The sequence below is a fragment of the Rutilus rutilus genome (assembly GCF_951802725.1).
Source record: "Rutilus rutilus genome assembly, chromosome: 6".
Classification (NCBI taxonomy): Eukaryota; Metazoa; Chordata; class Actinopteri; order Cypriniformes; family Leuciscidae; genus Rutilus; species Rutilus rutilus.
In genome coordinates this window covers 42,468,327-42,612,505 of record NC_140214.1, presented here as the reverse complement: position 1 = coordinate 42,612,505, position 144,179 = coordinate 42,468,327, and the positions used below count along the sequence as shown (strand labels likewise).

At 38.1% G+C, this 144,179-nt stretch overlaps 3 protein-coding genes across 3 annotated transcripts; all 3 read right to left on the bottom strand.

Annotated features, from left to right (window-relative positions):
- Positions 1–33,598: 33,598 nt before the first annotated feature.
- Positions 33,599–42,535, bottom strand: LOC311292416 (uncharacterized protein; the record flags this gene model as incomplete). Its single annotated transcript, XM_084412084.1, has 5 exons — positions 33,599–34,365; positions 35,167–35,328; positions 35,565–35,738; positions 39,133–39,306; positions 42,486–42,535. 5 exons carry the CDS (start codon positions 42,533–42,535, stop codon positions 34,347–34,349), a joined length of 579 nt encoding a protein of 192 aa, XP_084268210.1. The 3' UTR covers positions 33,599–34,346.
- A 25,648-nt stretch (positions 42,536–68,183) lies between these two features.
- Positions 68,184–103,594, bottom strand: LOC311292415 (ribonuclease inhibitor-like; the record flags this gene model as incomplete). Its single annotated transcript, XM_084412083.1, has 6 exons — positions 68,184–68,415; positions 69,716–71,766; positions 87,885–88,055; positions 101,889–102,062; positions 102,861–103,025; positions 103,575–103,594. 5 exons carry the CDS (start codon positions 103,592–103,594, stop codon positions 71,757–71,759), a joined length of 540 nt encoding a protein of 179 aa, XP_084268209.1. The 3' UTR covers positions 68,184–68,415; positions 69,716–71,756.
- Positions 103,595–103,673: 79 nt separating this feature from the next.
- LOC311292414 (protein NLRC3-like) lies at positions 103,674–110,198 on the bottom strand (the record flags this gene model as incomplete). The annotated part of the gene is made up of 7 exons (XM_084412082.1): positions 110,060–110,198; positions 108,445–108,573; positions 106,957–107,064; positions 106,578–106,685; positions 106,141–106,216; positions 105,717–105,912; positions 103,674–105,622 (listed from the first exon to the last, which is right to left on the bottom strand). Exons 2-7 carry the CDS (start codon positions 108,501–108,503, stop codon positions 103,674–103,676), a joined length of 2,496 nt encoding a protein of 831 aa, XP_084268208.1. The 5' UTR covers positions 108,504–108,573; positions 110,060–110,198.
- Between the last annotated feature and the right edge of the window lie 33,981 nt (positions 110,199–144,179).

Sequence of the window (144,179 nt, the reverse complement as noted above, 5' to 3'; positions counted from 1 at the left end):
TATCTGTATGGGAGTCGAGAGACTGCTAAAGCTCCTCAGGTCGTATGGCATATATTTGTAGAAATTATCTTTTTTTTTTAAATGTGATATATGTCCTGTAACTAAGTTACCAGATAAAGAAACAGACGCGACTGAAAAAGTAAGTGTGTCCTCTTTCTTTTGTGAAATAGACCTAACGGTAATTTATTATGAGTGACTAATGTGCAATTTTTACATAAATTAATTCATTATGATCAATGTATCACTTTTTATTGTAAACCTGTGGTAAAACATCGATGCTTGGGTTTTAAATATTCAAGTAGCTGCTTAACAAACAAACAAAAAAAGCTAGCAAACGGCCGCTTTTATCGTGTTTGTTTTCAACGCTGTTTCCAGTGATTTCTGATTAGTTTTCTGATAAAACTTCCATTTGTTGGTGAAATGATGGGTTAGTGTGACGTTGTCCCAGAGAGGCGTGTTACAGGCGTGTTTTAGTGAGGCGCGGTGGAGCTTCTGGCCCGACAGTGGAAACGCATGCCCGGTGCTAATGGCCCGAGGCTATTAGCCCGGCACGGCCCGTTTAAAGCCCTGGCCCGGCCCTGGCCCGACAGTGGAAACGCGGCTATTGTTTCAGTTGGCCATTGAAAGTGAATGGGAGAGACATGTGTTAGAAGTCCATGAGGAATATCTTTAGATCTGAGTGATGGATTATGGTGAGTTTGGGCTCTTTTTAATCTTAACAATCTCATGTAAATAATGATGTGCCATTTTCCACAATTTATGCATGCTTCATTGAGTTATGAGTTAAAACGCAACATAAGTGCTAGGCTACATCTATATTCAAGGCTCTGTGTGCGCCTGTTGGGGTTTGTGTGTTACAACTCCATTAGGAATATCTTTAGATCTGAGTGATGGATTATGTTGAGTTTGGGATGTTTTTAATCATGATAGTCTGCTGAAAATAATGATGTACAGTTTTCTACGATCTGTGCATGCTTCGTGAAATTATGAGCGAAAACCAAACCTGAGTGCTTCATGAGTATATACTTGGCTAGATGCGTCTGTGGTATTTTCTGTGTTAGAACGCCATGAGGAATATCTTTAAATCTGATTGATGGAATATATTGAGTTTGGGCTCTTTTTAATTGTGAGCTCCTGCTGTAAATAACGATGTGCCATTTTTCATGATCGATGTATGTTTCATGAAGATACGAGTAAAAAGGCCAAGTCTAAGCTACCTTGATTGGCTACGTGAGTCTGTGCGTCTGTGGTATTTTTTTATGTTAGAACTCCATGAGGAATATCTTTAGTTCTGAGTGATGGATTATATTGAGTATGGACTCATTTTAATTGTAAGCATCTGCTGTAAATAATGATGTGTCATTTTTCATGAAGTTACGAGCGGAAATGTGTCTAAAATTCAGAATCCATACATGGTTTACACATGGGTCTCTTGAAGGGCTTCTTTTAGAAAAACCTAGCTCAAGTTTAGTAAAAAGCCTGAAACAATTATGCTTGTTGTATTCTACTCATTGAGACCTTTCAAATGACATATGACACAGGACTATCTGAGCTGTATGATGTATTTGACATATTGCTGAATGTAATACAAAAAAGTAGTTTATAAATTATGATTTTTTTTTCTTCTAATTATCAGCAAATAACTCGGCACTACTTAGGAGTTTATCAAATTGGCTACATTCATTGTAAATTTCAGACTCTAAGCTTTCAAATGACACCTATTTTAAGTTGATCAAGGTAATAGTTTTGAGCAGCTAGGTGGCGCTTGCAGGGGGTACACTCAGTTTTAGAGTGATAACTCAGCAGTCGTTAGGAGTTGATCAAAGTGATTAGATGCATTAAAAGCTGAGATTCTAAGCTTTAAAATGATACATATTTTGTGTTGTTCCATTCATTGGATGCATTGGTCTCTCCCATTCACTTTCAATGGCCCATTGAAACAATGGCCCACAATGGCCCTCGATGGCCCAGTGGAACACCACAAGTGTAACTCTGTGCCATATTGTACAAAATAAAAGTTTTTCAAAACAAAATTCCTGGTGAAAAATTAAAGTAGACTAGTGTGATCAACAGTGCCAATTTTCTTCAGATTTTCTTTTATTTTTCCAAAATTATTCAAAAATAATGTTTTTTTTACTCAAAAATTGAGATGCCTACTCTCAAATAAATGAGGCCTACAATTAATCAGATGCAAATAGAAATATAAAACCAGCCCTAATTGAAAGAGAACAAGTGGACAAAAAGATTGAATCCAATATTGGGTGATAATATTGCATAACGAGTGATTTATAAGCTATTTTGTGTAGTCCGGTCATTTTTGACCGGGAACACCACAAGAGTAACAATGTGCCATTTTGTACAAAATAAAAGTTTTTCAAAACAAAATTCCTGGTGAAAAATTAAAGTAGACTAGTGTGATCAACAGTGCCAATTTTCTTCAGATTTTATTTAAAATTTCCAAAATTATTCAAAAATAATGTTTTTTTTACTAAAAAAATTAGATGCCTACTCTCAAATAAATGAGGCCTGCGATTAATCAGATGCAAATAGAAATATAAAACCAGTCCTAATTGAAAGAGAACAAGTTGACAAAAAGATTGAATCCAATATTGGGTGATAATATAACATAACAAGTGATTTATAAGCTATTTTGTGTAGGCTCGATGACCGGGAACACCACAAGTGTGACTCTGTGTCATTTTGTACAAAATAAAAGCATTTCAAAAGAAATTTCCTGGTTAAACATTAAAGTAGACTAGTGTGATCAACAGTGCAATTTATTTTCATATTTTTCTCAATATTTCCAAAATTATTAACAAATAATGCTTTTTTCACTCAAAAACTGAGGTGCATAAGCTCGGATAAATGACTCCTACAATTAAACTGTTTGAAAATTGAATACAAAACCAGTCCTAATTGAAAGAAAACAAGTTGATAAAAAGATTGAATCCAATTTTTGGGGATAATATAGCATAACGAGGGATTTATAAGCTATTTTGTGTAGGCCTGTCATTTTTGACAGGGAACACCATAGGTGTAACAAGGTGAAAAAAACAACACAAAAAAAGTAAAAATAAAAAATAAAAAATTTGGACAAGTTGTTATAGTCTCTGTGAACAAAGTCACTAAGTTTCAGTTCAATGCGATAACATCAACTAGTATTTTCAGGAAAAAGAAAATCTTCTCCAGGCAAAAATGACATGAACACCACATGAGGGTTAAAGGGATACTCCACTTTTTTCGGAAATATGCTCATTTTACAACTCCCCCAGAGTTAAACAGATGAGTTTTACCGTTTTAGAATCCATTCAGCCGAACTCCGGGTCTGACGGTACCACTTTTAGCATAGCTTAGCATAGATCATTGATTCAGACGAGTCCAGTAGCATTTCTTTCAAAATGACCAAAGAGTTTCAATATTTTTCCTATTTAAAACTTGACTCTTCTGTAGTTAAACCGTGTACTAAGATCGACGGAAAATGAAAAGTTGCGATTTTCTAAGCCTATATGGCTAGGAACTACTCTCATTCCGGCGTAATAATCAAGGAACTGTGCGGCTGTACCATGGGTGCAGCAGGCGTAGTGATATGACGCAGCGCCTAAAAATAGTCCCCAGCTCGGTAACTTCTTCCAACGTGACCGGGACTAAGTTTGTCTAACCTATTAGACCTATTTTCAGGCGCTGCGTCATATCACTACGCCTGCTGCACCCATGGTACGGCCGCACAGTTCCTTGATTATTACGCCGGAATGAGAGTAGTTGTGGTACCGTCAGACCCGGAGTTCGGCTGAATGGATTCTAAAACGGTAAAACTCAACTGTTTAACTCTGGGGGAGTTGTAAAATGAGCATATTTCCGAAAAAAGTGGAGTATCCCTTTAAAGTAAGTATAAGCCATTGAACTGAATTAATTTAAATCAAAAAGTATTATTTAGTTTATAATTAAGTGTATTTCCAAAAGGTTAATAGTTTAATTTGTCCTACATTTTGTCTGTAACTTCACAGTAACAGTGCACAATAGCACTGATCAAAAGTTTGACTCCTGCTAAATTGTGTTTGTAGTGTGTGTGTGGAGAAACCTCAGATTCTGAAGAGAACTGTGTGGAAGAGGAGGTAGAGACAGGTGTACAGATGATGAGTGGCCATCACAGTCCTCAAAGTCATGCAAAGAACAGTTTTAGCAAGTGCTAAAACCTCAACAGCGGAGCTGTTTTCAAAAAAAAAAAAAAAAAACAAACAAACCTGTTTTCTAAAAAAAAGCTGTTTTGTTTGTTTGGACGGCCTACCTGTGTTTTGACCTATTGCCTGTATATTGGATTACGTGTCTGGATTGCCCCTTAATTAAAGCTGCATTTACATCTCAACCTTCGTGTCTCGGAGCAGTTCGTGACACATGCGATGAATTTTTTTTTATTATTATTTTTTAAATAAATGCATTATATATATATAATTACCTATTAATTGTCATTTAAGTGAAATTACTGAACTTAAATATACGAGCTTCATAAAAATAGAGGCTTTTGCATCTGAACTCTTCATATATATATATATATATATATATATATATATATATATATATATATATATATATATATATATATATATATATATATATATATATATGTATATATTTTTTTTTTAAACAAACAAAACAAAAATTCTCTCTCTCCATATATATATATAGATATATTTTTTGTTTAGTTTGTTTTTGGAGCCAGATTTGTGAATCCAGAACAGTGGAGGAGCTTCAGACGTCTATTGAGCCTTTGACAGATCACTTGTCTCATGCTGGCTGCCTAAGACCTCTTACAAGTTTGATGGACAAGAATCCGTTACTGGAGGATATTCTAATGTTTCAAGTAGTTCACCGTGTCCGTGGTCCCTTTGAAAGGTACATCTTGCCTCAGTGAATACTGTGCTCTCTTAGTCTAGTGGGCAAATAGGTTTACATGTGTTTTTGCAATTGCAAATGATTGTAATAAAAAAGCAATAAAGGTTTAAGTGACTGTCATAAGAAGATGATGAAGACGAGGGTAGACGGGATCCAGTACGAAGTGGTTTTAATAACAATAAACACAAGAACAGACAGGGGGCGTAACAGTGCGGTTAATTGTTTAAACATGGGGTGAACACGCAAACATCAACCAACACTAAAGACTGAAAACAGAGAAACTAAATACACAGACAAAAGTAAATGGTGTTCCTTAAAATGTTTACAAACACATTACACACACACACACACACACACACACACACACACACACACACACAGACACTCTCTCTCACACACACACAAACACTCAGACACTCTCTCACACACACACATACTTGTTTTTGCTACGTTGTAGGGACTCCTGACTAGAAGGTTACACATGGGGACAGCAATTTTTAAATATAATAAAGCCATAATTTTTTATCAGAAGTGTGTGGGGGAATTTTTGAATCCCAATAATCAACTTTATTATCAGAAATTCTTAATTTTAGAAAGGTTAATATTTGTCAGGCTTTTCTATTCTGGTGGGGACGTTCCCATTGTGTCTTACCCCAAACCACCACCGAGTGGCACTATTATGAGTTATCTGTAGATTATCTAGTTTTAATACAAATTTAAACCTGTACCAGATTAACAATAAATGTTAAGTTTAGATAATCATTAAAGAGTTGTTTAAAAGGGAGAATTGTCTATATTTATATTTTTATGGATTTTTACTTTATTTTACAATTTACTAATTCCCATAAACATTTGAATAGACCATTTGTATGGATGTAAACAGTGACAACAGCCTCACCTCACTTCCTGTTTAACAGGAATCTATTTTTCTTCAACTGAGAATCTGAAAAGGTCCACATTTTGATAAATAAGCAGGAAATGTTCATGGGGCATTGACCCACGGGTATCATTGTGTTTGCTGAATAATGATCTGTGCACACTGGAATCAGCTCTGAATTAAAACACGAGCACATGCCTGGCATTCAACAGGGTTGCAAGATATATGGCTATTTGTGTTTTTTCTTATTCATCATCCTAAAAATTTGTCACGCACAGAAACCTATGAAACCCAATGAGTCCGATGTGTATTAATCCGTTGCGGAATAATTCGCTAACAATACAAAATGGAATCTTTGAGGAGTGAGGATGATTTTGTTGTCCTCTCTCTTCCTAAAAAGAGGAAAAGAAAGAGGAAATATTGGGTCCATCCAACAATCCTGAGATCGCTTTTAAATCCTTAAACTCAACACAAAACTGTATTATCTGTCTGTATTATCTATCAATCTGTATGTCTTTATATCTGTCTGTCTATCCATCTATATAAGTTTTTTTTTTTTTTTTTTTTTTTTATGCAAATGTGCCACAATTTTGGAGCACACTGAGTTCTTTTGAGTAGAAGACATTTGATGTACAACCCCCATAAACTTCCCCAAGAAAAGTTTGGAAATTTGGGTAATTACAACAAAAAAAAAAGAATCTACAATTTCTTAATGCTCTTGAACATTTATTTAACATACGTATCAGTGCGTTAACTTGAGTTTTGAAACACATTTTGAACTTGTTGCCAGCAACAAACATAGGAAAAAGAAAAACATCTAGGTAAAGGACCTTTTCTTCTACATTTTTCGCTTTAAAGGAACACTCCGACTTTTTGGGACTTTATCTTATTCACAGTATCCCCCAGAGTTAGATAAGTCCATACATTCCTTTTTCATTTCTGTGCATTCTGCAAGTGTTATTTGACGCACCCACCGCTAGCCTAGCTTAGCACAAAGACTGGATGTAAATGGATAATGGTAGCATACTAATCCCAATAAGTGACAAAATAATGCAAACATTTTCCTATTTACATGTTGTGATCTGTATAGTCACAGCGTGTACAAATAACAAGGCTATATGAGACAGAGACCATTTTTAATCGTATAAATACTGGGAACTATATTCTCACTAGGCGTAGGAGCACAGCTAACGTTACTTGGGCGGAGTGGCTACTTGGGCGGAGTGATTAGCGCAGCACACGAGACGCCCTGTTGATGGTTCCGTAAACAAAACAAACATGACTAACTAGCTAGTAGCGAACGTGACTCGTGATCATGGCTGACTTTTAGGAATTGTCAGAGGAATTTTACTGTGTATCAAACCAAGATCCCGAACCATATAGTTTTGAGCCAGAATACACAGACGAGGAGTTACAAACTTTGGAAGCTGTTCATTAGCAAGTTGAATGTTACAGTCCTGAGAGTTACATTTAGCGCCGCTCATTTGTAATTGAGCAATACAGTGTGTTCATGACAACACAATAATAACAATAAAGGGGATACACGGAGCCCCTATTCACATAATAGTGTCACTACTAAGGCTACATTACATTAGCATGGCACTGTTACAGTATGGCTAATGTTAGTCATCTCAAAACATAACGGAACACTTACCGCAGCAACAGGTGATCCAATTTGTCCTGTCTTTATTATCGATGGGATGGCTGTATCCTTTAGCACACGTTTCATGGTCCGTGTGGCAACTTGCATTTTTTCAAAATAGTCGTCTATAGTAAAATGTTCAGAGCAAACAAAATACTTCGTGATGCTGTTTACAGGTGTGTTTGTAGCCATCGATTCATCAGGTCAGCGTTTTTGGTTGGAATTCTATGAAACATCATAGTATTACCTGGTCTCCCCTGTTTATTGTCGCAGCTCTTTACAATACAGCGAACGCCCATGATTGTAAACTATAAATTTACTATCTAGTAATTGCTGACTCTATTACTCCAACTCTGAGCGAACTCTCTGCTCCTCACCACAGGGCGTCTCGTGTGCTGCGCTAATCACTCCGCCCAAGTAACGTTAGCTGTGCTCCTACGCCTAGTGAGAATATAGTTCCCAGTATTTATACGATTAAAAATGGTCTCTGTCTCATATAGCCTTGTTATTTGTACACTCTGTGACTATACAGATCACAACATGTAAATAGGAAAATGTTTGCATTATTTTGTCACTTATTGGGATTAGTATGCTACCATTATCCATTTACATCCAGTCTTTGTGCTAAGCTAGGCTAGCGGTGGGTGCGTCAAATAACACTTACAGAATGCACAGAAATGAAAAAGCAATGTATGGACTTATCTAACTCTGGGGGATACTGTGAATAAGATAAAGTCCCAAAAAGTCGGAGTGTTCCTTTAAGGCATCAATATGATTCTTAACATAAAATTTCACCCCCTCCCAACTTCTCCCCCGAAGTGCTGCTGGTGACCTTTCAATACACTTCATGCATTGGAACGTGCATGACGTGGAAGAGAAGAAATGGTTGAATTAAGTCGTTATTTTTGTTTGTTTTTTGCGCACAAAAAGTATTGTCTTCGCTTCATAACATTAAGGTTGAACAACTGTAGTCACATGGACTATTTTAACTTTCTGGGCCTTGAAAGTTGCAATGACGTTGCTGCATATGGATGGTTCAGAATCCTCTCGGATTTGTCAAAAATATCTTCATTTGTGTTCCGAAGATGAACAAATGTCTTACGGGTTTGGAACGACATTAGGGCGAGTAATTAATGACAGAATTCTCATTTTTGGGTGAACAAACCCTTTAAGGGAGCTCTTTTGTCAATATAAATGGGTCTCTGTGTAGATTCCAATTGAAATGACTTAATTCTGACTGATCTTTCACAAAAAATGGAAAGTGTGACACATTTCCTAAGACATTTGAAAAACAGCTTACCCTTTGTTGTGTGTGGTTTGTCCAAGTCCTTGCCAATCAGCTGCACTTCTTTATCCTGGCCAGTTATAAAACATACACAACTGAGTAGACTTTAAATATAGATAATATACAGTAATGGCACAGAATGCTGACTAAATGGGTGCCAGTAATTGTGCCACACATCTAATTTAACAAATATATTGTGGTTTATTTTGTTTTGTTTTTATGAAACTGTGTTGTGTTTGTAACTGTTAGAACAGGGGATTGTTTTTATACTTTTGAACAAAAGATCAAAAGCTGAAACAACAAAAATGTCTTTTCACTTCCTTCTCTTCTCAGATTAACCAATAAAGCCAATATTATCAAGGGGCACTGGTGCAATTAAGTACTCTTTTTTTCTGTTGGTACACAGAATAAACTATACTATTTTCAGAAAAATGTACAAGAGAAAATTATATAAAATTATCTTAAGGATATATATATTAACTAGGATATAAAAAAACAAAAAAAAAACAAAAAAAAAAAACATGCAAATCATAAAACACTGGTTCTTTAAAAGTAAAACAATATCAGAAGTCTTCATAATCCTCCTGTTTAATTTTAATCTTATTACCTTTGGATAGTTGTTGATTGTGTTGTTCAACTTCATTAGTGGACTCCATTGATTTGTCTGGACACATAATAGCTCTCTTTTAGTAAAAGAATATTCAACAAGCAATCCTAAATATCAGTAAGCACACTCAAATTGTCCTTCCAGTAATATTCAAGCCTTTTCTAGCTTCCCCATCATTCCCTTTCAGTAGCTGACTACATCACTGCTGAATCTGAAGGTGAAGCACCATTTCCAGTCTCATTTTCAGAGTCTGATCCATCACTTAAATCCATCAGTACTCTCTCTATAAAACACAGTAAACATACAGATACAATTAATAAGTAGCGAACAAAATATTTTTTAAACAGCTACATTCAACCAATGTCTATAACCAACAATGGAGTTCCAGCTGATCATAACATGGCATTTGAGAATTTTCAATCTGCTAGTTTATTTATTTAAATCAATCAGTTAAAAATTTCATTGGCATTTGACAAAATAAATAAATAAATAAATAAATAAATAAATAAATGGAGGAATATGTGTAAATGAATTTACTTAGTTATTAACTCAGGCCTGTTTTACCTTGTGGATCAATCTGGATCTCATCAAGATTCCTTCCTTTGAACTCAGATATCTGTCCTCGTTCCATGGCCATAAGAACCTCACTTATTTTCGCAAGCTGTAATGTGCCTTCGGGTAACCAATGACACTGCCGATGGACTCTGATGTCATGTCCGAGGAAGTCAGCAAGGTCATCCATTTCATTGTCCTTTAAGTTGAGGACCTTGGACACAGTGGCCATGTGCTTTCTCAATCTCGTGGAGGATAATGCCTCTGGGTGTTTTGCTCCACAGCTTCGAGCAATCTTACGAATAACATCTGATCCTCTGAAGTGACTGAGTGCTTGTGGTCTTCCAAACATGAACACATTCTCATCAGACACTTCACAGTTACGGCGAGTCTTGACAAGCAGCTCCATCGATGTCAGTATATCAGGTGTGAGAAGAATGAGGAACTTTCGTCCTCGTTTGCCTCTTATCTCAATTCTTTGGAAGTGCTTACAAAGTTTCTTCTCAGGGTCTGACAAAGCAAGCTCTATATCTGGATGAGTCAACGAGGTATCCCTCAATGTAAAAGCATTATCGGACATCTTGGATACTTCTTCCCTTCTACGATTAAAAGGTATTACCTGACAAAGTGTCATTTTTGCAAGTTCTGCCCATGTATTTGCAAGTGGAACCAATCCACGTCATCGGTATCGTGCCGATACTGGCCCGGAATGCTATATCGGAGATCGGAGGGGAGAAAAAAATATGATCTGATACCTATTAGGGGTGGAACGGTACATGTATTCGTATTGAATTCGTATCGTATTTCATGGATTATTAATCAAGTTCTGCCCAATACATGTCCTAAAAAATACCTGGGGACAGTCACAAAGGTCTGAGTGTGAATTGGATGAGTGCTGCGTTACCAGAGACTTTGCCCACAGAAGTGGTATTCTGCCATTTGAGTGTGACCACTTGCAGTCTTTATCGTCCACGTGTTGGTCAAAAACAGACTTATCTTGCAGAAGAAACATAGTGTATGATGGTTGACCAGAAGTGGTTTGGAGAAGCAAGGAAAGTTAACGTTATTACTACACATTTTTAGTAAACCTTGCCAGCTAGAATAGCTATCAAGCCAATAGTCAGTAGCTAAGATTGTACCATTATTTTTAGATGGAGCCGGAGAGCATATATCTGGAGGATGACATAACAAGGGAAACCTATTTCCCAAACCCAAACGGCACGTTTCAGACCGATATAATGCGTCACCGAGGACCATTTGCTGTATGTGGCACTACTAAAGAACACACCACCGCGGCCGCCATGACACCAGGTCCTGGGATTTCTCCTCAATGCCACATTGCTCCTTTTAGGCCAAGAGGCAGGGATGGGCAGTATTTCAGATACATGTATTTAAAATACGTATTTGAAATACAAAATACTTGTTACGAGGTCCGACAAAAGCTGCACCACCACAGCCAATTTTCGACCCGCACAATTTAACTAAACACACAGGGATTTATTTCAATCATAGAGCACCTTAACCCCGCCATAATAAGATGTCCGGAGTCTCATCTCCCGCTTCATTAATTAAATGATATAATAAGCCATCGGAACCAAGAAGTATAATAAGAAAAGTATTTATTAATTACATAAACTTAGGAGACAAAAAAAAAAGAATAAGCTGAAAACTTCAGGAGGGGGACAAGCCAAAATAATAAACCAAACTCAAACTATCTACCGCATTACACCTCTTTCCTTCTCAAAATAAAGAATAAAATAAACAACATAGTCTTACTTCCCTGCTAACCTCAAAACAGGAGAAAACGGAGGAAAAACAAAAAGGCACCCACCTCCCTACATACGTCTCCTTTTGTTACACAGGTGATTCAACTAATTTTTACATTATGAATACAAGCAAGGTTTCAAATAGCGATGGTACAACAAGGCTTAGAAGGAAAACTTAAGGTAACCACGAAGCCGGGAGAGAGGAGAGCTCGTGGAGGAAACATCCAAACACGCTTAAATCAAAGCCGCCATGCCACTTCTGACGTCATCGTAATGCCGTGCACCTGTACGCGCTCTAACAAGCGCCGCTAGGAGAGAAAGAGAGAGAGAGAGAACCACAACAACAACAAAACCACATGCACAAACAGAACGGAAAAAAAAACATCATTCATCAAAATCATTAAATTAAACAACGTAACAATACTATTTTGTATTTTGTATTTTAAAGCCTTTGGAAAAAATCTAATGTAATTTGTATTTAAATACATTTAAGATGAGTATTTTTGTATTTTCAAAATACATAAAATACTTTTTGCCAGTCAACCTCTTCATCAGGGTACTGATTTTGTGCATCAACTAGTTCAGACATTCACTAGCTCAGCATTGGATCAGTGATTTTTTCTTTTCTTTTTTTCTTTCTTTTTTTATAAGGTGAGAATGTCATGATCAATTCTACTTGTTGATTAAAGTTAAAATAGTGCATTATTCACTTCAGTTAACATGATGATAACATGAATAAAAGATCACAGACAAGTGGGAAAATAGCATAAGCCAATCAGCCTTGACCAGTTGTTGATTTTTATCAACTAGCTTGTTAACTTCAATTTTGATGAAATTATTCTCTAATCGTTTGCATATTATGTCGTGGATATAGCCCTCGAATGCATACTGCTGTATTGCACTCTCATATTTTCACCTGTTTGCCAAAAATGACTACCCAGTCAACAATTTGATCTCACAATGATGTCACTATGAGCTCACAATATTCTCATGGTGCGGTCATAATGTGAGTGTCACAGTGAACTAAAAGTGTAACCACACAGAGCTCTCACTGTGTGCTCATACTTTGTTCACAACATGAGGTCACTGCACAATCACAGTGCACTCATACTGTGGTCGAAATATGAGGTCACATCACACTCACTGTGTGCTCATACTGTGATCACTGTGAGGTCACTGCGCGATCACTGTGTGCTCATACTGTGATCACTGTGTGCTCATACTGTGGTCACTGTGTGCTCATACTGTGGTCACTGTGTGCTCATACTGTGATCACTGTGTGCTCATACTGTGATCACTGTGTGCTCATACTGTGATCACTGTGTGCTCATACTGTGATCACTGTGTGCTCATACTGTGGTCACTGTGTGCTCATACTGTGTTCACTGTGTGCTCATACTGTGATCACTGTGTGCTCATACTGTGATCACTGTGTGCTCATACTGTGATCACTGTGTGCTCATACTGTGATCACTGTGTGCTCATACTGTGGTCACTGTGTGCTCATACTGTGATCACTGTGAGGTCACTGCGCACTCACTGTGTGCTCATACTGTGGTCACTGTGTGCTCATACTGTGATCACTGTGTGCTCATACTGTGATCACTGTGAGGTCACTGCGCGATCACTGTGTGCTCATACTGTGGTCACTGTGTGCTCATACTGTGGTCACTGTGTGCTCATACTGTGATCACTGTGTGCTCATACTGTGATCACTGTGTGCTCATACTGTGATCACTGTGTGCTCATACTGTGATCACTGTGTGCTCATACTGTGATCACCGTGTGCTCATACTGTGTTCACCGTGTGCTCATACTGTGATCACTGTGTGCTCATACTGTGGTCACTGTGTGCTCATACTGTGGTCACTGTGTGCTCATACTGTGATCACTGTGTGCTCATACTGTGATCACCGTGTGCTCATACTGTGGTCACTGTGTGCTCATACTGTGGTCACTGTGTGCTCATACTGTGATCACTGTGTGCTCATACTGTGGTCACTGTGTGCTCATACTGTGGTCACTGTGTGCTCATACTGAGGTCACTGTGTGCTCATACTGTGGTCACTGTGTGCTCATACTGTGGTCACTGTGTGCTCATACTGTGATCACTGTGTGCTCATACTGTGATCACTGTGAGGTCACTGCGCACTCACTGTGTGCTCATACTGTGATCACTGTGTGCTCATACTGTGGTCACTGTGTGTTCATACTGTGGTCACTGTGTGTTCATACTGTGGTCACTGTGTGCTCATACTGTGGTCACTGTGTGCTCATACTGTGGTCACTGTGTGCTCATACTGTGATCACTGTGTGCTCATACTGTGATCACTGTGTGCTCATACTGTGATCACTGTGAGGTCACTGCGCACTCACTGTGTGCTCATACTGTGATCACTGTGTGCTCATACTGTGGTCACTGTGTGTTCATACTGTGGTCACTGTGTGTTCATACTGTGGTCACTGTGTGCTCATACTGTGATCACTGTGTGCTCATACTGTGATCACTGTGTGCTCATACTGTGATCACTGTGTGCTCATACTGTGATCACTGTGTGCTCATACTGTGATCACTGTGTGCTCATACTGTGATCACTGTGAGGTCACTGCGCACTCACTGTGTGCTCATACTGTGATCACTGTGTGCTCATACTGTGGTCACTGTGTGTTCATACTGTGGTCACTGTGTGCTCATACTGTGGTCACTGTGTGCTCATACTGTGATCACTGTGTGCTCATACTGTGATCACTGTGTGGTCATACTGTGGTCACTGTGAGGTCACTGCGCACTCACTGTGTGCTCATACTGTGATCACTGTGTGCTCATACTGTGGTCACTGTGTGTTCATACTGTGGTCACTGTGTGTTCATACTGTGGTCACTGTGTGCTCATACTGTGGTCACTGTGTGTTCATACTGTGGTCACTGTGTGTTCATACTGTGGTCACTGTGTGTTCATACTGTGGTCACTGTGTGCTCATACTGTGGTCACTGTGTGCTCATACTGTGATCACTGTGTGCTCATACTGTGATCACTGTGTGCTCATACTGTGATCACTGTGAGGTCACTGCGCACTCACTGTGTGCTCATACTGTGGTCACTGTGTGCTCATACTGTGGTCACTGTGTGTTCATACTGTGGTCACTGTGTGCTCATACTGTGGTCACTGTGTGTTCATACTGTGGTCACTGTGTGCTCATACTGTGATCACTGTGTGCTCATACTGTGATCACTGTGTGTTCATACTGTGGTCACTGTGTGTTCATACTGTGGTCACTGTGTGCTCATACTGTGGTCACTCTGTGCTCATACTGTGATCACTGTGTGCTCATACTGTTTTTGTTTTTGTTTTTATTAAAAGGATCCCCATTAGCTACAGCCATGCTGCAGCTATTCTTCCTGGGGTCCTGAAAAATATGTACATAAACAAAAAACAAAAAAACAAACAAGTTTTTAAAAATACAACAAGTAATTGGAAAAGATAAATACACATATACACCTACATATACACATGTATACACAAATCAACGTACATATGTACCCTCATACGTGCATGAAATATACACACATATAAAAACACATTCATACACATACGCCTATAAATATACCTACACATGTGCATGTACACACATTCACACACATATATAAATAAATATAAACAGTCAGATATATTATTTTGATAGATGCTGTTTTACATATAATTAAAATTTATTTAAATTGTTAGTAAGTATAATATGCTTTGGCAATTTATTCCATTCCTTCATACCTCTGAACATAACAGTGTTTTTTATGGCATTTGTTCTTGCTATGGGTAAGATGAAGTTGCCTTTAGTTGCATGTCTGGTACTGTACTGATGATTGTCTACACTGAAAGAAAGATGCTTAAACAAAACAGAAGGCAATTTTGAGATGGAAATGTTTCTTATGAGAATTAACAGTGAATACAACAGTCTGTCTTCAACCAACAACCAGTTAAGATCTTTGTGCATTAATATAATATTTCTCCTATAGTTGCACCTAAGTGCTACACGAGCAGCTCTATTCTGTATAAGTTGTAATTTATTCATATATTCACCAGTGGCATTTGACCAAACTGCTGGGCAATAGTCGAGGTATGTCAATATTAGTGCTTTCATCGCATAATTCATAATATTTGAAGTTAAAAAATGTGCATGTCTTTTCATTATAGATATACCCATTTTTCTTCCCATTCATACCCATTTCTCTTCCCATTTTTGCAATAATATTATTAATGTGTGTTTTCCATGATAATCTAGAGTCAACTGTTACACCCAGCAGTTTGGTCTCGTGCACCTGTTTAATATTTACGTTATTAATTTTAATATTAATTACAGGATTTTGATTCATGTTATAATTTGAACCTAAAATCATGCAGTTAGTTTTTAATGTGTTTAGTACCAGTTTATTTAATTTGATCCAATCTACTACATATTGTAATTCTATATTTAAAACAGTTTCTAGTTCCGTTTGTGTACTTGCTGATGTATATATAGTTGAATCGTCAGCATACATAACAATGTTAGCCTTATGTAAAATGTACGGTAAATCATTAGTAAAAATATTAAATAATAATGGACCCAGACAACTGCCTTGGGGTACTCCACATGTGATATTTCTGATACCTGAGAAACTGCCATTAAAAAACACTGTCTGTGTTCTGTTTGACAGATAACTGTACATCCATGTGATTGCTGACTGCTCAAAACCATAACAAGATAATTTTGCTAATAACAGTTCATGATCTATGATGTCAAAGGCAGCAGAAAAATCTAAAAATACAGCACCAATAATATTTCTCTTTTCAGTCTCTCTAAGCCAATCATCAGACATATGAGTCAGTGCAGTGGCAGTGGAGTGACTTTTTCTGTATGCATGCTGAAAATCTGTTAATAAATCTATTGTATAAAAATAGTTGTTAATTTGATCATATACTATAGATTCCATTATTTTAGATAATACAGGTAATATACTTATCGGGCGACTGTTGGGACCAGAGAAAGGCAGTTTTTTATCTTTGGGCAGAGGAACTATTTTAGCCTGCTTCCATGCATGTGGGCAGGTACAACAGATATAACTAAAGTTGATGATGTGGGTTAGAACAGGGGCAATAGAGTCAGCAGCTAGTTTAAGAAGCCTGCTGTCAAGACCATCGACACCCGGTGGTTTGTTTTTACAGGATTTTAAAAGATTCTTTACTTGATCTGCATTTACACTTTCTAATTTAAACCTTAAGTTTTTATTTTTCATCAGTTCGTTTCTTATTAATAGGTGAGATATGTCATTACTTAGATTAGGCATATTTTCTCTTAGTTTGTCTACTTTTCTTATAAAATAATCATTAAGATAATTTGCAATATCTATTGGCTTAGTTATAAATTTATCCCCTGTTTCCAGAAAAGATGGAATTATTTTATTTTTCTTACCAGTCAATTGATTTAAAACATTCCATAACTTCCTACTATCATTACCTATGTTTTTAACATGATTATCAAAATAGATTTTCTTCTTCTTTTTATTAAGTTTAGTAACAGAATTTCTCATTTTACGATATAGGTCCCAATCACATTTATTTCCTGTAGTAACTGCTGTACTTTTCATTTGACCTCTTATTTTCATAGAATTTTTCAGTTCATCATCCAACCAAGGTGTGACGTTGTTCCTGACAGTAAACTTCTTTAAAGGCGCATGTTTCCATCCAGATGCACAAACCAAAACTTAAACACTTACTTTTCAAACATGTCAGGAGCACAGGTGGCAACACCTTCTTCCCATCTTTCCCCGTTCTGTTATACAGACAGAGAACATTGTCTGACGCTATGCTTTTTAAAGCCTGTCTCACCATCTCACCTAAATTGGAGCTGCCGTGAGTATGGATGAGATAGTGTACCTGACAAAAACATACATAATATTGTCATGATTAAAATATACCAGGCTTCAACATTTCTTTTACATGGTATCTGCTGAAAAAAAAAAAAAAAAAAAAACCTGTGGCTTTGTTGTAAAAATAAACGCTAAATTTATATAGTAGTACTAACATAAAGCTCTTGATAATTTTTGTCTTCTTCAAGCCTCTGACAGAAGGCTTCAAACGTTTCAAAGCTGGAGCACTGTTGTTGTTTAAAAAGTTCCTCATGGGCATCTTCTTCTGCCCGCTTCATGAGAACAGACTTAACTTTTGCCAAGTCATTCATGATGACAGCTTGTCTCTGTTCCAGCATTTGAATTTGTTGGAGTATCTTAGTATTCAGATCTGAAAAATTGTAAAGTTAGATTGTTATATAGCAAAGGATGTTTTATGTCTGTATAAATAAATAATGTCTAATTGATATATCACATACCAAACAATTTCTCCATGGTGACTTTGCATTTTGTTTCCTTTGGTTCCTTCCCTGTTATCAAAATTACATACATAAGGTCAGTGAAATTGCATTTATCTAAATCAGTTATATTGTTTCTATATTTATTTTTCTACATCAATTAAACCATTTTTCCCCTGATCGTTTTATCCACAATGCACATGTAGGTGGTTCACTTTAATTGTGGGGACATTTGGTACAATGTAAAAAAAAAAAAAACACACACACGCACGCACACACACACACACACACACACACACACACACACACACACACACACACACAATAAATTATATTAAATTATAACTCACCTGAAGAAGCAGAGCTTTTGGGATGATCATCCTCATGCATTGCCACATTTCCCTGAAGAGTATCTGTGAGAGTCATGACACAAAATTCTCTTATAAGGTACCTTGTGATGTGTTTGCATGTGTTAAAGGGAATATCTATTGTCTCACCTAAGAATACTGGGTTGGGCTGGCTTGAGTTTAAATAACTGTCATCAGGGCTTTCATTGTTATCATCCAGACAGTCACCTGAACAATGTGAATTAGAATGATCAAATTAGCTTAACCAGATTAAATTTAAGAGAAAAAGTGTTTCATACTCACCAGATGTTTTGACACTCAGAGCTTTCTGAATAAGTGGACTCTTGACTACTTTCAAGAAAAGACATAAGACATTCAAAATCTGCAAATAAAATTATAAAGCTGATTCTGCTAAGTTCCTTAGATAAGTTAAAACACAAGCTTACCATGGTATCTGGGAGTTTTGGCCAGCTGAACATTCTTTGTCTTCAGACCAACTCGCTTCATTGCATTTCTTGACTTCTTTAAATGCACATCATCTGTTTATCACATTAAAATTAGTATGATCACCTAATCTTTTGCCATAACAAACCTTGTATACACAATGAATAAACAATGTATACACACCTGGTATCCTGGTTTGCACTGTAATTTCTTTATAAGTCATGTGATGTTGCTGAAGATCATGAAATTCTGAGAGGAAGATATAGAAGTAAGTGGCTTAATGTACATCAATACATGAATGCATGGGTTTTCTAACCGGGGTCAGGGGACCCACAACAGGCCTCCAGAGGGTTGTAAGGGTCTTCATAAAATTCATAAAAAACATAAATATTAATATATTCAAACATTGTTACAGTCACATTTTTAAGTTCTTGATAGAGACATTTAGGTGTTTATATTTGTTTTTTATCTGTAGTATGGGATTTGTATTTCTTTGTAAAACAGAATTCTTTGTAAAGCTTCTATAAAACTAATACATTTGAACTAAAAATGTTTATTTTCAGGTTTACATGTCCAACATTACTCCTCCTTAGCTAAAGGTTCATCATATATGGTGGGTTTTGGCAATATAAAGTGTAAAAACCTCTGCATAGTAACACATTATACACACCATTAATACATGAATTTATCTTTTGTATATGTGTGTATATGTTTAAATCACCTGAGACATCAGAGCTTGTGGGCTTGGGATCATCCTCATCTTTTTTCCCACTTCTCTGAAGAGTATCTTTAAAGATAGATCATGCAGAAGAAAAATATTTTTTATTAAATAAAAGTTTAGTTAAAAAGTTAAAACACTGTCACACTGAACTTTCTGAATGAGCTGAATATTGACTAATGTTCAAAAGAAGAAAAAAACAAACTAATAAAAAATGGATTGAAAAAACATAAAAGTGCTTTAGCAAGTTCAAAGTTCTACATCAAAGTTAAAACAGGCTAACCATGGTATATAGGAGGTTTGGGCAGTGGGACATTTCTTGACTTCAGACCAGATTGCTTCACTTCATTTCCTGACTGCTTCAAGTTCATATCATCTGTTTAGTACATACAAATAAAGAATGATCACAGAGTTATGGCTAAATTGTTTTCTGCATACCAATCATTTCAATATATACAGACCTTCACAGGAAGATGTCTCTGAATTGATGTCACTTTCATCACAGAGCTTATTTTTCCTTTTTCTCTTCTCAGGTAATTCCACAACTGCAGGGTCTGTCATTGAATAAGTAATTGAGTCCTCTGCTGCTGAGACCCCCGTTGTGTAATCTGAGATGTATTGATTTGCTTGATCATAGTCTCCTGTAAGTGGTAAATTTATGTATACTATGTGTATAATGGAAATTCAGTCAACTATTTATTCATCATAGAATACATAAATATATTATGATTAGCAAATTTATAAGACCACCTATCATAATATTGAGAAAAAAATCTTCCAGAAATGTTAAATACTTATGTAAAACTAAAATTGTGATTGTCTTATATTAGGCACAACAACTTGAATTTGTGTTCTTATACCCACATTTCAGCATCACATTCATTTTCAATTCAAATGCACCATTATTGCAATTTCTTACCAATTGATGGTCCAACGATCTTCACAATGTCATAAACCTTCCAGTTAGGGTTTGGTGGAGAATTGTTTTTAATGTTTGAGAGTGATGATGTCCATCGACACTTCAATGTTCCATTGTCATCAAAAATCCAACTGATTGGTACAACAGATTGTCTGTCCATCACCGAATAAACAAATTCGATACTGAAAGACGCACGCACACGCACACACACACACACACACACACACACACACACACACATTATTCATAGTCTTTGGATCAAAATCAGGATAACATGCAATAAAAAAGGCAAAAACCCTGCCTTACTGACTTACTTGACTAACTAATCAAACTGAATGCATGAGCGTTATAAGCGCTACCGCATTGTATTCATCTTTATCAATCAATGACAAAGGTATCATGATTGCTTTATGTCTCAGTTGAGTGGTGTCAGTATGTAACATTTTGTGTGATTCCGAAATCCTTTGAATATGCCAATTATTCTGGAGTCACATGGCTTAGTGTACAAAGGTTCCATTCTGCAAAAAACCTCACAAAAAATCTGATTTTCTTGAACTCCATGTATAAGGCAGTAGCTATCATTGGTCATTCTGTAACATTCTTTTGTCTTTGGCGTACCAGAGTTAACATTTGATTTCTTAGAACTTGATATTGCTTGCCTCTCTGCCAATCTGTTAGCTACTTGAATCAGTGGATCACTTGAACCGCGGATAAACCTCTTGATTTGACACATATTGTTCTCAAACTTGTACGCTGAACAATAGTGTAATGATCTGTTGTAATTTGCAACATCAGTGAGATGTAGCAAGCAATGCACATTATATGAGATGAAACTCATGCTATACAGGCTGCTACCTTTTTCAACAAAATATGTTAACAGCTCATCTGCATAATCACGATGCTCCATTAGGTTTTCACTGTACAAGATGCGCATTCCAATACTAAGTAAAAGGAAGTGAATATACTTCTCCTTATCGAGAACATATTTCAAAATCACTGGTCCAGTATAAAGCAAAAATGTTCGGAATTCAGTTGCTTTCCAGTGCTTCAGTTCATCTAACCCCCTGGGTTTCCTATTGAATTCAGGAGGTATGTGATGTCGGACAGCTTGATGAAAATAAGTAATGGTGCTAAGATGTCCAGCTGATAATCTATGGGCCAAAGGTCCTTCTTTCCACAGCATCAACATTCGCTTAGTCACTCCTAGATCTACACAATGCATGGGATCTATTGGGAACTGCCTGATCATATCAATGTCCAGATTCAAAAGAATGCTATCTGTTTTGTGATATTCAGGATTTGTCTTCTGTCTAAATGACTCATTGGTTCTGAGATTTCCTTTATACAAAAAAAGCATTTTGCTCTCATGAACTCCCTTTACATCACAAAAGTCACAGCCATTAAACTGAACTATTTGTTAAGAAGGTTTCATCCAATCAGAGAGTCATTTAATGAATGACGTCAGTCAGTGCCTAGTCAGTAAGAGACGAACGAAATATGAATGCTCCGATGCAGAAGATTAATATCTCATCTTTCCTTTAGTAGTGGTCTTATGTGAGCGAGTTAATGACAAGAATGTAAGTTGTTTATTTCCTTTTGTCTTGTGATGTTATATATGCGTTTTAAGCAAATATGTGTACTTTATTGAGTTATCACAAGCTCGTTTTGCTCACCATTGCGGCAGCTCGCGCTAGCGCCTAAGCGCCAAAGTTCATCCTTTATGTTTAATATAAGTAATGCATGAGTACTTTCATAGTGTGAGATATATCTCTGGATGGTGATTTATACGGTTATTTGCCTATATTTGTGTAAATATTGTGTTATGTGCTGTTTCCTATATCGGGTGTATATGTTACTGCCTGTAATGAAACTATAATGGCGTCTCACATAACAACTAACTCCATGTGCGTCCCTTGAACGCCACCTTGTGGATTATCTAGGAACTGCAATGACTTTAATAATGTAGCCAGTTCTATTGCCTTGGTGAATGTTATTGATTTAGCTATATATCTAATATGATTGTTATTCTTTATTATTTTCAGACCACTTACTGTTACCACTCACTGTTACTATTCAACCTGAATCAAGAGTAAACTACAAACTCTGCTTCAAACTCTGAGTCGTATGTGTTCTTACCGACACACCAGTGCGGATACAAATCCACCTACTCCAGTAAAATACAGACCTTAATTAATCCTTCAAACATTTGGTCCTTCGAGCCGGATGCTGTATCTACACTGGACTCATGATGTCAGAGGACAAGAATGCAGAGTATCAAGTTGAAGGAGCTCGCCCTAGACGTATAGTTCGTCAACCAGCCTATTTACAAGATTTTGAATTGCAGTATGCTGGACTGCCTAGAGCTAATGACCTTCTGCCTCAGTCTACACCGCGACCACATGGGTCAGAGGACTATCAACATGAAGATGAGGACAGAGATATTTCTATGGCCCATCCGCAGGCATCTATTTCTTATCATGATCAAAGAGAAGAGGCTGTTGGATCACCTGATTCATTAGAATCACCACGATTGGCTTTAGAGCCCTGGTACCTTACCACAGATCGTTGGAGTGAGAGAGATGAACGCAGCCCTCACCGGTATGGACGTTCTTTACCTCCTGATGTCCAAAACACAATGCATGATCTGGAACAAGAGAATAGACATCTCCATGCTACTCAGCTATCCATGAGGGAAGAGATCAACGAACTTATAGAAATCCAGAAAAGTATGCAGCAGATGTTGATAAACCAGTCGCAAAGCCAGAGGTCAACTCCTAAGCCTAATTCACAGTTCCAAGTATTAACCCCTCCAGTTCCTTTGCCTAGAGTTGCAAGCAGACAGTCAGAGTCTCCAGGGCCTACACCGACTCCTAGAGCCTTTCCAGTTCCTGCACCACGCCGCCTCTCTACATCTACGAATACAAATCCTTATGTAGATACAGTCAGCTACGCACAGCATACTCCTCCAATGCAGCCTTACTCAAATGCCTTTGTTTCAGATAATGTGACTGCTCAGATTCCCTCAGGCCCTGTTGACACTCACAGAGTTACGCGGGACACAAGGCAGCCAACAACAGTAAGGAGAGCTTCTATCATCTACACACCACCGCCTCCTAGCTCCAGTCAGCCGCATGTAGTACCAGCTAACTTTCCACGGATCCAGACTAACATCGCAAGACAGGAGATAATTTATAGAGGTCCACAGCCAACCATTCCAGATTTTACCCATCGAGAGCCTGGTGAATTTGTCCGTCTCAAGCTTGCCTTGAATAACCTATTACCAGATGAAGCTACAGAGCTATTCAAGTACCAAGTTTTGGTAGATCACCTAAAGTTAACAGATGCTCGCCTCATTGCTGATTCCTTTTTAAATTCATCCACTCCCTACTCAGATACCATGGCAGCCCTCACTGAACGGTTCGGTCGACCTCACCAGCTTGCCCTGTGTAAAATTGCAGCCATTATGGATGCATCAAATATTCAGCCTGGCGACACTGTAGGCTTTGAACGCTTCGCTCTTCAGATACAAGCCTTAGTAGGATTCCTTAAAACATTAGGAACAGAAGGAGACATTGAATTACATTGTGGATCCCACGTGGCTCGACTTTTATCCAAACTCCCTCCAGAACAAAGAGCATCCTTCCGCAGGCACATGAGTTATGAACCTGGCTCAGTGTACACGCTTCTTGATCTAGCTAAATGGCTTAATTTTGAATCCTGGTGCCAGGATCCAGAGAGCTTTGGTGGATATAAGCCCCAGAAAGATAGAGCCCGTTCCCGAGTGGATCAACAGAAGGAAACTAAAGCCAAGGTCAGACAGACTACAATCCTTCATGGCTCAAACGAATTATGTTCCTCCATACCATCAGTGCCAACCAAGAGTCAAGGCAAAAGCTTTGCCTTTTGTCCATTCTGTGACAGTAAAGAACATTATCTGAGTCAATGTGCCACATTCCAATCCTTAACCAAAGACCAAGTGATTGACTGGATTAAGACTAATAACAGATGCTGGAAGTGTGGACGTAACCATAGAGCTGCACAGTGTACCCTCAAGAAACTCTGCCATCTGTGTAATGGAAAGCACCTCCAAATCCTCCATGAGGTCAACTTTAAGCCTGTGAAAGAAGGGACCTGTTTAGTTAGTTCAACTAGCAAAATGCTATACCTAGACCGTCCTCAAGGACTCAGCAGCGTTCTTCTGAAAGTGGTCAGAGTCATTCTGAAACATAAGGGACAGAGCCTAGATACTTATGCTGTGCTTGATGATGGTTCTGAACGGACTATGCTGTTACCAGCGGCAGCCCGGAGGCTGGGACTTACAGGCCAGGCAGAGGACTTAGCCTTGAGAACTATAAGGCAAGACATCACTAAGCTTTGCGGTACCTCAGTATCTTTTCAGATTTCAACTCCATCCCAGCCTGGCAGGAGTTACAAAATAACGGGAGCCTTCACCGCAGAACTACTTAGCTTAGCTGAACATTCCTACCCTGTTGCAGACCTTCAGCGACGATACCGGCATTTGAAAGGCTTACCTTTACAGCCTATTCACAAAGCGTGTGCCCTGTTACTGATTGGAGCAGACCATCCTCACCTTATCACTCCGATTGAACCAGTTCGTCTCGGTCCACCTGGAGGTCCGGCAGCTGTCAAGACAAGGCGGGGTTGGACTTTACAAGGACCAGCAAGAGTCTTCGGAGATAATGTGAAATCTCAACAGTGTCTGCACATTGCCATTAATCCCTCAATGACAGAGTTGTTCCAGAATGTTGAGAGACTCTGGCAAGCAGACGTGATTCCCAATCGAAATGAGAAATCTGTCACACGGTCTAAGCAGGACCAAGGAGCTCTTGACTTGCTCCAGTCACAGACTGTCAGAGTACTGATCGATGGCGTAAGTTGCTATGCAACTCCACTCCTGCATAAGAAGGATATGCCCATACTTCATGCTCCTATGGAGGCAGTACTTCCTAACCTTAGGAACACAGAGAAACGCCTGGAGAAAGACCCTAGTAAAGCAGCTGCCTACCAACAAGAGATAAAGAAATTAGAGACCTCAGGCTATGTTGTCAAACTCCCACCTGAAACAGCTAATTCGCAAAGAGAGTCATGGTTCATCCCTCACCACCTTGTGCAGCACAACGGTAAGAACCCTGTGGTCTTTAACTGTTCATTTGACTTTGAAGGCCATAATCTGAATAACTATCTGCTGCCAGGACCAGCCTTGGGCCCATCATTGTTAGGTGTATTCCTGCGCTTTCGTGAACATCCAGTGGCAATAAGCGGAGATATTAAAGGGATGTTCCATCAGGTTCGTCTCCTTCCAGCAGATAGGCATATTCTCCGCTTTGCATGGCGAGACTTGGACAGATCTAAATCACCGGACATCTATGAATGCCAAGTGCTACCCTTTGGCACTACGTGCAGTCCGTGTTGTGCCATTTATGCTGTCCAGCGACATGTTACAGATCATAGCACTCCTGATGACAATATCAGAACCATAGTAGAAAGGAATTTCTATGTGGACAATTGTTTGAAGAGCCTACCATCACCTCAAGAGGCAAGGCAGCTTGTAGACAAACTCTGTACCCTCTTTGCCAGCGGTGGCTTCGAACTGCGCCAGTGGGCATGTAATGATCCCAGTGTGGTTGACCACCTACCGACAGAATTGAGATCCAGCAGTACCGAATTGTGGCTATCTCAAGATCGTACCGATGTGCAAGAATCCGCATTAGGTTTAAGGTGGCACTGCAAATCAGATCTCCTTGGATATAAAACTCGTCCTGTCAAGTCTGGACCATGTACCCTTTGACACGTTTACAAGGTACTTGCAACCCAGTACGACCCCCTAGGCTTCATACTCCCATTTACCACTCGGGCCAAAGTTTTAGTTCAGAGATTATGGGACAAGCAACGAGAATGGGATGACCCAAATCTACCTGATGACCTTTTGAGATCCTGGAAGGAATGGGAGGGAGAACTCCCTACGTTAGCAAGTATTTCACTTCCCCGCTGTGTCACATCTTCAGACATTAATCACTCCCACAACACCAGACAGATTCACATCCTTTGTGACGCTTCTGAGCAAGCTTATGGATCTGTCGCTTACCTACGTACTGAGGACGACAGTGGTCATGTCCAGTTAGCCTTTATACTAGCAAGATCCAAGGTTGCCCCGAAACGACGTCTGACCTTCCCCCGACTAGAGCTGTGTGCTGCCCTGAATGGTGCCCAATTATCCAAACTCTTGCAAACTGAGCTCACCTTAAAGATCAATACAGTGACACTTTGGACAGATTCCACCACTGTTCTAGCCTGGCTCAACTCCGAATCATACAGATTCAAGGTGTTCGTTGGAACCAGGATAGCCGAAATTCAAGAGCTGACTGCAGAATGTTCCTGGCGATATGTGGATTCCAGCAGTAATCCAGCGGATGACCTCACCAGAGGTAAAACTCTTTCTCAGTTATCAGTGCCCAACAGATGGAGTCAGGGACCATCATTCCTGCATCATTCCATCACCTTGAGCTCACGCTTTACACACATGCTGAGGATCACAGTATGAGGATCAGATGAACTCACCTTGAGCTCACGCTTTACACACATGCTGAGGATCACAGTATGAGGATTGTGTGATGTCACTGTGATCATCACATGATCTCACGTGTTGACTGGGTAATTATCTCCTTAGGAATTAGGGATGGCGAAAACTAAAAAAAATCTTGACCGACCACCGAGCCTCATTAGCCGGTTGAAACCGGTTAACCGATTAGTTTAAAATATGCTACGCTATTTGAAATAACAGCCATTTCGAGCCGTGCCTGCAATTTCGCAACTCTGTCGCATCTCTCTGCCGCTCTGCCTCCCGCTCAAACACACTGCCGCCCTTCCACTCACTTCACTTTTTTTAAATCCCGTACAGCGCGAACGCTGTCCCGCAAACGCGGTGCCGAGGAGCTTGTATGTAATCAGAGGACAAATGGCTCCTTAGTTTCGAAATGGTTTGGGTACAAGGTGATCGCGTTGGAAATAAAGGCGTTTGTCTAGCGTTAGAAGCTCATTTGAAACATTGCCGCGGCTCATTTAAGAAAATGACAGTTCCGAAGAGATGCCGCTTTAGTTTGAGGTAGTGCTAACAATAATAAAGAAAGATGATGATCATCATCACCTTACATCATACTGTAGATGATGTGCTACTACTGTATTTAAGCACTGTATCACACAAGTTGCAACTTACATCTGTGTCATTCTTTTTGGTGAAATGGTCCCACACACTACTTTTCTTTGCACGCTTCATCCTGTCGTCTGCCCTGGCTCTAACCTCCAGTGTTTTAGCCTGTAGCCTTTACTTTTCGCAAACCTTGTAAACGCGAAACCCAAACGCTGTGACATCGCGACAAATGTTTTTATTGGTTTATTAAGTACAAACAGGCGAGTTATGAAAAACTGAGTGTGAGGGATTTGTTCACTTCACACAAAAAGATCTTGGAATGAGATGGCTAACTGTAGTAGCGTTTAGCCCACTGTCTATAATAGCCTAATTTAGAGATCACTTCTTTTTCTTTTTTTTTTACCGACTACCGACAACTTTGATCGGTTAACGTTGATACGGTCAACCATCGGTCAAACAGTCATCGGTTAACATCCCTATTAGGAATGTCTGAAACCAGTGCATACATACTGTAATAGACGTGCCAGGCGCAAAAGCTTGACAGGCGTAGCAACAGTAACTAAGGAGGGCGGGGCTTAGCGAAGGGTCAGGAACGTATGCTTAATTTGTGCAAATGTCTATGTCACTGTCCATCTGTATTATGTGGGTTTAGGGGGCGCGTAGATCTAGGCTATGTGAAACGTTTTTTTTTTTAAGCGGAAAATGTATTATTTTCAAATATATGCAATTATAGTGTGTATATAAACAAATATATATTTTATAATGACAAAATTATACATATGCATGTACATTTTTATGTTTGAAATAGAATTATGATTCCTGTAGGCTAATATATGTAGCAGGGCATTCATTCGGTGGCCGAGAGAGCTCAACGCGCTGCAACTGAAGAAAACACATGCAAATAGAAAAACACCAGCAAATTAAGAAACCATCTTCATCAGTTTCACAACACATGTGTGCTCCAAATACTCACAACACAACCAAATACAAAAACGCGCTGCAAATAGAACAGAACACAACGGAAATGTTTCCGGGGAACCCAATAAGTGACGGACCCGGCTGGGACGTGCTTACCATAGACATAATAAATACATAGACGCCCTATTGGCCGCTTTGGAACGTTGCTGCGATACGTCAACGCGTCCGCCATTTTGCGGAGGGCAAGACTGCGCTGTAATGGGCTGTAATCAAATGCAAATAAACAGGTGAGCTGCGGTTTATCTGGATAAAAACCAAAAAATTTTTACATTTATCAACCGATTTCAGTGGTTTGTATGTGGTGTACAAAAAAGTTCCATCTCTAGTTATTTAAAATCTCAATAGTTAGACTTATAAAATATTTTTTTAATAAGGAATGGCCAAAGCTCAGGCTTGTCATGTATTTGGCTTTTTATTCTTGGATAAGAATTGTGAACACCCCTATGGAACACCCCCATACTGAGATATAATTTAATTTTCACATTAAATTAAATAAAGTTTTCTTATTGTGGAAAAAGCAACTACAGTGCAATGCAAATAGTAAATATAAGATAGTGAGAAGTAGGCTAATAGTAAATAGTTTAGTCAATAAAATAAACAAACAGTATACAGCAAATAAAATAGTAATGAAAAGTATAATTATATAATATCATAAGTACTATAAAATAAAAACTAGAAAAAAAGTTTGTGAGACAAACTTTAAGTTGGCTTGAGAAAGCCGGACCAGAGAGTTTGAAGAAGTTTAAAGTAGTTAGAAGTTTTAAGTAGTTTGAAGTTTAAAGTAGTTTAAATTTTGATTGAAATTTTGAAAGATAAGTTAAAAAGAAAGATTAGTTAGAAAGATAGATTAGAAAGAAAGAAAGAAAGAAAGAAAGATAAGTTAAAAAGAAAGATTAGTTAGAAAGATAGATTGGAGGGGGCGCTCGTGCGCAGTAATGGAGTAGACGTGTCTTCGGAGTGCTCCGTGACATCTCCTTAATTTTACTTTCACATTATTGCACTTAAACTGTATTTTACGCTGATTTGCCCTTAAAACTGTGCTGTAACCTGTCGGGAGTGGTTTTATGCCAATATGCCTAAGAAAGACGATAGTCAGAGGGATACATCCAAGACGAGCTCGTCGGCCGCTAGCAACGATGCGATACTAGCTGGTATTGCTAGCCATGGGGCTGAGATCGCGAAAATCACCTCTCTCATGGATGCCCTAAAGAAATCTCTGGAGGGTCGCCTCGACGCAATTGAAGTAACGCTATCATTGCTTCAGAAAAAAACCCAGGAAACCGAGCGCCGCTTTGATGATTTCGACGAAGCCTTGTCAGCCAGTGACAGCCGCATAACAGCTCTGGAAAATACGTGTAGCGAGCTACAAGTGGCTAACGGTCTCCTCAGGGCGAAAGTGAACGACCTGGAGGGCCGCTCCCGCAGACTCAATGTCAGGATTGTGGGCATTAAAGAAGGGGAAGAGAAAGGCAGCCCTACTGACTTTGTTTCTAAGCTGATTCCAGAGTTACTCGGCCAGGATAACTTTAGCAGACCTGTAAAAATAGACCGCGCCCACCGTAGCCTGAGACCGAAGCCTCAACCTAACAAGCGACCCCGGATTATCATCGCCAAGGTCCACAACGATCGGGACGTGCTCGACATACTGCGACTCAGCCGTCAACAAGCACCCCTGTACTATCACGGTGAGAGAGTCTCTATCTCTGTATTTTTCCTGATTACACGGCGGAGGTCTCGGCACAGCGGCAAGCCTATACAAGCGTGAGGAAGCGGCTAACCGAAGCTGGTGCTAAATGTTCCCTGCGTTTTCCAGCCAAGCTCCACGTCGACTACAATAACACAACGAAGATGTTCTTTGTACGTTGCCTAAAACATCCGAGATCAAATGAGACATCCAAGATGATATCATTGTGCTAATCATGATCTGGCTAACTCGGTTCTTCGAACACACTTGCCGGATATGATTAGTATAGCTGGATTGAGTCATCTGAGATAATTGCGCGTTCATGCGCTGGTTAAAAGGGGATATGTATCGATAGTAGAAACATTGATCAGCAACGCTGCTATTGGCTGTTCAGCGTGGCCAAAGAGCGCGCTCAGTTTTTCTCCACAGCAGAGCAAGAACTAATAGTCAAAGTTTATTCGGAATTTTAATGTTTAATTAAAACCCCAGGGAACACCTCAAAGTCTGCAAAAGCCAGGAGAGAGGGCTGGCAAAAAGTAGCAGACAATTTAAATCCGTTAGAAGTGGCCATGTTAGATGTTTTTATCACTTATTAGCCTAAATTTTTGTATTTTAATAATTGCATAATTACTTTGTTCATTGTAATGTCAGAGTCACCACACTAGAACATGGGAACAAATAAAAGTGAAGTACAAAAATATTCTACATAATGGTAATTTTTTGTTATATAGTCTCTTTTATAAAAGGCACTGTTAAATAAATGGTTGTCTGATTATAAAAGCAACCAAGAAAAAGGCTGAGAAAAGAAAAGACAAGATCTTAGTAGCCTACACTGTAAAATATTTTTTTGCTGCATTAAATTAAGGCCGTATAGTCATTTCAACTGTTAAATCTTGAGTGATGAATTGCTTTGACTTGTGAAAGAGAAAACTGATAAACTTATGTTAATGTAAAAATATTAACACTTGTATCTGTTCCCAAGAAAGTGGTGGCTGAAATATGTGCAGTAAGTGGACATTTTCTAACTTTCCAAAATAAATAAAGTATAAGACTTTGTAATGTCCATTTGTTTCCATTGCACTGGACAGTGAATAAACCCTCTCAGATAACTGTCATATGGAGGAACTAGTCTACCTGCAAGTGCATAAAGAACTTTACTTAATTTATACTTGTATGCTTTATGGCTGCAATATAAGTTGCAGGATTCCACATCTACAGAAAGGCCTACAGAAGAGTCTGCACAGACAGAGGAGATATAGGCCTACAGGTGTGCAGTGTATAGACAACTTTTCCTTTTTATTTGTTGCATGAGGCATGTGTCTAATATCTCTTGTTGCAGGCACTTGACCACTGGCTTTTCTTTACAAAGAACAATTGAAATAAAACTCAAGGAACTAAGCATATTTGTCTTTTATTAAACATTTAATGAAAAGTGTTTTTTTTTGGCAATGTTGTGTAATATGGCACATGCAGCAATGTCCCAGGCCCTGTCAGGTGTGCAACCCTCAGACTTTTCAGACACTGAAATCTTCCCTTTAGTTAGCCAAAGTTCATGTCATTGTGTGCCCTTGTCCTGGCTAGAGCTGCACTGTAACTGGTTTGGGTCAGGGAATGGGGTCATAAAACACCTGTCTGCAGGAACATGTCATAATCACCTATGAAGAAATGCAGTTCTGTTAGGATCAGCATAAGTGTATGTAATACAGTGAGCTTGATATTTAATTGTGGAACTTTTCTTACCACTTTCAAATAATGTGCATAAATGTGAATCTCTGAAAATGCTTAAGTCATGCACAGATCCTGGCCATTTTGCTTTCACATTTGTGATATGGAAGATTTTAGTCAATTGCCTTTTTTTTTTTTTTGATATATTACTAATCTAGAATATTAAGAATCACAATAGTAACTGGGCTGCACATTTACATTGTGAACCCTCTTTCTGCTCACAACATAATCCCCTTCATTGAGGCCTTGATGGCAGTCTATAGCCATCCACCAATCACGTTAGTGAAGCCTGAGTGACATATAGTACTGTAATCTGCATGATCATGATTGCATGATCTTCATAAAAAATTATGATAGCCTAAAAAAAAGAAAAAAAAAGAAAAAAGGCTTTAAAAAAAAATGCTTTACAACATTGGGTCTTAAGTGGCTTGGAAATGCCAAAAAAAAAAAACAACCTAAAACTGTTTTTTATACCTAAAAGCGCCAGGTAAACTCCGAACGACACGACAGACAGCACTTTCCATCAAGTTCTCCGCATCTCCAATAGTGTAAAGGAAAGAGCCACTCGCAAATAATCTTATGGCAATGCAAACAGTTTGTGCTGTAGTTAAAGCCCGACTCCGACAAGTCGAAAATAAATGTGCGTTTCCAACAAATTAATAATGTAAACGACAATCTCACGAGTCACGAGAAAAAATATCTCAGAAAGTGCACTATCGCGCTGCGCTGGACTTCCCGTATCCGCTTATAAAGCCGCAGTCTAATCCTGTTAACATGAAATAAGCCTGCTCCCGAGCAGGTTTAAGATTGCGCACCTGTTGCTATGACAGCAAGTCCAGGATGAGCGTCGAAGAATCAAACAATCCAAGATCATGCCAAATCGCCAACAATCAAATCCAGCTAACTGAGTTAGCGACGTACGAAGAACGGGCCCCTGGTCAAAAGTTTTAGATCAGTAAGATTTTAATGTTTTTAAAAGAAGTATCTTCTGCTCACCAAGGCTGCATGTATTTGATAAAAAAACAATAAAAAAACTGTAATATTGTGAAATATTCTGACCATTTAAAATGACTGTTTTCTATTTTAATATATTTTAAACTGTAATTTATTCCTGTGATCAAAGCTTAATGTTCAGCATCATTACTCCAGTCTTCAGTGTCACATGATCCTTCAGAAATCACTCTAATATGATGATTTGATGCTCAAAAACATTCATTATTATGTTGAAAACAGTTGTGTACAATTTTTTTTTCAAAATTCTTTGATGAATAGAAAGTTTAAAAGAACAGCATTTATTTAAAATAGAATATATTCTAACATTATAAATGTCTTTACTGTAACTTTTGATCAGTTTAACTCATCCTTGATGAATAAAAGTATTGATTTATTTTTCCAATTATTTCCCAAAATAAAATAAAAATTCTTACTGACCCCAAACTTTTGAACGGTAGTGTTTAATGTTACAAAAGCTTTAGATTTCAGATAAATGCTGTTCTTTTGAACTTTCTAATCATCATAGCATCATGAAATAAAAATGTAAAAAACTGTTTTCAACATTAATAATAATAAATGTTTCTTGAGCATCAAATCATCATATTAGAGTGATTTGTGAAGGATCATGTGACACTGAAGACTGGAGTAATGATGCTGTAATTCAGCTTTGATCACAGGAATAAATTACACTTTACTGTATATTCACATAGAAAACAGCTGATTTACATTGTAATAATATTTCACAATATTACTGTTTTTGTTTGTATTTTTAATGAAATAAACACAGCCTTGGTGAGCAGAAGACACTTCTTTTAAAAACATTAAAAATCTTACCGTTCTAAAACTTTTGACCGGTGTTGTGTGTGTGTGTGTGTGTATATGTATAATATAACAATGCACTAAAGTGAAACTGATCAGAGTCAAATATATATATGTATTCCAAAACATAGATTTTACAAAAAAAAATTTGTACAAAAAAAAAATACATGTTCAACTTCACATAAAATATCAATGAAATATACAAATCATAATCAACAATATATTCCCAATTCCAAAACTTGGAAAAATATATATTTATAATAATTAATTATTATATTATTTATATTATAAATAATTATTATACTAAACCAACATTAATCATTCAATATCACATGTTTCTAAAACACATGCTAACACACACGCTGCTTTATTTAATTGTGAAGTCTGAGTCTCTTCCACCTTTATGAAACACATTTACACATTTATTTCTCCTCATAGACAGTAGTGAGACTCTTCTGTGGATCAGACTGCACCTCCTACAGAGCAGTGATGAATGTTTGAATCACACATTTGTGTGTGTTATTAGCTCCCGACATGCTTGCTGATGAATGGGCACATCCCGCTTGTTCTGCATCGCCCTTCCCAGTCACTCCTCATCGATCTTCATATACTCTGTAAAGTGGAACAGAAGAGAAAACAATCAGAGTTCAGTGAAATTATTATATTTCAATTACTGGTTTTTTTTTTTTTTTAATAAGTTAAATTGAATTCCTGTAATCAGATTAATTACTGACTTTACATAATCTTGCATAGATATTTGTGTTTTTAAATATAATAGATGTAAAGCATGAATCAAGTTCATATGTGTGTGTGTGTGTGTGTGTCGGTGCGACTCCTATTGAGTCTCTGTAAAGGAGAAACTAATGAGTGTACGGCGTATGGAATAAACCACAGGGAGCAAATACAAATGTTATTTTGAGTTCAAACACAAACCTTTAGTTAAAGCCGTTTGTCCTCTAGTTTAAACATGTTTGTAGGCTCTTAGTAAATAACTGAGAGTAAAGTAAGTGTAAAGTAGTGTGACGTGTTGCTTGTCACAGTAAAAACACACTAGAGACAGAGACATTTCTCATGTGAGCTGGACGCTGTGAGCTGAAGCTGGAACTGCACTGATTTTAGCAGGAGTGCAGCATTTCCCTACAATCTGACCAAGTCTGTTTTCACACTGAAATGATTCACTTCTACTGACACAGTTCATAAAGCAGGTGTTGATGTATAAAGCTGTGACAGTGAGCTTTTCTTCTCTTTCCTCCTTTGTGTTAAACATTTCAATAACTTCACATTCTGTTCTCACACAAACCCTTTGTTGCAATAAAGCTTAATGATAATTTCCTTTCACGAATGTTTGAAAGGTTTGTTCACATATCAGAGGTAAATGAAGATCTCTTTAATATCTCAGTGATGTTTCCTCACCTCAGGACACAGTTTGAGTCTCGTAGCTCGTCTCTGAGCCGCTGCTGTGAGTCTCCTATCTTATTATCTCTAAGATCAAGCTCTTTTAGAAACTGCAGTGCTTTTGAGTTCGTCAAAGACTGAGTTAAAGAAGAAACATCTGTAATGCCACAGCGATATAGACTAGAAAGACACAAACAGAGGAAGAGAGATTATCTTACAAACAAATCATGAATGTGAAGAATTTTACACAAATATAATGTGAACTCAGACTCATTGTGAGATATTAAGAATAAAGTGTTTTAGTTTAAAACCCCCAGAAAGTGCACTGCTATAAACACTGAAACATAAGCCCTGCTGTCTTCAAATAAATAAACTTCAGTCACACTGTAATTGCTGTACAGTATAATGATACTAACTGTAGTTTCTCCAGCTTGAATTGTGGGTTCATCAGTAGATCACTGAGGTTTTTCACTCCAGAGTCTCCTAGTTTATTCCAGCTCAGGTTCAGCTCTCTCAGGTGTGACGGGTTTGATCTCAGAGCTGAAGTCACATCAGAACAACCTTCATCTGTCATATCACAGCAGCTTAACCTACATTAGCAGAGAGAGAAGAAAATAAGACAGAAGAAAAGAAAACTCGTTATTCTGTAAAGTCACATCTTCTTCATAAGCAAATAAAACAGAGGAAGAGAGATCTTCATCTTTATTTCACCAGATCACAAAATACTAAGTTTGCACAAATACAATGTTAAAGTGTTTTAGTTTAAACTGTTGAAGTGATTTCAAGGCGAGACACTACAGGTGAATAGGGTAAATGTTTTAACTAGGAGATATCGCCATGAAACTTTCCCAGTTGATTTCCTACATTAAGATGAGAAAAAAATGTATTACAAGTTTTCTGTAATTTAATGTTTAAATATGCAAATTAGGCAATATCTAATTAAATATGCGCTAATTTGCATATATTTTAAAAAACGAAATCTGAGTATTGGATAAAGCCAGGTTTAAAATTATTTTTTCATTGTGTTCACATATTAGATGGGAAAAAATTACAGAGGGATTTATGGATATCTACTTTTGTTATCCTGTAAATCAGAATATACTGTCAATAGCCTTAAAAAATGATTTTGGAATAAAATGTTATATAAATCAGGCTAGGAATAATATATTTATAAATCCCTCAGTAAATGTCTTCATAATATAACTAGGTACAAGACTGGAGAGTTTGGTGTATATAGGTGTAAAAATATTCTTTTTTTTTAATTATAGTTAGAATCGGTATAACTCAGTGTTTTAACTAACTGAAAAAGCTGAATAATCGTTCCAAACATTATTAGTCGGCAAAATAATCGATGATTAGTCGATTAATCGACTATCAAAATAATCATTTGTTGCAGCCCTATTTCCAATAGTCTGTTTTGAAACCCAGTCACACTAGTACAATTACTAACTAGATAAAAAAACACATATAAATGTGAGCAACAGGGAAACCCAGAAAGTGCACTGCTATAAACACTGAAACATAAGCCCTGCTGTCTTCAAATAAATAAACTTCAGTCACACTGTAATTGCTGTACAGTATAATGATACTAACTGTAGTTTCTCCAGCTTGAATTGTGGGTTCATCAGTAGATCACTGAGGTTTTTCACTCCTGAGTCTCCTAGTGTATTACAGTTCAGGTCCAGCTCTCTCAGGTGTGACGGGTTTGATTTCAGAGCTGAAGTCAGGATGAGACTCTGTTTCTCTGTAATTCTGCATCCACTCAGACTGAAGACAGAAAGAGAAAATGACTCAGATCTATGATGATCAACTAACGTGTTCATCTTCATCCAGCAGACTTTTGCTGACAAATAAACAGGGATATCAAGGTAAAGGTCACATGGAGAAAGACTACACATTGTTCATTTAAATATACTACCAACATTGTAACAATACAAAGGTTGAAAGCGTTGATGTATTTATGTTTACACATTCATGTCATATAATTTTTAAAGGGTCATGAAACCCCGAAACACATTTTTTGATGATGTGACGCGTGACCTTTCCAACGTGATGATGTAATACGTGGCACATCTCAGAGATGGTACAAGACAAGCATTTGTGGTTAAAAACTATATATATATATAAATAAACCAAAATACAGCGAATAGCCTTCTTGGCGCGCCTACTTTCGTTGCCTTGTACCTGTACTTGTGTAATGACAATAAAGTTGAATCTAATCTAATCTAATCTAAATCTTTTGAAAGTCAACATTTAGATCATGTGAACAAAGTTAAATGCATTATAAAGGCCTGGGTCACTCTGGAATAAATCACAACGTGTTTCATGATAAAACCGTGACTTTAGTTTACAGTCCGGTAAATACAGCAGGTTATAGTAAATTATTTCACAGACCCCCTGGCACTCGAGGACTGAAAGCCTCAGAAGAAAGCCCTGTCGAGGCTCTTCCCCGGTACGGGTCGTGTCGAGCCATTAGTCTGGGTGTTTGATGAGGAAAAGATGAAATGTAGAAGTTGCAATAAACGCGTTATGAATCTGCACAACTGCAGCAGCGGAGGACTTTTATTCTGCTGAGCGGATCTGAGGAAGAACTGATGACGGGACAGTTTGATCTTCGGCTGACAAATCAGAGGAAAGGAGCGTTTCATTCCCGCCCACGTGTAGAAATTGAATATTCAAGCTGTTCATAAATGTTTCTACCGGAGAACGAAAAGCGAAAAATCAAGCTGAATACTTTTGAAAAAATTTAAACAAAAAAGGAACCGTTTTCTCGTTTTTCTACTTTCAATATTAAATAAAAAAACCAATGAACATTTCCTTTCATTTCATTTCCTATTTGGACTGGAATAACGAGAAATGAAAAAAGACGGATCATTTATACGTTTTTTCGTTTAGTTTAATAAACAGAAAATGAGATTCCGGCCTGATTTCTAATTTTTCGTTTGTGGTTTACAAATCGGTTTATGGCTTTGATATTTCGTTCGCACATGTGAGAGATCGCAAGCCATAGGCTACAATATGCTGACATGGAGTTTGGTGTTTTATATATGTATAGCCTATTTAAGAGCACTGATTTGGGAAGTAGGTCCTTCCTGTGTGTCATTGTCCCATTGAAAAATACAATGAAAATATTTTATATGATATGGATAAAGTAAAATGTTTTACTGTAGCCTATTATTGTATGGGCAACAAGGATTGGACTTAAAAACAATGATAAACATGACCATGATAACATGTACATAACATTTCCCACTCGCCTTTTAATGAGGTGTGTGTGTGTGTGTGTGTGTGTGTGTGTGTGTGTGTGTGTGTGTGTGTGTGTGTGTGTGTGTGTGTGTGTGTGACAACAGAAGCTGCTGTGTGCTCTTCCTAATTGAATGCAAGTATTATTTCTACAAACTGAGCTCATAACTCATAGGACTGATTAATAACAAGTGTCATTTTTTTAAACATACGTAATGTAATTCTTGTATGCAAAATGTATTTACATTTGTTATAATTTATATCTGATTTAATTTCTTAATTTCGCTCATGGAGAGCGCGGACAATGTGCCGTGTTTTAGTGGAAGATTGCTGCCATCTACTGGAGATCAAACATTTAAGATTAAAACACCATCTATGATGATCATCTTATTGAAGAGCTACAGCAGCATTTAGTTTCCAATAGTCTGTTCTGAAACCCAGTCACACTAGTTCTGTGTGCTGGAAGACACTGTTTCTTCTCTTTCATTATTAACTATTTATTTAACGTTTCTCTTCTTTATTCTCTGTTGAAAAGGCAGATTTCTGCATGAACACAATCAGGACATTGTATCAAATGCTGGAAATTAAACAATTACTAACTAGATAAAAACACATAAAAATGTGAGCAATAGAGAAACCCAGAAAGTGCACTGCTATAAACAATGAAACATAAGCCCTGCTGTCTTCAAATAAATAAACTTCAGTCACACTGTAATTGCTGTACAGTATAATGATACTAACTGTAGTTTCTCCAGCTTGAGTTGTGGGTTCATCAGTAGATCACTGAGGTTTTTCACTCCTGAGTCTCCTAGTGTATTACAGTTCAGGTCCAGCTCTCTCAGGTGTGACGGGTTTGATCTCAGAGCTGAAGTCAGGATGAGACTCTGTTTCTCTGTAATACTGCATCTATTCAGACTGAAGACAGAGAAATAACAATAGTTCACATCTATGATGATCATCTTATTGAAGAGCTACAGCAGCATTTAGTGTCCAATAGTCTGTTCTGAAACCCAGTCACACTAGTTCTGTGTGCTGGAAGACACTGTTTCTTCTCTTTCATTTTTACTATTTATTTGAGTCTCTCTTCTTTATTCTCTGTTGAAAAGGCAGATTTCTGCATGTACACAATCAGTACATTATATAAAATGCTGGAAATTAAACAATTATTAACTAGATAAAAAACACATAAAAATGAAGAAAAAACCCCCCAGAAAGTGCACTGCTTTAAACACTGAAACATAAGCCCTGCTGTCTTCAAATAAATAAACTTCAGTCACACTGTAATTGCTGTACAGTATAATGATACTAACTGTAGTTTCTCCAGCTTGAATTGTGGGTTCATCAGTAGATCACTGAGGTTTTTCACTCCAGAGTCTCCTAGTGTATTCCAGCTCAGGTCCAGCTCTCTCAGGTGTGACGGGTTTGATCTCAGAGCTGAAGTCACATCAGAACAACCTTCATCTGTCATATCACAGCAGCTTAAACTACATTAGCAGAGAGAGAAGAAAATAAGACAGAAGAAAAGAAAACTCTTTACTCTGTAAAGTCACATCTTCTTCATCAGCAAATAAAACAGAGGAAGAGAGATCTTCATCTTTATTTCACCAGATCACAAAATACTAAGTTTGCACAAATACAATGTTAAAGTGTTTTAGTTTAAACTGTTGAAGTGATTACAAGCATTTTGATTCTTGTATGTGAATGTGACTGACCTCAATCTCTCCAGTTTACAGTGTGAATCCTTCAGTACGGCACATAAGTGCTTCACTCCTGTGTTTCCTAGTTTATTCCCGCTCAGGTCCAGCTCTCTCAGGTGTGACGGGTTTGATCTCAGAGCTGAAGTCAGGATGAGACTCTGTTTCTCTGTAATTCTGCATCCATACAGACTGAAGACAGAAAGAGAAAATGACTCAGATCTATGATGATCAACTAACGTGTTCATCTTCATCCAGCAGACTTTTGCTGACAAATAAACAGGGATATCAAGGTAAAGGTCACATGGAGAAAGACTACACATTGTTCATTTAAATATACTACCAACATTGTAACAATACAAAGGTTGAAAGCGTTGATGTATTTATGTTTACACATTCATGTCATATAATTTTTAAAGGGTCATGAAACCCCGAAACACATTTTTTGATGATGTGACGCGTGACCTTTCCAACGTGATGATGTAATACGTGGCACATCTCAGAGATGGTACAAGACAAGCATTTGTGGTTAAAAACTATATATATATATAAACCAAAATACAGCGAATAGCCTTCTTGGCGCACCTACTTTTGAAAGTCAACATTTAGATCATGTGAACAAAGTTAAATGCATTATAAAGGCCTGGGTCACTCTGGAATAAATCACAACGTGTTTCATGATAAAACCGTGACTTTAGTTTACAGTCCGGTAAATACAGCAGGTTATAGTAAATTATTTCACAGACCCCCTGGCACTCGAGGACTGAAAGCCTCAGAAGAAAGCCCTGTCGAGGCTCTTCCCCGGTGCGGGTCGTGTCGAGCCATTAGTCTGGGTGTTTGATGAGGAAAAGATGAAATGTAGTAGTTGCAATAAACGCGTTATGAATCTGCACAACTGCAGCAGCGGAGGACTTTTATTCTGCTGAGCGGATCTGAGGAAGAACTGATGACGGGACAGTTTGATCTTCGGCTGACAAATCAGAGGAAAGGAGCGTTTCATTCCCGCCCACGTGTAGAAATTGAATATTCAAGCTGTTCATAAATGTTTCTACCGGAGAACGAAAAGCGAAAAATCAAGCTGAATACTTTTGAAAAAATTTAAACAAAAAAGGAACCGTTTTCTCGTTTTTCTACTTTCAATATTAAATAAAAAAACCAATGAACATTTCCTTTCATTTCATTTCCTATTTGGACTGGAATAACGAGAAATGAAAAAAGACGGATCATTTATACGTTTTTTCGTTTAGTTTAATAAACAGAAAATGAGATTCCGGCCTGATTTCTAATTTTTCGTTTGTGGTTTACAAATCGGTTTATGGCTTTGATATTTCGTTCGCACATGTGAGAGATCGCAAGCCATAGGCTACAATATGCTGACATGGAGTTTGGTGTTTTATATATGTATAGCCTATTTAAGAGCACTGATTTGGGAAGTAGGTCCTTCCTGTGTGTCATTGTCCCATTGAAAAATACAATGAAAATATTCTATATGATATGGATAAAGTAAAATGTTTTACTGTAGCCTATTATTGTATGGGCAACAAGGATTGGACTTAAAAACAATGATAAACATGACCATGATAACATGTACATAACATTTCCCACTCGCCTTTTAATGAGGTGTGTGTGTGTGTGTGTGTGTGTGTGTGTGTGTGTGTGTGTGTGTGTGTGTGTGTGTGTGTGTGACAACAGAAGCTGCTGTGTGCTCTTCCTAATTGAATGCAAGTATTATTTCTACAAACTGAGCTCATAACTCATAGGACTGATTAATAACAAGTGTCATTTTTTTAAACATACGTAATGTAATTCTTGTATGCAAAATGTATTTACATTTGTTATAATTTATATCTGATTTAATTTCTTAATTTCGCTCATGGAGATAGCGCGGACAATGTGCCGTGTTTTAGTGGAAGATTGCTGCCATCTACTGGAGAGCAAACACATTTAAGATTAAAACACCATATATGATGATCATCTTCTTGAAGAGCTACAGCAGCAATAATAATAATAAAATTCAGTTTAGTTACTAAAATGTTAGTAACAATTACAATACACTTATTGTGATGCAATTTAAAAAAATATATATATATTACTTTTAAGATATATGAAATATAAATTATTTAAACAAATAAATATATGTAATATCATTTTGTCGTTTCATAGATCTAATTTTAAGTATTAATGTTATTCACTAAACATGCTTATCTTCTATCTTCTTACAAGTTGCTCATGTAATATATGCAAAGTAATAAATTGAGTACTAATTTGACCTTGTTGTCTCTATACTTTAAACATAGCAAGTCAGTGCAACAAAGGCAACAGTAGGTTAGCGTTAGCTACATGATAACTGTAAACCATCCGAATAAAGTACCGTATCCAGACATAATATTTTAAACTAACCATTCGGAGACGTCCTGCTGGAGCAACTTCTTCATCTGTTGCTTCTCCATCTGGATCAGATTCGGGATCAAACTGAAACGCTTGAACGACTGCGTGTCTTCGTGCCATTGCAATATATCCAACGTAAACATGCATGGTACCGCAAGATGGTCAAGGCCACACCCACCCTCCACCTTGCCCCGCCTTTCTCCTCCTCATTAGCATTTAAAGCTACAGACACCGAAACGGCCCGTCTGAAGGAAGCTCATTCTGGGACTGGCTTGTAGTGGCTATAATTCTGCACCGAGGCTTAATTTTTGGAAAGAGATTTCAGATACAGTACTAGGGACCACTAAGGCCTATATTAAAGCCTACAAAAAGTAGCATGTCATGGGACCTTTAAACTAAACGAAAAAACATATAAACGATCCGTCTTTTTTAATTTCTCGTTATTCCAGTCCAAATAGGAAATGAAATGATCAGATGATACGCGGACCGTACGGTCCTACAACCGGCTTTCTGGTGCATTACCATCAGCTTCTGCTCCTGACGGTGACATCACGTACCAATCTCAATCCTTGGGCTGACACTTGATGGAAAGATGCACACACTCTCGACACCTGGTTTTCTTATAGTTTTATATAGTTATATGGTTTTATATAGTCATAGTTTTGTTTTTTTGTTGCCAAATTGGTTTGAAACAGTTGTTGAAAAAACAAGTGAACTGACAAATTATGCCTGATATCTGTTTGACTGACAGTTTCATTGATCACTGAGATAGCACTGACTTGGAATGAAGTTGCTTCAATATAAAAATAAAAAAAATAGCTTAGATGTAGTAAACTACCTTTGCCATATTGACAAAAGTACTTATACAGCTGTGATAAAGTCACATTAGCTGCCACCGCTGGCGAAGCAGCACTGAGACACACACACACACACACACACACACACACACACACACACACACACCTCATTCATCCACATCTCGTTCCTCCCTCTCATTGTCGCTATCATAGGAGCGCATGCACACGTGATGCTGATCGCACATGGACATTCATCCATCTCTCCACTCTCCCTTACATATCCATTTCCCGGTCATTTCACACACTTATACTGCACTGTCTTGTCGTTTTGTCCTCATGTTGTGTGTCTGTGAGGGCGTAGTCAGACTTCCAGTGGGAAAGACCGACCGATCGAGCGGCGGCCGCTGATGACAAGTATCTGGTCACTTTATAGTGATGAGTCCGGGCTGAGGACCCAATTAGTATGCCAGTAGTATGCCTGATCTAAATCTGTTCTCGCGATAACTTGTAGCTAACGTGAGCTGTTTTGGGGTTATTATGTGGTAGCTTTATGTAGAATGCTAGATCCCACTGCTATATGCAAGGTACGGTTCAATTAAATTGTATATTGTATATGTAAATTGTGTATATTCTATAGCTAATATTTAAAATCTCAAGTTGCGTCAATAGCAGAGGAGAAAGACCGCAAACCTTAAAAATACTACTGTTATTGTGTCACGAAATTTAGTTTTAAGAGTTTTTCAGTCGATAATGTAGTTGTTTGAATCTCAAATATGTTGTTTGTTTATACAGATAGCGCCTATTTAAAATTTTGATCTGACGTTTGCAGAGTTGTGAGATCCAAGGGATCACCGGGCGCTCAGCGCTCATGTATCCCGCCTGGAACAGCCTTACCTCGGCTAGTGCTGCTGACGTTTGCCGCTGGTTGATGTCTCTAGTCTAGTGGTGTGGTTAAACATGAGATATAATTCGTCTTGTGTAGGCTATGTCTAACGGACGATCTTTGATCTCATTAATCTATAATTTGTTCCCTGGCAAATCTTTTTGGCTGAGGGCAAAGTTTAGTTTTATAACTTTATATAACATTAAATTATTTAGGCTATTTATCTTTAACGTTGTAGCCTGCTGACTTCGTTTAATTACTTTATTTCTTGACTTGTATGGCTACTTATACTTTCATAATTGCTATTATTGATCAATAAAACTGAAATTTAACAAAAAGAGACAGGGTTGTGTCATTTTATTTTATATAGCCTATGTAAGAATATTTAGATATCACCAACACGGCTTTTTTTTTTTTCATGTATGGGATGGGAAGTATTTCAGAGTATATTGTCTTGAAAGAAATCAATCATCACTGACAAAGGCTCAAAAGAGACCATGACTTTCTAAAAGATCTTTTACAGATTGTTTGTGTTTTTGTTTTACTTTTAGGACTGGAGAACATCTGGCAATGAGATGTCACAACTTTTTTTCTGTTTGTTAATTGCTTAGTTAGGGTTGGGATCTCTGCAAAGGAACACAACATAGCGACACTTTATAGTTAACTTAATTAATTACTAACGTAATGATAGCAGTAGCACCAAAACGTACTTTGCAAGATTAAGCGCTGTTTTATATGGATTAACCCTTTCATGCATAGTGGTCACTACAGTGGACAGCTATAAAAAAAAATCTTAAATTTGCATGGGTTTTGATGGCATAGTTGCACATCATCAGGGACACGCTCATTGTGTCAGCCCTGTTACCAGAAAAGCATACGTTAAAAAGTTATTTGTACATATTTAAAAAGGCATCTCCATATATCAGCTCAGGAGAGGTGTAGAGAGCCAGGACTTGCACTCCTCTCTACGCCTCATCGCCCTCTATCGGAATCCAAGGTTTCAAGAAGATCCGAGAAACTTTATTTTTCGACCCAAAAAAACTATAAGGCCCTAATAACCCCCTGTCATTTTTTTGGGGTCGAAAAATAAAGTTTCTCTGATCTTCTTGAAACTCTGGATTCGGATAGAGGGTGCTGAGGCGCAGACAGGAGTGCAAGATTGGAGGCTCTAGAGCCTTCCAGAGCTGAGATATGGAGATCCCACGTAGCATTTGTTACACTGTGCAAAATAGTGGTTTCGCGGACAGTGGAATTTTGGGATGACAATTGGTGCTATGGACTCCATATAAAATCCATATAAAACAGCGCTGATAAACAGGTTTCATAAAAATATTTCGAAAGCTAAGCTTAGAAACCACTGTGTCCGCGAAGCCACTATTTTGCCGCCAAATACACTCATTTTTATGCAAATTAAACACTGAAATGACTTGAAAATTAGTGTGATGTGTTTAGTTGAGTGTGCTTAGTATAGTGAGGGTGGTTTAATTAACGAGAATTGATATCACACATGACGGGAGAGCAAAAACACATAAATGTCCCAGATCCAACCTATTCAGAGGATGCAAGACAAGTGTTCTCTTCTTTTAATGAATTTTCTTTGAGTTTCCACGAGCCAACCATCCCCGAACGACCGACTGACGCGGTGTCCGCGAAACCACTATGGAAAACACATTCATTTAATGGGCGACTGGGATTTTTATAGAAAGGTCCCAGGGGCCCCGAATTCGGCACGAGCTACATCTGCTGCGTTGCACCTTTGGGCTTGCATATCAAAGCAAAAACAGTGAGTGATGTCCCATAGCACTAAAGACTGTGCAAATGTACAGTTGCACGTGTTTGTGTGTTTTTTGCAGAGTTCCCTCAAACAAGTCCACCAAGTCCAGCCTCCTCGCCTACCAGGTCACGACCCCACCATCTAAAGGGGAAATTGACTGACTGCATCATCTAGGCCTTAGGATGGTTCCACAAAGAATTGACTGCACATACAACATGAATTTACTTCAAACTAAAGATTAGACTTTTCATACAGCAAAAGACACTGCATCTATTTGTGTCTCATTAGTTCTCAAAAAACTTTAACCTTACAGTTCATTAAATATTTTAACACAGCTAACTCAACATTATTCACAAATATTCACAATGTATAGCCAGAGGACTATCACAAAAGTATTTAGGCTTTCCAAAAGTATGTCTGTTTAAAGCTGCTTTGTACTGTTGTGTATTTTAAAAAGCTCTATAAATGTCCTAAAACGATGTGCATTTTGCTTGTAGTTTTGTGTTAATAAAAATGTAATATATTACATTGTTTCAACCAGGTCCAGTACCCGAACTGGGTGAGGCGGGGCTTTAGTTCTTGGTTGTATTCATCTGTTACGGCATGTGTAACTGTTTTTCTGTCAACTCTGCATAATCCTTTGCGATCGATATCGCACGTTTGTCGATGGAGCGGTTTCAGACCATAATAAATGTTCTGACTGCATTTGTGCAGGACAAAGCTCTGAGGACATCAGAAGTTAGAGGGACTGATGGCAGCTGTACAAAGTACACAGGCTACACCGTAATTTAAATTTTAATGGACAGTAAAACAAAGGCAGATAACCATACAATCTGGTAGGTAGCATTATTTGATATAACACCGGCACAGTAACTTCATATTGACGCGCGGATAAACAAAGGCAGAGTACCGTAACTCAATTTGAGTGTTCCAAAACACAGCCAAAGAGCGGTAACTGGTGTTACGGTGTTCTGCCTTGGTTTCTCATGGGCTTTTGGAAGTTACTGTTAAGACAACTCATTATTTTATCGAAAAAACAACGGAATTGATTCAAGATACACATCCACATGATAAAGGAGGTCTTGAATGTGCCAAAAATATAAATAACTCTAGCGTAGACCATTTTAGACCAAAAACGAAGTTACGGTCTTTTGCCTTTGCACGGCAGAAATGTGGTTTTGTGATATTGAGAAATAAATATATTTCAAAAGTCGATCTGACGTAAATGACGTGACTATGCTAAAATTAGAATATTCAAACGAAAAAACAAACTCAGCTAACTATGGCGAGTCAGAAGAGAATATCTGATTTCTTTACAAATCTATCAGAATTTAAAAAAAGCAAATCTAAAAATGAATCGGACTATGATATGATATAGGCCTTATTCCCAAACACCGGAAGTAGCTAACCACGGCCATATTGTTGACATGACATCTGTCCTGCCCCTAGCCGCACGCAGATTTGAGTTGAGGGGAGCAGAAGCCTAATGGCTTCATCTCGTCGGTATCAAGAGAAGATAAGCTTGATTGGTGTGGACCCATATCAAATAGACCCAATAGCCTTAAGTAAAGATCCGTCCTTATTGCCAGCCGTTCTGTCACGCATTCACCGTGAGACACACACAATTGACACTTTTCACACGCTCTCACGCCACACATCCATTTTCTCACGCACAGAAAAATCACGAAGCAAAGAGGACACGGAGACCGACAGACTAGACAGAGCAGGTTACTTATGATATAAAAAAAATCTCAGCTCTCAGATTCTGTCACTTTTTTATTACGAAATTCAAACAATAAATACAGTTTTGGCGCTTGTAAATGTGACGCGACAGATCCCTGGCGGCACGTGAACCGATCATCTCTAGCTAGTGAATAAACACGAAAGAACAATGTTGAAAGATACAGTACAACTTACCAAAATGTATATTCCTCGTACATAATATCGATCAATCAATCAAACAAAGGGGTCATAGTACCATTACTGGAGCCATGTCAGTGTCAAATGATCAGAGGTGGGTAGAGTATCCAAAAACTGTACTCAAGTAAAAGTACAAGTACTTATAGAAATATTTACTCAAAGTAAAAGTAATAATCTTAATAGTTACTTGAGTAAGAGTAAAAAAGTATCCAATGAAAAAACGACTCAAGTAGCGAGTTACTTACTTCGGATTTTATATATATATATATATGAAGACTTCATGATCCAAGCTTACAAGCTTAATAAAAATGCTCTTTTAGAAGAAAATTTCAGATGGTACTTGGAGGCTTTTGCCTTTGAAGTCGTCATATATATAAAATGATTTTATTTAGATTTTTTTATTTTATTTAAATGACTATTATTATCATAAGTAGCTATCTTTGCAACAAAAACAGAAGAGAGGCGTAAGCATTATTTCTGCCATCTGTATAGCCCGAAAGTCATTGCCTGTCCGCTGGTTTGTATAATAGTAACTTATACAACTACATTTGGATAACTAGATGTACCGCATGGCGGTACAACATATGGTAACACTTTATTTTGATAGTCCGTTTGTTGAGACTTTACTAGTTATTAGTAGCCATTCAGTAGCTTTTCAACAGTGCATCAGTTGACATTCAACAACACTGTTTCAACAGACAAGTAACATACGTTCAACTGACTGCCTATAGACTATAAGGTACAATTCAAGTGTTAATCTACAGATTTTACAAAAAAGTGCCTGTTGACTGTCAATGTTATTTTGCAACAGGTTATTAACCAATTGTCGACTAACTTTCAATTGTCAACTAACTTTCTGTAGATTGAGTGCCAACAACTCAAGATCAATCTGTCAGTTAAAAGTCAACAGTCATGTCAGCATATGAAGTATATGATACTGTATATCCTACTCAAGGGGTCTCATATGCATCAAATTAATGATTATTTTAGCTGATTTAAAACTGTTTTTAAAAAATTGTTAACCATTTGTAGATAATCTGTTGATAGTCACCTAAAGATTAGATCTGTTGCTTGTCAACAAATAAATTGTTTATGATCAGTAGACTATTAATAGACATTATCCACTAAGTGTTAGTAGATACATTTTAGGACTATCTAATTAAAGTGAAAAACAGTTTATATCAGTAGAAAGTCTATAACCTATCAACAGATTGAAAACATACTTTTTTTGTACGTTTGGATAGATGCTGAAACGTAGCCTATGATACAGACATGTCTGCAACGTAGAATTATTACGAATTCACAGCTACAAAACGTTTACAGATCATAAAGATATCTGTATCATTTCCCTTATACTGTTTTATAGATAAATGTAAGTTCCCTTAACCCTACTCCCAAACCTAAATATAAATTACTCATTTTATACAGAATATAAAAAGAATAAAACACTTTATGGACAGAGATGTGTAGGGAAATGCCAGTTTTATTAATAGCATTAAAATATATTTTGAGCCACTAACATTAATCCTACTCCTGCCCCTAAACCTACCCATAACCATTTCTTAAAACTATACAGGCTAAAATTATGAAGAAAAACAACAGATGTGCAGTGTAATCATAATACTTTATTGCGAAAATGTAAATCGGTACCAAAAGTCGCTCAAATGACGATGTGTTGCAGTCCTCTCTGGCAGTATATAATAGTTTTGACAGAGCAGAATTTAAGTTATTAATCCATGAAAATGTTAACCCAGCTTCCCTCTGCGTGAAGAGACGGCGCGCGCGCTTCTGCATTTCAATGTTGTTTCAACTGAAACACGGCATGCTGCAATCTGTGACGAAGCAGGCGAGAGCCAATGAGCGTTTGATATCACTGCCGTAAAACATGTCGTAGCGCTTCTTGAGGGCGCAATTTTTGAATTTAAATTCATCACGAGCACGGGATTTGACATTTACGGTCGCTGCTGAGAATGGAGATGGAGATCGCTGGATGTGGATGAAGGGCTGAATTTGGATCTGTTTCTTGCTTGCGTATGGATTATAAAGATTTGGATTACATCTAACGTTACGTTAGCTAATACAAATTATGTATTTTGTTAATTTATATTGTGTTTTGGTGTATTATGGTTCTTTAGGAGAAAACGCCTTTTGTGTCTCACCGTAACGTTAAAAAAACTAAATGTTACAAAATGGTTAAACGATTAAAGAAGGTATCGTCAGAGAATGTCTAATAGGAAGAGAATTGGCACTCTCTGCTTACTTCCGGTTTCTGGACTGGCTGCAGTAACACGTCTCTGTCCATGCGGGGGCGCTCGCTCGCGAGTGCAGAATGAATGGAGGTCTATGGCGAAAAACCCTCAAAATCCACTTTTCTCAGGATATAATTTTTTGTCTAGTAATTTGAATGTTGTATTCGAAAGGAGATGCAAAGAAATTACACATTGCTGGGTGTTAGATTTTTTAGAGCCACTTATTTGGTTTAAAAAGTCTTTTAAAATGTCAATGACGTCAGAATGCTGACGTCATTAGCAGAATGCTAGCGTGTTATGGGCAACAACAACTCAACCTGTAAGAAATCGAAAAGAAATAAGTACTCGTTCATTCAACTTTCGACCTATAACCCATGTTGAACTTGCAAAGCCTACAATAAAATCTGAGATTTCTCAACGGCAATCGGGTGAAAGAGACACATTTAGCCGTATAGCCCCATTGACTCCCATTCAGTCTGCACTCGCTCGCGATCACCCCCAGTGGAATTCTAATGGAACTGCAACCAAAATCAATACAATGGGGCTGAATAGGGAGTGCCAAGGCTCTCCGTAGACGGGCTCTGGTATCGTTAAGGGTTTAAACTATAGTCTTGTCTGTTAATCCTCCGAAGCGAGTTTGCAGCAGGAACAGAGATTATTTCTTAAATGAGTAACTGTTATAACGTTAAACTGCATAATAAATGCGATTTTCTGTAAAACTTACTGTCATGAAAGGCTAAATGTATTAATTAATAATTATTGTTATTTGTTGTTTATAACTTTTAATCTTGGCGTCGGGCATTTGAAATGATGTAGACTATTGAGAGTTTTCTCATTTGGAATGCTCAATATAATTTTTTTTCACATAATCAGATGGTTCAGATGTGATCGTGATATAAATAATGGGTTGTATTATTTTTTTATTTTTTTTATTTAATAAAAGTGATTTTTTTTTTTTCTGATGTGCTGGCCATAGTGTTTGTTCTACTTCAGTCAGGTTAGGTATGCAATCTGTGGATAGGTTATAGACTTTCTACTGATATCAACTGTCTTTCACTTTAATTAGATAGTCCTAAAAGATATCTACTAACACTTAGTGGATAATGTCTATTAATAGTCAACTGATCATAAACAATATATTAATCTGTTGATAGGTTATAGACTTTCTACTGATATAAACTCTTTTTCACTTTAATTAGATAGTCCTAAAATATATCTACTAACGATTAGTTGAGAATGTCTATTAATAGTCTACTGATCATAAACAATTTATTTGTTGACAAGCAACAGATCTAATCTTTAGGTGACTATCAACAGATTATCTACAAATGGTTAACAATTTTTTAAAAACAGTTTTAAATCAGCTAAAATAATCATTAATTTGATGCACATGAGACCCCTTGAGTAGGATATACAGTATCATATACTTCATATGCTGACATGACTGTTGACTTTTAACTGACAGATTGATCTTGAGTTGTTGATACTCAATCTACAGAAAGTTAGTTGACAATTGAAAGTTAGTCGACAATTGGTTAATAACACGTTGCAAAATAACATTGACAGTCAACAGGCACTTTTTCGCAAAATCTGTAGATTAACACTTGAATTGTACCTTATAGTCTATAGGCAGTCAGTTGAACGTATGTTACTTGTCTGTTGAAACAGTGTTGTTGAATGTCAAATGATGCACTGTTGATAAGCTACTGAATGGCTACTAATAACTAGTATAGTCTCAAAGAACGGACTATCAAAATAAAGTGTTACCCAAAATAGGACCGCCGCTCAGGCCTGCACTGGCTTTCCACAAAAATAAATGACGTGGAGCAATTTGGCTGTATTGCGTGTTTATGTATATACTGTGGAAATGCAAATTTATTAAAATGTTTAATTTAGGTTTGTTGAATTTAGCATGTTAAGGTTAGGTATAAATTATGGTTATCAGAGTTTTCTAGCAAAAGACTCTGGTCAGTCCTGTTTTACTGAAACTCTTGGATTTTGTGTTTTAGCAAGAAAGTCCAGCCAGTCCTGTACTCGGGTCTCAGTGTCTGAATAGATATGCTGAGTGGATTAGGGTGGGCAATGCTCTCAGTCTAGAACCAGTTCCTAAACCTATCTTTTTCGGTTCCTGCCCCTAAATGTATATAAACTGTAAGAGAACCTTCACGTCAGACTTGGTGACTGCAGCTACCGACAGCTCGTGTTCTCAATAAAGAATCCTGCTGAAGAAACAACCAAGTCTCCTGGTCTTTCGATTCTAAGTTCACAACAATACCTAAAAAAAGTAGTAGTATGTGCATGTCTGTCTGTGTGTGTGTGTATGTGTGTGTGTTTGTGTGTGCGCATGTGTGTTTGTGTGTGTGTGTCTGTGCATGTGGATTTGTATGTGTGTGTATGGGTGTGTGTCTGTGCGTGTGGATGTCAGTGTGTGTGCATGCTTGCGTTTGTTTGTATTCCTGCATGTGTGTGTGTGACAGTATCATCCTAAACCAGCAACCCTTCGCTCAACAGCACCATCTACAGGCCGATGAGTGTACAGTCACTAAATGTGCACATAAATGAATTTATTTTATACCCCCCCATGGATGAAATTCTACGAAACTTAGCATACCCCCAGAGGATGTCAAGTTAATCATACACATGAAATATGATGCAGTTCTGAACATCTCCACTGAAGATAGGGGCGATTAAAGCAGAATAATATTGAATTTTCATTTTTTATGGGAGGGGCGCAAATCACAAATGAGTGTTTATGGGCTAGGTTGATGTGGGCCCTTAAGACCAACATACCATAAAAATTTCTTCATCCTCGGTTCCACGGTTCAGGTAGTTATTTAGGAAAAACTGCATTTTTTGGGTTTGGGGGGGCCCAGCGCGGGGGGGGAGTGGCCCCCGGGGACCAAACAAAATTTTTCCGTAAAAGTCTAGTGGGGCTACATGCCCACCAAATTTCATGTTCCCCGGTGTTTCGGTGTCCCTGGTATCGTTGACGGAAAATTCAGTAGATTGACGGGAAAAAAAAACGAAAAAACTTCCTATATGACAATCCCTATATGACCGCTTTCGCTAGCGGTGGTCATAATTAGACAATGTCGAAATAAAGTGAATCTGCAGAGTGTTGCATTCAAAGGCATGTGACACAGAGAAGAAAGAGTTAAAACTCTTCACATGTGCTCGCGCTCATGACTGCTACTTAACATCTAAAAAAAAAAAAAAAAAAAAAAAGGACATCGACGGATCTTCTTCTGTCTGTTCTCCAAAATATAATCAAATGTATATTTCTGCAAGCATGTTTAAACTGGTTAACTGTGTCTACGACAGGCAAAGGCATTCGTTTTCAAGTCGAGTTCGCACGCCACTGCGCAACAAACTGCGCTACCACGGGATGACGGGTGTTCATAAACTGTGAACAATGGTAGCTTATTTAATGTATAAATGAATGTATATGTCCAAAAAACGGGTAATGTCATACTTTCTAGTAGTGCTTTAGTGGCGTAATAATCTGTTTGGTTGTAAAATGTATTACCTGAGTGAAATGAAATCGAATATCGTCCTGTGGAATCATTCATTCACAGACAGCTTACGAAGATGATCAACTAATAAAGATCTTCATCGCTGGCAAAAATATGATACATTTGCAGAGTTGCTCTCACTTGACTGTACTGTAGGTCCACGGCCACTTCATCTAACGCTCTTGATGTTCTTAAATCTTCCTGTTACGACTCCGAGTCGAGTGTGAATTGAAATCGCTTCAGACGATTCAGTGCGTGCAGGAACTGAACAGATCATTCAAACTGATTCGTGAACCGATTTAGACAGATCTAACTTGTTGTTTGATGAAGTCTTTGAACAGAATCGACTCAAAAGAGTGATTCATTTGTGAATTGAGCATCGCTCAAGCCCAGAAAAAAGATACAGCGCGCTTGGAATAAACTACGCATTTAACAACACATATTGCATTAAAATAAAGTAACGAGAGGAACGTCCAACGTAACGAAGTAAAAGTACAGTTTTTTCATTAGAAATGTACTCGAGTTAAAGTAAAAGTACCCACATTCAAATCTACTCTTAAAAGTACAATTTTTCCAAAAAAGTACTCAAGTAAATGTACTTCGTTACTACCCACCTCTGCAAATGATATTATAACCTCTCTAGATAGCAAAAAGTCATGTGCTGCTTTATTTGTCGATTTATCAAAAGCTTTCGATTCTGTAGATCATAAATTATTGTTACAGAGACTCAGGTTTATTGGCCTTAGTGAAGCAGCTTTAAATTGGTTCGAAAATTATCTTTCAGATCGTACTCAATGTGTGTCCGTGGAAAACTACAATTCACCATTCGTACAAGTTAATACTGGGGTTCCTCAAGGATCCGTTTTATCCCCTCTTTTATTCTCTATTTATATCAACGATCTTGGTCATGAAAACGATTCCGCTAAATTACACTTGTACAGGGCTCTAGACTAACTTTTTGCCTTGGTTGCACTGGTGCGCCTAACTTTTTTATTTAGGTGCACCCAAATTTTTCCTTGGCTCACGTCACCTTTAACGCCACAATTTCAAGGTAACCTTTTTATCACGCTCTATATACATTCATATATAATATGTAAATGATTGTAAACAAGAATAAGGTGTAGGTAAATACTTTTTTTTTTATGTGAAACACAATTATACTGTATATAAAAAAAAAAAAAAAATTAAATAAAAAAAAGTTTAAAGTGCTTCACTGAGCTGCCAAACTAACTATTTTGAGTAGGCTCTACCTCCGTCTCTGAGGTACTTTCCAGCATTCAGTAATAAAAGTGTACATTGTACGTAAGGTGCTCGGCAGTGATCAAAAAGGATTTAACTTAAACAGTGAATTTTGAATCTCTTCTTGTAAACTGGATTTGGAAGGCAATAAAATCATAGACTTAAACCCTGTACATGTTGAAAATACCGTACGACCATGAGAGAAACAATTGCCATCCGAATTGGGCTCAACTGGCAGTGCTTTCACTGGCCTTTGAAAGCTCTCTGCGGACGGCGCGTCTTTTAGCACAACTATTCTCTGTATCGCTGCCATAGTTTGAGCAAACTCCCCACCACAATCATTCCCTTTAAATATGGACTGCATTTATATAGCGCTTTCACAGACCTATGGCCACCAAAGCGCTTTACATACAGCCTCACATTCACCCATTCACCACTGAGCCACTGCCTCCCCAAATAGACTCCTGAGCCTTTACGGCATATTGGTTTGCCAGCTGATGTACCTTTGGATAATGTAATTAAAAAGCTAACAACAATCAATGTAATGACTATTTTATTCTTTGCATGAAAACACTTGAATTAGCCTGTTGCACTGGGTGTATTACAACTTATATTCGTATAGACGGTCAACAGTGATAAGGTGAAGCTAAGAGTGGTTCAGACCAACCTTCCGAACGCATGACTTACAGAAGGTGTACTGAACTAAGAACGTTTCGGCAAACACGTATTAATGATAAGGTGCAGCTTAAGGTATAACTTAAGAACGACGTAGCGTTAAGAAGGTTTCGAGAAATGCAGCCATGATCATATCACCCCCGTATTAAGATCGCTGCATTGGTTACCAGTTTATTTTAGAATTAATTTTAAGATTTTTTTTTTTTTTTAAATGTTTACATGGTACAGCCCCTCCGTATATTGTGGATTCAGGAGCAGAAGTCAAAGAGACTTTTACAATCTCAGTCACAAAATCTTTTAGTTGTTCCGAGAACGAATCTGAACACAGGAGGGGACTGCACCGAGGTTATGGATCAGTCTATCACAGTATATCAGATTAGCATCTACCCTTAGTGAGCTCAAAAGACATTTAAAAACATATTTCTTTACGTTAGCTTTTGATCGTACATGAGTGTCGAGGTACTGTTGTCACAGGTGTTGGTTTTAAGAGTTTGAAGATGGTTTAGGTGTATTTAAGACTCCTCAGAGTCTGTGGGTCTTTATCTGTGAGTAGGTATTTTGCATATTCTGTATTAATAATTATTTGTGTTTATTATATTTTAATATTTCATTGTTTGTGCAGCACTAGGTAAACATTGTTGCGCTATTATGTGCTTTATAAATAAACTGAAATTGAAAATTGAAAGAACAATAGAAAATTCATAAAGGTTTCATATCTTCATGAAGTGTGTTTCGAAAGCTCCCGTCACTGCACCAAACATTTTACATTTTGTGAAATACAAACATTGAACTGAAAGCAGTTCTGATTCTGATGTCAGAAAAAAACATTGTTCTGCCTCTACAGAAACTGCAATAATTATTGACCCATGATCAAACTGTCTTAATCAAATATTTAAAGCTTGATATCACGTTTTAATTGTGTGTTTTTAATTCGCCGTTTAATTAAAATTAAATTGTTGTGGCTCTGTGTGACGCCGAGGGAAACATTTAAAAAAAAAAAGTGATATTATAAATAAATGAGCAATACTCACGTCAGTGTGTTGAGTTGACAGTGTTTATCCTGCAGTAGAGCAGAGATCTGATTCACTCGTGTGTCTCCTAGTTCATGTCCTCTCAGATTCAGCTCTCTCTGGAGTAACGGGTTTATACCCACAACTCTATTCACATACTGACAGGCTTCCTCTGCAGCAGGACTCACAAACCTGCAGAAGAGGCAATTCAGTTCTCAAATAAATGTCCAGCTTATTATATAACTAAAATAATATATTAGTTATGAATATTTAGCCTGCATATAGCTAATTTAGTTAATTATTTGATCCCGTCTCACCTCAGTGTCTTCAGTTGACAGTCTGGATCCTGCAGTAAATCATTGAGCTGCTTCACTCCTGATTGTCCAGGATCATTTCCTGTGAGATCCAGCTCTATCAGGTGTGAAGGGTTTGATCTCAGAGCTGAAGCCAGAGCTTTATAACCTTCTTCTGTCACACTGCAGTTAGAGAGTCTAGAACAGAGAGGAAAACATTCAGCTGATTAATCAGTTAAACCTGAACAATATAAATCTGAATGATCGCTCTTCCAGTCGCCTCTACAATAAGGAAGCCCCTCTTTCTGGTGGTCTACGGCACATTCAGTGGTGTTTCACTGGCGCATTGCATTGATAAGTGCAGTGATTCCCCCCCGGGTGCTTCAGCATAAAGAGCAGTTTCCCTAAAAGAGCAAAACTGATGTTGAGTGTCTTTTTAAAGATCCCTTTCTGTCCGTGTGTTTCTGGATGCGGTTGTTCCCTGTCCTCATCTGATGGCCACGATCTCACATGTCTGGGCCAAGAGTGTGCTGAGATAGTGTTTGTGGATGGTTCATGTCCTCACTGTGAGAACAGGACCATGTTGACCCTGCGGTCGTGACTGTCCTTCCTCGTGAAGGCTAGAGTCTCTCTGCTGTTACCCAGCACTGCCTCTGCACAAAGCAGAGCCGCCAATACGGTTAACACTGTAGGAGACCTGAGGCTCACAGTGGGAGTGTTTCCCCGCGGTCCTTCCACTCCACTGGCCTGTCGTGTGCCGTCGAGCTGCCGGGTGATGGTGAGGGGTGTTTGCTCTTCGAATCAACAATGGAGTTTAAAAAAATACGACCGATGGACCGACGATGAGGTTCAGGCTTTATTAAGGTTATATGAGGAGGACGAAATCCAGCGAGAACTGGAAAGTCACACACAGAAAATGATCCTGGGACAGATTGTTCTGGGTAATTTCGGTGGAAACGCGGCTTTAGATGATCATCTTATTGAAGAGCTACAGCAGCATTTAGTTTCCAATAGTCTGTTCTGAAACCCAGTCACACTAGTTCTGTGTGCTGGAAGACACTGTTTCTTCTCTTTCATTTTAACTATTTATTTGACGTCTCTCTTCTTTATTCTCTGTTGAAAAGGCAGATTTCTGCATGAACACAATCAGTACATTGTATCAAATGCAGGAAATTAAACAATTACTAACTAGATAAAAAACACATAAAAATGAGCAATAGGGAAACCCAGAAGTGCACTGCTATAAACACTGAAACATAAGCCCTGCTGTCTTCAAATAAATAAACTTCAGTCACACTGTAATTGCTGTACAGTATAATGATACTAACTGTAGTTTCTCCAGCTTGAATTGTGGGTTCATCAGTAGATCACTGAGGTTTTTCACTCCAGAGTCTCCTAGTTTATTCCAGCTCAGGTCCAGCTCTCTCAGGTGTGACGGGTTTGATCTCAGAGCTGAAGTCAGGATGAGACTCTGTTTCTCTGTAATACTGCAATTCAACAGACTGAAGACAGAAAGAGAAAATGACTCAGATCTATGATGATCAACTAACATGTTCATCTTTATCCAGCAGACTTTTGCTGACAAATAAACAGGGATATCAAGGTAAAGGTCACATGGAGAAAGACTACACATTGTTCATTTAAATATACTACCAACATTGTAACAATACAAAGGTTGAAAGCGTTGATGTATTTATATTTACACATTCATGTCATATAATTTTTAAAGGGTCATGAAACCCCGAAACACATTTTTTGATGATGTGACGCGTGACCTTTCCAACGTGATGATGTAATACGTGGCACATCTCAGAGATGGTACAAGACAAGCATTTGTGGTTAAAAACTATATATATATATATATAAACCAAAATACAGCGAATAGCCTTCTTGGCGCGCCTACTTTTGAAAGTCAACATTTAGATCATGTGAACAAAGTTAAATGCATTATAAAGGCCTGGGTCACTTTGGAATAAATCACAACGTGTTTCATGATAAAACCGTGACTTTAGTTTACAGTCCGGTAAATACAGCAGGTTATAGTAAATTATTTCACAGACCCCCTGGCACTCGAGGACTGAAAGCCTCAGAAGAAAGCCCTGTCGAGGCTCTTCCCCGGTGCGGGTCGTGTCGAGCCATTAGTCTGGGTGTTTGATGAGGAAAAGATGAAATGTAGTAGTTGCAATAAACGCGTTATGAATCTGCACAACTGCAGCAGCGGAGGACTTTTATTCTGCTGAGCAGATCTGAGGAAGAACTGATGACGGGACAGTTTGATCTTCGGCTGACAAATCAGAGGAAAGGAGCGTTTCATTCCCGCCCACGTGTAGAAATTGAATATTCAAGCTGTTCATAAATGTTTCTACCTCAGAACGAAAAACTAAAAATCAAGCTGAATACTTGTTTTTCGTTGTTTTGGAAAAAATGAAAATCGAAAAAGGAACCGTTTTCTCGTTTTTCTACTTTCAATATTAAATAAAAAAAACGAATGAACATTTCCTTTCATTTCATTTCCTATTTGGACTGGAATAACGAGAAATGAAAAAAGACGGATCGTTTATACGTTTTTTCGTTTAGTTTAATAAACAGAAAATGAGATTCCGGCCTGATTTCTAATTTTTCGTTTGTGGTTTACAAATCGGTTTATGGCTTTGATATTTCGTTCGCACATGTGAGAGATCGCAAGCCATAGGCTACAATATGCTGACATGGAGTTTGGTGTTTTATATATGTATAGCCTATTTAAGAGCACTGATTTGGGAAGTAGGTCCTTCCTGTGTGTCATTGTCCCATTGAAAAATGCAATGAAAATATTTTATATGATATGGACAAAGTAAAATGTTTTACTGTAGCCTATTATTGTATGGGCAACAATGATTGGACTTAAAAACAATGATAAACATGACCATGATAACATACATGTACATAACATTTCCCACTCGCCTTTTAATGAGGTGTGTGTGTGTGTGTGTGTGTGTGTGACAACAGAAGCTGCTGTGTGCTCTTCCTAATTGAATCCAAGTATTATTTCTACAAACTGAGCTCATAACTCATAGGACTGATTAATAACAAGTGTAATTTTTTTAAACATACGTAATGTAATTCTTGTATGCAAAATGTATTTACATTTGTTATAATTTATATCTGATTTAATTTCTTAATTTCGCTCATGGAGATAGCACGGACAATGTGCCGTGTTTTAGTGGAAGATTGCTGCCATCTACTGGAGATCAAACACATTTAAGATTAAAACACCATGACATTTGAAGGACAGCCACTAGATGGCTGCAGCGCATCACTCACTGGCTCGTTCCCATTTACACATATTGTAGGTATTCATCTTTTCTCAAGTTTTTTATTTAGATGTGTTTAGACATTATAAAATCATTATTATAACAATAAAAAATAATCTTTGGTCAAAGTATCTGAAGTATCATCGTTTTCTACAATACAGTCAGACCTGAACATGGTGCTATATGTGTGTAGGCCTATATGTGTGTGTTTTTGTATTCGTTCTGCATTGTGGATGTTTTATGGCGTCGCCCCTTCATTTCTGTGTCTGCTCCGCATTGTAGATGATTTATCTTTGGGACAAAATATGTAACAGAGAGCAATCCTATGGATGACTTTTGGGGGAGGGGTTGTGTGTGTTTCGGGTGAGCATTCCCCAATGTGGATGTGTTAACGTGTTGTCGCTCTCAAATCATGTTCAGGTTTGGTTGCATGCATTGTTGTGAAGATAAATAACATTTTGCACATTACATTTTCAATTGTATTGACTGACTCACACATCTGCCTGCAGACACCCAGCTGTGCAGATTCATTTATAGATTTAACAACATTTAACCCAAGCCAGTGGAGACCAATCCAGCTTCTGGAGGACCAGTGTCCTGCAGTTTAGCTCCAGCCTATCTCAACACAGTTCATCAGGTACAAAAGCTGTAACTGGGGTGGTAGCCTTATATATATGTATATAAACTAATAATAAAAGGGTACTTTTAAAAGGGTAACATCCCAGTGACGTTTTTGTACCATTTTCTTCTGAGAGTGTAGCCTGGATATTTCTAGTAACCCTGAAGACTTGCTCAGCTGGTTCAGGAGTGTTTATTGGGTTGAAGCTGAACTTTGCAGGACATTGACCCTCCAGGATCAGGACACCCCTGACATAGGCCCTTCACATTAACTGAATGTGATTTATCAACACCTAGTACATCTTAAAATATAGAGCTCATGACAAATGAAAACAACATAAAGAAAGTATTTTAGTTGTTAGAAAATACTACCAGAGCTTTGATGGACAAACATTATATGCATAAAGCAGTGGGAATAAATAATACCTTGAAAGAAATGAGCAAATCTCAGAGAAACATCAACCAATTAAGCATGTAACAATAATAACTTAAAAAGTGCTGTCTTATAATTTACAGTATTTAGAGGCTTGGTTTTAAATTGTATCACACATATGATAAACTCTGTTAAATGTAATTTGTAGATTAATGTATTCGGTTTATTACTTAAAGCATCATGATCCAGTGAATTTTGTATTATAGGCCTTAAACTGAAATATGAATAGGAACTGTTAACGTTAAAGGCTAGAATACACTGTAAATTACTGGTTATAAAAAAAATGTTGTTAATAGTTTACTTTAGATTAGAAATGCAATCCAACTGTTACTCTCCAACCCTGATAATTGTGTCAGGTATTCAGTATCCTACAAGTTCAGCTGATTCAATTATCTTTTTTATCTCATTTGTGTGAACTGAGTCCTCAACGCTTACAGTCCTGCTGTTACCTTTCTATCTATTTTCACAATTATTTATTCAGGTGTCTCACACACACACACACACACACACACACACACACACACACACACACACACACACAACGGTTAGACATGTTATCATGGTCATGTATATTATGTTATTTTTGATGCTCATTCATACAGTAATTATAGCCTAGAGTAAAAAAAAAAAAAATAGCCTACATTTTAAGTTTAGAGATACTGAACTATTTTCATTTATCGAAGGGACACACAGGACCTACAGTGCAAAAAAAAAAAAAAATCATAGGCTGCTCTTGAGTCTATAGAAATAATATATAAAACAGCAAACTCCATGTCAGCATATAGTAGCCTATGGCTTGCGATCTCTCAAGTGTCGTACATTAGAAGTGAAGCATCGCAGCAGCACTAATTGTGTTCCAGCAACATATTTCTGCATCAAATGTCAGCGAGTGGTGCAAAAGCTTATTAAAGTGGGATGTGAGTGTGCCGTACGGACTCTTATTCTGGCTGTCCTGAAGACGAAGCGGTTTGACCAATCAGATGAAAGGGCCGTTTCAGCGCCGCTCACATGTGCGAACGAAATATCAAAGCCATAAACCGATTTGTAAACCACAAACGAAAAATTAGAAATCAAGCTGGAATCTCATTTTCCGTTTATTAAAGGTCCCATGACATGAAATTTTCACTTTCTGAGGTTTTTTAACATTAATATGAGTTCCCCTAGCCTGTATATGGTCCCCAAGTTTCTAGCAATTTTAATCGGTGTAAATGGAGCTTTTGCTATCTGCCTCTGCCTTTGAGAAAATGGAAGCTCAATCGGGCTGATCTTGAATCTCCTCCTTATGACGTTATAAGGAGAAATGTTACCTCCCCTTTCTCTGCTTTGCCCGCCCAGAGAATATTTCCCGCCCATGAGAAAAAGAGCTAGGAAGTAGGAAGATTTTAGTTTGTCCACGAGAGATATGGCGTCTGAGCGAGCGAAGCATAATAATTGCTCAATAATTGGATGTACAAATGAACACCGAAGCCTTTTTTAGTTCCTTCATCCAAGCCCCAGAAGAACCAGTTAGTGATGGCAAAATGAGGCTTTCTGAACCACTGAGACCTCGCAGGCCATTGCTTCAGCCAAAGGTTCATTACTCGAAGCTTCATTCAGCATTGCTCACTAGTGACACCTAGCTACTGTGCAAAGAAATAGCAGACAAATTAATTCATTCTGAACCAGTGTCGCGCCCTCCCTCCCTAATTTTATAAAAAAATATATTTTTATAAAAATGCTTTTATAAATAAAAATATTTATTTGTAATGTAAATGTTTATATTTAAATGTATATTTTATAAAAATATTTTTATAAATAAAAAATATTTATTTATTTTGTAGGCCTACTCACTGTTGATGTTTGTAACCTTTCATTTGCAATAATAAAAAGACATGATCAGATATTTGTCCATTACTGTGTAAAATATAAAATATGTATCTTTCTCTGTCTGAATTTACTTGTCCAGAGTCACACACACAGTTCATTAATTATTCATAAATTGTTTGGATAGGGACAGTATGAACAACAACAGTGACACTGTTGAGTGCAGTGCTTATGTTAGAGGGAGTGTAATAAAGTAAATTTATTAATTTAACAGATTATATAAAACAGATTAAAGTAAACTGCAACAGAATAGTCCGGAAGGAAGGAAAATAAAAATAGATTTTTTATTGAGAAACAGAATTATTTCAAGTGTGTTGGGGTTTAGACGATTCCTCTTCTTGGACAAAATCTCTCTAGCCTGGGAAAAGATCCTTTCACAAGGAATAGAGGATGTAGGGGAACGTAAAAATGGCAGTGGTACAAATGAGGACACTGATGCTTCTGTTGAGCCCAGACGGGAGGATTCCCTCTTTCTTGCTGGCTCCATTACCAGGAAAAAGGAAGAGTCACAAAAAGCAAACAAATCCAAAAGGGCAATCCAAATCAAAAAGCAGTCCAGTCCAGATGCAAAAATCCAGAGCAATCCAAATAAACTTATCTAATGAATATAACAAGACCTACTATAATAATAATATACTATAACTATTCTAACCTGATAATGTAATAATATACAGCCCTCACATTAGTCACATATGACACAATAACGACAATGACAATGATCGTTTTCTAACTCTCTGACACTACTACAACTGCTTCTTCTACTACTCCTGACAACACCCACAAGGAGGCGCGAGTTTCGAATCGTCTTTTATCCGGAAGCGACACTCAGACCGAACCGATGACGTCTCCACACAAACCGAGGCCTCGTTTGTCATTAGTCACGTGATTTTCACGTTAACAACACAAGCCTCGAATCGCGGCTTCATCATAAATGTGACGTGACAGATTCCTAGCGCACATCAGGGGGGCAGGGATTTGTATTATTTTGAAGGTACCCCCGGGCGCCGCCATTGGCTAGCGGAACCCCACCTGCAGTTAGCATCCCATTGACTCCCATTCATTTTGGCGTCACTTTGACAGCGAATAACTTCACATCTGAGGCGTTTAAAGACTCCATTTGTCCATTATTTATTTCTAAAGAAACACGAAAATGTATAAAAGGCTCCATTACCTTGTATCTTACGTTATGGCCCTGTAGAAGCAGTTTTTGTAAAAGTAGGCTAACGATTGCGTCATAGCCACGCGACTCTCTGTCGCACAGTAGGAAATTACCGTATGGACAGGAGGAGAAGCTCGCGGGCAATCGGGAGGACGTCGAGGCAAAATGACAAAGTTATTAATCAGAACACCTACAAAAAGTTTCTCCTGCTCCAAGATCATGGACAGCTCATACTCACGCTCTCCGTCTCTGCGAGTTTCGGAAGGGAATGATTCAGATTTCTCTTGGCACAGCTGCTAGAAGACAGACGGTTTGCTCACGTCACATCTACGTCGTCGAGCTCAGTTTGAGTCTGCGCAGTACGCTGGACCCCCAGGAAGTAAGAGTTTCTAATTGGCTTCACTTTGTCTCCGTTGAATCCAATGGGGTCGCTGTGTCCATTTCTTTTACTGTCTATGATAGTTCCAGAACATACGCTGGCTGTCATGTTCTTCTATGGGACAGACAGCAGCGATTGTATTATTGAACGGTAAATATAAAGTAAAACACACACCCAAGTACTTTTTCAGCTGTTATTGCATTATTGCATTTTGTTAATGTCAGTTTTGCATTTGGAGATAAGTTTTAGGCTATATTTTTGGAGGGAAAAGCTTAGTGTTCATGTTCGCATGGGTAGTAGCACTGGCTTTAGCGGCTCTAACTTAACTTTTCCATATCATTCATCTGATGATGGACGTCTCATGATATTTATTTTAGCACAACTGGGCTGTATTAGGCTATTGATTCCCGTGATTTTGCTTATAAATTCCGATTCAGCCATTAGCCTACCTTTGCAAGGCTCGAAATTGCGACCATTTTGGTCGCATATGCTCCTGAAATTTAATCTGTGCGACCTAAAAATATATTTGGGAGCATTTGTGCGAGTGCAAATAATGGTTGTGGTGCGACCTGTTTCAGGGTTTCTGCAGGGATCTTCAATTTAAATTGAATGCCTTTTTAATGCCATTTTTTTATTTTTAATGCCATACACGACCCATGACTAACCACGGATATTATGTATGTATGTATGTATGTATGTATGTATGTATGTATGTATGCATGTATGCATGTATGTATATATGTATAATTAACTTGATTAATCACACGTTTTTTTTCCGCAATTAAAACACTTACATTTGTTTAGGTTTATATATTTTATAATGTAATCATTTCACAGTTAATCTACAAATGAATGTAGAGACAACATAAAGGCCAGTCTCACTGATACTAATACAGCTATTGATATCTGGATAAAAATGATTTCTCCCCCCTAATTTTAAACATTAATTATAGCCATCCAACATTACAGTGTAATTAAAAGCTATCAAGTTTTTAACATTAGGCTTCAAAAAAAAAATATGACAACTTTTAATTTAAGTGAACTTAAACAATCCTCACATAAACCTATAATAAATGTCATATTTACCTTTGGCCTTCCTGTCTAACATACGTTATCAAACAGTCTGCACAGCATAAATTATAGATTAAATATAGACTAATGCTTATTAAAGCTACAAGAGTTCTTTAGTCAGTAGTAGTGAGTAATTTTCTCTGGTGCCTTTGTTCTGTGATTAACTTTACTGACAGAAGCTTTATTGGCTGCTGTCCCTTTAAGAGCAGTTGCTGACAGAAACACGGATCTAACACGCGCCTCATTCTCTCACAACTCTATTTCACTAATTTAAGACTGCTCTTATCTTATGAGGATACTCACAAAACAGACATTTTGGCAAAATTGTGTGTTATTGTTCGTTGCGCGAAAGAGGACCGTTCTCTGGTGCGCAGTCTGCGCACGATCTGGCGCGCGTCTTTCTCTCTCTCTTTGTGTGTGTGTGTTACATAGACAGGACATTCGCAGGCAGCGCGTTTAAAAGCATTTACATGAATAAGAGCGGGATCATATAATGTAACGCTACCCAAGGGATGACAAAAATGAACGAATGCTGCGTTTGCGTTAAATATTTTAACTCATTAAACTGGACAAAAATAATCTCATGCGTTAACGCGTTAAAAAACGCAAAGTGAGCTTCAACAGCGGATGTCGAGCTGATGAGGGAACGTTACTACACATCAGTAACGTGCGGTGAAATCTTGTCATGGGTAGGCTGTGACCTATCAATGTGGCATATATGTTTATATATTCATTCAGTTAATGTAGCAACCCAAGTTCATATCAGGCATCATCACATCGCTGCCTGCATACAGCAAAGTCAGTCATATGTGAGGCTAATACACAATCAAATCTACACAAATCTACACACATCTATCTTATGACTTATACAACAAACAAATGTTTTGTGCGGGACACAGTAACGTTAAGAGAGGGAGGCGGCGCGGTGTCAGCGAACCGACAAGCAGCCTAGTCACTATTGTAGTTTGTATTAATGCCATGGTTCAACAAATAATGTAAAGGTTAAATAATAATTCACTTAGACTTTATAAGAAGCAATTGCGACTTTATTTCACACAATTCTGACTTTATATCTTGCAATTCTGACTTTATAACATGCAATTGCGACTTTATTTCACGCAATTCTGAGAAATAATGACAGAATTGCGAGATGTAAACTCGCAATTGTGAGATAATAAGTCGCAATTATCTTTTAAAATGTTTTATTCTGTGGCGGAAACAAGCTTCCATACCTCCTGGCCTCTTCCTCCCATCCATCCTCCCTGACGCATTATGGTAGGGCCGGCCCAGCTATCGGTAGGCGCCGGCGGTGCCGCGGTAGCCTACTCCTGAGAAAACGTTTTGGAAAAGACGGGCTATGGACCCAACCAACTCTATAGGAGGGGAGGGGAGAACTCCCTCACATGGTACAACCTATGCAGAGGCTGCGCGCTGCGGTGTCAGAATGCGGAACGTCCGAACGTGTGTAGCCTAATGTAACTAACGTGACAAGTGTGAAAAAAGAAAATCCTCGACCGGCCCAAAAGTGAAGCGGCCCACCGGGAATTCTCCCGATTACCCAGCCCGGGCCTGTTGACAGCCAACGCTAGGCGCCGCTAGATCGGGAAGCGCGGATTGAGTGAGAGCGAGTGGATCACGTGACATGAAGCAAGCTCGGTCTCTGCCTCAATGTTGATAATTCAAGATAGCATGAGAACTGACTGCGCATGCGCAAACCTACGTAAACTACGTTCTATGGACCAAAGAGGCACTGCTAACCTCTGCCTCAATGGCCATGGCCTTGCATTTCCTGCATGAAACAATGGTTTTAGGAGCAAACAATGGCAAAATGAGTATATTATATGTGTATTCCTGAAAATTTTTGTTACAAAAATTAATATTTGGAATAAAATAAATGCAATTAATAATGTGGTGAATTAATAAAGTTCTTGGAATTAATAAATGTAATGTCAACATTTCCTTTGGTGAGGCACTGCCTACCCTGCCTACCCTGACCGCACGTCCCTGCTACACATATAGTTAATTGCTGTCTGCCTTTTACCGTCGACCTGTGGCTGTCAGACTGCATATGAGATTTTACGCCATTGATTCCCATTGTAGTTACCCAATTTAAATACCTTTTTACAAACGCTGCAAAATCCTTCTTTATTTTGACCACCAACCATGTTCTAAATTGTTTGTCTTCCATGCACTTTCCCAGTTTTCTGGTCTAGTTTTATTCCTGTTGTTCCTGTCCAAAATTACTCGCGCCACCTCCGCAACTTTGCTCCGGCCTGAGGCAATCACCAAACTGTTTCCGCGTGTTTTTAATCACACTAACGTACATATTTTGCGACGACAGCAAATAAAAATTATTAATCATAAAGACTATTCAAATAAATTGATAATATAATATTTTCTTCAAAACCATAAAAAAAATTAATGCCTGTAGGATTACAATTTAATGCTTTTTAATGCCATTTAAGGCCTTAATTATCGCAAAATCCATTTAATGACTTTTAATGCCCCACGGAAACCCTGTGTTTTAATTTCTCTTAAAAACGTTTGCAAATTACTTCACAGTGTGTACCTTATGTGCGCTGATACGCGATGGCCGGACCGTCATTCTATCCAACGTTATATAACCAATCCCGGGGTTTTTCCTGCATTGATTTTTTTTGGCGGCCGCCAAAGCCTTTGATCGGTGCGTGACTGCTGCGCTTGACGAGAGAAAGCCCCGGCCGCGCGCGCGCACTCTCACGTCTTCAAACAACACGAGCGCTGTCTTGCTCTCTCTCCCTCGTGGCGGCGCCAGGGGGGAGCTAGGTGGTGCTGTAGCTCCCCCTATAATAGCCATAGCACCTGCCCAGCACCCCCAAGAAATGTCTGTAATTTTTTTATATTTATATTTTAATGTCATGTTTGAATAGTCTTTTTCATGTTGTTAAAAATAGGAATTAAATAATAATTTAAAAATCGCGAGCGGACGCGTGCAGGCGGGCACGGGCGCGGTGAGAGCTGAGCGAGCAGGAACGAGTAGCCTAACGTTAGTGAGTTGTCGTCGAAAAAGATGGATAAAGCAAAAAAGCTGTCGGGGACTAAAAATAGAAAAAGAAAGAGGAAAAGGAGATGGCATGTCAATTGATGCGACAGCAGCTACTGTAAATAAGTGGATGGTGAATGGCAACAGGTAGGATTTAAAGTGTGACGTCCAGGCATGTAGGCTACTGGCCATCGGGACTACCGGGAGATTCCCGGTGGGCCGACGTGCTTTTTGGGCCGATACATCTCATACTTTTTTTTTGTCTTAACGGACCATAAAACTCGTACATCGGCGGCCCATTCGTTTTGTTTTGCTTAATTGGCGGCGCATGGGTTAGTGCCGGTGTAATGCATTGGTTAAAAAAAAGTCAGCGTTAGTTTTTTTTTTCTTACACCCCATGAAACACGTAAGTTAGCTCAGCGGCCCATTGGTTCTTTTCTTGATTGACACTGGGCTGGCCCAATCACATCTTTAATGTGAAGTATAGAAATATACTCTTTCAACTATAGAAATTAGTACAAAATTAATTATGGAAGTTTCCTTTATTTTTCAGTGCATTTGTTTTACAATATATGGCTATTACTATCATGGGATTAATATTATAACTATTATTATGTAGTAGTGTAATGTAGACTGACACTGTAACTAAAAGAGGTTTGAATTTTTCTTTAATTTGCACACTGAATATGGGTTGGAGCTTTTAATTTTTAACTCTCAAAGTGCACCAGATTGATGATTGCCAAAATTGTTGCTGCATACCCCTCTGACACTGGATAGTTGTGTCCCTGTCTATATCCCTTGCGTTGAATACTTTTACATATATATACAGTATATATATATATATATACTACTTATAGTCGCAGAACGAGTGTAGTTAATTTGCGGGCATGTACGCATGTGTATACTTTCATTATGGTGTTGTTCATGATGGCGTTTCATTATGGTGGTCCAATGCGACCTCCATAATGAAACGCCCCAAAATTCAAAGCACCTTCTCTTAAGTGTTGAGCATCCCCATAGCACCTGCAACAGAAAATCTCTGGAGCCGCCACTGCCCTCGCGCATATTAATCAAAATCATTTGACACGATAGAAAAAGGGCGGAAGACCGAAGTTTCACGTGGAGCATTCGGAGATTTTTTTTTTCTCCTAAATTACCGTGGAGTGTGAATTGTGCTAAAAAATAAACTACCGGGATAATCACACAACGCTTGCCGTATGCTACACGTCCACTAATGACACTCCGATTCGCGAACTAATGACTCATTTGAACCGATTCACTTTAATGAATGGTTAAAACAACTGATCTGTCCAACACACTCACGAGACGTCTGAATCGGTGTATAACAAATCGGTACCACTTTACAATAATGTTCCACTTATTAAATTCTAGTTAACACAGTTGTACTATTAAAAAAACTGCACTTTGTTAATTTGTTAACCATTGTTAATGTTAATTTCAACATTTGGGCTACTAATAGCCTATACATTATTTTATTTATTTTTTATTTTTTAACATAGTTAATGCACTGTGAAGTAACATTAATGAACAATGAACAGCTGTATTTTTATTAACTAAGATTAACAAAGATTAATACAGCATATTAATAGCAATAGAGTGCCAAGTGCCAAGCAAAAAATGCAGGGACAGGTGTGTGGCAAACAAATCAGGTTCATCAGGTTCGATTATTAAGGCTTTTAATCAGCAGGATACTTCAAATATAACCATACTGTCTATGAATATAACACCGCATACACCATCGCCAAAGAAGAGCTTGCCTTCACTAAATTTATGTCAAATGACAAATCATGTGCCAATATCATCGGGGTGAGATGATATAGAGCCAGAAGACCAAATTTCAAATCTTGGCCACAGGATGAAATAAAATCTGTTAATATATAATTTGTAGTTGTGGTGCTCCTTAATTTTTGGTGGGTGCTCCTAAATTTTTGCTGGTGCTCCTAACTTTTTGAAGTTGGGAGCACCAGTGCTACCAAGTAAAAAAGTTAATTTTGAGCCCTGCTTTGATCACGCAAGAGGTCTGCGGTGGCGGTCCGTTCAGAATTCACTTAGAAGCTAGCTCACTTCTTCTGATGAAAGTGGCCACCCCCAGGACCACAACGTGAAACATGATCATGTTAAGACTAAGAATATCATTTTAAGATTAAGCCATACACATATTATCAAAACTATAACAGATTAAAAACGAATTTACGCTTTTATGTTTGGATCTATTGGTAAGTGCAGAGTGAAGATTTTCCTCTATGGCTCTGGGTTAGTGTACAGAGTAGGCTAAGAGTAACGCCTGGTTCACACCAGACGCCGAAGCGACGCGGAACGGAAAATCACGCGCGGTCCGGCGCCTGCCTGTTCACACCAGACGAGTATTCTCCGCGGCGGTCGACAAGCGCTTCTGCTCAGTTGTTGTTTATTCAGAGCTATTTTTTACTTCATGGGTAAGTAAATAACCTCATAAAATGAATACACCATGTTTCTGTAACCAAGAAGTTTGTACACTTCTTGTATTAATACTTTTTGTTAATACTCGCGGTATTTTAATTTGAAAATTGCTTATATTTTGACAATTGACCGGATGTCTCGTGTTTCTTGGTGTGACTTCCTGCCAGAATGGACGCGAATCACTCGCGGCTCGTGCAAAAAATAGACCAGACGCCGAAACTGGCGCTTCACGGCGCGGGCCGGCCGCAGTGCTCCGCGTCTGGTGTGAACGACACCATAGGTTAACATGGGCGCCGAAAGGAAGCGGCCTCCGTTCCGCGCCGTTTCGGCGTCGCTTCGGCGTCCGGTGTGAATGGGCCGTAAGGGTAGCTGTAACTCAATCCAAGTAATTTAAGCAATTCACTAACAAAACACTTGTAACTTCTGTTACAGCTATTGAGACATCAATTAAGCATGGCTGATACAAATGAAGGTTTTCAAATAAAATATTTTTTATTAAACAATGACAGACAACAAAAATGTGTGCTTGTGTGAGTGTGTGTGAACAAGAAAAACAAAAACCAGGGGCAGGTGATCCATGAAACAGACAGGACTGGTGATGGCCATAACAATCCTAGAGGTCCAGCATTGTTCTCACAAGCCGCTTCACTCAAGACAACAAAACATAATGAAAAGTTAGTATATCCCAAAAAATTAAATTAAGATTAAAATGAATTAAGTCGCTATAAAGGTGGCAGCGATTCATTACCGAGCTCTTACTGTCACAGCTGACGAAGTCGCGCTAGCTAGCTAGCAGGCAGTGCTTGAAAATTGGTTGAAACAACCAACATAAAATATAAATAATTACGCCGTGCATGTACAAATGAAGACCAGTATAAGCATCGCAAAGGGCCTCTGATACAATATAGACAGTTGACAATTCAAAAGAGGTCGATATTTCAGCAACTTACCTCTGGAACAACTCGACGCGCAGCAATGTAAGTGAATGGGGTCCAACGCCCAAATGACAGTGTTTGGAACTAATCCGATCTTCAAATCCCGGAAGTAGGCGGTTAAAAGCGCCGGCATTTTTTACAACGGAGGTCTATGGGAGTGTCGCAACTCTTTCTCTCTATGGCTCTGGTCTTCAGGACAGCCAGAATAAGAGTCCGTACGGCACACTCACATCCCACTTTAATAAGCTTTTGCACCACTCGCTGACATTTGATGCAGAAATATGTTGCTGGAACACAATTAGTGCTGCTGCGATGCTTCACTTCTAATGTACGACACTTGAGAGATCGCAAGCCATAGGCTACTATATGCTGACATGGAGTTTTTTTGCACTGTAGGTCCTGTGTGTCCCTTCGATAAATGAAAATAGTTCAGTATCTCTAAACTTAAAATGTAGGCTATTTTTGCGATGCTTCACTTCTAATGTACGACACTTGAGAGATCGCAAGCCATAGGCTACTATATGCTGACATGGAGTTTGCTGTTTTATATATTATTTCTATAGACTCAAGAGCAGCCTATGATTTTTTTTTTTTTTTTGCACTGTAGGTCCTGTGTGTCCCTTCGATAAATGAAAATAGTTCAGTATCTCTAAACTTAAAATGTAGGCTATTTTTTTTACTCTAGCCTATAATTACTGTATGAATGAGCATCAAAAATAACATAATATACATGACCATGATAACATGTCGAACCTTTGTGTGTGTGTGTGTGTGTGTGTGTGTGTGTGTGTGTGTGTGTGTGTGTGTGTGTGAGACACCTGAATAAATAATTGTGAAAATAGATAGAAATGTAACAGCATGACTGTAAGTGTTGAGGACTCAGTTCACACAAATAGAATGAGATAAAAAAGATAATTGAATCAGCTGAACTTGTAGGATACTGAATACCTGACACAATTATCAGGGTTGGAGAGTAACAGTTGGACTGCATTTCTAATCTAAAGTAAACTATTAACAACATTTTTTTTATAACCAGTAATTTACAGTGTATTCTAGCCTTTAACGTTAACAGTTCCTATTCATATTTCAGTTTAAGGCCTATAATACAAAATTCACTGGATCATGATGCTTTAAGTAATTAACCGAATACATTAATCTACAAATTACATTTAACAGAGTTTATCATATGTGTGATACAATTTAAAACCAAGCCTCTAAATACTGTAAATTATAAGACAGCACTTTTTAAGTTATTATTGTTACATGCTTAATTGGTTGATGTTTCTCTGAGATTTGCTAGTTTCTTTCAAGGTATTATTTATTCCCACTGCTTTATGCATATAATGTTTGTCCATCAAAGCTCTGGTAGTATTTTCTAACAACTAAAATACTTTCTTTATGTTGTTTTCATTTGTCATGAGCTCTATATTTTAAGATGTACTAGGTGTTGATAAATCACATTCAGTTAATGTGAAGGGCCTATGTCAGGGGTGTCCTGATCCTGGAGGGTCAATGTCCTGCAAAGTTCAGCTTCAACCCAATAAACACTCCTGAACCAGCTGAGCAAGTCTTCAGGGTTACTAGAAATATCCAGGCTACACTCTCAGAAGAAAATGGTACAAAAACGTCACTGGGATGTTACCCTTTTAAAAGTACCTTTTTATTATTAGTTTATATACATATATATAAGGCTACCACCCCAGTTACTGTACAGCTTTTGTACCTGATGAACTGTGTTGGGATAGGCTGGAGCTAAACTGCAGGACACTGGTCCTCCAGAAGCTGGATTGGTCTCCACTGGCTTGGGTTAAATGTTGTTAAATTTTACTGTCTATGGCGCACATGAATCGATCATCTCTACTAGCTAATAGTAAAAAATCACGAACACTGTTGAAAGATACAGTAGGCTACAACTTACCGAAATGTATAGTCAATATTAAATTAAATTACAATAATTGAATTGAAATAATAAAAAAGCGTAGCTTACTAGAAATTGTACCATGTAAACATTGTAACATGTTGTCACTAAACCTAATAAAATTCAGTTTAGTTACTAAAATGTTAGTAACAATTACAATACACTTATTGTGATGCAATTTTTTTTAAATATATATATTTCTTTTAAGATATATGAAATATAAATTATTTAAACAAATAAATATATGTAATATCGTTTTGTCGTTTCATAGATCTAATTTTAAGTATTAATGTTATTCACTAAACATGCTTATCTTCTATCTTCTTACAAGTTGCTCATGTAATATATAAAAAGTAATAAATTGAGTACTAATTTGACCTTGTTGTCTCTATACTTTAAACATAGCAAGTCAGTGCAACAAAGGCAACAGTAGGTTAGCGTTAGCTACGTGATGATAACTGTAAACCATCCGAATAAAGTACCGTATCCAGACATAATATTTTAAACTAACCATTCGGAGACGTCCTGCTGGAGCAACTTCTCCATCTGTTGCTTCTCCATCTGGATCAGATTCGGGATCAAACTGAAACGCTTGAACGACTGCGTGTCTTCGTGCCATTGCAATATATCCAACGTAAACATGCATGGTACCGCAAGATGGTCAAGGCCACACCCACCCTCCACCTTGCCCCGCGTTTCTCCTCCTCATTAGCATTTAAAGCTACAGACACCGAAACGGCCCGTCTGAAGGAAGCTCATTCTGGGACTGGCTTGTAGTGGCTATAATTCTGCACCGAGGCTTAATTTTTGGAAAGAGATTTCAGATACAGTACTAGGGACCACTAAGGCCTATATTAAAGCCTACAAAAAGTAGCATGTCATGGGACCTTTAAACTAAACGAAAAAACGTATAAACGATCCGTCTTTTTTAATTTCTCGTTATTCCAGTCCAAATAGGAAATGAAATGATCAGATGATACGCGGACCGTACGGTCCTACAACCGGCTTTCTGGTGCATTACCATCAGCTTCTGCTCCTGACGGTGACATCACGTACCAATCTCAATCCTTGGGCTGACACTTGATGGAAAGATGCACACACTCTCGACACCTGGTTTTCTTATAGTTTTATATAGTTATATGGTTTTATATAGTCATTGATCACTGAGATAGCACTGACTTGGAATGAAGTTGCTTCAATAGAAAAATAAAATTAAAAAAAATAGCTTAGATGTAGTAAACTACCTTTGCCATATTGACAAAAGTACTTATACAGCTGTGATAAAGTCACATTAGCTGCCACCGCTGGCGAAGCAGCACTGACACACACACACACACACACCTCATTCATCCACATCTCGTTCCTCCCTCTCATTGTCGCTATCATAGGAGCGCGTGCACACGCGATGCTGATCGCACATGGACATTCATCCATCTCTCCACTCTCCCTTCCAAATCCATTTCCCGGTCATTTCACACACTTATACTGCACTGTCTTGTCGTTTCGTCCTCGTGTTGTGTGTCTGTGAGGGCGTAGTCAGTCTTCCAGTGGGAAAGACCGACCGATCGAGCGGCGGCCGCTGATGACATCACGGCCGGGTCGCGCCGGCGCATCGCAACCGGAAGCTGACGAAACCATTGTCTAGTGTGAATAGGTGTTCGTCTGTGTATTTAAATGCAAAGATTATGTGTTGTGTACTATGTGTGAATGGATTATGTGTTTATTATTAATATATATATATTAATATATATATATATATATATATATATATATATATATATATATATATATATATATTTAGAAATGGATTATTATTGATTATCAAATACAGTGGTGTGAAAAAGTGTTTGCCCCCTTGGTAAATATGATCAAATATGGATGTAAAAAATAAATCTGCATTTTTAATCCTTTTGATATTTTATTTAAAAAATGTGCAAAAATCTAACCTTTCATTGAAGTAAAATAATTTAAAGTGGGGGGAAAATCACATTATGAAATAAATGTAGAACCCATCCCGTTTGAAGTTCCTTGTGTGTCAGATACTTTTCAAATGTTCTATGGTCAGATGAAACAAAAACATTAGCTTTTTTGGCAGCAAACACTTAAGAAGGGTTTGGTGCACACAGGGATAAAAAAGTACCCCATGTGTAAAATGAAATACTCTGCTGTATCTTTAATGCTGTGGGCCTAATTTTCTGCCAGAGGTCCTGGACATCTTGTTCAGATACATAGCATCACAGATTCGATCAAATACCAACAGATAAAAAATCTAAACCTGACAGCCTGTGCTAGAAATCTTATAACGGAGAACAGGATGGAGAGATTCTGTATGGAGGAATGGTCTCTGATCTCTTGTCAGGTGTTCTCCAAACTCATCAGGCATTATAGGAGAAAACTCAGAGCTGTTATCTTGGAAAAAAGAGGTTGCAAAAAGCATTTAATAAAAGGGGGCAAACAATTGTTCCCAACGTGTTTTGGAGAAAAACATTTATTTCATAATGTGATTTTCCCCCCACTTACAATTCTTTTACTTCATTTTTTAAATAAAATATCAAAAGGATTAAAAATGCAGATTTATTTTTTACAGCCATATTTGATCATATTTACCAAGGGGGCAAACAATTTTCCACACCACTGTAGATGAAGTATTTGTATGTATATTATATGTAATATGTAACGCCAGAGGAGAACTGGCCCCCGACTGAGCCTGGGTTCTCCCAAGGTTTTTTTTTCTCCATTGGGTCACCTGATGGAGTTTTAGGACACTATTAGGTCACTTGATGGAGTTTTTCGGTTCCTTGCCACTGTTGCCTTTGGCTTGCTCAGTTGGGGATATTCTGGGGATATCTAATTTGATTTTATCAATAAATTCCACTAGAAACAAACCTTGTTGTATTATTTTAATTTAATACTGTGAAGCTGCTTTGATACAATCTGTATTGTGAAAAGCGCTATACAAATATACTTGACTTGACTTGACTTGACATGTACCCATGGCCGCGGGAACTAGGGCTGCTGACAGCACGAGAATTTAAAATGATATGACTTGAAATAAAGTTTTTGTTTTTCAAAAGGTTTTTAATTTTCCACCTTTATTCATAAAATTGTTCAAAATATAATTTAGTTTTTATATGATGTCAAATCTGCAGAGTGTGGAACTGAGAAAAATGACTTTAAAGATTTTTAGTTGTCCCGCCAAATTAATTATAGGTAGGACACTGGAAATCTGGCAAATAGATGTTTTAGTAATGAAAATTATATAGGCCTACATAAAACAATCTTGAGCTCAAACTTGACTTTTGACCACTATTGTAAAGTTACTGTACTCTGCCTTTGTATTGTCAGCAAAAAGTGACTTCCACATTATTAATATTTGGTGGCTGATCAGCATTAACAAAATCATTATAGTAATACCTGTGTAAAATCTAGTGATCATGGCATTTATTTTGTATGATTTACAATTATTTATAACCATCTACTTATTGCTATCCTGGGCTTTGGTTGCATTCTGATGGCATTATTAATACATTTGACATGACAAAATACCTCCATAGATATATTAGTCCAGCGTTGGCTCGACCGTGTTCAGGGCGGTGCTGAAGGCGCCGGCGAAGTTTTGGCACTCTGCCAGCTAGATGCATGAGTGTTTCAACCAGGTCCAGTACCCGAACTGGGTGAGGCGGGGCTTTAGTTCTTGGTTGTATTCATCTGTTACGGCATGTGTAACATTTTTCTGTCAACTCTGCATAATCCTTAGCAATCAATATCGCACGTTTGTCGATGGAGCGGTTTCAGACCATAATAAATGTTCTGACCGCATTTGTGCAGGACAAAGCTCTGAGGACATCAGAAGTTAGAGGGACTGATGGCAGCTGTACAAAGTACACAGGCTACACCGTAATTTAAATTTTAATGGACAGTAAAACAAAGGCAGATAACCGTACAATCTGGTAGGTAGCATTATTTGATATAACACTGGCACAGTAACGTCATATTGACGCCGCGCGGATAAACAAAGGCAGAGTACCGTAACTCAATTTGAGCGTTCCAAAACACAGCCAAAGAGCGGTAACTGGTGTTACGGTGTTCTGCCTTGGTTTCTCATGGGCTTTTGGAAGTTACTGTTAAGACAACTCATTATTTTATCGAAAAAACAACGGAATTGATTCAAGATACACATCCACATGATAAAGGAGGTCTTGAATGTGCCAAAAATATAAATAACTCATTTTCGACCAAAAACGAAGTTGCGGTCTTTTGCCTTTGCACGGCAGAAATGTGGTTTTGTGATATTGAGAAATAAATATATTTCAAAAGTCGATCTGATGTAAATGACGTGACGTGACTATGCTAAAATTAGAATATTCAAACGAAAAAAACAAACTCAGCTAACTATGGCGAGTCAGAAGAGAATATCTGATTTCTTTACAAATCTATCAGAATTATAAAAAAGCAAATCTAAAAATGAATCGGACTATGATATGATATGATATGATATGATATATGATATACCGATGTGAGCGCTCTGAAAGCGGCATTAAAAGACTGCTTTAAAACTTTCACAGAGACCTCAAACAGAAAGCACAAAGGCTGTCTTTAAATTTAATTTCGTTTTGTATTAATTGTATCTTAATTTTCATCAACCATTTGCCTGGATTTAATAAATAAGAAGTAAATATAGCAGACAATATAATCAGGTCACGGAGGCGCCGGCGCGTGAACCTGGAGCTCGTCTCATAAATGAACCGAAACTCAGCGTATAAGGTAGCCTAATTGCCTCACAGACCTGAGACATATATAGAAAGCTTGAAATGTCTACTTTTAAACAGAACAATTCAAAATGAAAGAAAACAGACTGTTCTCTGCTTATGTAATCCGTATGAATTGTGCATTTCTCTCTGGCGCGTTTACTACTGCGAAGATCGCGAGTCAGCATCGTCAACTTCATCTTTGTAGCCGACACTGACACAGAAAACACTTGTTTATTAATAAACAATTAAAATATCTTCTTGCTATATTTGACATATTCATAATCATTACTTTTGCCGTTTCTTTGTGACAGCTTTTAGGTGCTTTATTGGCAGCGCCACCCTTACATGTTAAATGCACCACCGCATCAGCACCGAAAACATGGAGATTTTTTTCTTTTTGGGGGCATTTTGTTTGTGTTCAGTCTTTCTCAGTTGTCTTTAGGTTAACGTTTCAGTTAACAGTTTTTCAGTTTTCAGTAAATTTTTTCAGGGGTAGGCTACAGGAGCAGCATAGAGTACTCTCGCCGCTGTAGACGGTATGCTTTCTCTTGGTTCATGTCAGTCAGTATGAATTAATTTTGATTCTTTGAATATTTGACTATAAGTCGCAGGACTAGCCAAACTATGAAAAAAAGTGTGAATTATAGTCCGGAAAATACAGTAGTTAGCATCTTAATTTAGTCTTTGTTTTATTATTTTATTAGTTTTAACTAATTGTTAACTCAACAAATGCAAACAATCGCGTCGGCGCCTCCATGTCATGAAGTGCGCACTCCACACACCGCACAAACACTTGGATATGCACCTAATAATAGCGAACATTTATCAAAGTTAATATTTAGGTTAAAAGGTTAAAATTTTATTCTCTATTGATGGAGAATTCAAGATGGCGGCTTGCATGTAGACGTGTTTGTTAGTCTGTCCTCAATTTGTTTTAATCAAAGTATTATAATTAGCCTACTTTTCTCTGGTGTGCGCGGCCAAGTAACGATTTAATTAAAAACAGAAAATGCGTTTATTATTTTTATTCTTCATTTTGTGTTGCCGTACGACCTTATGGATTCCTGAGATTGGTATGCCCTTTTCGTGCTGAGGATACCGAAAGCAGCGACAGTGATCGTGAAGTAACCGCGCTTTATCAGCGGCCTCAATGGCATGATCTGTTTGCCGTGACTGCATCGGGATTGCTTAATGATCATGGCCCGACGCTTCGGCTTTCCTGGAGAGGCATTTCTCAAGAACTACTATTCTCTTCCGGTGATGTACCGAGTGGATTACGCTGTTTGTGGTCGCACGGGAATCAGAGCATCACAGCTAAAGCGACGCCTGCCTGTGGTAAAGATCCGACGACGGAATGCACAGGAAGGAGATCGTGGTTAGTTCTCATCATGCTTCTATTATCAGGCAATATTCACCCCAACCCGGGTCCAACGTTAGCCCAACTTCAAACGCCCGACGATTTCAAAGCATCAAACGGATTGCGCTTTTTTCATCTGAACGTGCGCAGCCTTATCAACAAAATGGACTCTTTAAGAGTTTGGGCTGACACGACTGGTGCAGATATAATGCTCTTTACTGAGACATGGATAAAAACATCAGTCACAAATGATATGATTAATATTGATGCATATAAAGTCTTCAGATCTGATCATGCAAAAAAAGGAGGAGTTGCTGCAATATATGTGAAATCTAATTTAAACTGTTCCTGCATACAGTCAATCAGCATACCAAATGGCCTTGAACTTTTAGCGCTCAAAGTAAATCTTTCTGGTTTGGATATTGTTGTGGCTGGATGTTATCGCCCGCCTTCTTCATCTTCAAGTGAGGTATGTACTTTACTTGCAGATTTCTTTCACGACTGGACTAAATATGAACTGATCATACTTGGCGATTTCAATTGGGACTGGTTGTCGTCATCTTCTGATCTTTTTAAAGAGACTTGTGACTCGGTACTTGGTACAGTTGATTATAGGGCTGTAATCAACCAAAGAAATTCTTGGTCGACTAAAGTCCTAAAATTTCCGACTAAAAATCGACTAAAAATGACGTTAGGAAAAAGAAAAAAAAAACTTTCAATTAATTAGCTGCGCACTGTGCGCCTTGTTGTCCGCCTAAATGAATTATAAATAAACATAAAAATCTAGTTGGCTATTTGCAGTATTAAATCGTTTTTGACCTAATTATTTTGCAATGAAATGAGTCTGACACACGAGTCTGTCGGCTCTGGCAGCGTTGCATCACGTGCACCTGCGCAATATCATAGCCTATGATTTCCGAAAATAGTACTATGTTGTCAACTAGTGATATCATGACAAGAACTTTTGAGGAATATGTAACATAATTTAGACAATTGTTTTTGTCATATGTATTATAATAACTGACAGACACTATCATTTCAGCCGCTCTGTGCAGCTCGCGAACATAGAATCAGCTTCGCGGCTGAGACACGGATAGACTATTAACTTATTATATTTATTAAACAAACCAGATCAAGTAATAATATTCAGCAAACCTTCTAGTAGCCTACTTTCTTCAATCTGTCTCTCTTCTCCAGTGGGTTGGGCTAATCCAAAAGAAGTGAAAACAAGGGGGGTGTTCTGAAGACAGACTGTTACCTGTGAAACAGGGGTGCTCTGAAAACACCCCCATTAGCAACTAGTGCTTTCTACCTGATGAAATGAACGCGGCAAGACTGATTAAATGAACGCGGCAAAACTGATTAAATGAACGCGGCAAAACTGATTAAATGAACGCGACAAAACTAATGAAATGAACGCGGCAAAAAATCAACCAATCAGAATTTTGGTCGAGCCAGAATGTATCGACCAAATAATCGACTAATCGACTGGGAGATTACAGCCCTAGTTGATTAATTCAACAACCAGGATGAATCAAAAGGATACAGATAGATCCACGTTACTGGATTTAATTTTAACTAATGCTTCCCATAAATATTCATCATTAGGTGTTTTTTGCAATGATATTAGTGATCACTGTGCAGTTGTCTGTGTGAGAAATTGTAAAACTTCCAGAATTTCACCGCGTTATATTTATAAAAGATTTTTTAAGCATTTTAATGAACAAGCTTTTCTACGCGATCTCTACCATAGTGATTTGGGTGTTGTTTCATGCATGCCAGATGTTATTCTGGCTTGGGATTATTTTAAATCGACATTCATATCCATATGTGATAAACACATTCCAATCAAAAGACTTAGGATAAGTGGTAAAAATAACCCTTGGTTCAATGACACTGTTTCTACCTTTATAAAACAGAGGAATGCTGCTTGGGCTAAGGCAAAGAACTCAAACAATTCTTTAAACTGGATCTCCTATAGAGCATTACAAAATAAATGCACAAAATTAATCAAAAGTGCAAAACATGATTATTATCTGTCTGCGATAAATGAAAATTTAAATAATCCCACAACGTTTTGGAAATTAGTCGTCTACTTCAGCATCAAATCTGTCATTTAAATTTCCAGACCTTCTTAAAGTTAATAATATTGTGGTTAAGGGCAAAGAAGCTATTGCAGATAATCTTAATAGTTATTTTATTTCAGTTGGCTCCACCTCTGAGTCTATTAATTCAGGTGTTAATACTTGTAAAGAATCTGCAGAACCTATCCAGTATTGCCTTTCACAATCATTTAATTTTGTGCCTATTACTACCGCACAGGTTTACGAATCTCTAATCAAACTAGATCCAAAAAAAAAAAGAAAAAGGCAGGAATCGATCACATTGAGCCCTATCTCCTAAAATTGGCAGCTGATCTCGTAGCAGAACCTATAGCCTCTTTATTTAATTTAAGTCCGTTCTCCAATACGGTCCCAAAAATGTGGAAATCGGCAATGGTTACTCCATTATTAAAGGGCGGAGATCTTGAAGATCCAAACAATTATCGTCCTATAGATTGCCAGTTTTAGCAAAAGTTTTCGAATCATTAATAAACGACCAATTAAAACAATATCTGTCAGCCAATAATAGTCTTCACGATTATCAGTCTGGATTCAGAACAGGACATAGTACCATTGCTGCAGCCATGTCAGTGTCAAATGATATTATAACCTCTCTAGATAGCAAAAAGTCATGTGCTGCTTTATTTGCCGATTTATCAAAAGCTTTCGATTCTGTAGATCATAAATTATTGTTACAGAGACTCAGGCCTTAGTGAAGCAGCTTTAAATTGGTTCGAAAATGATCTTTCAGATCGTACTCAATGTGTGTCCGTGGAAAACTACAATTCACTAGGGATGCACGATATTGCATTTTGGCCGATATTCAATATGCCGATATTTTCAAACTAATTTTGTCCGATCCCGATACCGATATATATACACATATTTTCCCCCTGATATATTTACACTTTAATTTTACTGAAGAGAAATCCAAGTCTCTCTCCTGTACTACCTTTACCGTATTACACTCATGTGTTGTAGATAAGGCAATACACAAGACAAACAAAACAACATTTGATTCTACCATAAATGTATAATTTTACAAATGTAGACAGACATTCACCCCTGAAAAATAGGCAAATTATTTCACTTTGAGAATAAATGATATGCCAGTGCCACATTTTATTTTTAAGTTCAGACTTCAAACTTCAGTCCTTAGGAGTAAAAAAAAAAAAATTCAAATAAATTTTTTTTACATCTTCTACTTGAACAGGTCTACCAAATGCTCCCCTGTTTTCAGTGCTGATGCAGTGGCGACCCGTTCATGTAACATGTAAGGGTGGCGCTGCCAATAAAGCAACTAAAAGCTGTCACAACGAACCGCAAAAGTAATGATTATGAATATGTCAAATATAGCAAGGAGACATTTTAATTGTTTATTAATGAACAAGTGTTTTCTGTGTCGGCTGCAAAGATGAAGCTGACGATGACTCGCGATCTTGTTCAATCTAGACAAAAATGTTGTCTCTTAGCGCTACGAAGACTCTAAAGGTATAACTTAACTAAAGGTGTACCATTTCTAGGCGTGTTCCCCGAACCATACCTTAGGAAGCTGCTTAAGAAATGCCTTCTTACGTGCGACGTTACCCGGTGCTGTCCGTGGCGATGCTGCTGAATCTGCTGATATCGACGGCTCGAGAATCAGTTATTCTCTCGTGCAGGGGCTGCTTCACTGCGTTATGTGAGAAAGTGCTGTTCTTTATTCACGAGTTCACACTTACGAATGATCAGAGAATAAATAGTTATGCGTATTTGGCGTGCTGTCCGGGGGGAGGGCTCCGAGCTCGGAAATTGGGCCCGAACCCAGAGTTCTCCCCCCGTATCTCTTAGTTAGGAAGATAACCAGGTAAGTGTGAGGAGATGGGGTGGTGGAGGGATGCTGAAAACTGTCAAGGATAATGGGTGAGTCGACAGTGAGTATTTATAGGCCTTTAATCATGCTGATTGAGTGGACCTGTTGATTACTGATTGCTGACAGCTGGTTGGAATGACTTGATTGTTTGATCATTAGAACGTGTTCCTCCCGAACTTTGTTAATAAAACATCATTAAGAGAAGCTCTTCAGAAATAGTGGAAACTGCATTTATTAGCACTCATGGGATATTATAAAAAATAATCCAAACTATAATAGCCTATAATAGCCTAGCCTACATATTTTAAAATTGTATCATATATTGCTGCCACAATAACCATTTCAAATGTTTACATGCTTTCTTCTCTTTCCCATTTTTGTTCGCTGAGGCGGAGCTGTGATGAAATATTGTTCTTCTAAATACTTTCCAGCATTCAGTAATAAAAGTGTACATCGTACGTACGGTGCTCGGCAGTGATCAAAAAGGATTTAAACAGTGAATTTTGAATAAAATAAAATCAATAAAATCACAGACGTACCCCTGTACATGTTGAAAATACCGTACGATGAGCCTGATGAAGACCTGAGGGTCGAAACGTTGCCTTAATAAACTCTTTTGGAGCAGTAATTTTCAGTGTGCGGACTTCACACTTCTTTATTTTGAAAATACCGTACGACCATGAGAGAAACAATTGCCGTCTGAATAGGGCTCAACTGGCAGTGCTTTCACTGGCCTTTGAAAGCTCTCTGCGGACGGCACGTCTTTTAGCACAACTATTCTCTGTATCGCTGCCATAGTTTGAGCAAACTCCCCAGCACAATCATTCCCTTTAAATATGGACTGCATTTATATAGCGCTTTCACAGACCTATGGCCACCAAAGCGCTTTACATACAGCCTCACATTCACCCATTCACTCACTCATTCATACACCGACGGCGGTGTCAGCCATGCAAGGCGCCATCCAGCTCATCGGGAGCAGCTGTGTCTTGCTCATGGACACCTCGACATTTGGTCAGGTGGAACCGGGGATTGAACCACCAAACCTCTGGTTTGTAGACAACCTACATGAACCACTGAGCCACTGCCGCCCCAAATAGACTCCTGAGCCTTTACTGCATATTGGTTTGCCAGCTGATGTACCTTTGGATAATGTAATTAAAAAGCTAACAACAATCAGTGTAATGACTATTTTATTCTTTGCATGAAAACACTTGAATTAGCCTGTTGCAGTGGTTCAGACCAACCTTCCGAACGCATGACTTACAGACAGAGGTGGGTAGTAACGAAGTACATTTACTTGAGTATTTTTGTGGAAAATTTTTACTTTTAAGAGTAGATTTGAATGTGGGTATTTTTACTTTAACTCGAGTACATTTCTAATGAAAAAACTGTACTTTTACTTCGTTACGTTGGACGACGTTCCTCTCGTTACTTTATTTTAATGCAATATGTGTTAAATGCGTAGTTTATTCCAAGCGCGCTGTATCTTTTTTCTGGGCTTGAGCGATGCTCAATTCACAAATGAATCACTCTTTTGAGTCGATTCTGTTCAAAGACTTCATCAAACAACAAGTTAGATCTGTCTAAATCGGTCCGCGAATCAGTTTGAATGATCTGTTCAGTTCCTGCACGCACTGAATCGTCTGAAGCGATTTCAATTCACACTCGACTCGGAGTCGTAACAGGAAGATTTAAGAACATCAAGAGCGTTAGATGAAGTGGCCGTGGACCTACAGTACAGTCAAGTGAGAGCAACTCTGCAAATGCATCATATTTTTGCCAGCGATGAAGATCTTTATTAGTTGATCATCTTCGTAAGCTGTCTGCGAATGAATGATTCCACAGGACGATATTCGATTTCATTTCACTCAGGTAATACATTTTACAACCAAACAGATTATTACGCCATAGCACTACTAGAAAGTATGACATTACCCATTTTTTGGACATATACATTAATTTATACATTAAATAAGCTACCATTGTTCACAGTTTATGAACACCCGCCATCCCGCGGTAGTGTGTGTGTATTGTTGCGCAGTGGCGTGCGAACTCAACTTGAAAACGAATGCCTTTGCCTGCGGTAGACACAGTTAACCAGTTTAAACATGCTTGCAGAAATATACATTTGATTATATTTTGGAGAACAGACAGAAGAAGATCCGTTGATGTACTTTTGTTTGTTTTTTTGTATTCAGATGTTAAAGGCACACTATGTAGAAATTGTGTTTTTGTCAAACAGCGACCCCTAGAGTCGCTGTGGAATACTTGCACTGTCGTAAATATCTGATTTACACTGTTCCACTATTACACTACCGATCTACACTATATAGCTCGTTTACACTATTTACAACCTCTACGTTAGGCTTATTTATGTCCTGATAATTATGTGAGATATTGAAAACTGTTCTCATGATAATCGCAGGAATCAACGTCAACAGCGTCGTCTGATATCCCTCAGGACTATGTGATAAATACACCTCACAACACCTGAGTTCAGCTGGCAAACTAGTTCGTGAGGCAAGCTAGGCAATAAAACATAACGCAGAAAACACGTAAGAGAAACGAGTGTTTGTTAGCAAGTCTGTTAACAGCTCTGATAATCGAAGCTATAGCTAGACATATGTGGAAATTATTGGACTGGTCTAATTATCAACAATGGATGAATGAACAGCATCGTAAAAAATGACAGCCTACTACAAGCAAGAGCAACAACATACAACGCTTATAGTTTACAAATAAGAGATTTATTTACTGGTCACTTCATGCGTTTTCTCAGATCGGATAGCTATCTGATTTATCAAAACGATTCCATTTACACCTGGTCACATAAATGTGTTTTTGCGAAACGGATTTAAATTCGATCTTCAATTCCCGCGCTATATGCAGATGAGCAACTGAGCATCTGTTCATCAAGCTAGCGTGCAAACTAACAAAAATCACAGTGAAAGTAAGTCGCAGACGCTAAACACACAATCATCATCATTAAAAGTAAAGATATGAAATGATCTTACCAGGGCTGTTGCTGCTCTCTCTTATTGCGGTCTTTGATTGTGAAATTTTAGCTGATGATCAATAAAATGCAGCTCAATCTGTTGCTTTCGGTGATGTGCACTCCATTAAATCTGCATATAGCGCGGGAATTGAAGATCGAATTTAAATCCGTTTCGCAAAAACACATTTATGTGACCAGGTGTAAATGGAATCGTTGATAAATCAGATAGCTATCCGATCTGACAATCTGAGAAATAAATTTTCCCTGCAGCAAACCCGGCGGCTTCATATCTGCATCCATGTTAGCACGTCACGTTACGTTTGATGTGGTAATTTCACAGTAGGCATACACACAGGTTCGAAGCCCCCTACAGTGCAATTCGGCTAGATATACATCTGCGCTAAAATATCAAGGTGAAAGTCATCATAGCTTGCGTAGTATAGACCCAGCTCCCAACCCAACTTTGAGAATAGATTAACGGCGATATTTTTTTTATCGCCCGATAAGAGTCTCACGTTAACGCAGCACGTTAACGCCAATAACGGCCCACCACTAATTATAAATAAACTTACCTTCACTGGATCTTATTACAGGCAGATACTGATCACAGATTTTTTAAATGCACTTATTAAATTTTTTACAAATTACAGTATATGCTGCACCAAAATTAGATATTTGTGAAATACAAATATTAAATTGAAAGCAGTTATGAACAAACATTGTTCTGCCTCTACAGTAACTGAAATAATTATTGACCCATGATCAAACTGTCTGTCTGGAAATATTATCATCAGCTAACATTACAACTAAACGTAAAGTAATATAATAAATAAATGAGCAATACTCACGTCAGTGTGTTGAGTTGACAGTGTTTATCCTGCAGTAGAGCAGAGATCTGATTCACTCGTGTGTCTCCTAGTTCATGTCCTCTCAGATTCAGCTCTCTCTGGAGTAACAGGTTTATACCCACAACTCTATTCACATACTGACAGGCTTCCTCAGCAGCAGGACTCACAAACCTGCAGAAGAGGCAATTCAGTTCTCAAATAAATGTCCATTGCATTACAAAAATGACTGATATGATAAAAAACTTCATTACTGTTTTAAAGACAAGCTCTAGTTAGTTATTTAGATGTCAAATTTTTCTTTAAACATTTAAATACACAAATAAACAAACTTAAAAGAAACTAGAGCGACACTCAGTCCTAAAGCAAACTCATAAGAACAGAAACGTCTCACAGAGCAGAAGGGCAAAAGCTCACTAGATCATGATTTTCAGTGTGAATACAGAGTGTGAAATTAAGATCTTTCTGTATTTTAAGCAGGAGGAGTGAGAAACGTCAGCACAGAGAAAACTGGCTTGTGAAACTGCATGTCTGTGAACATCTGGAGACTCATAGACCTGCTGTAGAGAGATGCAGTGAATCTGGGCTTGATGGAAAACTATTGTGTTCAGAAAACTATTTCATTAAATGAAGTTTAAAACGTAGATTCGGGAGGAGCCTAAACATTCAGTCCTGTCGATCATCATTACGAGCATACTATATGAGCAGCAGACACCACGTCATTTCATTGACAAATTCTTCCGATTGACAAATACTTCCGGCAGATGACCCCGCCCTGCCCTTTGAACCCTGTCCCAACCAACCCGACAGTGGCGGAGGCAGAAAGTGATGATGGGTGGGCCTCTAAAAGTGTGGGTGGGCCAGAATAATTCACATCATCCAATGTTTTTCAACTGGCTTAATTTGGGACTGTCCCTCAGTGGCACCAATTCACTAAAAGTCAAGGTATGGCAAGTTCAAGTGAATTTATTTAATCTAACAACAATACGTGACAATATCAATTCAAGAAAGTCAAAAACGACAGATAAGAACAAGACAAAACTGCAGTTACAACATTAACCAACAGCACCAACCCATTTAACACCTAAAAAATATATTTAAAACAATAATCACATATTTGGAAATTGGAAATAACCTGGTAACAGGCAGCTTTATGAATGAATCAAAATTCCCTTACGATTCTACAAAAAAAAGGTGAAATAGAGATCTCATAAATTAGTGAATTTGGTTGGTTTAAAATTCCCTATAGGCCTACATCACTTAGCAAACACGATGTATTTGATCTGTTTAAAGTTTATTTACCCCTTCACTATTTTTCTGTGACTGTCTTTGGGACAGTTTACACAAACATGGAAATTCAGTAATTATTTATTCACCTTGATGTTGTTTTAAAGCCTTATTACCTTATTTTTTATGGAACACAAAAATACATATAAAGAAATCCCTGCTGTGTTTTCATGCAGTTTAGATGTCATCCATTCAGATGTCATAAAATAATCCCATGCAAATCGTGCTATATTTGTTCTGAATGTATACTGGGTTTGACGAGAAACAAACCGAAAATGTTATTTATTATTAAGTGAAAATCTTGGCCTCGCCGTTGCTACATACACGCGAGCGCACAGCAGTTCACGCCACTGCACCCAGGAGAAATCAGCCTATGTTTTTTTTTTTTTTTTTTTAGGATTTCAGCTTTAATACATTTTAATTACACAAGCCTCCAGTATAAACCTCAGAAGAGTGTGTATTTATCTCTGTTGTGCTCAGGTCGTCAGACACTCAGAATGACAGTTTTTGCGTGAACGTTAGAACAAATAATAGGCCTATATACCCAAGTCAATGTATTATTATTTTCTTTTTGTATTAGTATTTAAAGATATTTAATTTACAACTAATTTAATCATTTTTATCTTGATGCAGTTTATTTATAATACATTTTTTAGCACTTGGGTATGGCAAGGTGGTTTCCAGTATAAGCACTGCCAGGTTCTGCAACAGAGAGGACCCAGAAACGAAGAATTCAAATCAACAATGCATTTATTGAAAATCAACTTTTAAGCAGTCGGGCAGCCGAGTCCCGAGCCACCAACAGGGCTGAGGCTAAATGGGGGATCTGTTAACCAGGCAGAAGGGTTTGCAATGTTGCTTTATTTGTGTAATTCCACTGGCTGCCACTAGTGTAGTAGCAGAAACCACATACTTCACCTTTAATCACTCATTTTAAGCGCTATTGCTCAGTGCGGAAAAAGGAAAACAAAAACATGGCAGGAGAGAGAGACCCGAGTCCTGACAAACAACTAAGTTATATTACAATGTCTGAGTCCTGTATCGGCAACCTGCCATTCACGTGGCTTATATACATTTCAGAAAACCCCTTGCTCACAAATATCATATGCAAAAAATATTGCATAACCATGCCACGGCGGGCCAGACTAAAAACCCACAGCTTACCTTGTATGGCTGATGTTTGTTCTAAACAAGTCAGAGTCGCCTGGGTTTTGAATTGAAGATGTTGATCTCGTCATAAACTAATTAGCCTATCTGTTAGTTCTCTTTTCAAACGACAAAAGTGTCAAGTTGTTACGGCGTCCTGTCATTTTTGTCAAGATGTTTTTCTTTATTAAATGCATCATAGAAAGTGGTTTAGCCATTTTTGTAATAATATAAATAGGGCACTGCTAGTTGAAATCCGGATATTTGTGTGAAGAAGAACATTACTACTGGGCGCTGGCGTGTGACGTAACTGAAGAGACGAAATAACATGTTCTTATTAAAATTAGGATAGAGTTTTAATGCATGAAAAATCCTCGATTCGCAAAGTAGAGAATGTATCCGTCTCTTCTCTCCTCACGCTCACAGACGCCCTTCCAAGCAATTTCCCGATGATTTTGTAACGATTTCATGCCTAAGCGGTGCTTAAACTTATATTGACCTGGGTCGCTCGTTGTGTTCTGTCTTACGGGTTGTATTTCCACAGCACGAAGGTAATTAAGATCTACTTTTCATGAATCAACTGGATTTTTTTGGTCAACTGGCATTTGTTATGGGCAGTCAAACTGCACTTTTTTTTGCACGCTCAAAGTTTAAGTGTATACTGATTACATTTGCCTATGTAAAAAAAATTCTTCTTACAAAAAACTCAAGTGTAGTTTGATCTCTAATTCAGACAAATATTGTTCTATTCTGCTAGTTAAGATCTTCCCGACTATATAAATAACACAAAACTATCTGTTGAGTATAATGCTTTCACAGATCACATTTTCAAGTAAAGTGTTCATTTTTCATGCCATGAAAATAGAGCATTCCTAATATGTCAGCAAATTTAAAAGCTGTTGTCAAGAATTGGTTATATTCCTTATATTCACTGTATAAGTAAGATTCTAAGCCTTAAATGACACCCCCTTTCTGGCTTGTCAAACAGATGGCCATGATGTCTTTTAGATCCAGCAGCTCATGTGTTGTATTGTCATTATTAGTAGTATCTTTTAATAAGAATTATTATCTTTTTCTTTTTTTTTTTTTTACCAAAAAACTGAATGACCAACAATATCTTAAGCACCACCACCAGTCCTAAGTTCAGTTAAAATGACAAATATGCATTCATGCATGATCATCAAGTTTTAGTTCTAATTTCTAAAGTTATATCATTAAATAATGCGGTAACACTTTACAATACTGGTGCACTAATATGCATTAATTCATGCTTAACTAATGTACAGATAATCATGAGTTAATGTATGACTCATAAATAACTTAACCATTAATTAATGATTACTGCATCAGCAACTAATAAAGATTCTTCATGGTTAATATATTAAGTAATATATGAATTGTTATTAATTAAATGTGTCATAATGTATTCATTTCTTAATAACATTTTATTAACTAAAAGTGTAAATTAATGTGTTCATTACCACAATTGGTCAAAGCAATGTACTTCAGCTTCCAGTTGTCTGCTTTAATTAATCATTAACTAATGATTTGCAAATGTATCATTATGTTATGACTTTACTTGTTGAGGCACATGACTATTAACTAATTGTTAAGTAATATGCCATTTATGGGTTTTGAGAGTTTGCACATGCAGTGAATGTAATGTCGGTGAATGTGTGTGATGGACGGGTGAGTTGGGCTGCACACAAATATCAGCACACCAGAATCTGAACTCCTGACGCTGTTACACTGTGTTTACACTGGACGAGACCAGCTCTACACTGGACATGACAGACCATTGCAAGTCCATTTGTCCTTCGTAACTGTTGTATTACAAATTTATTAAATGTTTAATTTAGGTTCCAATACAATAGTATATAAACTGAGAAAGTTTAGGAGACTTTAGCATTTGAGGTATAACTGATGATTATATCAGCTGTTAAACAGAGTTTCCAGCAAGAGATTCCTGCCTGACCTGTTTTTCTCTATTGTAAGTTAAATGAGTCAGATTACTGAGACTCTCCTTTTGTCTTTAATGGCTCTTGGAGCCCGAGCCCCAGCCCCGGTCATTGAATAGTTATGCTGATTGGATTAGCCTCTATGCATTTGAATAGTTATGCTGATTGGATTAGCCTCTATGCGTTTGAATAGTTATGCTGATTGGATTAGGATTGGTAACACTCTAGAGTCTAGGGCGTGTTCCTAAACCTGTTTCGAGTGTATCCACCTATTTATTAACTCCAAAACAAATGTGACTAATAATACTAATTCGTGATTTCTCCTTTTGAAATGTTAATACAAAAACAGCAAAAGCAAGTCATTGCTACCACATCTTATGCTTGCAATTATTTCATAAATAAAGCAGAACATATAGCAGGATTTTAAATCCAAATTGCTCTCTTTCAAATTCTGCCTTCAGAGATTTAGGAAATTGGCTCCATATACAGGCCCGTCATGCACGCCAGTGCCTCTACGTGGACCTGACATCCGAGTAAATCTTCCTCTCAATCATACCCATTTATCCACAAACTAATTTTTGTCAACAGTGCCCAGCTATTAAGAGCCGACAAATTCCCTCCTTATCAAAAGCATCCAAATATCTGAACCCATCCCTTTAGATTTTCGTCACTCGTAGGGCCCTATTTTAACTATCTAAGCGCATGGCCTAAAGCGTAGGGCGCAAGTTCACTTAGGGCGTGTCCGAATCCACTTTTGTTAGTTTAACGACGGGAACAATGGTCGGCGCACCAGCCACATGGTCTAAAAGGGTTGTCCCTATTCTCTTAGTGAGTAATGGGTGTGTTTTGGGATTTGCGTGCATTAAACCAATCAGAGTCTCATCTCCCATTCCCCTTAAATGCCAGTTGCGCTCGCGCCATGGCAGATTCGCTATTTACATGACGGAATTTGATAGTGGAAAGACCAAAGCCGTCTCCAGAGCGCAAACGGAACTGCTCGTGTGCGAGTTAAAAGTGTGCAAGCAGACCATCTACGGCAGAGGTCCTTAATTAGCTGGTTGAGCCTGGTTCAGGTGTTTGATTAGGGTTGGAGCGAAACTCTACAGGAGAGTGGGCCTCCAGGAGCAGGGTTGAAGACCTATGATCTACGGAAAAAAACGGATTCCACCATATGTACACAATAATAATCTTTTACATTGTAATCCTTTTCATTTTAATATTTGGCATGTTTGTGTGCTGCTGTGTGCCCCTGTGTGTTTAATAAGCAGAATGTACACACGTTGTGGACCCGCCTATAGGCGCACACATTACTAAAATGGTAAAAATGGTAAATGGACTGCATTTATATAGCGCTTTCACAGACCCAATGGCCACCAAAGCGCTTTACAATATTGCCTCACATTCACCCATTCACTCACTCATTCATACACCGACGGCGGTGTCAGCCATGCAAGGCGATCCAGCTCGTCGGGAGCAGCTGGGGTTAGGTGTCTTGCTCAAGGACACCTCGACACTTGGTCAGGTGGAACCGGGGATTGAACCACCAACCTTCCGGTTTGTAGACAATCTACATGAACCACTGAGCCACTGCCGCCCCTACTAACGGCAACGCCCCTACCTACTACTAACGCGCTCTTTAAATAAAACATAATAATATTGTGCCATTGACTTTCCAGGTTTCAGATGGTCAATGATGAGTCTATTTCTGTTGCCTCAAAATAGCAACGCACCAACAATGCGCCAGAACACACCTTGTTTCAGACCAGCACACCCATGGGCAAACAAATGGGCGCAAATGCATTTGCTATTTAAACAATGTGGCGCAGGACGTGAAAAATGACAACTGCGTCGGACTGAAACTAGCAAAAAACACTTGCATCGCGCTTGCCGCTGCATTGTGCCAGGTGTAAGATAGAGCCCGTACAGTGTTAAGCAAACTGATTATTTCTCCTCTGTTCAGGTAGTCACTAAGAAAACACCACCAGAACAATCAACACTCTATTCATCCTCACATTCTTCAGATTTCTCAGATGCGCAGAATCTACTTGCAGTTCTACAATTTGATCCGCAGATCCATTTAGTCTTTCTCCAATCTTTAAGTACTATACAGAGACACTATCCACTTTAATTTCAAGCATTGCAAAACGGATCAGTTAATGAGCAACCATTCAATATTGTTAATTTACCCACACCCCTCCAACCTAACAGTCTGTTTCCTTATTTTCAGCTCACAAAAGTTCCAGAATTTTATTTCCTGCTGATCCCCTCTTCGTTGACGACAATAATACTCCCATCTCTTTAAAAAACATTCTTTCAAAACGCTCTCCAAACAGACAATTTCAAACTAATGACACAGACAAGCTCACCAATTACCCATTCAGCAATGTAGCTGCTGCGAACATGTTCATTAATCAATCAATTCCACCTGCTTTCCTCCTTACCTATGCAATTGCAGAATTTATTTTCCCCCTCCACCCTATAGCTCCGTCAGCCTATCTCTGTTCAAGTGCTGCGAGCCCACCTAGCATGGGTTTCCCTTCAGGTTCTCCAGTTAACCCTCTGGGGACCAAAAACGCGCCCGCGCGTTTTGCTCGTTTTTTTTTTTAGCAATGAAAAATAAACACAAAATGCTCTGTTAATTTTGATCTTTAATTTTCGTGTTATACATCAATCGATCCTGTTCAGTTTCTATTTTTTTTCTGTATACTCACAATAAAAATAAAGTGTTTTGCTTTTTGACAAATAAAGAAACTTTAACATGATGCGATTTCTGCCTTCTCTCTGTCAGTAAACTCCCATTTGAAACGCGTTCGAAAATGATCTATAACTCCGCGAAAATTCAGTCAAACAGGCAAACAGACCCACGGGCATAAAGCTTGAGATCGCATCTTTTAAATGAAGTAATTTATATAAAAAACAAATATTATCAGCTTCTGTAATCTGTATAAAAAGAGAGCGATTCCAGTCGAGCTCATTACGAGCTCATTGACTTTAATTGGTTCACGCCTACTCACGGAGCGCGCTATTCACAAGATAATGTGTTAAGCCATCTATGCAAAACAGGTAAACGCCCCCAAGCAAATGCATTAAACGCTTCAAGTTTCATCATTCAGTCACCTGCGTGTTGGGAAGATGACACGGTACACCGGTGCGGAAGCCCTTCAGCTCGTCCTGGATACTAGCGACGAAGAGTCCAGATTTTCATAAGAAGAGGAGCGCGACTACTCTGATGACGACCGTTTGTATTTTGAAGAGTGAATTGATCCAGCCGTGGATAGAATTTCGGATGAGTAAGTATTTATTCTTACTTGCATTAGTTGACAAGCTATTCAAAACCTGAGCTTACATATTATACTGGGTGGACTTGCCATCCAGAGTATTGACATTTGATATCTCCCTATATTCAACACGATCTAATGAAAGTGCACATCTATACCATGAATTTAATATCTCGTACCATTTCAACGTCAAAAATGGTTTTTTTTGTGTACATATGCTACACCCCTTGGTTAAGAAAATTTGTATTTGTATGTGTAGCCTAGCAGTAAATGATATGTTTAGATCATTATGTATGAAAGATAGAATTTAGAAATTATTTTAGAAAGTAGGCCTAGTAGGTGTTTAGATTATATTTTGACTATATAAATGCTGCCTCATTATCATTAACGATGCATGCTCGCAAATATCAGTTGTAAATGTGTGTAAATGTGCTGAAATGTGTAAATATACCCAGTTAATGAAGTGCACAAATGTGTTAGGCTAATGTTTGCGGTGTGCCTCTCCGGTAATGGCCCATTGACACGCATATAGGCTTATTGCACGCGTCTAAAATTATTTACATCAGTTATTCATTATAGACTAATGCTACTATAGTTATATTTATGTAATAATATTCTTCAACTTTTTTAAAAGGAATGTAGCTTCATCACTACCTCCGCCTGCAACTCGGAGTGCGCTTAGCAACACAGTCAGAAATCAGAAAGAGTAAGTACATATTTACCAACTGCCTTTACTTTTGTTTATTTTCCTCACATTTGATTTGCTTAGAGCCCGCATCAACGAGCATTTACTGTGAGATACCTGCCTTTACTTTTGTTTATTTATCGCTCACAATTGCTTTGTTTATAGCCGACTGATTATTTATTTTGGTCACATTTGATTTGCTTAGAGCCCGCATCAACGGGGCATAAGCATTTACTGTGAGATACCTGCCTTTACTTTTGATTTTACAAAATTACAATAAAACAGATTGAAAAAAAAAACATTTGAATCTCCTCATTCTTTGTTAAGGCTGCCTCACTTGATGGCCCATTAGCACTTGGGGGAGCGTCTATGTCACACCCCTGGTCTGAATCTCATTAATATTGATGACCCATTACCACTCCCACGCATAAACCTCTTCTGACAAAAAAACTGTTTTACAATGTTTAAATCAATGTAGTGTTTTATGTGAAAAATTAGGCAGGATGATTTTCACATAATTTTGAAGCTAGAATTCAAAGGGACAACATCCATTAGTCAAAAGTCTTGTGGACACATATTTAATATGTGTTTTGTGTTCTTAAATCAGCAACTTTCATTTAATTTTTTTCCAATAACCACGCATAAACATTATTCTCTTAAAAATACAAACATCTACATACACGTTGCTCGCATATTATGGTAGCCCTGTTTGTGCTATATAGAGTGAATTTACACCTTTGCCATTAACATGTTTATAAATAACTGAAAAAAGCACAAATGTCAGAGCATGTCAGAACATCTCAACGATCCCAAAAACAGCTTGGTCCCCAGAGGGTTAAACTTACATTTCTCACTGCCGCAGCAGTGCTTTCTCCCCTCATCAAAATATATTTCTCTCATTACCGCAGTAGTGATTTCACCTACTGGCCTAACACCAGCTTTCAGAGTAAACTTCGTTTCTCACTGCCGCAGCAGTGATTTCAGCCACCGCTCTCACGCCAGCTTTCAGGGTACATCCAGGCCCGTCGCCAAGGGGGGTATTGTGATGACACAAAGTTCCCCCCTAATCATCATGGTCATTCAGTGAATTTACTATTGACAGCAAATAACCTTAATTCAGTGGATTTGGCCATGATGTCTTCAGCAGTAGGTTATTTAGCTCACAGGAGCACTAATATCGACAATGGTAAGTTTAAATTGTCTTCAGTATTATGAATCGGAAATCAGTCGGAGCCGCAACAGGCAAGGCTAACCCCTGGCCACGGACTTAATGATGAGGTGGTGACGCATTCATGTAACCAGTGGGTGACGTCACTGCCAATTACACTAAAAAACTGTCACAAAGAACCGGCAAAAGTAATGATTATGAATGTGACTATGATTATGAATATAGCAAGGAGACATTTTAATAGTTTATTAATAAACTAGTGTTTTCTGTGTCAGTGTCAGTTGACGATCCTGACTTGCCATGTTCGCAGTAGTGAACACGCCTCTAGAGAGAAATGCACATTTCATACGATACGGATTACATAAGCAGAGAGTATAGCCAACTGTTTCTTTTCATTTTGAATTGTTTTGTTTGATTTAGACATTTCAAGCTTTCTATATATATATTTCTCATCATGTCTGTGAGGCCTACTCTTAGCCTCAGAGACTACTTAGCCTATACTACTCTGAGTTTCGATTCATTTATAATACGAGCTCCAGTTCACGTGCAACTCTAGTGATCGCTCTGGCACTTCCATGTCCTGATGTCGGCTATATTTGCTTCTTATTTTTTAAATCCAGGCAATTTGTTGATGAAACACTGATTAAAATTAAGATACAATTTATACAAAACGAAATTTACTTTAAAGAAAGGCTTTCTACAAAACAAAACTTAATGAAGTGGTCAAAATCATGTCTGACCCACTCAATGGCCCTCATTTATCATTCTTGCGTAGAAATGGGCGTATATATTGGCGTAAGATTATGCTTACACTCCTCTCATCGCCTGATTTATGAAGCTGTGCGTACCTTTGAAATCCAGGTGTACGCAATACCTGCCCTTGATAAATGCCGCGGCTGAAAACGATCGTAATTAGAATAACACGCCCTTATATATTCAAGTCTCCGCTTCCCCCACGCCCTCATTTTACGCAATGGACACACGGAAGACAGCAAAGAAGAGAAACTTCTCCGACGTTGGATGAGCAAATGACCTATCACAATGCATTATTTTACAGCATGTGTTTTGAAACAATTAGTATTTAATTTCGTATCACGTCACATGTATTGGGGTGAACAATAATGATGATGATGTGATGTGGAGTACCATTCATTCACATTAATAACTGCATGACAATTTGTATTATTATTATTATTATTATTTATGATTTTTATTATTAATGACGCTTATTGTTATTTAGAAGAAGAATGTCGTTATTATTATTTGTATTATTATTATTATTATTATTATTATTATTTAAAAGAAGAAGAATGTCATTTTTATTATTTTGTCAGTCTGAATTATTATTTTTTTTTGTCATTGAAAGCCTTTTTATTACTGAAAAAAAAAAAAGGTATACTTTGCCTGTGGATGGTTGTCTTTTTTAAAAAGTCTTTTGTCTTTTATTTTTCGTGTTCGCATTTATGAGGAAAAAACAATGTTACGTGACAGTTATCCATAACGGATGCGACCGCTCTGAAAACGGCATGCTTTAAAACTTTCACAGAGACCTCAAACAGAAAGCACAAAGCCTTTCTTTAAAGCGAATTTCGTTTTGTATTAATTGTATCTTAATTTTAATCAGTGTTTCATTATCCAATTTTCTGGATTTAATAAATAAAAAGTAAATAGCAGAGATAATCACGACATGGAGCGCCAGCGCCTGAACTGGATAACGTTAAGCTATCATCCATGAACCGAAACTCAACGTATTAGGTAGACTGATCGCCTCACACACCTAAAAAAAAATAGAAATATATCTATTATCTACAGAAATCTCTACTTTTAAACAGAACCATTCAAAACAAAATAAAATGATTTAGGCCTAATCTGTATGAAATGTGTATTTCTCTCCGGCGCGTTCACTACTGCGAAGATCACGAGTCAGACTTCATCTTTGCAGCCGACACAGAAAACCAAATGTTTTTATTGGTTTATTAAGTAGCCTACAAACAGGCGAGTTATGAAAAATTGAGTGTGAGGGATTTGTTCACTTCACACAAAAAGATCTTGGAATGAGATGGCTAACTGTAGCCTAGTAGCGTTTAGTCCACTGTCTAATTTAGAGATTTTTTTTTTTTAACCGACTACCGACAACTTTAATCGGTTAACGTTGATACGGTCAACCATCGGTCAAACGGTCATCGGTTAACATCCCTATGTTGTTGTTTTTTTTACAGTGGGTCATAACCTATCATATCTTTTAGTTTGTAAGTGCGTTTTGTGGTGTTAGGAATTGTTTTTCTGCGCATTTCCACACTAACTCAAAACGTGCGTACATGTACACCACCTCCTGAGCTGGCGTAGGATTTGAGCGTGCCGTACGCCAACGTCCATATTGATAAATCTCAAAGTCACCGTGGTTTTGGGTGTACGCCAGGTGTACGCTGGAAATTTGGTGTACGCACTTTTGATAAATGAGGGCCAATATGTCTTCCGATATAGTGCGCATCTTATGATCCTATCTTACTCATGCTGTTCCCTTTTCATATAATCAACATAGATGAAATTTAAAAATAACATTATATATTTAAACATAAATTTGAAACTAGATAGCCTATGTTTCCTTTACTGGCTACAACACGTATAGCCTATTAAAGTACAGAGAAATTTAATGTCGGACCGGTATTTGAGCGACCACGTTTTACCAGTGAGCATGTGGGGCGATTTTTGAGTAATAATCGAATAATTCCCAGCGATCATCGAATATTATTTTTGCTTGAAATGCCCATCCCTAATAAAGATAGTTGTAATTGCATGTATAATAGAATTGTGAGATAAACTCGCAAATGAGTGCATTTTTTTTTCCAGAATTGTGAGATAAAAAGTCGCAATTATCTTTTATTTATTTTTATTCTGTGGTGGAAACAAGCTTCCATATGATTCTGATTGCTTTTAGAAGGAAAAGCTGTCCATAAATGCTGGTCTAGGATCAGTTCTCTCCGTAATGAAGAATATTGGCAATCCTCTCGTTATAATAAGCAGTAAGACATTCGTTGTGCATCAGCTTAACTGATAATGATGGAACTTTGTGAAATCACAATGAAATTGTATAACCGCTTTATTATTATAAAATGAGCGCTCTATGCAAGTTTTCTGCCATGCCAAATCCTGTAAATGGTAAATGTTTTTAAAGGGGAATCGCATATCCTCATGGTGTTGGTTCACCCTCCACCTATGATTAGAAAATGTGTTTTTAAAATTAATTTTCTTTTACATTTTACTTTGTGTTCTGGCGTTGTTATAATATAGAACTTGGTCTATTTCTGTTTTATTAGGCTAAATACAGGATGTTATTGTTTTGTTGAATGTCTGTTTTGAAGATCATAAAAAAGTGTGCCCTCCCCCATGAAAATTAAATGCCCCCCATTCTATATGTTCTGGCGATGGCCCTGAGTACATCTCTCTCATTACCGCAGTAGTGATGTTGGCAACTGGTCTCACGCCAGCTTTCAGAGTAAACTTCATTTATCACTGCCACAACAGTGATTTCAGCCACAGCTCTCACGCCAGCTTTCAGAGTACTTTTCTCTCGTTACCACAGTAGTGATTTCAGCAACTGGTCTCACACCAGCTTTCAGAGTATTTTTCTCTCATTACCACAGTAATGATTTCAGCAAGCGGTCTCACACCAGCTTTCAGATTGAACTTTGTTTCTCACTGCCGCAGCAGTGATTTCAGCCACAGCTCTCACACCAGCTTTCAGAATAAAAATGTATCTTGCTGCCGCAACAGCAATTTTGCACCAACTTTAAAAGAAAATTATATTTCTAACTGGCACAGCAATGATTTCTCACTCCGCTCGCAATAACCTCCATTCTTTTCACTGCCACATCAGTGATTTCTACCCCTGCTCCCCGCAGGAGCCCCTTCGTTTTTTCTTAGCTTCCACAAGAGATTCACCCCATGAGCCACTGTATATTTCTCCATAGTGACTTCAGCTAAATATTCTACTCATCTTTGAGGGGGAGAGTGCTTAATGTCTTAAGTCTTTTCTACCTATACCTATATCGCCAAACCATTCACGGTTTATTGCCCAGCTTGCTGTCTTTGCAATACTTTTACGAGCCTCCTCCAAGGACGGCAAGCCAAGTTAGTTTACTATTAATCTTTAAGGCTGAATGGGCAGGCAAACTAGTGAAAAGGTTATCTAGAATTTTTTATGACAAGTGTGCACAAAAACTAAATTGTCCATGTTAATTTTCAAGGTATAACATACTCCAGAATATCAGCACATATACTGACCCATAATGTCTACTTGACCTGTAGCTCGTATCACAACTAAACTGTGTTGACGGTTATCATCATCATGACAGAGCCCATAGCATTTGATCTGATCTTGATGCAACAAATTGTCCAGCTTATTGTATAACTAAAATAATATATTAGTTATGAATATTTAGCCTGCATAGAGCTAATTTAGTTAATTATTTCATCCTGTGTCACCTCAGTGTCTTCAGTTGACAGTCTGGATCCTGTAGTAAATCATTGAGCTGCTTCACTCCTGATTGTCCAGGATCATTTCCTGTGAGATCCAGCTCTATCAGGTGTGAAGGGTTTGATCTCAGAGCTGAAGCCAGAGCTTTATAACCTTCTTCTGTCACTCTGCAGTTAGAGAGTCTAGAACAGAGAGGAAAACATTCAGCTGATTAATCAGTTAAACCTGAACAATATAAATCTGAATGATCGCTCTTCCAGTCGCCTCTACAATAAGGAAGCCCCTCTTTCTGGTGGTCTACGGCACATTCAGTGCTGTTTCACTGACGTATTTGCATGGATAAGTGCAGCGATTCCCCACGTGGCGCTTCAGCATAAAGAGCAGTTTCCCTATGTTATGTTCGCTAGTTTCCAATATTTTTTATGGCTGTAAGGAAAATGAGGAAGAGAGCCAAAGAACTCTTCCTGTGAACTAACATAATCAAGAACAGCAGCTATGACCATCTCCATGGTAAGCCCTGTCCCTACCATCCCGTTGGCATGAAGGACTAGCATTTTGGGCATTCATGGGGTCATAAAGAAGTTACGAATTAGGGACCCCATTTGTTAGCCCCCTGATGGAGGGAATAGAGACGTTATGTACCTCCTGCCACAATCCTGAACTATCCCACTGAATGGCCGGGACCCCGTCTCGGCTCCTCAGCATAAACCTGAATGAGTGGATGTGTGCCGCCATCTTATACAGCCGTATGTACAGGGGAGTTGCTGGGCATGCAAATTCCACTGGCCATTTTTCTAGAACTCAGAGGTGATTGGAACTGACCCCATTTGTCAGTCTTTAACATAATGTCTCTGTTTCCTCTATTAGGGAATGAGGCGTACATTAGTAACCAAGAATTTCTCTTGCGCTTTTGTCTCCAGCATCGCTCTGTCAGTCATCGAGCCTCACTCTCGTCATGTGACTCCTGTGGCTCAACTTACCTCAGTATCTCTAATTTACACTTCTTCAGCCCAGTGCAGAGCAGCTTCACTCCTGAATCCTGCAGATTATTATTGTTCATGTTCAGCTCTTTCAGATTGGCATCTGATCCAAGAACTGCAGCCAGAGCTGAACAGCTTTTGTATGTTAAGTTACAATCATTTAACCTACAAGGGAAATAAATCACATCACAGAATTAGATGGAGCACATTCAATACTTTTTTCAAAAAATAAATATTAAATATATTTTCCATTATAATTTTTTTACATAAACACTTTTTACATAAACTAAGCATTTAAAATATCAAATTATTGGGAGATACAGTAACAACCATTGATGTATTAGTAATGTATAATGTATGTATAGCCTGTTTTATAAAAATATCAATGTTTTATATTATAACCTTTCAAAATTTCAGAAAGATTTCATCTTTCATTTTGGCAATATAAATAACATATGTACCAAATAGCATTCTTTCCCCCAGTTTGGGTATATGAATAAAATATATACTTTTTTCCCCTCAAGTATAAGTATGAGCTGATATATAATTCTATATAAGTCATAACAGTCTGGTGTATCATATGATGTAAAACATGCAAACGTTTTTACAAGGTATTTTATATTTTTTCTAAAGGTTTGATAAACTGTCTCCACTAAAATAAAATAAAAAAATAATAAAAAATCAGACTATTATTTCATATATCTCAGGCTTTACAGGGATAAGTTCATGTTCATGATGAGGAATCACTATAGAGTAATGTAGATGAAGACATTTTCAGATGAGAGCAAAACATGACAAAATATATTAAAAGACTTACAGAGCTCTTCTGGAGGTTTTGATGACTGCCGATAATCTAATGAGACACTCGTCTGATTTCTTGAATTTCTGAAGCTCAAACTCCTCCAGCTCTTCCTCTGATGTCAACAACACAAAGGCTAAAGCAGACCACTGGGCAGGTGAAAGGTCACCAGATGAGAGACTTCCTTTGCTAAGGTGGGTCTGAATCTCTTTCACCAGAGTTTGGTCGTTCAGTTCATTCAGACAGTAGAACAGATTGATGGATCTCTCTGCAGGAAGATCATCTTCTAGTTTCTGCTTGATGTACTGAACTATTTCCTTGTTGCTCTGGTCATTGCCGTCTTGCTGTGTCAACAAACCTCGTAAGGGTCGTCGATTGGACTGGAGTGACAGACCGAGGCGGAAGCGACGGAAAATGTTCAGGTGTCCATTGTCCCTCTGGAGCGCCTTGTCGTCTTGCTGTGTCAACAGACCTCGTAAGAGTCGTCGATTGGACTGGAGTGACAGACCAAGGAGGAAGCGAAGGAAAAGGTCCAGGTGTCCATTGTCACTCTCGAGCGCCTTGTCCACTGCAGTCTTGAGAAAATCAGTCATGGTTTCATTTCTGTTTTCCTGTTCTGTAGACTCATGATCAAACACACTTGTCTTGTTGATGTCTAGAAACAGATGTGCATAAAGGGCTGCAATAAACTCTTGAATGCTCAAGTGAACAAAGCAGTACATGGTACCAAGAACGATCCCTGTTTCCTCCTTAAAGATCTGGGTACACATGCCTGAGTACACTGATGCCTTATAGACGTCAATACCACAGGCTTCCAGGTCTGTGTCATAGAAGATCAGGTTGTTTCTTTCCAGCTGATGAAATGCCAGTTTCCCCAGTGAAAGGATGGCGTCTTTATCCCAGGAAACATCTGGTGTGTATTCTCCATCATACTTTCGGCGGCTCTGCTGGATCTGAAAGCGGAGAAAGTGTGTGTACATTTGTGTCAGAGTCTTGGGAGTGTCTTCAGTGTTTGATTCCTGCAGTGTTTTAGAGATCTCATCAGCCTGAGTGTTTTTCACATCATTATTTCTTTTCTCCTCCAGAATGTTCTGGAGAACCGTGGCTGAAATCCAGCAGAAGACTGGGATGTGGCACATGATAAAGAGACTCTTTGATTGTTTAATGTGATCTAGGATTGTGTTGGCCTGATTCTGATCAGTGAATCTTTTTTTGAAGTACACTTGCTTTTGTGCGTCACTGAATCCTCGTATCTCTGTCAGCCGGTCGATACAGTCAGGAGGAATCTTACTGGCAGCTGCTGGTCTGGTGGTGATCCAGAGGAGAGCACAAGGAAGCAGATTTCCCTTCATGAGGTTCGTTAGGAGAACATCCAGTGAGGCTGGTGACGATACATCACTCCACGTCTCATTACAATCAAACTTCAGAGGAAGGCGACATTCGTCCAGTCCATCAAGGATGAACAGCACTTTGAATTGATTCCTTCTTGTAAGGTTCAGTCCTTTTGTCTCTGGGAAAAATTGAGTAATAAGGTCCATCAAACTTAGTTTTTCTTTCTCCTTTAAGTTCATCTCTCTGAATGGAAGAGGAAATATGAAGCTGATATCTTGATTTTCTTTTCCTTCAGCCCAGTCCAGAACAAACTTTTGCACAGAGACTGATTTCCCGATGCCAGCGACTCCTTTTGTCAGTACAGTTCGGATCTCCTCGTCTTGTTCAGGAGCTTCAAACAAATGTGTGCATTCAACCTGTATCTCTTGTGCTTCATGACGCCTGGAAGCAACTTCAATCTGTCTCACCTCATGTTCAGTATTGACCTGTTCACTGCCGCCCTGAGTGATATAGAGATCTGTGTAGATGTTATTCAGAAGTGTGGAGTCACCTTGCTTCGCAATTCCTTCAAACACACATTGATACTTCTTCTTTAGGCCACATTTCAGCTGAGGAATGAAGAACAGCTCTTCTAAACACAGGAACAGAAAATAGATAGTTTTAGTCTTCATTTTCTCTCCTACATTTATAAGAGACAATCAGACAGATGATCATGAGTCTCTTACCTTCTAGAGCATCAGCAGCTTCATCTTGCTTCATCTCTCTCAGGTAATGTAGTGTGAGATCAAGAGCTGATTCTTTGATACTGGATCTGTTCTCAATAAAGTCCTTCACAAAGTGTTGTGTGTTCTCTTTTTGTAATATTTTCTTTAACTTCTGCAGTTCATTCTTCAGAAATGTGATTATTTTGCTCTCAAGATCCTACAAACAAAAGTAAGTAAAAAGACAGAATAACCCAATTCAAACCAAATTCTACATCTACATTTGGTCAACACCATTTATTCAATAACTATAATATCTGTAAAGAAAACAAAAAAAAGAAAGAAAAAAATTGTGATCTGGGGGAATTAGATTTTTTTTTTTAAATGTCATAACATATTTGTAAAAAAAAAAAAAAAAAAGAACATTAATAAAAATGTGTTTTCCTACTTGGAAGATCCCTAGGAGATTGTCTTTGAAGTTCTTGTGAGTCTGAACGTCTGAGTCTAATGTCTCATATTGAACCCTGTAATCATATAAATACACAGAGAGAGAAAATTTTTTTTATTATCTATCAAACAGTGATAGACATTTGTTAAAGACAGTTAAAAGGCTCACATATACACAGTACAATCACACACATCACAAAACACCTTGTACCACAAAAAGTACCTTGTAATTAAATAAACAAAGGCTTAAATACAATATACTAATACAACAATTTGGTCTTATTTAAAATAGAAATTGCAGTAGGAAAAAAAGAGTTCCTGTAAGCTGTGAATACTCTGATATATTTTTAATCTAAACATGTTTAATGATTTGTATTCACTGATATAACTTTTAAACACAGTCAATGTGTGACAAAAAATTAGAAACTCATGAAATACCTTTTATTAGATGATGGTGTTTTCTCACTGAAGTTTGGTGGATGTCCATCTTTAGACCGATCACTCTTCAGAGACACAGAGCTGGACACATGTGAGCCTGATCTTACACTGATGACACAAAGAACAGAGAGAGAGAGAAAACACTTTAGTAAAGGAGATACTACAGTCTCATTTGAAAAGGTTTTCTGTTGCAAATACTAATTAAATGCAGTATAGCTGTGCATTTGCCTGTGTAATTGTGTTACTAAAATGAGTTTCATAAGGTTCCCAGGAATTGAGTTTTATTGTGACTTATTGTTTTATTCAGTCAAGATCAATCATATACACCACTGTGGACAAATAATACAACAATATAATGTAATGTAAACACACAAAATACCTTTTATTAGATGATGGTGTTTTCTCACTGAAGTCTGTTGGTCCTCCACCTTTAGACTGATCACTCTTCAGAGACACAGAGCTGGACACATGTGAGCCTGATCTTACACTGATGACACAAAGAACAGAGAGAGAGAGAAAACACTTTAGTAAAGAGATCAACTGTGTGTGAAACACATCTGTGTCTTTATCTAATCCTCCACAGAAATACACACACTTTACTGTTTTATAGTTAATCATTTTATTTTACTGGCTCACATTAGTTTACCGATTTCTTTAATATACATGAGAGAGATTAAATATGTTAAAAAAATACTTCACTCTAATTTATGAGAACATTTCAAGTTTTTGTTTATTGACAGAAATGTCTGTGTGACACAGTTGTGTTAGCATACTTGAATTAAATTAAGTGTATAGTTGTTTCCTAATGTCTGCCAATAATTTTATGATCTAAAAACTAAAGTCATTTATTTGGAGTAATTCAGCATCTAGAAGGTTATTAACAAATTATTAACTGTGACATTTTCTATAGAGCAAACAGAGCTTTATAGACAATGTCAGAGTTAATTTAAAGGGATAGTTCACTTTGAAATAAAATGTTGGTATGTTTTAGCTTACCTCAAGGGCATCCAAGATGTAGGTGTCTTTGTTTCCGCAGTAGTTTCAATTTTGATATTTTTAGGTCAAACCGTTCTTGTCTGTCAGTCATTAAATGCAGGTCTATGGTCACTGTCTCAAAGAGCATGCACAGAGTCCAAATTAAACAATTTCCCATCGTAAGTACACATTGATGGCCTAAGACACGAAACGAGCGGTTTGTGTGAGAAAACGAACAGTATTTATATCGTTTTTAGCTCTTATACACAGCCACGTCCAAGTGATCTGACGGCGCGCGCGCATCCTGGTGTGTGACGTGTACGCAGACTGGTGCATAGATATATACACTAGATGTCGCCTTAAAGACATTCGTTCCAATGAACTGCCGTAGACAAGGCGACATCTAGTGTATATATCTATGCACCAGTCTGCGTACACGTCAGATCAGATCACTTGGACGTGACTGTGTATAAGAGGTAAAAACGATATAAATACTGTTCGTTTTCTCACACAAACCGCTCGTTTCGTGTCTTAGGCCATCAATGTGTACTTACGATGGGGAATTGTTTAATTTGGACTCTGTGCATGCTCTTTGAGACAATGACCATAGACCTGCATTAAATGACTGACAGACAAGAACGGTTTGACCTAAAAATATCAAAATTGAAACTACTGCGGAAACAAAGACACCTACATCTTGGATGCCCTTGAGGTAAGCTAAAACATACCAAAATTTTATTTCAAAGTGAACTATCCCTTTAAGATGTTATAAACGGAAGTTGTGCAAAGCATGTGCAAATATAAACCAATGCTTAAAGTTGTGTTATTGACAGGGAAACACAAAGTCCAGTGACTGTGGAGTTTAAACTGATGAAAACAGACGCAGTCTTACCTGTGTTTCTCTGAGAGACTCATCTGAGAGAGAGAGTCCTTTCCTCTTTCCTCTGACATACTGCAGCTAAACTGACACTGAAAACTGATCAGCACTGCTTTCTGAAAACACTCAATCCTTCAGCATCACCTGGAAATGACACCATTTTACACAGATGAAGAACATCTTATTTAAGACAGTAATGAAGAATGCTGAGTTATCATCAACAACAGCAACAGCAAAAACTATCTATAAAATAAAGTGAGTTACAGCAAATATATTGCCATGTAAAATAACCGAATGGACTTAATCATTTCTGATTGGTTAATAGGGATGGCTGATGCGAAACAGTCGTTCCGAAGATTTGCGAGATCCCGAAGCGCAGATGTTTCGAAACACTGATCCGAAGCGTGATTCAAAACACCCATGTCACGTGACTATGGCCAAACGAAGCCTCGAAGTGTTTCACTAAGTGTTTCATCAGGTGTGGTCCGCCGAATCAGCGTTTGATTGACACGGTCGGGAACAGACCACACAATCGCACATCTGTATAAAAGTGAAATCAATGCATATTGACCTCGTGGGTTTTTGTGAGAGGAGTTTGATTTTGAGATAGCGGATTTTTGGTGATATAGTGACATAGTAGGCTAAGTCCTTCCACAGCAGAGAAATTAATATTTAAAAAAAAAAAAAAAAAAATCTCTAAAAAAGTGAGACATTGTGGCTTGATTTCTTTTATTAATATTCATTTTGCAGGACCAAAATAACATTATGCACAGTGAGGAGCCTATAGGTTACAAGCTTGCTTCACATATTAGAAAAATACAATAATAAAAAAAAATAAACATTTTTTTTAATGGCTTGTCAAGGTTGTTTCAGATCAACACCTGCAAGTGACCACTAGGTGTCACCGTTGAGACGGGTGTCTTGATTCAACTGTTTCATTGCTTCACAAAGCCTCGATCTGCCCACCACTATTGTTTAATAAGTTTAACTGACTCTAAATATGAATTCATTGAGGAAAAGCAATTGTGTTTAACTTTGAGAGGGAAAACTGAAGCTGATTTGTTATATTCTCTATTGCAGTTATTATTATTTTACAATCATATTTACCCAATCTTTATTAATTGTTGAATCGTTTGTCATTTAATCATTACTTAAAGTTCACAGTGATGGTTGATTTCATTACTTTCAAATGATCCTAAAATAACTGATTGAGTAAAAGTAAGCAGGATTATAATAGACATACTCTACATAATCATAATTGCTATATGAACTGAAATATTCAGTTTAATAACAGCAGATTGTTGTTCATTGCCGTCAGGCTTCATCTGTCTGTCTACTGTAAATGTCTGCTTCAAAAATACTTTCGATTTCACATCACAAAAACAACAGCCTAAAACTGAAGAGGAAATGGGAGAAAACTTTCAGAAACATATTTGTTTTAAATAAACCTTTCTCAATAAAACTTTTTGTGTTTTAACTTCAAAAGATTGTAATTTCTGGCAGATTCTTCGTCTGTTCGGAGTAGCAGAAGAACAGCCTTCTGTAACTTCACATTTAAATCTCGCTTAATATACAATATGAAGTTCCTAATAATTACAAATGACAGTAATGGAGAGTGTATTAAACTTACTTGCAGTCTTGTCCACTAAGAAGAGAGTTTATCAGTATTTTAAACTCAGTAACGCTTGTTGTCAGTCCGCGCGCGTCGTTCTCAGAATCTCTTGCTGGTCTCGATGGATTGTGGATTAAACACATAAATGGCCGCGAGTGTTATTAGTGAGCGACAGGTTTAGGTGTCTTCTTCTTCTTCTTCTTTGGGTTTTAACGGCAGCTTGCATCCTTAACGTTGCATTACTGCCATCTTCTGGTTCTAGTTATTTCACGTATTTTTAGTCATCGTTTTCTTGTCATTAGTCCCGATTTTGTCAGAAAACAAATCAAATATTTAATTCCTTGTTCACTTTTACTGCAGTCCATTATACTCTTTACTCCATGTCCTATTAGTCTTATTTTTTCCATGTCTTTTATCATAACTATTCTCTGTAATTCATATTTTGAACAATTAACTAACACGTTCTACAGTCTCAGGTATTTGACATTGATCACAAAACCCAGTTGGATGTTTCCCCATTATATGCAGAGTACTATTTAATTTATTATGCCCTATTCTTAATCTGTTTACAATAGTTTCTTCTCTCCTGATTCCTCTCTTATTTTCTACATTGCCAACTCTTCTTTTAATTGAGTATGGATGTCTTCCTTTAATTTCTTGGTCCCACCTTTGTTGCCATTTTTTGGTAATTTCTCCCCACACTATACTCTCTCCCATGGGATAGGGGGGAAAAGTTAGGACAATTCCAAGGGCCCCTGACTGACAGGGGCCCCAACAAATGAGTAAAAACTAATTTAAAAAAAAGTATATTATACACTATATAAATCATCATCATTAAGTATATTTCAAATAATTATACATTGAATGATGTCTTTGATTTTACTTATTTTGGCAATAAAAGTTAAATATCCCATTGATCAAAAAGTAAACTTTCATTTTGACCGACCACCCCCCTGTATCTGCATGAAATGGTTTGGTCCTGCGTTAGCGTGCGCGTTTGTGTTTAGTTGCAGTTGCAGACAGTCGGGACACCTCAAGGAAGTGTGATAAGTCCTTTGTTATTTATTATAATGATAAATGATGTATTTGTAAATGTTCCAGAAGACATTGGAACATCATTGTTTGCAGATGATGGGGCTGTGTGGAAAAGAGGAAGCAATATAGATTACACAGTCAGGAAGGTGCAGAAAGCAATTGATAAAGTGGTAGAATGGGCTTATGACTGGGGATTTACGCCGGTTTCACACTGCATGCATTAGCAGAGCGTAAGCAGGACAGGAGCAGTGCATATGGTGAGCAGGAGCAGGACACGCGCGTTTTGCTTTCACACTGGCAGCGTTTGTCACGCGCGCCTGAACTGCGGGTTTTGTAAAGACAGAGTAGGCTACTCTATAATGGAAAAATTCATTGCTTTATTTCGTTTTCAAATACATTTAAAGGGGTCATATAATGCCATTTTTGTACAAGCTAATATGATTCTTTAGGGTCTAAATTAAAAGTTTGTAATATACTTTAATTAAAAATTCTCATTAGTATTGTAAGAAAACACTAATTTCACCTGCTCAAAAACAGCTCTGTTTTTAGCACGCCGTTTCAGTGCATGTGTCTTTAAATGATAATGAGCTTTGCTCACCCCGCCCCTCTGTTCTGTGCCTACACCGTATCTAACACAATAACCACGCGTTGTTCATTATAAACGTGGGATTATGAATTATATTGAGAACGTCGTACATAGAAAACATGCCGTAATGTACCCGGAGTGTAAAGCTTAGATGCATTCATCATGAAGCGTGCAGCAAGGTTTGCAAATTTGCAAAGATTAATATAATTATTAATATAAAGGTTAATAAAACATCACACTCACTTCTGGAGGTTCAGCAGGAACACATTGGTACCGATCCGTTTTTTCTCGTTTGTAAAGCTGTCTGGTGTGAAATGATTCACGCAAACAGGAAAGCTCAGACGATCGTGGGGAATCCCTGTGAGGGAATCCCCGCGTCAATCCTTTGGGCATATCCCTTCAAAAACAAAACTCAGCCACTGCTTCTTCAACGGCTCGGATTTAGGAACATCCAAATGACTGCTGTGTTCCTTATTACACCGAAGAACAATCGCAGACGCCATTATGCTCATAGACAGCGCTCCAGTGAGGGTATCAACAATGACGCGCGAACTATGATTGACAGCTCGCTCATGAGCGAGGGCGGGTCTGTGTTGAAACGCTGCAGCTGTCAATCACAATCGTGGGAGGGGCGTCCGACCGTGTGACGTCACACGGTCGAACGGCTTGATTTCAGAGAGAGTCAAACATATAAGGAGATTTAAAAAAAACCACTGGATGGATTTTTATCATTTTATGATGGTTGTGTACAGGCACTGCCAACACACATTTCAGTACAATCAACTTGTAAAAGTGCATGTACCATTATATGACCCCTTTAAGAGAAAAGACTTGTCAAGAAGCTTATTTTATTAATAATTTCATTTATATAACTTTTGGTTCATCTTTGTTTTTATTGTTCTGGCAACAAGTTTGTTTTTGGACATTTGTTTTCTTTTTAAATGGCTGTTGGTCATTTGATTGACTGTTTATGGTAAAAATACGCGCTGCTCACGCGCCGCTGACGCTTGCGAGTGTTTCACTCGCGTTACGCCGGTTTCACACCGCAAGCGTCAGCGGCGCGTGAGCAGCGCGTATTTTTTTCGGCGTCCATGTTATTCAATGAGTGCATTCACACCGCACGCAGAAGCGGCGCTGCAGCGCGTAGCAGGAGCAGAGCAGAAGCAGCAGTGCCGCGATAGTTTCGGCGCCCAGTCTATTTTTAACGCGCCGCTTACGCTGAATTAAAGTGACAATGCATTGATCATGGCCAAAATACACCGCAGTTTTACCCAAAAAGCGCATTGATGATATCTATTGTGTTTTAAACAGTCAATCAAATGACCAAAAACTATTTAAAAAGAAAACAAATGTCCAAAAACAAACTTGTTGCCCGAACAATAAAAACAAAGATGAACCAAAAGTTATATAAATGAAATTATTAATAAAATAAGCTTCTTGACAAGTATTTTATCTTAAATGTATTTGAAAACGAAATAAAGCAATGCCAACTTATCCATTATAGAGTAGCCTACTCTGTCTGTACAAAACCCGCAGTTCAGGCGCGCGTGACAAACAAATGCAGTGCAGTGTGAAAGCAAAACGCGCGTGTCCTGCTCCTGCTCACCATATGCACTGCTCCTGCGCTGCTTACGCTCTGCTAATGCATGCAGTGTGAAACCGGCGTTAGGTTCTCAATAGAAAAGACGCAGACAGTCTTTTTTACCAGGAAAAGAATTCAGGAAGAAATTAAGCTAATGATGTATGGGAGAGAGTTAGAGAGGGTAAGTTCCATTAAGTTTTTGGGAGTGATTTTAGATGCAAGGTTGACATTTGCAGAACATATAAAGAAAATGGAAGACAAGTGCAAAAAAGTCATTAATGTGATGAGATGTTTGACAGGAAGAGAGTGGGGAGCCAGTCGTTCATCTCTTAAAAGTATATATGTGGCTCTGATAAGATCAGTGTTGGATTATGGTAGTATAGTGGTTGGGTCTGCAGCTAAGTCTCTTTTAATGAGGTTGGAGGTTATTCAGAATCAAGCTTTAAGAATTTGCTGTGGTGCTTTTAAAACTTCTTCAGTGCCTGCCATACAAGTGGAAATGGGAGAACTGCCACTGGAACTAAGAAGGATTCAACTGATGGCTAATTACTGGGCTGGATTGCAGGGCCATAATGACTCGCATCACACAAAAGCAGTATTGCAGGATTGCTGGGAAAATGGAAGAAAGTTAAAGGAAAACTTTGGTCGAATTGGAAATAATGTAGCAAAAGAGTTAGAAGTATTTAATCTTAGAATAAGCCCTACGGTAGTTTTTCCAGAGATTGCCCCTTGGAAGATGACATGGCCTGAGGTAGACTGGTATGTGCTTGAGGAAAAAAGGAAAGAAAAGGAAGAAGTTAATCTGAAAAGTATATTTAACAATAGAGTAGGTGGATACTATAGTGAATTTATGCAGATTTATACAGATGGTGCTAAAAAACCAGAGACAGAAGAAACAGGGTTTGGGGTGGCAATTCCAGGGAAAGAAGTAGAAATTAGTCAAAAAACATCTAATAATTTAGGAGTATATACAGTAGAGATGATGGCAATTTTAATTGCTTTGCAATGGGTGGAAAAGGTAAGACAGGAAAAGGTTTTAATATGCTCTGATTCTTTATCAGTCTTGGCAAGTTTAAGGTCATTCCATTCAAAAGCTCGGCAAGATATCCTGTATGAAGTACTCCAATTAAACACAAGATTAAGTCATATGGGATGTCAGGTTAAATTTATGTGGGTTCCAGCACATGTTGGCATTTCAGGTAATGAGATGGCAGATAGGCTGGCTAAAAGGGCGCTAACAATAGAGAATGTAGAAGTACAGGTTAATGTTAGTAAAGCAGAGGTTAAAAGCATAATATGGGAGAAAATAAATAAAAGGTGGCAAGAGAGGTGGGATAGAGAGGAGAAAGGGAGGCATTTATACCAAATTCAGAGAAATGTTAAAGAGGTCAGGGTGGGAAGTGGGAATAGGAGAGAAGAGGCTGTGATGACGAGGTTAAGGTTGGGACACTGTTCGCTGAATAAAACACTAAAGATGATAGGGAAGCATCAGACAGGGTTGTGTGAGGGTTGTCGAGAAGAGGAGACTGTGGAGCATATAATTATGATTTGTAAGAGATATGAAACGCAGAGGCAGGTAATGAAGAATAAATTGAGGCAGATTGGGGTGCAGGAGATTACATTAAAAGGGTTATTAAGCGCAGTAAATGGGACGCAGAGTAGAATATTGATGTCTTTTTTAAGGGAGGTGGGAGTTTTCAATAGGATTTAAATGAAAATAATATTTTTTTTTTTTTTTTTTGTGTGTGTGTGTGTGTGTGTGTGTGTGTGTGTGTGTGTGTTTATTTGAGGAGAATGAGTGTTATGTAAGTGTAGGAAAGAGATTGGACAGAGCTGTATTATAAATCTATTATCTGATCCATATTCCGGAGCAGAGGGGGGCGGTAATGCACCAAAAAGCTGGATGCCAACCGCCGTAAAATTGGATAGAAGAAGAAGTTGCTGCAGACAGTCGATGCGACGCGCCAGAAACACAGAGACCACAATGTTTCATAGTAAAAGAAAATCTGGTTTTCAAAAAAGGAAAGAGAGAAAAGAGAGAGAGGAAAGACAAGGGTGTCAATCTGTAACCCAGTTTTTCACCAAGAAAGGTGGGTAGCCTTTAGTCAGTGAGTGGTATTAACCTGTTGTCCATAGTGAAATAAGCTAGCTAGCTGCAGGCTAGTGTTAGCCTACATTTCATCAACATTTAATCAGTGCAGGGAAACGTTTAGCAAGATATTCATATTAAATCATTGTCCCTGCCCCTTTTAGCAGACTTAACAACAGATGAGTCAGCAACACCCCAGTCTCCCCATAACTACCCTCCCTGTCCCAGTGAAGAAGGTGAGCAACACTGTGTTAATGACTTAGCATCATTCCAGGGAGTCTGAGTGGGGTTCTCTGACTGTCTCTCTTGCTCTTTTTACCATAACAAAAAATAAAATAAAAATGTATTAATGACAGAAATCAAACACAAATTATTTTCTCACATAATGACCATTATGACATAAAACAACAACAACCTCCTGTCTGTGCTGGATGCAGTTAGAAACAATGAGTATCTTACCTCAATCTGCATGTGTTACAGACGATATTTAAATAATCCAGTTTGATGCGTTCATTTAGACTGAATTTTGGCCGTTAAATGACATCTATAGATACAGACTTTATTATTCCCATCATTCCAAACCTCAAAATTGAGGCTATTGATTTAGTGATCACTTGATCTGTTGTGTAGCACTATAATAACCCTGATGTGGAAATTCCGTTTTACACGTCAACTTTATTTTGTTGTTGGCATGTGCAGTTCAGTTAAAAAATCTGCTTTTTTCATTGTTTTGAGATGATGATGTAAATTTATTTTAATTAAAAAGTTAATATATAGTTTTTTTCTTTTTAATCTGTCATTAATTTTACAATAAAAATACATTGAGACTGTAAAGGATTCCCTTAAGGACATTTTTAAGGCTTTTAATCTTGCATCAAATAGTGAACTGCGTACTGTTGTATGCAGACTTGCATTTACAAATCACCAGCAGTAAATATTGTCCTAGTACTAGTATTGAACTAAAAGAAGCAAAACAGTTGCAAACCTTTGATTAGAGTTATGTAAAGCTTTTGATGGGACAGTTAGGTCCTAGAGATGTGGTGACAACAGCTGCGCAGAGGGGGCCCAATTAGATTTTTTTGTCATGGGGCCCAAAATTCCTGGCGGCGCCCCTGCTCTCTCCTTCTGATCTTGAAAGGCTGATGACTGCTTCTATATTCTCTTTTTGTAGTGCTTCCTTAGCAATTTTATCTACCTTTTCATTTCCTATAATACCCATATGTGCTGGGACCCACATAAATATAACGTCATCACCTTTATTCTTTATTTTTAAATAGATAGCCATAATATCATAAAACATCTCCTGATGATTCTTGACCATACCGGTCTTAAGACTCTGCAGTACAGAAACAGAGTCACTACAAATTAAAGTTAAACTTAGTTCTTTCTATCCATTCTAATGCCATCAAAATGGCAAACATCTCAACAGCATATACACTTAAGTGATCTGAGGTTCTCCTGCTCATCTCAATCATCTGGAAGGGAACTACAATTGCAGCACCTGTAACTCTCCGGTTATTGGGTCTTTAGATCCATCTGTAAAAACTTGCTTAAAATTACTATATTTTTGGTTCACATGTCTATAAAATTCACTCACCACATCAACTTGATTATTTACTATTTTTGTCTGTAATACCTCTAAATCCACTATTGGAGTTTCAAACTTCCAGATAGGGATATTAGGCCATACCACAGTTTTACAAAACTCCTTTCCAAATACTCCTAAGTCACGTGCTGCATCATCTCCTGTCCAACCAAAACTACATTTTCCCCCCTTTCCCTTTTCCCAACTATCTTGTAATACTCTTTTGGTTGGGTGACTATCTATTTGTCCCCTTAAATGAATCCAGTACTTTACTAGCAGCTGCTTCCGTCTTAGACTCAAAGGCATTTCTCCTGCCTCTAATGAGCACACTGGTGATGTTCTCATGGCTCCGAGACATAATCTCAGTGCCTGTGCCTGAAGATTGTCCAACCTCACTAATACTGATTTTGCTGCTGATCCAAATGCCTGACTCCCATAATCCAACCTAGATCTTACTAGTGATATATATATACTGTATCTTAATAACTTAAAGTCTGCTCCCCACTCCACTCCTGTAAGACACCTCATAATATTTATTACTTTTTTACATTTATCCTCTACTTGTTTAATGTGTGATCTCCATGTTAATCGTGAATCAAACCACACCCCCCAAAAAATGAAAACTTTCAACTCTTTCCAAATTATTCCTGTATAACTTCAGCAGAAAACTTAAAACCCCATTCCATTCCCCACATTTCAACCTGGTGTATTCCTTCCTGTATTTTCTTAACTACATATTCCAAATTTTCCCACGTTTCCAAAGCGCCCCATCATCTGCAAACAATGATTTATTCATGCCATTATGTACATTCTTAAATATATAATTTATCATAATGGAAAAAAGTGTAGGACTTATAACACTCCCTTGCGGTGTTCCATTTTCTACTTTATGTTTATTTGAAACATCTATTCCTATTTTAACTTGAATCGATCTTCCTTTTAGGAAATCTAAAATCCAATTAAATACTTTACCTCTTACTCCCATATTGTGTAGTTTAATCATTAATCCCTCTCTCCATAACATATCATACGCCTTCTCAACATCAAAAAGTACTGCTACCACAGATGCTATTTGAGCTTTCCTAATATCGTCCTCTAAACACTTCACTGCATCCATTGTTCCTCTTCCTCTTCTAAACCCTCTTTGAAATTCCGTTATCAAACCCTCTTTTTCCAAATAGTACATTAATCTTTCATTTACCATTCTTTCCATTAATTTGCAAATATGCGATGTTAATGCTATAGGCCTATAGTTTGATGGCTTACTAGCATCTTTTCCTGGCTTCCTTATCGGGATAATTATTGCTTCTTTCCAACTTTCACGAATTCTTCCTCCTTCCCATATCTTATTAAATAGCATTAGCAATTTTCCCTTACTTTCTATACTTAAATGTTTTAACATAATACAGCTTATTTCATCTTTACCTGGTGCAGTGTTTCTAGTTTTAGCTAACGCTCTTTCGACTTCTCCTATATTAAAAGGGTTATTTAGATCGTCCTCAAAGACTTCCTTTTTTTTTTATGTCCATGTTCTTAGATTTGGTGCTCTCTCTCTACCTCTCCTTCCCTCCACTGACAACTTATTTGAGCTGTGTATACTAACAAATGCATCTACCAACATCTCTGCTTTTCCTTTGTTAGTAACAGCATCTTTATGTCCATCATTTAACACAGGATAATTCCACTCCCTTGCATCCCCACTCATCTTTTTAATCATCCCCCACACTTCTCCTATCTGAGTAGTACTTTCAATTAAACTACAAAACTCCCTCCAATGCATCCGCTTTGTTTGCCTGATTGTTCTTCTTACAACTGCCTGCGCATGTTTATACTGTATCATGTGTTGGAAATTATGAGTTCTTTTCAATAACTTGAAAGCTTTATTTCTGTTTTTTTACTGCTGTTTTACAATTCTCATTCCACCATGGTACTGATTTCCTCCTTTTTATACCTTTACTTTTAGGTAGAGTTTCTATTGCTGCTAATAATATTCCTTGTTTTACTTCATTATTTAATAACTCTATATCTACATAGTTATCAACTTGACTTAAATATTTATCACTTTCTGTTTGAAATTTTTCCCAATCAGCTTTTTCAAATACCCAATTTCCTCCTCTTCCATCTATTTGTTCCACTACAGAGATATTGACTTTACATATAACCGGATAATGATCACTCCCTATTGTCCCATCTTTATGTACTCTCCAATCACAAACTGATGCCAAATTATTTGATACCAAAGTAAGATCAAGTGCTGATTCCTTTCCTGTCCTAATATCAATCCCTGTCTTATTTCCATCATTTAGACACCCTAATTCTCTTTCTTCCAATAACTCTTCCAATACTAAACCATTATTATCAGTTTTTTTACATCCCCACAATGTGTGTGCATTAAAATCCCCACACCATACCATCCTGTTCTCACACTGTTCCCCTATTTCTATAAGTTTGTTTAGGTTTAGGTGTCTACAGGTGTTGTTTCTTTCGTTTTCCTCTTCTTCGTGTGTTTTACAGGAGGGTTTGGAACAGCTGAACAGTTGCACACCGACACCTACTGCACTGGAGCGGGATATTATACCACATATATCTCTAAATCCTGTTTAAAACCTCTTAAATAGACATTTCAACGGTGCATCTGTTATATTCCCATTATCTAAGATGCTGGATATTGTAAATGACTGACATCCTGAGGTTTGTATTTATTATACATTCAATCCTTTTGTTTTGTATTAGGACACAAATGATTTATGATTCAAAAATAGAGCTGGATATGGCCAAAAATATCATCATCATTTGTTTGTTCACAATTAAACTCCACATAGTAAGCTACCTTTCAATTTAGGGCCCAACAGATGGCACTAATCTGACTTCAAAAAATGGATTTAAAAGGCCTAGTCTCTATATTAATCTGAAATACAGCAATCATTGAAAAAATAATGTGAAAAATTTGAAGATTTTTTTTTTTTATTGCAAAAATTAACTATAATTATTGCATAAATATTAATAAGTACTAACAAATCCTCTCAAAATACAAAATAAAAATTATTACTGAACAAAAATAAATTGCATTGGTTTTACTGGGGTGGAGGAGGAAGTGGGCGTAACTTGAAGTTGTCCAAATCACACAGAACCACGCGATATGTCAAACTCAAAACGAGATGTTGTCGGCAAGATACCAGCTCGTATAGAGACAACGGTAAGAATATTTCCCCGAGATAACCGTGTAAATCGAAGTGTATAAGTCATATTGCCGCTTTTTACATTGCAGCAAGGGCAGAGTAAAGCATTTGTAACTTTGAGCTCGTCAATCTGTCTCGCTGAGTGTCACACAGACGTAATTCTACAGAAACGTCCACTTTTGTATGGAAAGATGTTAGATTACCCTTTGACTTTATGAGTACACATAAATTACAGTTAATGATTTTTTTTGTGCATTTAATATTAATATTGTGCAATATTAAAGGTTTTTATGAAATATTATTTCCATTTTTTTCAGCACATGTAGTCAGAGTTACAGAACAATAATAATAATAATGCAACAAATAAGGAGATTATGTTTTATTTATTTTAATCAGGTTTGTTAAAAGTGTGCTTGAAAGTTAATTTGCGCAACCATGTATTTGCTATAATGATGAAAATATTTGAAAACCAGTTAAAATCAAGTAATGATGCAATCCTTTAAATCTTAACATTTGAGTGTATAGTCCAGTCATTTTATGAAAAAAGGATGAACAAATTGCAACAGAAGCAAACTCAACTGATTTTGTATCCTCAATATGTCCTGAGTAAGGAAAAAAAAAGCCCAGAAGAATCCCATTAGGGGAAGTTTCGAAAAAGACCCAAATATAGCCTATTCATACGCCTATTCATTATTTTTCTTACGTGAATAGAGTAGACACTGTTCTCATAGCTGAAGTTGTGATGGACTTCTTCTGCATTGAATGAAGATGTGGAACTCCTGAGGTTGTCCTTGATGCTGTTGTGGTGGAGAGAGAGTGAGTCCTCTCTCTCCGGATGAGCACATGGCTGTTGTGAGTCGAGGCCTGCTGAGGCCACGTTGGACAGCACGGCACCTGAACGTACCGAGAAGGCCAAGAGTGGATCGTTGTCCGTTCTGTGATGGTAAAGTTGCAGTTTTCCTGGAAAAGCTTGGTAAAGGTAACACCTTGAAGGCTGGCACAACCAATGAGAAGGGTGGAATTTCTGGCGGGAGTTTCCTCTGTGGGAACGATTTATGACGCTATCTCAAGTGTGGTTATACATCTGCCTTACCTCTTTTCTGTTATTAATACTCAGATAGATATAACTAAGAGAAGGTGATGTACATCAAAGTGTGAGTCATCAAATGAGGATTAATTAGATAGGAGATACAGGTAAGGTTACATTGACCGTTGGTTGTATAATAAAATGCATAGTATCAACGTGATAAAAGTATATAGTAGTATTAAGAAACACAACACAAGTAAATCATTCACAACATGTTCTGGAATGCATGTTCATTTCATGTTAATCAGTTCATCGATAAATGAATGCAGGAGAGTCTGTATTAAGGATTGATTCTGTCTTTCCATTGTCTCTCTTTTAAGCATGGGACACATTCTTTAACACTCATAAAACCTTATCTGATCGTGGTCATGACAACTAGGACCGTCTTGCCCTGTTTGGGGGATGGGACCACAGTGAAGTTTGAAGAATTTTATGGTACATATACCACTCAAATGTGTCTGATCTGGTCTCAGTCGTTACAATTCTAAGCATTTCACAGACAGAGCCGATGTAGGGGAACTCTGAGGCCACACTGCTAACAGACTTTTAAACTGTGTGCATTTTGGAAAGACCAGTTCACATTGGTCAGTTTACCAAGGTCACATTGGCAGTGCCGTTCTTACGTTTTGGTATAAGGAAAACAGATGTTGCTGTGGTGTTTTTTGTGCTAGCACATTAATAAAAGCTCATTCATCACATAGAGTCTGTATAAAGTTCTTCAGACACTTAGCAACTGTCACTAAAAAAGGAATGTCACGAACACTACTTTGTTAATGTACGGTACTTACAACTTTGTGCACATTTCCTTGGCATTCTTCATGACATGGCTAAGGCGACGATGAAGAATGGGCACCTCAAAATCTTCCTTTGTTCCTTTTCCACTGGCTATCTTGTAGTAGTGGTTAATGGTGCCTTGTAGATTTTTCTTGGCAAATGATAGGCATATAGCCTGCATTAACACCATCGACCTATCGCAGAGGATCATGATGGGTGACCGCATACCTTTCCTTCCCAAAAGTGCCTTGCCACATCAGTCTGGAGCGCCTCGGCTATGGTGTGGTCACAGGTCAGATAAGTAGCAACAGGTAAAGGGGATGAGTTTGTTTGGGGATTCCTGACCACCGACTCGTAAACATAGAAAGGAGGAGAGCCCTTCTCTTTTCGCATGATGCTGCCAGTGGCATCGAGATACACAATGTCCTCCCGGCATCGCTCCTGATAAATTTCAATTCCCCTTTGTGACCACAGTAAAAGCCCTTTTGGCTGAAGCATGATTTTTTGAAGGACCTCATCAGGACTGTCTTTTTTCTATTTTAGCATTATTTGAAGACTTATTACCTCATTGCTGTGCTGCCGGCTTCTCTGACGTGCTTCCCACGATATTGTTTTGAGGACATCGTGACTTGGAGCCTCATCCCTACAGCCAGACTCCATGACATCATCAGGGATTTTATACAACTTGTCAGGAAACATGGCTTGTGGGGGTTGCCTTTGTAAGTCTTGACCCAGTGTGTTCCTGTCATTTGCTCTTACAGGCCTTCTTTTTAATTCTGTTAAATTGTGATAGCAATGTCCACCTTGGTACTCTACTGTAGCCTTGAGGTTCTCTTCAGTATCAACAGTAACTGTTACAGTGACGGGGCAATCCTCAAACCTACAGTATCCAAGACAGGAGAACTCAGGACTTGGTCACATCACACCCAAACCCTTCAGTCTGTGCCTTTTAAAAGCGATGGAGCAGTACGGATGTATGGTCCTAAGTCCTTTCACTATTACATTGGTCCATTGTAGTCCTTTAAAGTTTCTTTTTTTTCTATGTTGCTTTAGTTTGTCCCACTCGTTTCTTTCAATGAAAAAGAACGATGGGTTCTTTGATAGGCGGATTTTAATAAATCCATCTTCATCAGAAGGATAACTAATGGACCCCTAATGAAAAAATACAATGTTACTGCAACATCTGTCCTGTAAAGATGTTTTTTTACACTAATCTAATTTCATGTAGGATTGGCCAGGTAAGATTGCATCACACACACCAAAATTACACGTTGTTGATTTAGATGATTTAAAGAGTTTAGACAAATCTTCTACTCCTATAACAATGAATGAATGAAATGTATTCTCATGTACACTACACGCACATGACTCACTTGCTCTGGAGATCTGTGTCCATGGTCATCAGCAGCAGTTTCACTGGCCTCAGACCGCAGTGGAGATGGGGAATATTCTGGCTGGTGCTTTGACAAAATTTATAATCATGGTGTATAAAATTCATCTCAAAAAGTACAGATAAGGGGATGTTAGGTCTTGCTGTGACTGTGTGTATGATATTGAAAAACAAAACAAAAAAACAAATATAATGCCTAGCAAACATATAACATTGCTGCATTTTTTATGAGAAATTACAAGAAACTTTTATAAGAAAATAAGGTGTTGTAAACTCAATATAACAACCTTCATAACTGGTGATCATCAGCAAGAGGTGTTTTATATTTCTCTCTCTCTCTCTCTATCTGTGTGTGTGTGTGTGTGTGTGTGTAATTTGTAATAATTTGAAGTCAGGAATTATGCTTTGAAAGACAGACAGTGAAACAAAGAAATGCTCACCTTTTTAAATATAATTTTCAGTCTATATCGATTGTTTTTGGTGTTGGCAATGCACACTTGTGCCCAGAAGCCCTCCTTATGTGTGACAGCAGGCCCGGAGTGGGTAATCGGGAGAATCGGGAGAATTCCCGGTGGGCCGCTTCACTTTTGGGCCGGTCGAGGAAAAAAATTTTTTTTTTTTTTTGTCACATTTCAATGTCACATGGGCTACACACGTTTCGCATTCTGACACCGCAGCGCGCAGCCTCTGCATGGGTTGTACCATGTGAGGGAGTTCTCCCCTCCCCTCCGATAGAGTTGGTTGGGTTAGTCCGTCTTTTCCAAAACGTTTTCTCAGGTAGGCTACCGCGGCACCACCGGCGCCTACCGAAAGCTGGGCCGGCCCTACCGTAACGGTACACGTCAGGGAGGATGGATGGGAGGAAGAGGCCAGGGGGTATGGAAGCTTTGTTTCCGCCACAGAATAAAACATTTTAAAAGATAATTGCGACTTTTTATCTGGTTTTTCATTAAAACTAAAATAATAGAAACATAATTTATTAGGTAATATATATATTTTTTAATCAAAGAATTGCGCTGCCGCTCCCATTAGAAAGTAATTTGCGTCTGAAAAGTCGCTCAAGTGCGCCACATGCTGTTTTCTGAAGGAATTTACAGACTGTTGAATTTATTTTATTGATCGTGCCATTTATACGCCAAAAATAGTTGTTGTTGTTGTTAGGGGTGTGGAGTACGTGTGTATTACACGCCATAAAGTGCGTATCATAGGCAAGCAAAAACTATGTTTGGCGAATAAATGGTACGAGAAATAAATTTTGTGCTATAGATAAGCACTTTCACGAGAGTCTGGCAGAGTGGATCCTCATTTTCACCTGACGATGATGGTAAGATAATATTTCTTTCTTTTATGATTGTTTGGTAATTTACTGATCTGAATAGCCTATAATTTCGACATTAACGCTTGTCCGGGACACGTGTGTGTTTTTTAAGGGACAAGTGAAAGAGAATTGTACTTGCCCAACCAGACAAATGCCCTGATTAAAACAATTTTCAATATAAAAAAAAGAGCTTTGGCACAATTCGAACACGAGAGCGGAAGGTGCGAACGGGACTGTGTGCAAAGTGTGCATCAATAAACTAATAAGTTGACTGTTTACCAAGATCATGATAAATGATGGTTAAGGAGTTTGTAAAGTGCGAATTCAAAGTCTTCCTGTCAACACGCGTTATATTTATCAGCTGAAGCCGTTTATCGCGTACTGTTGAGCGCACGTGAATGGACAGATTATGTTCAGTAATACTGGCAATTACATATTGTAACCAGTGTTTGATTTGCATGTATGTGCGATCATCACATTAACAGCTGAAACACTTGCTATTTCAAGTTTATGAACACGATATGTTTCTGAGGACGTGCAGTTCATTTAAATTAGGTCATAAATAGTTTCGGTTTGAATGTTTTACCGTTTCTGACCACTAAGTGTATAGGAATATAGTGTATAGTGTATAGTGTTGTATAGGAATATCTTTGATTATGTGTTTATTCTTTTATTTTATTCTAACTTTAACTTGAGAATTGCTTCATTTGAGAGAGAGAGATATCTGTTTATGGAAATTATGTTTGTGTAATAATACTCAAGACATATTGTTAATCTTTATTCCTTTCCTTTTATAGACCACACGTACGCACATCTAAATACTAGTAATAGTATTCGAGCACACCTATCATCTTGCAAGGGACAAGCTGAAATACATTCTGGTCATTTCACTATTTACACCACTGAAAATGTTCATATTAAATTAACACTGTGTCCAAGGTAATTTAAAGTTGACAGTTCTGCTTAAAATACATCAGCAACCTTTCCAGGGGGTTCAATGGGTTAAGTCTCTACTATTTGAAATGCAAATGATCAACTGGAACAACTGTACACTAGTGTAAAGTGAAGTGTTTATCCATTAGGCCTACCTGCACATCCAAAATATTAATCTTCTTATCAATATTTTGTTTTATTTTAATGGATTGTGAGGGATTTAACTCCTCTAGGACAAATTTTTTTAAAGAAAAAATTAACAAATGAATTGAGAAATTTTGTTTTAGATTTTCTATTGAAGTAAATATAATTGATGTTGAATTTATATATTTATCAATTAAATGGGTTTAATGATCCTGCATGTCACTATAACACAGTAAGAGCATTGTTGCCTATTTGCTGAACTGATAACATCTACAATTACTTATAAATGAAGATGTACAGTTACATTTTAGACATGTTGCAATATAGTGATTTGGCTCTGATTGATTGATTGATTGTTTGATTGATTTTTTTTATTTTCACAATTTTACATACAAACTGAAATGCAATTTGCCAATAAAAATAATACATTGTGAAAAAAGGACTCCCTCTGAAGCTACAAGCTTATAAAACAGGGATCCTAGACACCACCACCCGACATACAGCAACAACGCTGTATTAACGCACACCAAAAGTAAGATCCCATCTCTCAGTCACAGTCCATAGAACCTTCAATAACAATTGCAATACAATGATAAACTATATATGTACTCGTAACCTCCCTCTAATCCATATACAAGGAGAAAACCCTGTTTGCATGCCCAAAACAAAAATCCCGTCTCTCAGTCATGGTTCATAAATCCTTCAATTCAACAAATACAATGCAATACAATCATTTCAATATAATCATAAATGATACATAGCTACTCATCACCTCCCACATATACAAGTAGAAAGTTTCGACCTTATGAATGTCAAGCCTCAAAACCATCGGATGCATAACTCCCCAGTAGACAGTAGGGGAGAGCCGGGACAGTTGAAACACTTTTCAGATAAATTTCGTTTTCTAAGATAAGGTTACAGATAGATTTTTTATTTTTTTGTGATTAACAATTCACATGTGTTCTCTTAGTATCATGAGTTATTCGTTGCAAATATATAATGATTGAAGTAAAATTTGACTTTGAACGGGAGTTGTGCTTTGTTTCACAGGCGGGACGATTGAAACACAGGGGTGGGACGGATGAAACATAACAGTTTAAACGGCAACTATTCATCTAATGCTTATTTTTGTGAACAATACCTGACAAGTAACTTATGTACATATTGTTACAAACATATTTTTATTTATCATATTAACCATTTTTGTTCTGTCGCCCAACAAACAATAAGCGATAAGCCATATGCGCATTTTGTAATCTTTCTAATAGGCTATTTTGACGAAGACAGACAAATCCGTTCACAATTCATTTTCTTACATTTCTTCCTTGAGTCATATTGAGTGTTTGCTAGTTGAATAGCCTGTTATTATGAAGAAAACGAGGTCAACCAGAAGACGATAAATGACATTTATTGAAGATTGAAGATTGGACAATTGATGATTATTACAGAGATAGCATGTGTTGCGTAATTGAAAATTAGTTTGCATTAAAAAAAACACAAGTCTAGAAACAGTATATGAATCTATGAACAGTATAGGCTATGACCAGGTTTAACCTGCAGGATGCGCGGTCGGGACGGTTGAAACCCGACAGCGCATCCTGTCATTTAAACCTCTTTTGCCCTTAAACTAAAAAACTCTGATATTGCACACTTAAGGGTGTGTTGCAGTACTAATACACCTGCCGTATTATCATTACAATGGCACATGAAACAATAAATCCAACTTGTCAGTCAAAAAAAAAGTACCGCACGAAAGAATTCACTTACCGCACTCAAAAACAGCTTTGCGGCTTTAACTCGTAACGGCACAACGTAAAAAATAAATGTTTTCGCGGGCATGGTAGGCATTGCGTGCTGTACGTGCTGACAAAATTTGACGTACATGACGTGAGTGGTTTTCAAGGAAATCTCAGTGTTTCATCCGTCCCGCGTTTCAATCGTCCCACCTCTCCCCTACTTTAAATTTATTTTAAATATAGAAAATGTAGTAGAATGTTTTATGTTGTTTTACAACTCATTCCATATTTATGGTCCTCTAAAACCTATGCTGAAACGAGTACATTTTAATTTCATGTATTTTCCTTTTAGAAACAATTTATTCCTCGTGTTTTGTTGGTGAGAGGATGAATATAATGGAATGAGTTCACATAAGTGAGTATTTGACCTGTGAACAACCTGATACATGGCACATGCATTTTGATAAAGATTATATTCAGGAAGCTTAAGAGGAGGCCATATCTGTGAAAGAGAGGATTTGTAGGAGAAATTTGCTTAGACCAAGAAATCGCTCTTATAGCTTTTTTTTTGTAATATAAGTAATTTTTCAGTATAGGTAGGGTATGTATTATTCCAGATAATATTACAGTAGCACAAATGAGGCTCGAACAGTGATCTATATAATGGTAACAATGCTTCTAGTGGAAGCACATGTCTTATTTAAAAAAAAAAAAAAACACTAGTTTAGATAATTGTTTTGTCAACTCATCAATATGCTTCCTAAAATTCATAGATTTATCAATGTGGATTCCCAGGAATTTAGTGTAATCAACTTTATTGATTGATCTGTCATCTATAGTTATATTTATGTTACGGTCATTGCATGTATGTCTATTTGTACAGAAGACAATATAGCAGGTTTTGGTAATATTCAAGGATAATTTGTTACATTTAAACCAAGAATTGACTTTAGATAGTTGTTCATTTAAATGCTTTTCAAGCTGATCCATATGTTTATGTGAAACAAACAAACTTGTATCATCAGCAAAAAGTATTTTATGAATGTCGCTTGAACAATTCACAAAATCATTAATATACACAAGAAACAAAAGAGGGCCCAAAATTGATCCCTGAGGGACCCCAAAGTCTATATTTGTAATTCCTGAGTTTGACCCATTTATGTTCACATATTGTTGTCTACCATAAACATAGTCCTTGAACCAGTGAAGTGCTATGCCCCTGACACCATAATGACACAACTTTCCAAGTAAAATTTTATGATCGATTGTATCAAAAGCCTTTGAGAGATCAAGAAATACTCCAATACTAAATTCTCCTCTATCAAAAGCATCATTAATTTTTTCAACCAGATCTAAAATGGCCATATATGTACTACTGTGTTTCCGAAAGCCATACTGTGAAGGTACCAAAATATTGTGTTTTTCCAGATAGTCCATCAGTCTTGAACAGACCACTCTCTCAAGAACTTTAGACAAGGTTGGTAAGATCGATATAGGTCGGTAATTTTGAACATCATTTTTATGCCCAGACTTATATATTGGTACTATTTTTGCCACTTTAGTCAGTTTTGGTACAATACCATACTGTAGAGATTTATTTATTATATAAGCAAGTGGCTCAGCTATCACATCTACTATGGCTTTGAGAATCTTACTGCAGATTCCGTCAGCACCGGCTGTATAGGAACATTTCATTTTATTTATGATGTTGGTTACTTCCATTTTACAGGTAGGTTTAAAAAAGCATGAGCTGGGATAACTATTTTTAAGAAAAGAACTATAATTTTCAGCCCCTGATGGATGTATTTGTTGAGATAAATTTTTACCAATAGATGCAAAGAAGCTATTGAACTTATCTGGAAGCTCAACGCTCTTTGTCATATTATTTACTTTGGTCTACACTGCGGTGTCTGGGGTAACAGACGACTTCGTATTCCGGCCTAGTATCTCATTTAACACATTCCATGATTTTTTTTGATCGCCAGAAGCTTTTTTAAATCGGTCAGTGTAATAGTTTTGTTTAGTTGCTCGTATTAAACTAGTTAATTTATTTTTATATATTTTGTATGTGGCTTCATTTATGCTATTTGGGTTTTTCTGATATTGGTTGTAAAGTTTATTTTTCTTTTGAATAGACTTCAGAATTCCTTTTGTAATCCATAGTTTTTTTTTTACCATTTTGTTTTATTGTCCGTTTTGGGATAGTTTCATTAATTGATTCAGTTATTTCATGGATTAAGTTGTTGTATGCCTTATTGGGATCAGTAGTGCTATAAAATTCATCCCAGTTTTTAGTTAGGAGATGTTGAGTTAACTTTGTAAGGGTTTTGTTATTAAGAATTTTTATTTTTATTATAATTGGGTAATGATCTGAGATATCGGAATATACAACACCTGATTTGCTCCCCGTACTCAGTACATTTGTTATTATATTGTCAATAACTGACTTGTGTTTCTCTGTAACCCGTGTATATTTATCGATAGTTGGGTAAAAACATGACGAATAGAGAGTATTTAGAAAATCAGTTCCTATTTTGTCTCCTTTTGATTTATCGATATTAAAATCACCCATGATGATACACTTCTTATTCATCTGATTTATGTCAAGTAAAAGATTTTCAAAACGATCTTTAAATGTTTCATAATCAGAGTCAGGTGGTCGGTATATTACTCCAATGATGAGACTTTTCCCATTTGCGGTTTTTAATTCAAGGAATAATGAATCAGAGCAATCATCATCTATAGTCATCTCGTTTAGCTCCTTGACTAAGTAATTTGATCGTACATATAGACACACCCCTCCTCCAATTTTGTGAAGTCTATTTTTGAAATATAATGAGTAGCCCTCCAATTTATAAATGTTTGAAAATGTTTGTCCATTCATCCAAGTTTCACTACAAGCTATAATATCAAAACTATTGCCTATGCTTGCAAGTAATGAAACCAGCTCATCATGGTGTTTTTTGAGACTTCTAATATTTAGATGCATTAAAGAGAATGAAGAATCATCCTTCTGTTTTAAGTCTTCAGGGCTATAGTAGTCACAGGTTGTATTTATAGAGGTACGAAGGTAACGTTCAAATTTCTCGAAGTCATCACTACAATTGATGTCAATTATTCCCATAAATGTATTAACATTTTATTTAGATTTTTGGTATGCATTCTATATATGGGACCCTGGATCCTACTGTTATTAATAATTAAAGCACCCAGTGAGTTTGAATAATAAAAAAATAAACATAACATTAGACAAACCATGAACAATTAGAAAGTTACTCAAAGCTTGTCAAATTCCAGCTCTCCATACAGTAACATATACATCAAAAGAAAAGAACAAAAATAAAGTAAAAAAACAAAAAATAAAAAAGATTGAGAGTCCCATATGCCACATGTGTAATCACATTTCGATAGTTCAACCATACGGGACAAATAAGCACTCATCACCGATCTCCTCATACAGAAAAAATAGAAAAAAGAGTTTTACCATCACGGGACGACTGAAAGAAAGGCTTCAGCCTCATTTGGGTCTTTAAATGTCTTAAATATGCCATTTACCTTGAAGGACAAGATAGCTGGATAAGCCATTGTGACAGAAAAATTAAAGGATAAGATAATAAACTGTAACTCTGATTCTAACAGTAATAACACATGATTTTTATTTCCTCTTTTTAGGTCTAACATTCTAACACTTGGAAGCACATTGTACTAGGACGTTTTGTTCTTGTCTATTTGGGTGATGGAAAAATTGTTTAATGCTGACTATAACAAAATCAAGAATATCTGTCTATCCTGTCTCGTGATATATTGAGTAATCAACAGAACTTTTAACCTTTACTTGTGTTTTTTATGTTTTTGCAAATGCCACTAGACAGAGGGTGAAAAGGAGGGGGCTTGCATCAATCTGTTAATAGTAAATGACAGCATTAAAAGTCATGAGTTAGGCAGGTGATTTGGTTTCTGTGCATCATGTTTTTATCCTATATAACCTGATGTATTTTTCTATGTGGGTGAGATTTCTTTGAGAACTCTCCCGGCCGTGATTAAAGCATTTAAAGGACAATTGCCAGAGTTTGTCTGTCATTTTGCTGCGCAGCAACAGAACAAGTTAGGTGAAAGTGACTTAGTTAGAGTAATACTTCAAAGCTAAAGTATTAAGATATTGGTGTCGAGCGTAGACGCCAGGGATATTAAGGTATTGGTGTCGAGCGTAGACGCCAGGGATATTAAGGTATTGGTGTCGAGTGTAGACGCCAGGGATATTAAGGTATTGGTGTCGAGTGTAGACGCCAGGGATATTAAGGTATTGGTGTCGAGCGTAGACGCCAGGGATATTAAGGTATTGGTGTCGAGCGTAGACGCCAGGGATATTAAGGTATTGGTGTCGAGCGTAGACGCCAGGGATATTAAGGTATTGGTGTCGAGCGTAGACGCCAGGGATATTAAGGTATTGGTGTCGAGCGTAGACGCCAGGGATATTAAGGTATTGGTGTCGAGCGTAGACGCCAGGGATATTAAGGTATTGGTGTCGAGCGTAGACGCCAGGGATATTAAGGTATTGGTGTCGAGTGTAGACGCCAGGGATATTAAGGTATTGGTGTCGAGTGTAGACGCCAGGGATATTAAGGTATTGGTGTCGAGCGTAGACGCCAGGGATATTAAGGTATTGGTGTCGAGCGTAGACGTCAGGGATATTAAGGTATTGGTGTCGAGCGTAGACGCCAGGGATATTAAGGTATTGGTGTCGAGCGTAGACGCCAGGGATATTAAGGTATTGGTGTAGACGCCAGGGATATTAAGGTATTAGATTAGATTAGATTAGATTAGATTCAACTTTATTGTCATTACACAAGTACAGGTACAAGGCAACGAAATGCAGTTTAGGTCTAACCAGAAGTGCAATAGCAGCAAGTGCAGGATATACAGTGGTTCATAAGTGCAGAACATGGATATGTACTGAATAAATATAGAGTTGAATACTATTATAAACAAAAATTTACAGATAGATTGTCCTATGAATATAATATACAGATAACTATTACTGTGAACAGAATTTACAGCTAGATATGTACTGAATATAATAATATACAGATGGCTATTACTATAAACAGAATGTTTACAGATAGATATGTACTGAATATAATATACAGATGGCTGTTACTATAAACATAATTTTACAGATAGATATGTACTATGAATATATATACAGATGGCTGTTACTATAAACAGAATGTGAGCATAATATACAGATGGATATTACTATAAACAGAATTTTACAAATAGATATATGTATAAGTTAGGCTAATGAGCAGTATAACAATGGATTTAAAGTAGTGCAAATAAAGTTTGGACAGAAGCTATCCGAGTGAGTGCAGTGGAAGTAATTGCATATTACAGTTAAGGTACGATATTGCAATGTATATATAACAGTCGGTACTGTAAATAAACAGTCGGCAGTGCAAATGAGCATATTCCAGTCAAGGTAGTAGTGCAAGATGCATATGTAAACAGTTGTTACTGTAATAACAGTCAGCAGTGCAAATGAACATTATAGTATTGCAAATAACAAAATGGAGGCAGGTGTGAGGAGGGAGAGGAGAGTCAATCAGTATATAAGGGGAGTGGGATCAATGAGGGTTAGAGTTTAATAAAGAGACAGCTCTGGGGAAAAAACTGTTCTTTAGTCTGCTGGTCCTGGTCCGGAGGCACCTGAAACGCCTGCCGGAAGGCAGGAGAGAAAACAGTCTGTGGGCTGGGTGAGAGGAGTCCTTAAGGATGCTGCGAGCTCGATGCAGACAGCGTTTCCTCTGGATGTGCTCGATGGCAGGTAGTGGAGTCCCAGTGATGCGCTGGGCGGTTTTCACCACCCGCTGCAGTGCCTTGCGCTCTGCAACAGAACAGCTCCCATACCACACTGTAGCACAGTTGGTCAGGATGCTTTCTATTGCACAGCGATAGAAGTTCACCAGGATAGTGGAGGAAAGCTGATTCTTCCTCAGTGTCCTCAGGAAGAAGAGGCGCTGGTGAGCCTTCTTGACCAGGCTGGAGGTGTTGGTTGTCCAGGTCATGTCCGCCGAGATGTGGGTCCCCAGGAACTTGAAACTGGAGACACGCTCAACAGCCATTCCATTGATGTGGATGGTGTCGTGTGTGCCTCTTGACACTTTCCTGAAGTCCACGATGAGCTCCTTCGTTTTGGTGGTGTTGAGGAGCTGGTTATTTTCGGTGCACCATGTGGCCAGGTGCTTGATCTCCTCCCTATAGGCAGTCTCATCGTTGTTGCTGATGAGACCAATCACCGTAGTGTCGTCCGCAAACTTGACGATGGAATTAGATCCGTACACAGGCTTGCAGTCGGAGGTGAAGAGGGAGTAGAGGAACGGGCTTAGCACACAGCCCTGTGGTACACCAGTGTTGAGTGTGATGGATGTGGAGCAGTTGGAGCCTGATCGAACATTCTGGGGTCTGTTGGTCAAGAAGTCCAAAATCCAGTTGCACATGGAGGTGTTGAAGCCCAGGTCTCCAAGTTTGGCTATTAACTTAGTTGGGATGACAGTGTTGAATGCTGAGCTGAAGTCAACAAACAGCATGCGTGCATAAGTGTTCTTATTGTCCAGATGTGTGAGCACAGAGTGCAGTGCCATGGAGACTGCATCCTCTGTGCTCCTATTGCTACGGTAGGCAAACTGGTGTGAGTCCAATGTGGATGGTAGAGAGTCTTTTAGGTGTGCCAGGACCAGCCGCTCAAAGCACTTCATTACGATGGGTGTGAGTGCTACAGGGCGGTAGTCATTAAGGCACTTCGGGCTGGAGTGTTTTGGCACTGGCACAATGGAAGTGCATTTAAAGCATGTTGGTACAGTTGCTTGGGCAAGAGACAGGTTGAAAATGTCTGTAAAAACCCCAGCGAGCTGCTCCGCACATGCCCTGAGTACGCGTCCAGGGATGTTGTCTGGTCCAGCAGCCTTGTGCGCGCTGATCCTGCTCAGTGCATTGCAGACATCTGTGGAGGAGAGTGTGATCGGTGGGTGGTCAGCTGAGGATTTGAGCTTGGTGGCAGTTTCTCTGTTATTGGTGTCGAGCGTAGACGCCAGGGATATTAAGGTATTGGTGTCGAGCGTAGACGCCAGGGATATTAAGGTATTGGTGTCGAGTGTAGACGCCAGATATATTAAGATCAGGTGGGTGTCGAGTGCAGACGCCCCAGATAGTTAGGTTTAGGGAAAAATCCACGACACCATCCTGAAGCGTATGTTCTTTTTGATAAGCTCCGCGCATACCGAGTTGAAGGCTCGTCTCGCAGCCCGGACATCAGGTGGGATGTCCCGGACAATCCGTAGAGGACGTCCCTCATGCTGAAGATTCCCGAGGCGTTTAACAGCCTCCAATATCACCGAGACGTCTCTGAAGCGCTGAAGTTTCACGATAACTGGGCGCGGACGACCATCTCCAGGTGTTCCGAAGCCCCGATGGGCCCGTTCAATGGGTACAGATGTAACAGGTAGATGTAGTAGTTCGGGAATAAACCCCTCGAAGAACCCATTCGGGTCATTCCCTTCCATTAACTCCTTTAGGTTGAGCAGCCTGATATTTTTCCGTCTCTGTCCACATTCTAGATCCGTAACTTTATCTTTTAACTCCTTGTTTGTTTTTTCCAGGGCATCCAGTCGCTTTATTATCGGAGCAATGTCATCCTCCAAGTGAGAGACGTATTTCAACCTCAGCCTGGCGAGCAACAAGTGCCGCTGTGGTAGCTACAGCGTCATCAATGCGCTTTACCAAATTGTCCATCTTGATCTCAAGCTTTCCGATTGTTTCATTTACAGACGTTAAGATGCGCTGACCCTCATCTGCGACCGCCACTGAAATACTTTTTAGCAGAGTCTCAGTCATAGAGACTGATGTTGATTTGGGACTAGCATTAGCACTATCAGTGCTAAAAATAGCACAATTACTAGCCTGATTTAGAGCACTGCAGACTTCGGAAGCGTCGTGGTCCTTGCTCAGTTTTTTCGATGGTTTGGGCATTTTGGTAATAAAGTTCGTTCAATCACATGTACCTTGACTCTTGAGTATAATGAGTGCAATTTGTGGGTAAAGTTTAAAGTGGAGTGAGCTGGAAAGAGCTGTCTGCCGTCACATTCACACCGCCGCCATCTTACCTATGATTCTGGCTCTATGATTATCTAGCCCAGGTAATTTGGCCAGTAGTAGGTCACTAGACTAGACTTATAGATGTCTTTTTAGATTTGTCAGTTTTTAAAACTCAGTGTTGCTATACTCTATTTGAAGGGTTTAAAATATCTTCTGTTGTAGACACACAAGACACAATATTACATGCTACTAATACATGCTAATCATTTTTGTAAGTATCAACAGCAAATTCATCCACCAATCTTCTTCTCGCACTGCTGGGGGTGCAGTAGGCACACACCCTGTCGATGGTACAGTAATACACAAAATCTACAAGTCATAAAGACAGATTTGTTGGTTTAGAGTTTTGTGAAGCATTCCAGTCTTGTGTTATTCTTGTGTTATTTGTTCCCTCTTACCAGCTGAAGTTTCAAGGTTATTTGCAGCACACAATGATCAACACAGGACGACCAGCTAGAAGCACACATGCACTTTCCACCTATACGCACACATTGTGTTGCCTTGGGCGGAAAGATGCAACTACTGTCCCAAACAGGGTTAGCAAAGACCAACACCAAAGATCGGGGTTGGGTGACAGGCGCCTAGTCTTTCGCGGTATGTCATCTAACAAAAAAATAGTCATTGCTGAGATATGTGATTTAGACAGATTATTACCTAAGTGTAATGTGAAAAACAAACATGAAAGTAAGTTGAATTTGTCATTGTATTACACAAGTGAGCAAGACAGTCCAGCAGAGTTTATGGAGTTCATTCTCTCTTCTTATCCAAAGCTGAGAGATGGAGGTGGTTTAGAGTTACTGAAGATTTCAGAAACAACACGAAATCGACATCTCTCCCTAATCCCGTGCCCTAATCAGGGTTACAGTGTGCAATACCTGAGACTGAGAGATCATGCTCTCCTGATAAATCACCCTACTATTTACATTCGCCCACTCCAGAGAAATCTTCATATGGAGAATGTAAGATTACATATACTGTTGTACTTTTGGATGATTTATTGTATTATGTCAGTCAGGGATGGGCAGCTTCGTTCCTGAAGGGCCATTGTCCTGCAGAGTTTAGCTGTAAACCTAATCAAACACACCTGCACAAGCTAATCAAGGTCTTCAGGGTTATTAGAAAGCTACAGGCAAGTGAGTTTGTATCAGGGATGGAGAAACTCTGCAGGACAGCAGCTTCTGGACCTCTCCCTGATATTAGTCAAGTCAAGTCAACTTTATTTATATAGCGCCTTTCACAATACAGATTGTATCAAAGCAGCTTCACAGTATTAAATAAAATAGTACATCAGTGTTTGTTTCTGGTGTAAAACATCCACGTTTGATAATGCAGATCAATAGCACTGTTGAATCGATTAATCAATTTAAGTATCCCCAACTGAGCAAGCCAAAGGCAACAGTGGCAAGGAACCGAAAAACTCCATCAGGTGACCTAATGGAGAAAAAAAAAACCTTGGGAGAACCCGGGCTCAGTTAAAGCCCTGCATTTCAGCCCGAGCCCGACGGGCCCCGACTTTTTTATGCCCCTAGGGCCGGGCTTCGGGCCAATTTTCACGTCATAGTTCACATGCGGGCCGGGCCTCGGGCTTTTTTTGGGATATCCTTCTTTTTATATTTTTAGACATTAATTAAAAAAATATGAGAAGTTGACGTCGACGATAGAAAAACAAACATAGAAAGACGTTTAATAACCTCATAACTTTCATAATCTTATAATTACACTGACATATGATTGACATGACAGTCGCACGCACGCACGCACACACAGAAGGTTTCCCGTCAGCGCGACCCACGATTCACCTCATGTGCAAATAATGGAGAATATGAGAAAAATCGCGAGTGATAGAAGAGGACTGGGTTAAAATCTTCCACTGTGGATGCTATTCTTTTTCTCCACGATGCTCTGTAAGAGACTGGTCTAACCTTTCGTTTGGTTTTCGTTTACACTGTTGGAAACTACTGATGTTTTTCATTTGATTGGACTTTATTTTCGTTCAACTGTTGGAAACTACTGGAAAAAAGAATGGCCATGTTCTGTGGTGCATTTTTGAGGTAAGATAACCTGCAAGTTTGTTTTTGATTTATTTAATTTAATTTGTTTAGATTGTAGGCTGCTGCTCATTTCGTTTGCGAGCGCTGTTGCGAGCAGCCTGAGCCTGCCTCAGTATTTCAAAAATTTTTACTCACTGTGGTTTAATAAATAAACATTAAACTAACTGTCTGTGTGATATGCTTGAAGTGTTTTTATATCTATGGATTTTATTGTAGCTAAGTAAAGTATTAGCGTTGATTTGAGAGGCTAAATTGATCAAACATGTTTTACTCGGTGTTGGCTCGGCTTGCTGCTGGGAATTTTTTTTTTTTTTTTTTTTTAAATGCTCCAAACATTTGTCTAAATTAACTTAATAAAGAAATGAAAAGAAAAGAAACATAACTAACAAAACGGACATATTTTAATGGCAGTCTGCCGCTGTGAAAAAAAAAAAAAAAAAAAAAAAACCGGGCTCGGGTCGGACTCGGGCTGATAATTCTGATGAGCTGTCGGACACGGGTCGGGCTAGGGCCTGAGCGTCTCGGGCCAGGGCCGGGCTCGGGCCTAGATTTGAGGCCCGTGCAGGGCTCTAGGCTCAGTCGGGGGCCAGTTCTCCTCTGGCGTTTATGAAGTAGAGACCGGATTTAACTGTAAGATTAAAATATTATATGAATGCCTGGCTGAAGAGATGCGTCTTTAATCTAGTTTTAAACTGGGAGAGCGAATCTGAGAAACGAACAGTATCAGGAAGGCTATTCCAGAGTTTTGGAGCTAAATGTGAAAATGATCTCCCTCCTTTGGTGGACCTAGATATCCTAGGTATGACCAAAAGCCTCGAATTAAGTGATCTTAAAGAGCGCGATGGATTATAGGGCGATAGAAGATCCGTTAAATAAACTGGAGCTAAGCCGTTTAGGGCTTTATAAGTCAGTAGCAATACCTTGTAATTAATACGGAACTTTATAGGTAACCAATGTAGTGATGATAAAATTGGTGTTATATGGTCAAACTTTCTTGATCTAGTAAGAACTCTAGCGGCGGCATTTTGGACTAACTGTAGCTTGTTTATTGAGGATGCAGGACAACCAGCTAATAAAGCATTACAGTAATCTAGTCTCGAGGTCATGAATGCATGAACTAACTTTTCTGCATCAGAAACTGATAGCATGTTACGTAACTTAGCAATATTTCTAAGGTGAAAAAAGGCTGTTTTTGTAACATATGAAATATGATTTTCAAAAGACAAGTTACAATCCAATATAACACCCAGGTCTTTTACTGTAGAGGATAAAGTAACAGGACACCCTACTATGTTAAAGTTGTATTGTGAGAGGTTTTGCGGGTGGTTTTTTGAACCGATAAGTATTACCTCTGTCTTATCTGGATTTAATAAAAGAAAATTGTGCGTCATCCAATCTTTTATATCTTTAACACACTCTGTCAATTTGGATAATTTAGCGTTTTCATCCGGCCGTGATGAAATATATAGTTGAGTATCATCAGCATAACAATGGAAACTAATTCCATGTTTCCTTATAATATTTCCAAGTGGCAGCATATATATTGAGAATAATAGAGGGCCTAACACAGATCCTTGCGGCACTCCATAGTTTACTGGAGTTATGATCGATTTTTCTCCATTTAAATAGACAAAATGGTAGCGGTCAGATAGGTATGATCTGAACCAGCTTAATGCTTGTCCTTGAACACCGGTATAGTTTTGTAGTCGATCTAAGAGTATTGTGTGATCTATAGTATCGAACGCAGCACTAAGATCAAGTAAAACTAGTATTGAGATACAGCCTTGGTCAGAAGCTAAGAGTAAATCATTTGTGATTTTAACAAGCGCAGTTTCAGTGCTATGATGCGGCCTGAACCCAGACTGAAACTTTTCATAGGTGTCATTTTCTTGCAAGAAAGAGCCCAGTTGGGCAGACACAACTTTTTCTAATATTTTGGACATAAAAGGAAGATTTGAAATGGGTCTATAATTTGCTAGGTTATTTGGGTCTAATTGTGGTTTCTTAATGAGAGGTTTTATAACTGCCAATTTAAATGTTCTTGGAACATGACCTAAAGATAAAGACGAGTTAATAATATTGAGGAGAGGCTCTTCCACTACAGGTAACACTTCTTTCAATAGTTTAGTTGGTATGGGATCTAATAAACATGTTGTTGTTTTAGAGGAAATGATAAGTTTATTTAACTCTTTTTGTTCTATAGTTGTAAAGCACTGTAATTGTTCTTGCGGGGTGATAATCGAGGCTGAATTATAAGGCGCGATTGAAGATTGAACGTTTACAATTGTGGATCTGATGTTTTCTATTTTCTCAGTGAAAAAATTCATGAAATCATTACTACTAAACTGTAACGGAATATTTTGTTCAGGTGACGCTTGTTTATTTGTTAGTCTAGCCACGGTGTTAAATAAGAACCTAGGATTGTTTTGGTCATTTTCTATTAGTTTGCGGAGGTGCTCAGCCCTGGCCGCTTTTAGGGCCTTTTTATAGCGTGACGTACTGTCTTTCCAAGCGATTCTAAAAACCTCTAAATTAGTTTGTTTCCATTTACGCTCTAAATTACGGGTTTCTCTCTTTAGAACACGAGTAGTATTGTTGTACCACGGTGCTTTAATTTTCTCTCTGACCTTTTTTAGTCTCATAGGTGCAACAATATCCAATTTTCCAGAGAGAATGGTGCTCATAGTGCTAGTTAGTTCGTCTAGTTCATCTGTTTGTTTAGGTTCAGGCAGCAGCTGAGACAGATCCGATAAGCAATTTGAAAAATTATCTATGGTGGATGGAAGGATTGTTCTGCCTAATCGATAACGCGGCGCAGCATGATATATTACCGGGGTACGTAATATGCAAGTTACCATGTAATGGTCAGTTACATCATCACTTTGCGGTATAATATCTATATCGGTTGGATCGGTTCCATGTGATATAATTAAATCGAGTGTATGATTAAAACGATGAGTTGGTCCGGTAACGTTTTGCTTGACCCCAAAGGAGTTTAATAAGTCTATAAACGCAGCCCCTAACGTATCATTTTGATTATCTACGTGTATGTTAAAATCTCCAATAATTAATATTTTATCGACATTGACCAATAGATCTGAGAGAAAATGTGCAAATTCTTTTAGGAAATCAGCGTAAGGCCCTGGTGGTCTATATACGGTAGCCAAGGCTAAAGATAATAGGGATGTTTTTCTATCATCTAAGAGCGTAACATTTAGTACAAGTACTTCAAATGAAATAAACTTATAACCCGTTTTCTGAGTAACATTGAGAATATCTCTATAGATAGTTGCAATACCGCCGCCGCGACCAATCAGACGGGGCTCGTGCTTATAGGAGTATCCTGATGGAGTAGACTCATTTAGACCGAAATAATCATTTGGTTTAAGCCAGGTTTCAGTAAGGCAAAGTACATCGAAGTTATTATCTGTGACTATTTCATTTACAATAACTGCCTTAGGTGTGAGTGATCTAATGTTTAAAAGACCTAGCTTTAGAAATTGTTTTTGTTTACTAATAGCAACATTTTCTGTTTTAATAACAATTAGATTTTTCCTAAATCCTGCAGTAGATTTATTATTTGATCGCACTAAACGAGGAATAGACACAGTTTCTATGCAATGTTCTACACTAGTATTTATATCATTTAATTTGGTGCAGCAGAGACTATGATTTGGACTTTTGGTTACTAGTCAAAAGGTATTTAACATTTTGGAGATGTTATCTGACAGAAGATCCGATCCGAATCTGCTTGGGTGTAAGCCATCAGCACGGTAAAGCCTAGGACGCTCCCAAAACAGATTAACCAATTATTTACAAAGAGCAGTTTCTGCTCATTGCACCATGACATTAACCATTCATTTAGCGCGAATAATCTACTAAACTTGTCATGTCCTAGACGGTACGTGGGAAGCGGTCCTGACACAATGATCGTTATATCAGGCGATGTGCTGCGTACCGTATCGATCAGATTCCTGAAGTCTTTCTTCAGAACTTCCGTCTGGCGCAGCCTGATGTCGTTCACTCCCGCGTGCAATACCAAAGTTCCGACGCGCTCGTTATCGTTCAGAATCTCGGGAACGCGAGCAGCGATTTCAGAAACACGAGCACCAGGAAAGCAGTGACTGTGCACTTTATTTTTACCTGATGTAGCATGGACGTGCCGAACAATGGAATCACCGATGATCACAGCATCGCGTTCTGTTTCGCGAAGAGGGGAGAAGCGGTTTTGTGTGGATAACTCGAAAACCGGGAGGGTCGGAGAGAGTCTTGGTCTAGACCTGACTCGCGTCTTCCGCTGCGGAAATATCCAGGCTTCGTGGTGGCGTGTTGGAGCCGGAGTGAACGAGACCATGGCTGATCGCGACCTTGGCGCTTGGGACCGATGCCGAGTAACGCACGGAGTAGACGAGGTCGGAGTCAGCGGGTTAGTAACGTTAATCACTGATTTGTGTGCATCGGCGCGTGATGTTTCAAGAGCTAAATGCCGGTCTCTCAGCTTGGCTTGTCTCACTAAAAGGTCGTGGATCTGTTTCTCAACAGCTTCCAGCTCAGACTGTAGTGCGTGCAGCTCAAATGTGTCCTCACCTGCACCAAAAGGTAGACTACATACATCTGATATATTCGCCATTTTAACAGATGGACAGTAAGTTAGCAACGACACTACCAGTGATGCTATCAATTAATACTAATTTCTGACAAGCGTCTTAGATATAATCCGTCTTTTAAGTGGTACGGGTGTAGAGTAGACGCACGATAGGTGAAAAATGTTTGTAAGTGAGTGTTGAGAAGACGCGTTCAGCCGTGATCCCCGGGAGTAACCTATAAGAGTATCCAGCGTTGGATCACTAACAGGCTTGAGACACGTCTGCTCAACAGTCCGCGTTGTAACTATGAGGTTTGAGCAGTAGTGCTTCTCAGTGAGGAAAAGTAGAAAATGTTTGTTGTAAGTAAGTTTAAAGAGTAAAATCAAGAATTATAAATCAAATCGATAGAGCTCCAAAGACAACAACGCGTTCAGACGCGACGCATGCGCATTCGACAACAGGTTGATATTACAAATAAATGCATAAGAATATGTAGGACATTGCTGATTGTATAGTTTTAAATAACTCTTATGCATTTTAAATTTAGAATTTTGCATTAATCTGGTCTTGAAAAAATGTAATTGACTGATTTTTTTTAACAATGCATTTAATGCCTTTAATTTAAGTAGGTGTTGAATGATGGATCAGTGGACACTGAACCTGGACCCTTGACAGCTTGTCTGATTTGTGGAGAGGAATTTCCTTTTTCACAGATGAGATCACACAGTCAGGCTTGTTCGAGGTACTACTTTAAATCTAAAAATTTACTTTTTTTTTATCATGTGTTCTTCACATGGTTGAAATTGTCTTTGTACCCCTCCTGCAGAGCAGAAGAACAAAAAGACTGACCAAAGTTCATTTTAACTGACCAGAACTGTATTTTGCATTATTTAAGAAAAATCTATAATTTAAACAATGCCATTAAACTGGTTTTGCATATTTGTAACAGAAATTGTGTAGATAATTGTGTAACAATCACATAGAAGTTGACTCATTCAGTGTGTAATAACTTCTAGTGTATTACTTTATTAAGCTAAACAAATATATTATGTTACCAAACGCTTTTGCATAGCAACTAGGGATGCTCATATTGACCGTTTAACCGTTAACCGAAAGTAAAAATTGACCGATTAATACTAGTTAAACGGCTATATTTAGCCCAATTACGAAATCCCATCAAGATGCACTATTACCCGTAGAATTGAGGCCCGTTTTGAGGAGCGAAAAAAATCGCTTAAATCACAACTCTAAAGCACAAAGTTTGTGGCCCTTACGACTGACTGCTGGACGGCACTCACAACGGAGAGCTATATAACAATAACGTGCCACTACATCGACGAGGACTGGCAAGTTAATACAGCTGTCCTTCTAACACAGAGTATGCCAAGCAGACACACAGCTGAGAACCTCGCAGCTAAACTAATTGATGCGGTGGAGACATGGGGACTTGATGGGAAAGTGTCTGCATGTGTTCATGACAATGCACGCAACATCGTGGCTGCAAACTCTCCAGAACGGGTGAACTGGGACTCGGTTCCCTGTTTTGCTCATACACTACAGCTCGCTGTAAATGATGGATTTAATGTGTTCGTGCATCGGGTCATCGTTGCAGCTGGGCGCCTGGTTAGGCATTTTAACCACAGCACCCCTGCATGCAAGGCACTGGAAGATAAACAATCACAAATGAAACTTCCAAAACACCAGTTCATTCAGTCTTGTAAAACAAGATGGAACTCAGTGTGTGACATGTTCGGAAGACTTCTCGAACAAAGGTGGGCTGTTACAGCTGTTCTGTCTGACCGAACAGTTACAAGGCTGCAAGATGCCAGAACCCTGGAGATACTTGACCCCTCGTCAAGCCACTGATTATCCAGAAGCAGAGGTTGACATCTACATGAGAGACGATCCTCTT